Here is a 102,187-nt window from a genome sequence, read left to right on the forward strand (position 1 = left end):
CTGGTTGGAGAAAACAAGAAGGCATTTGGGAACAACTGGGGAAATTGGTATATGGATTGGATATTAGAAATATTAAGGGAAGTTATTGTTATTTTTGTTAATTGTGATAATGACATTCGGATTATGAAGAGAAGTTTACCTTTTTTTAGAGATGTATATTAAAATACTTTATATTACATATTTGTAATTGAAAAAATAACAACTAGAAAAAGCAAATATAGCAACATGTTAAGGATTTCTACCTCTAGTATATAGGTATGCTCCTTTTACTATTTTCTACTTCTCTATGCAGTTGGAAGTTTTGTAATATGAAGTTTATAAAGGGGAAATTTTGAACTGTTTTTTCAAAAAGTGTGCCTTTTAACTCAGAGCTGCCAAAAGAAGATAAAATATGTGTCAAATAAAACTAAAACAGTAACAAGTTTGATGGCCTTTACTCAAGGGAAAACAAATCATAGAGCACTCTTCTGAGGGATTTTGGACAAGAGCATATTTTATTACTAGAGATTTCCTTATAAGGCAAAGTAAAAGTTTCCTTATAAAGGTAAAGTCAGCTAGCTAAAGCTGAATTGTGATTGGCATATGTTAGGTGTCTTTGACAATGAGAAGGGTACCATTAGATCAGGCTGACTTAGATTTGTGACTTGGGCCCCCATTTTGTGGGTACCAATATACAATTAACTTTAACCACATGTAAACAGCTTTTGTGAATAAAACTGTAAAATATAACAAATAACAGGAAATGGAGCCTATCATTAACATAAAAGAGTAATATCTGTGATCCTCAGAGTTTATCTTTAGGAAAAAAAGAAAAAGTAAGTTGTTGAATCTTCCATAAGTAATACCTGAAAGTACACACCACTCAATAAAAAAACAATTATCATGCAAATTATGCATCTCCTAAGGACAAACTTATATTTGCACACTTCTGAAATTAGGAACCTCCACACATTTTGACTGTCTTTGTGTATATGTGTTTATACATACAAAACGTACATACACTTATATATAAATACACTTTTCTTGGTTGTTATTTTGTAACATAGATTATTTTATATGGCAGTGATAAAAAGAGAGTTTTGACTAGCAAGTAAAAAGAAAGATTAACGTTTCCAGTAAGTTATTGCAGCTTATGTGAATCAAGGTATAAACTTTATTCTGTTGACACTTAAGAAACTTCAATAAATACCAGTTTTCTAGATGGAAAGAATAATTAATTAAAGTTCCAATCAGAGTTCTAAAAAAGTTTTCTATGTGTGTTTTTTCTCTTTGATATTTATATATTTTGTTTTTTAAACATTAAGGAACAATTCCAACTTTTATGCTAATAAAAACTTTTAGTAATGATCAAAAGAAAACTGAAAATGCATAGCAATGTATCTCTATTAACATGTACGCTATTGCTAAAATATTTAAAAACTGATCCTGGTGCAAGAAAAGTTCAAGTCCAAGAAGAAAAGAAAGTGAGAAGGTAGTATGTATTAGAGATGTGGTTTAAAGCAGTGGAAAGAGAACATTCAATAATTTTGTTAGAACAATGAGGTAGGTGCTGGAACATAGCAAGGCCATATCCATGGAATTCATATTACAATAAATAACTTTCATAGTGATTCAAGTATAAGCAATTAAAAGACAATTTCTAGAGTTTTAAAAGTTAAATTTCTAAAGTTCCTAAGTTCTTTTTTTCTTTTTAAAGATTTTATTTATTTATTTGACAGAGAGAGACAAAGCGAGAGAAGGAACACAAGCAGGGGAAGTGGGAGAGGGAGAAGCAGGCCTCCCACTGAGCAGGGAGCCCAATGCGGGGCTCGATGCGGGGCTCGATGTGGGGCTTGATCCCAGGACCCCGGGATCATGACCTGAGCTGAAGGCAGACGCTTAACAACTGAGCCACCCAGGCACCCCAAAAGTTCCTAAGTTCTTAAAGAATACAAATGTTTTAAAAATATAAGGCCTCTCAGCTCCTTTCTAGGAAGCCCTACCTCTTCACTCCTATCCCATGCCTGAGACCCTGCTCCACACCTGAGAAAACCTGGCCTGGGTGTGCTGAGATGGGCCACAGACCCATCCTCCCCTACCCCGCCCTGAATCCAGTGCTGTCAATGTAGATGCAGCACCAGGACAGTTACTAATAAATATTTGCAGAGGGATACTTTGAAGCTATAAAACATACTGTTTCTCCTTAAAGTATCATTCACCAGTTTAGCATTCATTTGTGGATCTTGTCTGATTCAGTTATTACTCTGGTGTTCTAATGGTGATTTTTAATTTCCCTCGTTAGTCTAAGAAAGCATAAAGCAGCCTGTGATGTCTGGGAGCTGGTCTGACACTTAAGAGAGAGCCTGGCTGTGAGTAAAACTGTCTGGGACTCATAGCTAAACAGTGGTGTTTTCTTGCTGGACCTAAACAGTCTCACTGAACACAAGCAGATGAGGTCATTTTGTGACCATTGTGATGTAACACAAACAAGATCACTGTTTTGCAAGAGTAAAGACAAAAACAAGGCTGCTCTGCCACTCTCAAAATACCAAGCATCCCCCTGTCAGCTGTTACAAGTGACTGTTGCTTTTTTTTTTTTTAAACAACACCCAATGCTGAACAAACTCAGTGGCTTTGGAACCAATGCAAAATGAACGAACTAAAGCTCAAATCCTATAACTTCTTTCTAACACTCTCTTACTGAAACCCTTTATCATTCCCATGTAATGTGTGCTCTATCTCATTTCACTGACTATTAAAATCTAAATTGTTCAATTTGCATGTGTGTTCTGATGGTATTTGGCTAAATTACATTGACATCTTCTATAGTTATTGATTGGAATTCTGCAAGGAAGATTTGTCCCTTTTCCCCTATGTACTTATTTATTCAATCACTTGTTTTTATCCGCATGGACACATGGAGATTTATTTCACTCTTTGGGCTACAATCCATTACTATATTTTTTATTTTGCTGAATATGTGCCATCTTTGGCCATTGGGAGCTCTTTCAGGCTGGTTCTGTGTCTTTTTTTTTTTTTTTCTTTAAATAGGCATTACTTTGTACAACAGTTTTAGGTTCACAGCAAAATTCTGCAGAAAATACAGAGTTCCTGTATACTTCCTGCCTCCATATATGTACGGCCTTCCCCACTATAAACATCCTGCACCAGAGTGTGGTTCACTTATCACACTTGATGAACCTACATTGATATATCATTATCATCCCAAATCCACAGTTGACATTAGGATTCACTCTTGATATTATACATTCTATAAGTTTTGACAAATGTATCCACCATTAAAGCATCATACAGAATAGTTTCATTGCTTTAGAATCCTCTGTGCTCTTCCTGTTCATCCTTGCCTCCCCTCCAACTCTTGCTAACCACTGATTTTTTCCTGTCTCCATAGTTTTCCTTTCTCAGAATGTCATTATATTTGAAATCATATGGTATAAAGCCTTTTCAGATTGGCTTCTTTGACTTAGTAAGGTGCATTTAAAGTTCCTCCATGTCTTTCCATGGTTTGACAGCTCCTTTCTCTTTAGCACTGAATAATCTATTATTGTCTAGATGTACCACAGTTTATTTATTCATTCACCTACTGAAGGACATCTTGCTTATTTCCAAGTATTAAAAATTATGAATAAAGCAGTTATAAATATCCATGTGCAAGCTTCTGCATGGATTTAAGTTTTCAACTCATTTGGGTGAACACCAAGGAGCATGAATGCTGGATCAGATGGAATGAGTGTGCATAGTTTGTAAGAAATTGCCAAATTGTCTCCCAAAATGGCTGAACCATTTCGCATTCTCACCAGCAATGAATGAGAGTTCCTGTTGCTACTCATCCTCACCAGCATTTGGTGTTGTCAGTGTTTTGGATTTGGTCATTCTAATAGTTATGTAGTGGTGTTTATTGTTGTTTTAATTTGCAACTGCCTAATAACATAGGATGTTGAGCATCTTTCTTTTTTTGAGATTTATTTATTTATTTGAGAGAAAGAGAGAGAGCACGAGCATGTGAGCAGGGGGAAGGGCAGAGGAACAGGGAGAGAGAATCTCAAGAAGACTCCCCGCTGAGCGTTGAGTCCCACACGGGGCACAATCCCAGGATGAGATCATGACCTGAGCCCAAATCAAGAGCTTAACTGACTGAACCACCCTGGTGTCCCTTGAATACCTTTTCTTATACTTGTCATCTCTATATTTTCTTTGGTGAGGTGTCTATTCAGATATTTTGCCCATTGTTTCATCAAGTTGTTGGTTTTCTTATTGTTGAGTTTTAACAATTTTTTCTATATTTTATTTTTTCCATATTTATTTATTTTATTTTTTTATTATGTTCAATTAGCCAACATATAGTACATCATTAGATTTTGATGTAGTGTTCAATGATTAATTAGCTGAATATAACACCCAGTGCTCATCACCACACATGCCCTCCTTAATATCCATCACCCGGTTACCCCCTCCCCCTAACCCCCTCCCTTCTGTAACCCTCAGTTTGGTTCCTGGAGTCCTGAGACTCTCATGGTTTGTCTCCCTCTCTGATTTTTTCCCATTCAGTTTTCCCTCCTTCCCCTGTGATCCTCCACATTATTCCTTGTGTTCCACATATGAGTGAAACCATATGATAATTGTCTTTCTCTGATTGACTTATTTCACTTAGCATAATACCTTCAGTTCCATCCATGTCGATGCAAATGGTGGGTCTTCATCCTTTCTGATGGCTGAATAATATTCCATTGCATATATATTTTTTATTTTTATTTTTTTATTATGTTATGTTAATCACGATACATTATATCATTAGTTTTTGATGTAGTGTTCCATGATTCATTGTTTGCGAATAACACCCAGTGCTCCATGCAGAATGTGCCCTCTTTAATACCCATCACCAGGCTACCCCTTTCCCCCACCCCCCTCCCCTCTAGAACCCTCAGTTTGTTTCTCAGAGTCCATAGTCTCTCATGGTTCATCTCCCCCTCCGATTTCCCCCCCTTCATTTTTCCCTTCCTGCTATCTTCTTCTTCTTCTTCTTTTTTTTTTTTTTAACATATAATGTATTATTTGTTTCAGAGGTACAGGTCTGTAATGCAATAGTCTTGCACATTCACAGCGCTCACCATAGCACATACCCTACCCAGTGTCTATCACCCAGCCACCCCATCCCTCCCACCCCCCACCACTCCAGCAACCCTCAGTTTCTTTCCTGAGATTAAGAATTCCTCATATCAGTGAGGTCATATGATACAAGTCTTTTTCTGATTGACTTATTTTGCTCAGCATAATACCCCCCAGTTCCATCCACGTCGTTGCAAATTACAAGATTTCATTCCTTTTGATGGCTGTAGAATATTCCATTGTATATATAGACCACATCATCTTTTTTTTTATTATTATGTTGTGTTAATCACCATATATAACATCATTAGTTTTTGATGTAGTGTTCCATGATTCATTGTTTGCGTATAACACCCAGTGCTCCATGCAGAATGTGCCCTCTTTAATACCCATCACCAGGCTAACCCATTTTCCCACCCCCCTCCCCTCTAGAACCCTCAGTTTGTTTTTCAGAGTCCATCATCTCTCATGGTTCATCTCCCCCTCCGATTTCCGCCCCTTCATTCTTCCCCTCCTGCTATCTTCTTCTTCTTCTTTTTTTTTAAACATATAATGTATTATTTCTTTCAGAGGTACAGATCTGTGATTCAACAGTCTTGCACAATTCACAGCACTCACCATAGCACAGAGCCTCCCCAATGTCTATCACCCAGCCACCCCATCCCTCCCACCCCCCACCACTCCAGCAACCCTCAGTTTCTTTCCTGAGATTAAGAATTCCTCATATCAGTGAGGTCATATGATACATATCTTTCTCTGATTGACTTATTTCGCTCAGCATAATAACCTCCAGTTCAATCCATGTCGTTGCAAATGGCAAGATTTCATTCTTTTTGATGGCTGTATAATATTCCATTGTACATATATACCACATCTTCTTTATCCATTCATCTGTCAATGGACATCTTGGCTCTTTCCACAGTTTGGCTATTGTGGACATTGCCGCTATAAACATCGGGGTGCACGTACCCCTTCGGATCCCCACATTTGTATCTCTGGGGTAAATACCCAGTAGAGCATTGCTGGGTCGCCTGGTAGCTCTATTTTAAACGTTTTGAGGAACGTCCGGACTGTTTTCCAGAGTGGTGGCTGCACCAGCTTGCATTCCCACCAACATTGTAGGAGGGTTCCTCTTTCTCACATCCCCGCCAACATCTGTCATTTCCTGACTTGTTAATTTTAACCATTCTGACTGGTGTGAGGGGGTATCTCATTGAGGTTTTGATTTGGATTGCCCTGATGCTGAGTGATGTTGAACACTTTTTCATGTGTCTGTTGGCCATTTGGATGTCTTCTTTGGAAAAATGTCTGTTCATGTCTTCTGCCCATTTCTTGATTGGATCATTTGATCTTTGGGTGTTGAGTTTAAGGAGTTCTTTATAGATTTTGGATACTAGCCCTTTATCTGATATGTCATTTGCAAATATTTTCTCCCATTCTGTCGGTTGTCTTTTGGTTTTGTTGACTGTTTCTTTTGCTGTGCAAAAGCTTTTTATCTGATGAAGTCCCAATAGTTCACTTTTGCCCTTGCTTCCCTTGCCTTTGGCGATGTTTCTAGGAAGAAGTTGCTGTGGCTGAGGTCGAAGAGGTTGCTGCCTGTGTTCTCCTTTAGGACTTTGATGGACTCCTGTCTCACATTTAGGTCTTTCAACCATTTGGAGTCTATTTTTGTGTGTGGTGTAAGGAAATGGTCCAGTTTCATTCTTCTGCATGTGGCTGTCCAATTTTCCCAACACCATTTGTTGAAGAGACTGTCTTTTTTCCATTGGACATTCTTTCCTGATTTGATAAAGATTGCTCGAGTTGAGGGTCCATTTCTCCGCTCTCTATTCTGTTCCATTGATCTATGTGTCTGTTTTTGTGCCAGTACCATACTGTCTTGATGATGACAGCTTTGTAATAGAGCTTGAAGTCCGGAATTGTGATGCCACCGGCTTTGCTTTTCTTTTTCAACACTCCTCTGGCTATTCGGGGTCTTTTTTAGTTCCATACAAATTTTAGGATTATTTGTTCCACTTCTTTGAAAAACGTGGACGGTATTTTGACAGGAATTGCAATGAATGTGTAGATTGCTCTAGGCAGCATTTACATCTTCACAATATTTGTTCTTCCAATCCATGAGCATGGAATATTTTTCCATTTCTTTGTGTCTTCCTCAATTTCTTTCATGAGTATTTTATAGTTTTCTGAGTACAGATCCTAGCCTCTTTGGTTAGATTTATTCCTAGGTATCTTCGGTTTTGGGTGCAATTGTAAATGGGATTCACTCCTTAATTTCTCTTTCTTCTGTCTTGTTGTTGATGTATAGGAATGCCACTGATTTCTGTGCATTGATTTTATATCCTGCCACTTTACTGAATTCCTGTATGAGTTCTAGCAGTTTTGGGGTGGAGTCTTTTGGGTTTTCCACATGAAGTATCATATCATCTGCAAAGAGTGAGAGTTTGACTTCTTTGCTGATTCGGATGCCTTTTATTTCTTTTTGTTGTCTGTTTGCTGTGGCTAGGACTTCTAATACTATGTTGAATAGCAGTGTTGATAGTGGACATCCCTGCTGCGTTCCTGACCTTAGGGGTAAAGCTCTCAGTTTTTCCCCATTGAGAATGATATTTGGTGTGGGTTTTTCATAGACAGCTTTTATGATATTGATGTATGTACCCTCTATTGCTATACTCTGAAAAGATTTGATCAAGAAAGGATGCTGTACTTTGTGAAATGCTTTTTCTGCATCTATTGAGAGGATCATATGATTCTTGTTCTTTCTTTTGTTAATGTATTGTATCACATTGATTGATTTGCAGATGTTGAACCAACCTTGCAGCCCAGGGATAAATCCCACTTGGTCCTGGTCCTTTTTATGTACTGTTGGATCCTATTGGGTAGTATTTTGGTGAGACTTTGGGCATCCATGTTCATCAAGGATATTGGTCTGTAATTCTCCTTTTTGATGGGGTCTTTGTCTGGTTTGACGATCAAGAGAATGGTGGCCTCATAAAACGAGTTTGGAAGTTTTCCTTCCATTTCTATTTTTTGGAACAGTTTCAGAAGAATAGGTATTAACTCTTCTTTAAATGTTTGGTAGAATTCCCCTGGGAAGCCATCTGGCCCTAGGGTTTTGTTTGTTGGGAGATTTTTGATGACTGCTTCAATCCTTAGTGGTTATGGGTCTGTTCAGGTTTTCTGTTTCTTCCTGGTTCAGTTTTGGTAGTTGATACATCTCTAGGAATGCATCCATTTCTTCCAGATTATCTAATTTGCTGGCATAGAGTTGCTCATAATATGTTCTTATAATTGTTTGTATTTCTTTGGTGTTGGTTGTGATCTCTCCTCTTTCATTCATGATTTTATTTATTTGGGTCATTTCTCTTTTCTTTTTGATAAGTCTGGCCAGGGGTTTATCAATCTTGTTAATTCTTTCAAAGAACCAGCTCTGTTCTACTGTTCTTTTGGTTTCCATTTCATGGATTTCTGCTCTGTTCTTTATTATTTCTCTTCTCCTGCTGGGTTTAGTCTTTATTTGCTGTTCTTTCTCCAGCTCCTTTAGGTGTAGGGTTAGGTTGTGTATTTGAGACCTTTCTTGTGTCTTGAGAAAGGCTTGTATTGCTATATACTTTCCTCTTAGGACTGCCTTTGCTGCATCCCAAAGATTTTGAGCAGTTGTGTTTTCATTTTCATTTGTTTCCATGAATTTTTTAAATTCTTCTTTAATTTCCTGGTTAACCCGTTCATTCTTTAGTAGGATGCTCTTTAGCCTCCATGTGCTTGAATTCTTTCCGACTTTCCTCTTGTGATTGAGTTCTAGTTTCAAAGCATTGTGGTCTGAAAATATGCAGGGAATGATCCCAATCTTTTGGTACAGGTTGAGACCTGATTTGTGGCCTAGGATGTGATCTATTCTGGAAAATGTTCCATGTGCACTAGAGAAGAATGTGTATTCTGTTGCTTTGAGATGGAATGTTCTGAATATATCTGTGAAGTCCATTTGGTCCAGTGTGTCATTCAAAGTCTTTATTTCTTTGTTGATCTTTTGCTTAGATGATCTGTCCATTTCGGTGAGAGGGGTGTTAAAGTCCCCTACTATTATTGTGTTGTTGTCGATGTGTTTCTTTGCTTTTGTTATTAATTGGCTTATATGATTGGCTGCTCCCATGTTAGAGGCATAGATATTTACAATTGTTAGATCTTCTTGTTGGATAGACCCTTTAAGTAGGATATAGTGTCCTTCCTCATCTCTTATTACAGTCTTTGGTTTAAAATCTAATTTGTCTGATATAAGGATTGCCACCCCAGCTTTCTTTTGGTGTCCATTAGCATGGTAAATGGTTTTCCACCCCCTCACTTTCAATCTGGGGGTGTCTTTGGGTCTAAAATGAGTCTCTTGCAGACAGCATATCGATGGGTCTTCTGTTTTTATCCAATCTGATAGCCTGTGTCTTTTGATTGGGGCATTTAGTCCATTTACATTCAGAGTAACTATTGAAAGATAGGAATTTAGTGCCATTGTATTGCCTGTAAGGTGACCATTACTGTATATTGTCTGTGTTCCTTTCTGGTCTATGTTGCTTTTAGGCTCTCTCTTTGCTTAGAGGACCCCTTTCAATATTTCTTGTAGGGCTGGTTTCGTGTTTGCAAAGTCCTTTAGTTTTTGTTTGTCCTGGAAGCTTTTTATCTCTTCTTCTACTTTCAATGATAGCCTAGCTGGGTATAAAATTCTTGGCTGCATATTTTTGTCATGTAGTGCTCTGAATATATCATGCCAGTCCTTCCTGGCCTGCCAGGTCTCTGTGGATAAGTCTGTTGCCAATCTAATGTTTCTACCATTGTAGGTTACATATCTCTTCTCCCGAGCTGCTTTCAGGATTTTCTCTTTGTCTCTGAGACTCGTAAGTTTTACTATTAGATGTCAGGGTGTTGACCTATTTTTATTGATTTTGAGAGGGGTTCTCTGTGCCTCCTGGATTTTGATGCCTGTTTCCTTCCCCAGATTAGGGAAGTTCTCTGCTATAATTTGCTCCAATATACCTTCTGCCCCTCTCTCTCTTTCTTCTTCTTCTGGGATCCCAATTATTCTAATATTGTTTCATCTTATGGTATCACTTATCTCTTGAATTCTGGCCTCGTGATCCAGTAGTTGTTTCTCTCTCTTTTTCTCAGCTTCTTTATTTTCCATCATTTGGTCTTCTATATCACTAATTCTCTCTTCTGCCTCATTTATCCAAGCAGTTAGAGCCTCCATTTTTGATTGCACCTCATTAATAGCCTTTTTGATTTCGACTTGGTTAGATTTTAGTTCTTTTATATCTCCAGAAAAAGTTTCTCTAATATCTCCCATGCTTTTTTCCATCCCAGCTAGTATCTTTAAAATCGTCATTCTGAGCTCTAGTTCTGACATCTTACTAATGTCTGTATTGATTAGGTCCCTGGCAGTCGGTACTACCTCTTGTTCCTTTTTTTGAGGTGATTTTTCTGTCTTGTCTATTTGTCCAGAGGAGAATAGATGATTGAGAGAACAAAATGCTAACAGGCTAACAATGATCCCAGAAAAATATACACTAAACAAATTAGATGAGACCTGAAAGCAGGGGAAAAGAAAGGGAATGAAAAAAAAAGAAGACAAAAGAAAAAGAAGACAAAAACAAACAAACAAAACCAGAATATGATCAAATATGATCAGGCTGGTGCATAGATCAGTGCCACACACTAGATTTTGGGCGTATTTTGGTCCCTTAGAAGAACGTGCCTCCCAAAATTTTAAGGAAAGAAAAACTTATATATGTACAACAATAAGGGTTAATACGATGAAGGGGTGCAATATGAATGTAAAGATGATAATTATAAAAGATTTTATAATAGGAATTGACAAGATAAGAAGTTGGTTGAAAGAAGAAAGAAGAGGATTTAAAAAAAAAGAGGGAGAGAATGTGATCAGGCAGGAGATTAGAACAAAGCCATACACCCGAGATTTAGGGTATATTTTGGTCTGTGAGAAGAAACTATATCCCAAAATTTTAAAGAGAGAACAAATTATATATATGTACCAAAAATAGGGTTAACTACTATGAAGGGATAGAATACGACTCTAAAAATGAAAACTAAAAAAGGTATTTTAAAAAAGGGATTGATAAGATATTGGTTGAGAAAGGGAAAAAGAAAAATTCAAAAAAGAAAAAAGAAAAAGACCGTTTAAAAACATTAACTTTGGGGGCGCCTGGGTGGCTCAGTCGTTAAGCGTCTGCCTTCGGCTCAGGTCATGATCCAGGGTCCTGGGATCGAGCCCCGCATCGGGCTCCCTGCTCAGCGGGAAGCCTGCTTCTCCCTCTCCCGCTCCCCCTGCTTGTGTTCCCTCTCTCGCTGTGTCTCTCTCTGTCAAATAAATAAATAAAATCTTTAAAAAAAACAAAAACAAACAAACAAAAAAAAACATTAACTTTGAAAGACTAAAGAATCATGGGAAAAAAGCCATGAATTCTATGTGCAGTATTCCCCTAGCGCTGGAGTTCTGCCATTCTCATTGATCGGTGAACTTGATCTCGGCTGGTGGTTCTTGCTGATCTTCTGGGGGAGGGGCCTGTTGCTGTGGCTCCCAAATGTCTTTGCTGGAGGTGACATTGCCCCGCCCTTGCCCGGTCCAGGCTAAGTAATCTGCTAGCGTTTGCTCTCCGGAGCTTTTTGTTCCCTGCAAGCTTTACGTTTGGCCTTGGATGATGAGAGTGAGAATGGCGGCCTCCCAATCTCTGCCTCGGAGGAGCAGAGAACTCGGGGTCCCACTCCTCAGTGCGCCCCCAGAGAAAAGCAGTCAATCACGCCCATTTCCCCGGTCTCCGGCCGCACTCCGTGCTCACCCGGCCTGTGACCGAGCATTTCTATCTCTCGCACACGACCCCGTGTGGAGTCTCCCAACCCAGCAGATCCCTGCAGTGCGCTCCCGCGCCACTTCTCCCGGTGGAGGAAGAGGAGTCTCCCCGGATCTGCCACTTGTTGGGTCCCTGCTGGAGGAGCAGTGGCCCGACTGTGCCACGGATCATGGTTTATGGCAACCCCGAGCTGAGAGCCTGCGCCTCGGCTCTGTCTCTGTAGCCAGCTTCCCCGCTCTGATACCTGGGAGTTCTGCCACACTCAGGCAACACTGGTCTTTCTCTGACCCCGATGGTCCTGAGACCACACTGTCCCAGTGAGGGTTCCACACCCCCCCCCCCCCCCCTTTGCCCCTGGGACGATGTCCCTCCGCCGGGCCGGCTTCTAAAATTTCCAATTTTGTGCTCTGCTGCTCTATCACTTGCCAGTAGTGGCTGATGGAGGCCCCCTCCCCCGCCTTCTATCCTCCCAAATATCGCCTAGGATTCACTTCTCCGCATGTCCTACCTTCCAGAAAGTGGTCGCTTTTCTGTTCAGAGAGTTGCTGCTATTCTTTTCTTCGATCTCCTGTTGAATTCATAGGTGTTCAGAATGGTTTGATCCATATCTAGCTGAATTCCTCGGACCAGAAAAAATTTAGGTCTCCTACTCTTCCGCCATCTTGCTCCTCCACCTCCATTGTATATATGAACCACATCATCTTTATCCATTCATCTGTTGAAGGACAATTTGGCTCCTTCCACAGTTTGGCTATTGTGGACATTGCTGCTATAAACATTGGGGTGCAGGTACCCCTTCTTTTCACTACATCTGTAACTTTGGGGTAAATACCTAGTGGTGCAATGGCTGGGTCATAGGGTAGCTCTATTTTTAACGTCTTGAGGCTCCTCCATACTGTTTTCCAGAATGGCTATACCAGCATGCATTCTCACTAGCAGTGTAAGAGGGTTCCCCTTTCTCTACATCCTCACCGAATATTTGGTGTTTCCTCTCTTGTTAATTTTTGCCATTGTAACTGGTGTAAGGTGGTATCTCATTGTGGTTTTGATTTGTATTTCCCTGATGCAAAGTGATGTTGAACATTTATTCGTGTGTCTGTTAGACATTTTTTAAAAAAATTTTATTATGTTATGTTACTCACCATACATCATTAGTTTTTGATGTGGTGATCCACCGTCCATTGTTTTCGTATAACACCCAGCGCTCCATGCAGTATGTGCCCTCCTTTATACCCATCACTGGGCTAACCAATCCCCCCTCCCCATTCCCCTCTAAAACCCTGTTTGTTTCTCAGAGTCCATGGTCTCTCATGGTTCATCTCTCCCTCCAATTCCACCCCTTCATTTTTCCCTTCCTTCTCCTAGTGTCCTCCATGCTATTCCTTATGTTCCACAAATAAGTAAAACCATATGATAATTGACTTTCTCTGCTTGACTTATTTCACTTAGCATAATCTCCTCCAGTCCCATCCATGTTGATGTAAAAGTTGGGTATTCATCTTTTCTGATGGCTGAGTAATATTCCATTGTAGATATGGACCACATCTTCTTTATCCATTCATCTGTTGAAGGGCATCTCGGCTCTTTCCAAGTTTGGCTATTGCAGACATTGCTGCTATGAACATTGGGGTGCATATGGCCCTTCTTTTCACTACATCTGTGTCTTTGGGGTAAATACCCAGGAGTACAATTGCTGGGTCATAGGGTAGCTCTATTTTTAAATTTTTGAGGCACCTCCACACTGTTTTCCAAAGTGGCTGTACCAATTTGCATTCCCACCAACAGTGTAAGAGGGTTCCCCTTTCTCCACAACCTCTCTAACATTTGTTGTTCCTTTCCCTGTCCATTTTTGCCATTCTAACTGGTGTAAGGTGGTATCTCAATGTGGTTTTGATTTGGATTTCCCTGATGCTAATGATGATGAACATTTTTCCATGTGTCTGTTAGCCATTTGTATGTCTTCTTCAGAGAAGTGTCTTTTCATCTCTTCTGCCCACTTTTTGACTTGATTATTTGTTTTTTGGGTGTTGAGTTTGAGAAGTTCTTTATAGATCTTGGATACCAGCCCTTTATCTGTAGTGTCATTTGCAAATCTCTTCTCCCATTCTGTGGGTTGCCTCTTTGTTTTGTTGACTGTTTCCTTTGCTGTGCAGAAGCTTTTTATCTTGATGAAGTCCCAAAAGTTCATTTTTGCTTTTGTTTCACTAGCTTTTGGAGATGTATCTTGAAAGAAGTTGCCGTGGCCGATGTCAAAGAGGTTACTGCCTATGTTCTCCTCTAGGATTTTGATGGATTCCTGTCTCACATTGAGGTCTTTCATCCATTTTGAGTTTATCTTTGTGAATGGTGTTAGACAATGGTCAAGTTTCATTCTTCTGCATGTGGCTGTCCAATTTTCCCAGCACCATTTATTGAAGAGACTGTCTTTTTTCCATTGTATATTTTTTTCTGCTTTGTCAAAGATTATTTGACCATAGAGTTGACGGTCCATATTCTGTTCCATTGATCTATATGTCTGTTTTTGTGCCAGTACCATGCTGTCTTGGTGATCACAGCTTTGTAATATAGCTTGAAATCGGGCAACGTGATGCCTCCAGCTTTGTTTTTCTTTTTCAACATTTCCTTAGCGATTCGGGGCCTTTTCTGGTTCCATACATTTTTAGGATTGTTTGTTCCAGCACTTTGAAAAATGTCATTGGAATTTTGATCGGGATGACATTGAAGGTATAGATTGCTTGCAGCATAGACATTTTAACAATGTTTACTCCTCCGATCCATGAGCATGGAATGTTTTTCCATCTTTTTGTGTGTTGTAGTTCCTAGAGTATAGATCCTGTACCTCTTTGGTTAGGTTTATTCCGAGGTATCTTATGGTTTTTTGTGCTATTGTAAATGGAATCGTTTCTCTAATTTCTCTTTCTACAGTTGCATTGTTAGTGTATAAGAAAGCAACTAATTTCTGTACATTGATTTTGTATCCTGCCACATTACTGAATTGCTGTATGAGGTCTAGTAATTTGGGGGTGGAGTGTTTTGTGTTTTCCGCATAAAGTATCATGTCATCTGCGAAAAGAGAGAGTTGGACTTCTTCTTTGCCAATTTGAATACCTTTTATTTCTTTTTGTTGTCTGATTGCGGTTGCTAGGACTTCTAGTACTATGTTGAACAATAGTGACGAGAGTGGGCATCCTTGACGTGTTCCTGATCTTAAGGGAAAGGCTCTCAGCTTTTCCCCATTGAGGATGATATTCGCTGTGGGTTTTTCATAGATGGATTTTATGAACTTGAGGAATGTTCCCTCTATCCCTATACTCTGAAGAGTTTTAATCAGGAAAGGATGCTGTAATTTGTCAAATGCTTTTTCTGCATCAATTGAGAGGACCATATGGTTCTTCTCTCTCCTCTTATTAATGTGTTCTGTTACATTGATTGATTTGCAAATGTTGAACCACACTTGCATCCCGGGGATAAATCCCACTTGGTCGTGGTGGATGATCCTTTTAATGTATTGTTGGATCCTATTAGCTAGGATTTTGTTGAGGATTTTGGAATCCATATTCATCAGGGATATCGGTCTGAAATTCTCCTTTTTGATGGGGTCTTTGCCTGGTTTGGGGATTAAGGTAATGCTGGCCTCACAGAATGAGTTTGGAAGTTTTCCTTCTCTTTCTATTTTTTGAAACAGCTTCAGTAGAATAGGTATTATTTCTTCTTTGAATGTTTTGGTAGAATTCCCCAGGGTATCCAAAAGGCCCTGGACTCTTGTTTTTTGGGAGGTTTTTGATCACTGCTTCAATCTCGTTCCTGGTTATTGGCCTATTCAGGTTGTCAATTTCTTCCTGTTTCAGTCTTGGCAGCTTATAGGTTTCCAGGAAGGCCTCCATTTCATCCAGATTGCTCAGTTTATTGGCATATAGTTGTTGATAATAATTTCTAATAATTGTTTCTATTTCCTTGGTGTTAGTCGTGATCTCTCCTCTTTCATTCATAATTTTATTAATTTGGGTCCTTTCTCTTTTCTTTTGGATAAGTCTGGCCAGTGGTTTATCGATCTTATTAATTCTTTCAAAGAACCAGCTTCTAGTTTCATTGATCTGATCTACTGTGTTTCTGGTTTCTAATTCATTGATTTCTGCTCTAATTTTAATTATTTCTCTTCTAATGCATGGCTTAGGCATTGTTTGTTGCTTTTTCTCTAGTTCTTTAAGGTGTAGAGTTAGTTGGTGAGTTCGGGATTTTTCTATTTTTTTGAGTGAGACTTGGATGGCTATGTATTTTCCCCTTAGGACCACCTTTGCAGTATCCCATAGGTTTTGGACTGATGTGTTTTCATTCTCATTCATTTCCATGAATTGTTTAAGTTCTTCTTTGATTTCCTGGTTGACCCAAACATTCTTCAGCAGAGTGGTCTTTAGCTTCCAAGTGTTTGAATTTCTGCCAAATTTTTTCTTGTGATTGAGTTCCAGTTTTAAAGCATTATGGTCTGAGAATATGCAGGGAATAATCTCAAACTTTTGGTATCAGTTGAGACCTGATTTGTGACCCAGTATGTGGTCTATTCTGGAGAAAGTTGCAGAAGTGTGTGCTCGAGAAGACTGAGTATTCTGTTGTTTTAGGGTGGAATGTTCTGTCAATATCTATGAGGTCCATCTGGTCCAATGTATCATTCAAAGCTCTTGTTTCCTTGTTGATTTTCTGCTTAGATGATCTGTCCATTGCTGAGAGTGGAGCATTGAGGTCTCCTACAATTAACGTATTGTTATCAATATGACTCTTTATTTTGGTTAACAGTTGGCTTATGTAGATGGCTGCTCCCATGTTGGGGACATAGATATTTACAATTGTTAGATCTTCTTGTTGGATAGACCCTTTAAGAATTATATAGTGTCCTTCTGTGTCTCTTATTACAGACTTTAGTTTAAAATCTAATTTGTCTGATCTAAGAATTGCTACCCCAGCTTTCTTTTGAGGTCCGCTGGCATGGAAGATGGATCTCCATCCCTTCACTTGCAGTCTGGATGTATCTTTAGGTTCAAAATGAGTCTCTTGTAGACAGCATATGGATGGGTCCTGTCTTTTTATCCAATCTGCAACCCTGTGCCGTTTTATGGGAGCCTTTAGGCCATTCACGTTGAGAGTGATTATTGAAAGATATGAATTAATTGTCATCATGTTGCCTGTGAAGACGTTGTTTTTATAGATTGTCCCTGTAAATTTCTGTTGTAGATCACTGTTGGGGTCTTTCTCCTTTTATAGGACCCCCCTTAATATTTCTGGCAGGATCAGCTTAGTGGTCACATATTCTTTCAGTTTCTGCTGGTCGTGGAAGCTCTCCATCTCTCCATCCATTCTAAATGAAAGCCTTGCTGGATAAAGTATTCTTGGCTGCATGTTCTTCTCGTTTAGTACCCTGAATATGTCTTGCCAGGCCTTTCTGGCTTGCCAGGTCTCTGTGGATAGGTCTGACGTTATTCTGATGTTCCTCCCTCTGTACATAAGGAGTCTCTTCCCCCTAACTGCCCTTAAGATGGTTTCCTTGGTTGTAAGATTTGCAAGTTTTACTATTACATGCTGGGGTGTTGGCCTGTTTTCCTTGATCTTAGGAGGGGTCCTCTCTGCCTCTAGGATGCAAATGCTTGTTTCATTCCCCAGATTAGGGAAGTTCTCAGCTATGATTTGCTCAAATACATCTTCTAGTCCTCTCTCTCTCTCCACTCCCTCCGGCATTCCAATAATTCTGACAGTGGAACGCTTCATGGTGTCACTTATTTCTCTGATTCTATTTTCATGGATTCTGAGTTGTTTTTCCCTGGCCTCCTCTTTTCCCTTTTTTATCTATTATATTGTCTTCCAGGTTGCTTATTTGTTCTTCTGCTCACTTACCCTAGCTGTTAGATTATCTATATTGGATTGGATCTCATTGATAGCATTTTTAAGTTCTGCCAATTCAGCTTTCATTTCTGCCCTTAGAGACTCCATGTTGCCATTAATTGATTTCTCCATTCTAGCCATTGTCTTCACAATTGCTAGCCTGAATTCCATCTCCAACATCTTGGTTATATCTGCATCCATTTGTAAATCTGCAGCGTAAGTCATAATCTCTGAGTCTTTTCTATTTTGGGGGTTCCTCCTCCTAGTCATTCTGTTGATGGGTGTTTGAGGGAATGTATAGAGTCCAAATTATTGACCAGAACCCAAGTAAGATGCACCTGTTTTCTTGGGACTTTAGGGTTGCTGGCCTCTTGTTTTCCCAGCCTGTCTTCTGGGGGAGGGGCCTGCCGCGCTGTTACTCAGGCAACCCTGTTTGGGCGGAGTTGCCCTGCCCCCCTGTGGTGAGGATGGGCTCAGTGGGAATCAGTTTTCCGGGCTTTTGTTCTCTGGCAGCTTTCCCTGGAGGCTTTCCGCGTCTCTTCCGCGAGTCAGAGCAGAAGAGACCGTTTCCAACCCTCTGCCTCAGAGCAGAGAGACCGCAGTCTGTTCTTCAGTGAGCTCTCCAGGCCACACCATCTCCGTTTTTGTCCGTGCTGCTATAAACTGCAGCATCCTGAGTTGTGTGCCCTTCCGCAGTGCTCCCAGTCCTGCCTCCAGGTTGGGGCACGTCTCTGCCCTTTGTGCTTCTAAAACCGCCAGCTGCTCCCAGTTCACGCGCGCGACCCTGCCACTCCCAGTTTCCACCCCAGGGGCTGCCCTAAAGTCCTTTCCCCACCGCTACTGGTCTGTGAGTCTGTGCCCCATCTCCAGCGCGCGAGGCTGTCGCTCACCAGCGGTGTAGGATCCCCACGGCCAGGCACCCTCCCGCTGCCATTTATCCTCCGATATCTGCCGGTGGAATCACGGCTCCCCGCTTCGTACATCAAAACCAACCGCCTGCGATATTCTGTTTGTAGAGATCCAGATCTTCTTACATCTCAGGCTGGTTTCGTGGGTGGTCAGAGTGGTCTGGTAGATATCCAGCTGAATTCCAGGGGTCAGTTGAAATAGGGTCCCCTACTCCGCCATCTTTACCCCCCTCCCTCTGTTACATTTGTATATCTTCTTTGGAGAAGTGTCTGTTTATGTCTTCTGCCCATTTCTTGACTTGATTATTTGTTTTTTGGGTGTTGAGTTTGAGAAGTTCTTTATAGATCTTGGATATCAGCCTTTTATCTGTAAGTCATTTGCAAATATCTTTTCCCATTCTGTGGGTTGCCTCTTAGTTTTGTTGACTATTTCCTTTGCTGTGCAAAAGCTTCTTATCTTGATAAACTTCCAAAAGTTCATTTTAGCTTTTGTTTCCCTTGCCTTTAGAGACATGTCTTGAAAGAAGTCCCTGTGGCCGAAGTCAAAGAGGTTACAGCCTATGTTCTCCTCTAGGATTTTGGTGGATTCCTGTCTCACATTTAGGTCTTTCATCCATTTTGAGTTTATCTTTGTGTATGGTGTAAGAGAATGGGCCAGTCTCATTCTTCTGCATGTGGTTGTCCAATTTTCCCAGCACCATTTATTGAAGAGACTGTCTTTTTTCCATTGGATATTCTTTCCTGATTTGTCAAAGATTAGTTGACCATAGAGTTGAGGGTCCATTTCCGAGGTGTCTATTCTGTTCCATTGATCTATATGTCTGTTTTTGTGCCAGTACCATGCTGTCTTGATGATCACAGCTTTGTAATATAGCTTGAAGTCAGGCATTGTGATGCCCCCAGTGTTGGTTTTCTTTTTCAAATTCCCCTGGTTATTTGGGGTCTTTTCTGGTTCCATACAAATTTTAGGATTGTTTGTTCCAGCTCTGTGAAAAATGTTGATGGTATTTTGATAGTGATTGCATTGAAAGTGTAGATTGCTCTGGGCAACATAGATATTTTCACAATGTTTATTCTTTCAATCCTAGAGGATGGAATGTTTTTCCATCTCTTTGTGTCTTCCTCAATTTCTTTCATAAGTGTTTTGTAGTTTCTAGAAAATAGGTCCTTTACCTCTTTGGTTAGGTTTATTCCTAGGTATCTTAGGGTTTTTGGTGCTATTTTAAATGGAATTGATTCCTTAATTTCTCTTTTTTCAGTCACATTGTTAGTGTATAGAAATGCAACTGATATCTGTTCACTGATTTTGTATCCTGCCACGTTGCCGAATTGCTGTATGAGTTCTAGTACTTTGGGGGTGCTTTGTATATTTTAGATAGCAGTCCTTTATCAGATATGTCTCTTGTAAATTTTTTCTCTCAGTGTGACTTGTCTCCTCATCCTGTTGACAGTGTCTTTTGCAAAGCAGAAAATTTTAATTTTAATGAAGTTCAGTTTATCAATTCTTTCTTTTATGAATCATGATGTCTTTGGTGTTATACCCAAAAAGTCATTGCCAAACCCAAGATCATCTAGATTTTCTCTTATGTTATCTTTGCACTTTACATTTAGGTTTATGATCCATTTCAAGTTAATATTTGTAAAGGATGTAAAGTCCTGGTACTTCTTTTTGATGTGGGCATTCAGTTGTTTCAACACCATTTTTTGAAAAATCTGTCATTCTCCATTGTGTTACTTTGTTCTTTTTTCAAATATCATTTGACTATATTTGTGTGGGTCTATTTCTGGGCTTTCTATTCTGTTCCATTGATCTATTAGTCTTTTCTTTCACCATTCTTTCTGCCCCATTGTCTTGATTACTTTAGCTCTATAGTAAGTCTTGAAGTTGATAGTGTCAGTCCTCTGACTTTGGTTTTCTCTTTCAATATTATGTTGGCTAGTCTGGGTCTTTTGCCTCTCTATATTACATTTAGAATCAGTTTGTATCCATAAAATATTTCTGGTATTTTGATTGGGATTACATTTAATCCATTGAATCTATACATCAAATTGGGAAGAACTGACATCCTGGCAATACTGAGTTTTCCTATTCATAAACATGGAATGCCTCTCCATTTGTCTAGTTATTCTTTTATTTCTTTCATCTGAGTTTTGTAGTTTTCCTCATATAGATCTTGTACATTTTTTGTTAGAATTATATTTAAGTTTTTCATTTTGGGGCAGTGCTAATGTAAATAGTATTGTTTTTAATTTCAAATTCCACTTGTTTATTGCTGGCATATAGGAAAATGATTGGCATTTGTATATATCCTGTAGCCTGCAACCTTGTTATAATTGCTTATTAGTTCCAGTTTTCTTGTTCATTCTTTCAGATTTTCTACATAGGCAATCACATCATCTGCGAACAAAGATGGCTTTCTTTCTTTTTTCCCAATCAGTAAGTTTTATTTCCTTTTCTTGTCTTAATGTAAGACTTCCAGTATTGTTGATTTAATTTCTTTGTTTTTTTTATTTTTTTAAAGATTTTATTTATTTATTTGAGAGAGAGAGCGAGAGAGAGAAAGAGCACAAGAGGGGGGAGCGGGAGAGGGAGAAGCAGACTCCCCGCTGAGCAGGTAGCCCGATGCGGGACTCGATCCCGGGACTCCAGGATCATGACCTGAGCCGAAGGCAGTCGCTTAACCAACTGAGCCACCCAGGCGCCCGATTTAATTTCTTTGTTGATTTAATTTCTTTAATAGATATAGTCCTATTCAGATTGTCTATTTTTTCTTTTCTGTTTAAGATTTTATTTATTTGAGATAGAGAAAGAGAATGAGCAGGGACGAGGGGCAGAGGGAGAAGCACACTCCCTGCTGAGCAGGGAGCCCAATGTGGGGTTCAATTCCCAGACCCTGGGCTCATGACCTAAGCTGAGGCAGACACTTAACTGACTGAGCCACCCAGGTGCCCCTAGATTGTCTATTTTTTCTTGTGTGAGTTTTGGTACATTCTGTCTTTTGAGGAATTGGTTCATTTCATCTAGGTTATCACATTTGTGGCCATAGAGTTATTTATAGTATTCCTTTATCATCTTTTTAATGCCCACAGCATCTGTAGTGATGTCCTTTCATTTCTGATATTAGTTACTTGTGTCTTTTTTTCTTTGGACTGGGTACAGGTTAATCAGTTTTATTTTTAAAAGAATCAGCTTTTGGTTTCATTGTTTTTCTCTATTGGCTTCTGTTTTCAATTTCATTGATTTCTGCCCTAGTTAACACTTTTCTTTTGTTTACTTTGGATTTGTTCTTTCTTTTCTGGTTTTCTAAGGTGGAATCTTAGACGATTGATTTTAGAGCTTTCTTCTACAAGGCTACAGAGTTCCCTCAAAACAGTGTTTTCACTGCACCCCCCAAAATTTGATAAGTTGTATTTTCATTTACTTCAAAATATTTTAAATTTTCTATTGAGAGTTCTTTGACTCACATGTAATTTAGAAATGTATTGCTTAATCTCCAAATATTTGGGCATTTCCTAGCCTTCTTTCTATATTGATTTCTAGTTTAATTCCATTGTGGTCTTAGAGCATAGATTGTGTAATTTTTGTTCTTTTAAATTTATTAATGTGTGTTTTAGATGTAGAATGTGGTCTATCTTACTGAATGTTCCATGTGAGCTTGAGAAGAATGTGTGTTCTGCTATCGTTAGATGAAAGAGTCTGTAGGTGTTAATTATATCAGTTAATTTATGGTGCTGTTGAGTTCAACTATGTCTTCACTTGTTTAATGCCTGCTGGATCTGTCTATTTCTGATAGAGGGTTGTTGAAGTCTCCAACTGTAATAGTGGATTCATGTATTTCTTCTAGCAGTCCTATCAGTTTTTGCCTCATGTATTTTAATTCCATGTTGTTAGGCACATAGACATTAAAGATTGTTGTGATTTTTAGGAGCAGAGAGTCTCTCCTGTGCTCGCTGACCACAACCAATTTCCCCGCTCCACTGCTTGGGCACTCTATTGGTTCAGGCACCCCCGTTGGTTCTGTGTCTCCTGGGATTCTAAGACCACAATGACCCACCTAGAATTCTGCCCTTTTCATCCCCTGAGTCCTTTTCAGAAAGGGATGTCTCCCACTGGAGCAGATTTCTAAGGGTTCCGATTTTGCACTCTGGTGTTATATTACTTTCCAGTAGCCAGTTTGTGGAGGCCCCCTCCCCCCTCTATTTTCTTCTGACATTTCCTCTCAGATTCATTTCTCCACACCTCCTACCCTGCAAAAAGCAGTCGCTTTTCTGCTTGTAGAGTTCCAGATATATTTTCTTACATCTCAGGCTGATTTTGTGGGTGTTCAGAATGGTTTGGTAGATATCCAGCTAAATTCAAGGGACCAGATGAAACAAGGTCCCCTACTCTTCTGCCATGAGACTTACTTTAGATCCAAAGACAAATTGGTTGATATTGAAAGGATAGAAAAGATATTCTATGCAAACAGTAACCAAAAGAGTGCAGGGATACCTGTATTATCAGACAATATAGTCTTTAAATAAATAAAGGTTATTATGCTAAGTGAAATAAGTCAATCAGAGAAAGACAATTATCCTATGAGTTCACTCATGTGGAATTGAAGAAACAAAACAGAGGATCATGGGGGAGGGAGGGAAAAATAAAATAAGATGAAATCAGAGATGGAGACAAACCGTAGAAGGCTCTGAACTATAGGAAACTGAGGGTTGCTGGAGGGGAGGTGGGTGGGGTGATGGGGTAACTGAGTGATGGGCATTAAGGAAGGCACAAGATCTAATGAGCACTGGGTGTTATATGCAAATGATGAATAACCGAACTCTACCTCTGAAACTAATGATACACTATATGTTAATTAATTGAATTTAAATAAAATTTTTAAAAGGTTATTAAAAATTATATGTTAATAAAAGGTTCAATACAGCAAGCTATAACAACTATAAGTAATTACACATATAATAAGATCAAAATAAGAAGCAAAAATAGGCAGAATCAAGGGAGAAACAGATATTTCTATAATAACAAGGAGATTTCAATCTCACTATCAATAATGATTGTACAACCAGACAGAAGATAAGGAAACAGAAGACTTGTGCAACGAAATAAAAAAACTAGATCTAACAAACATTTATAGAACACCGTACTAAACAACAGAATACACATTTGTGTCAAGTGCACATGGGGCATTCTTCAGGAGAGACCAAACATTAGGGCACAAATTAAGTCTCAATAGATTGCAAAAGAAAGGTATTATACAAAATCTCTTCTATGACCATAGCAGGATGAAGTTAAAAATCAGTAACAGAAGGAAAACTGGAAAATTCAAATTTGTGGAAATTATAAACAACACTCTTAAACAAACAATAGACCAAATTAGAAATCACAAGGGAAATGAGAAAATACTTAGAGACAATGAAAAGGAAAAGACAATATATCAAAATCACTGGATTCAATAAAAACAGTGTTGGGGGTGAAATGCATAGCTAAATAATATAAAAACATTGGAAAAATATGCCAAAGAGCAGGCTAAGCCACACTTACTTTAAAACATTGCATTTTCTTCCACAAAAATATAGAATAATATGAAAACAAATTACTAGTGTGTTTGATTGTTAGAAGCATCATTCAAGCACTCCTTTCTTTGGTAAACCTCTATTAAGCAGGGTGCTGTGCCCAGGCTTAACAAAGTGTACACTTAAATGTGGTCCAGAGCTAAAGTCATACCAAATGTTATCTGTAGCTGCTTTGCCCTCCTTCAGGTGCAGAGGCCACTCTTGCTCTCAAAGACCACACAGAAAAGAAGGCAAATGTGTGGGAAGTGTTGCTCAGCAGTCTCAGTGGTGCAACACGCCAACCATTACAGCTGTTATGATCCCCAGGACCCTGAAAGTGCCCAGCACTATAGCAGGCATCAAGAGCAGGCATCAATCTCTGCTGGTGTCACATGGTTACCAACCCAGACTTTCCCCTTCCATGAAATCAGGCAGTACCAGAAATCGCAGACATATGGATCCTCAACAGTCTTTTACAAACAGTCTGAGAAGTTGCTCAAACCTTGCAGCCTGACCTGTACTTCCAGAGTAGGTCCATTAGGACTTTATAGGAAGCCCCCAAAGCCCACATGGTTGGCCTGTTTGAAGACACCAAGCTCTATTCCAGAAGGCATAGGTCTTGTCAGGTCCTACAGTTGCAGTGGGGCTTCTATGGGACAAGCACCTGGTCTGTGGGCCCATGATAAGAGGTTTATCCTCTTATGGGGATACAGATGTTGGATTTTGCTTTTCCCAAGGATGTTACTAAAACAAATAATGCAAATGAAAAAATTAAGGACTGAAACACTGGCCCTCATAATATTTGGATATAAGGCATTTATGCAAGGAATAAGGTTTAGCAATTAAAACTGATGTCAACTTAATGATTTCTGTTGCAGACTTATGTTCAGTGGATACCATCCTTTCACTATAATCTTGTATGCTGTTTTCCTATATCTTGTGAATACTGTCTTCTGCTCTGTTCCAATAATTTTGACATAAAATAAATTATGCTATCAAGCAAAAGACTGCTTTTGGGCTCATCATGCCATTTGATTTCGCCTCCTCTGGCTGCTAAAACATTTACAGGTAGGGTCATGCCCACACCACTGATGAGAATAAGTTTTTCTTAGGAATATGGAAGGGCCTCTGAAAATTGAGCTCAATGTCTCCTCAAGTCCTTGTTAAAATTTTCCTTCAACCCAGAAGATGAGTTCTCAAACTGTGGCCCAAGTCATGCCCCCATGAACTCCATACACTGGCAGGGGATCTTCTACTACTTGAAATGGTGTTTTTTTCAGGTCCTGACACACCTGTGATGAAGAATGTGAAACCTCATGGCTTTTGCCCGTGATTAGAGCCAAGTCAGGGGCAGATCTCTGAGTCCTTTTTTTTTTTTATGGCAGTAACCATGTGATTCCATTATGCAAAAGAACTCAGGATGTAGTTCCTGTGTTAAAAGGCATTATTGGTCACACATGAAATCACTTTCAATACAACAGGGAAACAACTTAGGGCAGTGGTGGTATCATATGCTGAAAGCATTTAGAATGTGTGTATGTGTGTGTTTGTGTTATTAGTACTATCCTCAAGTGTGGCTTCTTTCTAGAATGTTTATACATCTTGTGTATATGCCTGCTACCCTGGACTGTAGCAGAGAACCCAAGTGACAATACTTCTTAGTTCTGGCTTCTAAAAACTTCTATCAGAGAGAATCTTAGGGGGAAAGGGGGAGATGTAGACTCATTGGGGGTAGGGGCTTTTTATGTCTTTGTTCAAAAACAATTTCCTGGGAACTAGACACTTAATGTTTTGGGCTTAGTCATGTCAGCAAGTTAGCAGAGCCCAAGGTTTCAAGCACTTTAGGGATGGTGTCACCAAATAGAGTTAGAAAAATTGATGCCACCATAATGTGAGGAACTCCCATCCAATCAAGGCTAAGTCTCCTTTAGGTCTAATTTATCCTTTTGTTTTACTATGAACTATAATCTTGCTTTAAGCTTTTTTAAAGAACACATTCACTTTGATTTTTAGCATTAGTAAAATAATGATGAGAGTTATTATTTATTGCCCATTTACTCTGTGCCAGGTTTGGTTTTAAGTGATTGACACAGATGAATTCAGAAAATGCTCCCAAAATGGATTGTAGGTAATTACTATCATTACGCACCTTTCACAAATGAGGAAACTGAGGAACATAAAGAACTGACTTGTCCCAGGTCACAAAGCCAAACAGGAGGGGGAAGGGAATAAATACCCAAGTAGTAAAGTCAATAAGCCCCTTGGCACATGCTGGGTCTCATAATATACATAATAAAGTTCACTTTTATGATTTTTAAAATCAACTGTACTAACACATAATTTATGTAAAATAAAGTGTATGCATTTTTTGTACATTTTGATGAGTGGCACTTATTCAGCTTTGTAAACACTATCATAACCTAAATATAGAACATTCCATCACACTAAAACATTCCCTTGTTCCTCTATCCAGTGAATCCCAAACCCCACTCCTAGGCAACCAATGATGTGCTTCCTATCCCTCTATATTAGATGTCTTTTCTAGAATTTCATAGAAATGGGATCATACAGGTTCTTGTGCTTGGCTTCTTTTCCCAGACTAACCTTATTGAGATTTATCAATGTTGATACATCCATTAGTAGTACTTTCTATGCTGAGTGTTATTCCATTGTAAGGTAATATCACTATTTACACAATTTATCTGTTGATGGACATTTTGGCTCTAATTTGGCGCTACTGTGAATAAAAACTCTTTGAACATCTTAATAAAATTCTTTAAAAAAACTTAAAAAAAATTTTTGGTACAGTTTATGTTTCTTTGGGGGCAAATATCTAGAACTAAAATTGTTGTTTGTAGGTATGATACCGTTAACTTTATAAGGAACTATCAAAGGGATTTGTAATACTATCACATTACAATTTTAATTTGCATTCCTCGATGACTAAAGCTTTGGACATCTTTTCTAGTATTTATTGGCTATCTATATATCTTCTTTTCTGAAATGCCTGTTTTAATCTTCTGTTTTGCCCATTTTAACTAGGTTGTTTGTATTACTATTGCATTATAATTTTTAAATCTGTATTAGTCTCAGAGGAAGAACTTAGTGATTCATCAGTTGCATACAATACCCAGTGCACAGTACTTCAAGTACCCTCCTTAATGCCCATCATCCAGTTGCTCCATCCCCCCACCCACTTCCCTTCCAGCAACTCTGTTTGTTCCCTATATAGGGTTAAGAGTCCCTTATGGTTTGCCTCCCTCTTTGTTTTCTTATTTTACCTTACCTTCTGCTATGTTCATTTCTTAAATTCCACATGCGTGAAATCATACAGTATTTGGCTTTCTCTGACTGATTTATTTAGCTTAGTATAATATCCTCTGGTTCCATCCACATTGCCACAAATGGCAAGATTTCATTCTTTTTGATGGCCGAGTAATATTCCATTGGGTATGTATGTGTATGTGTGTCTGTGTGTGAATACCACATCTTTATCCATTCATCTGTTGATAGACATCTAGGCTCTTTCCATATTTTGGCATATGTTTCAAATGTATTGGTGACCCTGAGATAATATAAAAGTACACACAAAACATTGTTTGGCTTCTTTGAAAAGAAACTGTTTAGTAACAATAGTCTTTCCTATACACACATGTCAGAAAGAAAGAAGGAGAAATGGAATGTAGTATGGGATTCTGACTTTTCAGCTATTTCCTGTAAAAGGTTTATTTGTTATTAATCTACATGTGGTAAAATGTAGCTGATGTCAGAACAGTTACTGAGCAAGGGGTACATAATTCTATTATAATGATGTTGAGTTCCAGTACACATATAAATACCTGGTAAGTGGCAGGCATGTATACAAACTCACATAGATAAAAAATAGAGAACTCAGAAAATATTCACATACATTCCATGCTGTTCAGTTTATGCAATTTATTTCTTATTCTTCTAAAGCATCTTATTCTAGTGAATGTCTAGGTTATCAATATTGTTATGTTTGTTTTCATAATGAATATGAAACAATAGTCTTATGGAACAATTTCTAAGCAGACGCTATTACTTACCTTTCTCAAATTGATAGATTCTCCCCGTAACACATTCTGAGAAAGATTAAAGTTTGATAACTTGCTGAAAACTTTCATACATTTACAATTCAATTATCAGATATTTAATGAAATATTATTTTTTTGGTAAAATATTTCCTACGTATGTTGAAATGTTGAATTTCTTCCACTGATATTTACCTGACCGATGAGGAGTTGTTGTGGATAAAAACTATGGTCATTCAGGATATTGTCAGGGGTTTCTCCTGTGTCAGGTTTCTGATATATGCTGAGTTCAGATATCCACAGAAATCATATTCATAGGCTTTATTAGTTGAGGGTTGGTGAGTATATGTTAGTATAAAGTATACCCAAGCCTGTAGAAACTCAGTAGAGAACAAGTTTATTTCCTCGCTGCAAAAAGGCGGTGTACATGGAGGAGAAAACTCCATTCCAGTCACTCTTTACCCTGTTTCCTTGCATCTTGTATTCTCCCATCTTCAGTGCATGAGCCCCATGGTTTCACTGGGAGTAATCTCCACTCCATTCTGATAAGGGACAGGAGAAAAACTGAGAATTTGAGGAATGTATTAAATGAGACTGGTCATTGACACCCACATCCACATCCTACTAGCCAGAGGTTATTAATATGACCCCATTCAGATGATACTGGTTGAGAAATTTGGACTAGGTGTGGCATGAGGGAAAAGAGTAAATGGTTATTGGTGAACAATTAATAGTCATTATATGGGGCACCTGGGTGGCTCAGTTGGTTAAGCGACTGCCTTCGGCTCAGGTCATGATCCTGGAGTCCTGGGATCGAGTCCCGCATCGGGCTCCCTGCTCAGCAGGGAGTTTGCTTCTCCCTCTGACCCTCCCCCTCACATGCTCTCTCTCTCTCAAATAAATAAATAAAATCTTTAAAAAAAAAAAAATAGTCATTATATGGCATATGGGGATTACTTCTATGTAAGTCAAATTGAGGGTTGATTTGTAATAGAAGAATTCCCCACATCCATTATTTCATTTTTTTGTCTGTGTTGAAATACTGGGAGTTCTCTAACCTTTATGTATTTTCTGTTGTACTGAGAAAGCTGGCTTTTGGCTAAAGGTTATCAAACACTTATTACATTCTCAGTTTTCTCATTGTATCATTTCTCTGATGATGAGTAAATTTTGATAACTGACACAAAGTTTTCACATTTTTATTACATTCCCAGACCTTTTCTGCAGTGTGAGTTTTCTGAGGATTGAGTACAGAGTATTTCTCACATTATCTTTGTAATTTCTTTGCTGGGTGAGTTCTCTGATCCATAATGAGGACTGCACTCTGGATGCAAGACTGCCCATATAAAATATATTCCAAGAATTTCTCTCCTGTGTAAGTTCTCTGATGTTTGTGAAGGTATGTATCTTGCAGAGGAACTTGCACTTGTTTATTCTATCCATAGGGTTCTCTTTCTTTTTTATATTGTGAGATTTGATTTCTGGCTCAAAGTTTTTCCATATTCTTTACATTCATATAGTTAACTCCCTGTGTGAGCTTTCTGATGTTCTCTAAGGCTTGATTTCTGGCTGAAAGTTTTCTCACATTTATCACATTTATAGGGTTTCTCCCCTGTGTGAGTTCTCTGATGTACTCTGAGGTTTGACTTCTGGCTGAAAGCTTCTCCACAGTGATTACAATTATAGGGCTTCTCTCCTGTGTGAGTTCTCTGATGTTTTCTTAAGACTGACTTTTCACTGAAAGCTTTTCCACATTCATTACATTCATAGGGTTTCTCCCCTGTGTGAGTTCTCTGATGTCCTCTGAGATTTGATTTCTGCCTGAAAGTTTTTCCACACTCATCACATTTATAGGGCTTCTCCCCAGTGTGGGTTCTGTGATGCACTCTGAGGTTTGATTTCTGGCTAAAAGCTTCCCCACAATGATTACATTTATAGGGTTTCTCCCCTGTGTGAATTCTATGATGTCCTCTAAGTTGTGATTTCTGACCAAAAGCTTTCCCACATTGATTGCATTTATAGGGCTTCTCCCCTGTGTGAGTTCTATGATGTTTTCTTAGACCCGACTTCAGTTTGAAAGCTTTCCCACATTCATCACATTTATATGGTCTTTCCCCTGTGTGAGTCCTCCGATGATTTCTTAGGCCTGACATGTGGCTGAAAGATTTTCCACATTCATTACATTCAAAGGGTTTCTCCCCTGTGTGAGTTCTCTGATGTACTATGAGGATTGACTTATAGTTGAAAGATTTCCCACATTCATTACATTCATAGGGTTTCTCCCCTGTGTGAGTTCTCTGATGTATTCTTAGACCTGACTTTGCACTGAAAGCCTTCTCACAACCATCACATTTATAGGGTTTCTCTCCTGTGTGAGTTCTCTGATGTTTTCTTAGGCGTGACTTCTCACTGAAAGCTTTCCCACATGCATGACATTTGTAGGTTTTCTCCCCTGTGTGACTTTCCAGAGGCTGAATCAGGAATGAATTCATAGTACAGGATTTTCCACATTCATTACATTCATAGGGTTTCACTGTTATGTGAGTTCTCTGATGTATGTTGAAAGCTGACTGGCAACCTAATGTCTCTGTACATGTGTCATAGTCAGAGGATCTGTCTGTTGTGTGAGTTCTCTGATGCACTGGGAGGGCTGGATTATGGCTGAAATTCTTTCCATATTCAAAGGGTTTCACTCCTACATGAATTTTCTGATGTTCTCTAATGTGTGATTTTTGGCTGAAAGGTTTCCCTTCTGTGTCAGTTCTTTGAGTGATCCTACTGAAATTATTTCTGTTTTCAGTACATTGATATTCATTAAATTCATAATGACTCTTCTCCTCTGGATTACTGCTATGAGAGACTATAAGAGTTGATTTATCACATTGTTTTCCCCCAAATTTACTGAATTTATAAGATTTCACTTTGGGGTGGGTACTCCCAGATGTAATGAGGGCAGTCTTTTCAAGGAAAGCTTTTCCACATTCATTGTACTCAGAAGCTTGCTGCAAAGTCTGAATTGCCTGATGCTGAATGACTTTCTCTTTATGACTGAATGATTTCACATTTTTACTATAGACAAATGATTTCTCTCCAGTATTAGTTCTGCCCTCCTTAATACTGAGGAGCCATTTCTCACATACAGTAAGCTCATGAGCCTTCTTTCTTGAATACTGACAGTGTGGAGTCAATGAGCTGAGATGCAGGTAAGTAGGCTCTGTAGTGTCAAATTTATAGGGCATTGTTCTTGCAGGTAAAATGTTTATGTCCAGATTACATGGTTTTTCTGAAATCTCTTCTGCTATAGTCAATGATTTGTTGGTGAATAAAACTTGCCACAAATATTTGCCTTGGTTTTCTAGGCTCTTCTCTGAGAGTTGATTAGGTTGGGAGTCTTCTAGAAATGAGAAAATTAAAAATACTTTAAGATATTTAACACACTTCTCATGGAATGGGACTTATAGATATATGCCCTATTATGTATTTGATGCCTCAGTTTCCCAACAATAAATTAATTCCAAGTATATAGTCTCTTTTTGTTAAAAAAAAAAAAAAAAAGCTTTTTGTAGTAGCAAGAGAAGAAACTAGAAAAAAATATACATACATATTTGGCATCTTAAAGTATAGTTTTCAGAACTGGTTAAAGAAGAAGATATAAAGGAAAGGAACAATTGAGAATGGAGAATATATTCAAGAGAGTTAGATCTTGGGAACAGAAAAGACAGGAAAAAAGTAGTGAATGGGATGAATTCAACAAAGATTATGGAACTAAGTAGATTAAAAGGCTTCCAATGGATTTATTGGAGATAGAATTTGCATTGGGGAAAAATACAAGTCTAAATTCTTAGTCAAATATATAGATTAAAATGGTAGCATAATCATTAAGACTATATGATTACAGTTGGAGCTCCATTTTTTCCAGTCTACACAAAACACTAAAACTAATTTATAATGGTACCAACTAACTCATGGTGAAAGAAAAAAAGTTTGCCATGCTTTAATTCTCTCTGTGGTATCATTCACAGAAACATAAGTGTATCAGTAGAAGTAAAAAAAAAAAAATGATGGGAGTTAAAGTAATTTTTCCACCTATATTGGAGTCACTGCTCTATCCTGGTTCTGGTACCTTGGTATTATTGTTCAATAGTGAATATCTCTTGGTCATCAAACTTTAACTTTTCTCTTTTCAACTTGCTCATAATTTTCCCCAAACTAGTCTTGCTTACCCAATCTTTGATTCTGTTTTTCAACATATCTAGTTTTTTTTTTTTTTTTTTTGACTGTGAGAACCTTAAGGATCATGTTTTCAAACTGGCCCTAAAAACTACAAATATCCTTTATATTTATTCACCATAAGTTTCTTATGCATAGGGGTGCCTGGGTGGCTCAGTCATTAAGTGTCTGCCTTCGGCTCAGGTCATGATCTCAGGATCCTGGGATCGAGCCCCACATCGGGCTCCCTGCTCGGCGGGGGGCCTGCTTCTCCCTCTCCCACTCCCCCTGCTTGTGTTCCCTCTCTCGCTGTGTCTCTCTGTGTCAAATAAATAAATAAAATCTTAAAAAAAAAAGAAAGAAAGCTTTAAAAAAAAAAAGTTTCTTATGCATATTTGACTGTTATTGCCCTGCTACTACCCACACTCCTAGCAAAGACGTCAGGCCTATGCTAAAAATATTTGAAAGCCTTGAATACACTGCCCTAGGTGCCAAGAGATGAAAGATTTAAGTAATTCAGGGCAAATTTCACACTAACATGTTCATTTTGTGTTCTAGGTACCATTCCACCAGTCCATAGTATTTTCTGCTCTAATCTTGCTATCAGTCCCCATTAAATGGTTCTTTTCCAGCAGTAACTTTATACTCACACTCTTTCCCTAAATTGCCCTCCATTCTAGTCTTAGGACTATATAAAATCTAGATGCCCTTCAGGTACAGCAAAGCTATCTTCATTAAACTTAACAACAGAAAGGCTTCTAATATCTTCTCACAAATTTAAGCAACATTTATTTTAAAATCTGAAAGAAGTATCATTCTGCCTGTATCATTCATTTCAACAAGGGATATATAGAGAGCACCCATATTTGTGACTCATGATTTTTAAAGTAAATATCATAACCCAAATCAGGAGGCATCTTAAAATTGATGGCAAGCCAATAGTTAAATGGGCAGCATTTTCTCTTTCTTGGTTGTACTTAAAATACTGGTTCATCTTTTAATCAACAGTACCTATATTATATGAAATATATTTTATGCAGGTTTGCTCAATTTTCCAAAATGAAACTCTCACTGTGATATTCTCTGCATCCTTCCGTAATACGTCAGTGGTCCATAAAAAGCAGTGTGCTTCAGAATTACCTAGAGAGCTCTGCACACACAAGGGCTCAGATCGATTGCTGATCTACACCTGAGGATTCAAAAATCCTAAAAATTTGACTTGGGCATTAATTTATGAATAGTGTCTTCTGAATTAATCAATATGAAATAATTATCTCCATCTCATTTTGGAATCAACCCACAATGTTATTAAAAATATTTACCATATAATACATACCAAAGTAGAAGAATGAAACAGACCATTCTTTTGGGGGGAATGATAATCCAGGTGAGAAAAGGAGCTCATCTCATTCAATAACCGTATCTAGCACAATAACTGTATCTGGCACAGATATTTTACTATCTTTTGACACATCCATCAAATGATTTAAGAGTTTACAGAAGAGATAAAATAGGCTAAAATATTCCAAGATTATATTACAGAAGTAGGAACCTGTCCCCAAACTTATAATGAGTAATAGTGCTTTCTTTCCTTTTTCTGGCTGAGGTTAGCTATTTTTTTTTAATTAATTAATTTATTTGAGAGAGCGAGAATGAGAGAGAGAGAGAGAGAGAGAGAGAGAGAACATGAGAGGGGGGAGGGTTAGAGGGAGAAGCAGGCTCCTCGCTGAGCAGGGAGCTTGATGTGGGACTCGATCCAGGGACTCCAGGATCATGACCTGAGCCGAAGGCAGTCGCTTAACCAACTGAGCCACCCAGGCGCCCCAGAGGTTAGCTATTTTATTTACTTTTATTTCAAGGACTACCTTTTGCCTTATAATTTATACCATTATAGTTTTATTTCATCTTTTATTTTTTATTATTATATGTATATAATAATATAAGTATTATTTACTTTATTTTTATTACATCTTCCTTGCTTGTTAAAAAAAGTACACTTGATCCGTGTTTTTCAAAGGTCAACTGGTCAAGGGGTGCTGACCACCCCCATGCAGTTGGAAATCTGTGTATAACTTCTGACTCCCCAAAAACTTAACTACTAATAGCCTACTGTTGACCAGAAGCCTTACAATAAGATAAACAGTTGATTAACACATATTTTGTAATTTACATGTATTATATATACTGTATTTTTACAATAAAATAAGCTAGTGAAAAGAAAATGTTATTAAGAAAATAAAATACATCTACAGTACTTTATTGTATTTATTGAAAAAAATCCGTGTATAAGTAGATCTGTTCAGTTCAAACCTGTGCTGTTCAAGGGTCAACTGTATACGAGATTAAAAATTCTGCACTGCTTTATCTACAGTCCAAAGGTTCTAATAGACATGTTTTTCAATAAAAACTTTTTCTGGATATTGTATAATTTTGATTTACCTTTTGATAAAATAGGTTTTTGAAAGATATATATTCATCATTGATTTTAAGAGAGAGGGATTTTAACTTTTCTCATATTGCTTGCAATTTACAGTGTTATTGAATAATAGTATCTCTACTTTGTGGAATTTACTGTTATCCAAAATACTTTTACATTTTCTCAGTGTTCCAAGGACATTTAAAAGGAGGTTTATTCTTTGTTTTCAGAATAGAGTTTTGAAAGACACTTAATAGATTCATTTTATATTTATAATATCTAGACCAGAGGTTGGGAAACTCTCTGTAAAAGGCCACAGAGTAAATGTTTTGGGCTTTGCTGGTCATGCAGTCTCTGCTGCAATTATAGTTGACCCTTGAACAATGTGGGGATTAGGGGTGCCAACCCCCAACGCAATTGAAAATATGCATGATAATTTTTTAAACACCAAAAACTTAACTATTAATAGCCTGCTGTTGAATGGAAACTATACCAATAACATAAAGTTGATGAACACATTTTGTATATTACATGTATTATATACTGTATTCTTATGATAAAGTTAGCTACAGAAAAGAAAATCATAAGAAAGAGAAAATACATTTACAGTACTGTACTGTATTTATTTGAAAAAAATCCACATAGAAGAGAACCTGAGCAGTTAAAGCCTATGTTGTTTGCATAGTTCAAACCAATGTTACTCAACTCTGCCTTGTAGTGTGAATACATAAACAAATGGACATGGCTGTGTGTTCCAATAAATGTTTCTTTACCAAAAAAAGCAGCAGGCAGGATTTGACCTGGGGCTAGTTTTCTGAGCCTTATTCTAGACTCCACTGAGTCTGGTATGAAATCAGAGGGGCATATTAAGGTCTACTATATCTAATGTATACCTACTTCTCCTTATATCTCTTGCCAGTTTTTGTTTTATGATAATTTTGTTGTGATAGTTTTGTTGATAATTTATTTGGTACACTAATATTCAAAACTTTTATATGTCCTTTAAAAACTTTTTTAGCTTTATCAAAATGTCCTTTTTTTTAAAATCTGTTTTTGACATGAACTGATTCTTAAGTATTAGGTAATTAAATTTGAGTTTTAAAATGCCTTTGGCTTAACAATTCATGACCGTATTTCAAACTTTATATATTACTTTTTAGGCATATCTCTTTGATACAATCTGATAGCATGTTTTCTTAATAGGTGAATTTAATTCATTTACATTAGTTGATATGGCAGGTATGCTTACCTTACCGTATATTATGTGGTGTGTTTGCATAGCTTTCATGCAAAATGTTTAACACAGCAGGCCTGAGACTGTTACCCTCAGATGGCTGACTTGCAAGATTAGCCCTTGGCTGGCATCTGTGAACTTAGATTTTGAGATGGTTCCCAAGAACCTAGTCTCTAATGAACTTTCCAGGTAGACAAAATTCACTGCTGGGGGTCTTAGAAGCTCACACCTGGTTTCCTCTGGACTTTGTCCCTTTTCTCTTTTCTGATTTTGCTTTGTACCAATCATTTCACGTTATAAATCTTAGCTATGAGTATGACTATATGCTGAGTAACAAAGAATCAATGAATGTGGTATGTGGTAGTTATCCTGGGGACTCACTCTTTTTTTTTTTTTTATTTGAAGTATAGTTGACACATAATATTATTGGGGACTCTACACAACTTTCTAAGAAACTTTTCTAGTAACAGGTCTGTTATCTTTGCTCTATCACACATATTTAACTTCTAATAATTAGGAAGGCTGCAGTTCACTCCAGTAGTTATCCTTTCTAATTATATTATGTAATTGCTTAATCATCTATACATTTAGATGACATCTAGTAACTCATTATTATATAATGAAAAATTATGGTTCCTTTCTCTTTTCTAATTTGCCTATTCTCAATTTTAGTAGCTTTATTAATTTTTCTTACTTTTTATCTTTTTACTGTTAAGAATATGGAATTCATTATTTAACTTTTCAGCTTCAAACGGAATACTTAGTTCCCATCTTTGCAGCAATGTCTGCAATAGCCAAACTGTGGAAAGAGCCGAGATGCCCTTCAACAGATGAATGGATAAAGAAGATGTGGTCCATATATACAATGGAATACTACTCAGCCATCACAAAGGATGAATACCCAACTTTTACATCAACATGGATGGGACTGGAGGAGATTATGCTAAGTGAAATAAGTCAAGCAGAGAAAGTCAATTATCATATGGTTTCACTTATTTGTGGATCATAAGGAATAGCATGGAGGACATTTGGAGAAGGAAGGGAAAAATGAAGGGGGGGAAATCAGAGGGGGAGATTCACCACGAGAGACTACGGACTCCGAGAAACAAACTGAGGGTTTTAGAGGGGAGGGGGGGTGGGGGGATGGGTTAGCCTGGTGATGGGTATTAAGGAGGGCACGTACTGCATGGAGTACTGGGTGCTATACGAAAACAATGGATCGTGGATCACTACATCAAAAACCAATGATGTATTGTATGGTGACTAACATAACACAATAAAATTAAATTAAATTAAAAAAAAAGATGAGAATATGCTCATGCTTACAAGCTACTCCTTGTGTTAGCTGGCCCCTTTCACATTTTATTAGATCTATTATTTTTATAATTTAAAATGTAAAAGCCTCTAAAAGGACAGTGCTGAAAAACATTTTAAACTGCTCACTTCCAGCTGATCGCTTTGTTTTTGTTTTTGTTTTTTTTTTAGCTGATCACTTTGGATCTAATTTTTTGGATGCCTTCTGCCAGTATTCAATAACTCACCTGGGGAGCTTTTTCTTAGAAATTCTTTCTTTAATAACCATGGATCTTCTCCTTGTTCCAGTGTGAAGATCAGTTCTGGTTTTGTAAAGCAGTACCCTGTAAATGGGAAATAATTTAGCACTTGAGTTAGCTGCATACATTTCACTGTTTCTGAATATGAAGGAAGGTATAGTTTCAAAAATGGCACATTCAGGGTGCTCACTACAACTTTTCTGGGAGGAGAGTGATCACAAAAAATATTTTCTAATGCTTATAAAGGATCAATCTTATTAAACCCCCCAAATCACAAGCCTAAGTAATATTAAATTCTAAAATGCTCAATGTCTGTGTTTTAAAGAAGAGATTTCAGAAGGAGTTTCCAAACTGGCCATAATAGAGTAAAAGGAACTGATTTACTTCTCCATATCACACATCTAAAAAAGTGTACAAACTATATAAAATGGTTATTAGACTTTAGACACCAGGCAGTGCAGACAGGAATACCTGACAATAGGAAATCAAATGAGGTGAGTCCTATGACTATCACGTGTTGATACAAAATGAACATAAACTTTAAAAAATTTTAAAGAGAAAGGAAGAGTTTTATTTGAGCCCAAGTTAGGACAACTGCCAGGGATACACAATCTTCACAAGCAAGAGAGTACTCCAGAGAAGGAACATTTAGTGCAGGGTTATATATGTTCTTGACACAATCATCAAGATGAAGGACATTCCAGAAAGTTACAGACTTTATCTTATGTTTTTATTATATGCTAGGCTGTATGACTTTAATCTTATGGGAACCAGGGAGAGTTTTTTTGGTTTTGTTTTTCTTATCTTTTGTTTGGAATGCTCCTTTTTTTTTTAATTGAAGCAGATGTACAATGTGTGCTCGGGGCAGAAACAGAGCCAATGCTTTGAGGTTTTGTCGAGTCATTTTAGTCTTAGTAAATGTTAAAGTATAGCTTCTCTGGGAGCCCAGGAGCAGGGCCCACAAACATTAAAAGCTGAAAGTTTCCCTTATCACACAACTTACTGCCAAGAAGAGTTTAACTCACAGAACAAAAGAACCAAGAAAGCCTAGCTGACTCAGTAAGTTGAAGTAACATAACTGAATTTTTTTTTTTAAGATTTTATTTATTTATTTGACAGAGAGAGACACAGCGAAAGAGGGAACACAAGCAGAGGGAGTGGGAGAGGGAGAAGCAGGCTTCCCACAGAGCAGGGAGCCCGATGCAGGCCTCGATCACAGGACCCTGGGATCATGACCTGAGCCGAAGGCAGACGCTTAACGACTGAGCCACTCAGGCGCCCCTAATATAACTGAATTTTAAGGAAGCCATGACAACTAGAATTGTTAAGGATGAAATACTAGAGAAGAAAAAGCTATACTGATATGGAGTCTTAGAGATTTGCAGAAGAGTCTCCTCTAAGTACTAACTTATGCAAGTATGTAAGAAAACTACTCAAGGAAGAGGAAAGACGAGTGAAAAAGAGTAGGCTGAAAAAATTATCAAAGCATACACAGATGTAGGAAGCTTCTGTTGCCACCAGACAGGATAGAAAAATTTCGTACTTCATGGCCAACTGGGAAGAATACCAGAAGGATGTTTATTGCTTAATATAAGAGTCAAATTAGTCCTAAAGCAAGCTCTGAATCTAACATAACACAGCTTAAAGCAATCCTTGAAATAATCAAATTAATTCCAAATAACTTAACTACGTACCAGAAAAGGCCTCAAAAGATTTAAAATACAACAAAACTAGTAGCTAACAATGTATTATCAGTATTATCACTGCTCAATAAGATAAATGTACTTTTGATCCCCTTTATCAATTTCATCCTTCCCCTCACCCACCTCCACTCTGGCAACCACTAGTTTGTTTTCTGCATTTAAGAGTTTGTTCTTTTTGTTTGCTCTCTTGTTTTTTGTCTGTTCATTTGTTTTGTTTCTTAAATTCCAATATGAGTGAAATCATATGGTAATTGTCTTTTTCTGATTGACTTATTTCACTTAACATTATACCCTCTAGGTCCATCCATGTAATTGCAAATGGCAAGATCTCATTCGATGAAGAGAAAATCTTAAGTAGCTAGAAAAAGGTATAAAATGTATAGAGGAACAAAGAATGCTTCCTACTTGTCAGAAATTATATAAGCCACAAGACAATGAAGTGACAATTTTAAAGTACTGGAAGAAAAAAGTCAACCTATAGTTCTATATTTAGCAAATATAAGACATTTTCAGACAAACAAAAGCTGAATTTATCACCAACTGACATACATTACAGAAGAAGCTAAAAACATTCTTCAGACAGAAAAAAAAATGCTATTGGGTGGAAATTTAGATTCATACATAGAAATACAGAGCACCACAACCTGCAAATATGATATAAATATAAAATATACTTTTCTCATTTTTAGAACTTTTTTAAAAAATGGTAAATTATCTTTTAAAATAACAACCACCATACACTGTAAGGTTTGTAACATATATATTATATATATGTATGCATATGTAAAATATATGATGACAACAGCACAAAAGATGGAAGGTAAAAAATGGACAATTACAAAATTCTCATAAATGTAGTAAAAAAAAATATTTGAAGGCAGATTGTGTTAAGTTAAAGATGTATGCTGTAAATGCTAAAGTAACCACATAACCACATAAGACAGGCACAGCTATAAACCACTTACATAGATGTAATGAAATCATTAAACATAGAGTTAATCCAAAGAAAGCAGCAAAAGTAGAAAAATGGGAAAAAACAGACTGCAAAAATAGTACACGGCCATATATAGTTCATTTAACGTTAAATGTAAATTGCAATTAAAAGGCAGAGATTGACAGATTGGATATAAAAGCCAGATCCAAATACATGATGTCTACAAGAAATCCACATTAAAGACACAGGTAAGTTATAAGTAAAAAGAACAAAAAAATGTCAAGCAAACATAATTAATAGAAAGTCTGAGTGACTTTGTTAATATCAAAGTAAAATTCAAAAGAAAGGAATATTACCTGGGATAAAGAGAAATACTGCACAATGATGAAGGGAATAATTCATCAAGAGGACAAAACAATCCTAAATATTTTTTCATCTTATGAAACTACTTCAAAGTATATAAAGCATATCCTGTTAAAACTAGAAGAATAACCAAATCCACAATTACAGCTGGGCAGTAACAACATTTGTCTTAATAACTGATAAAACAAGTAGATGAAAAGTAACTAAGGACAAAGAAAAATTGAACAATATTATTAACATGACCTAATTCCCATCTATAGAAGACTGGTCCATGGTTAAAAAGTGACTCAACTATATCCTGCCCACAGTAAGTTCATTTCATAAATATTGTTTAAATGGTTTTCCCTTATATAAAGGTAAAGTTTTTCTCTTGTTGCCTTTAAGATCTTTTGTCTTTAGTTTTCTTAAGTTTGAAAGTCATGGGGGGCACCTGGGTGGCTCAGTTAGGCATCTGACTCTTGATTTTAGCTCAGGTCATGAAGTCAGAGATGTGGGATCAAGTTCCGTGTCAGGATCCACACTCAGAGTGGAGTCTGCTGTTCCTCTCCCTCTGTTTCTCCCCCTGTGCTCCCACTCTCTCTTTTTTTCTCTCTCAAATAAATAAATAAAATCTTAAAAAAAGAAAAAAAAATTCATGGAGTTCATGGCATGGATTCCTTTGGTTTTAGTCTGTGTGGAGTTTGCCCAGCTTCTTCAATGTAGGCTTATGCCTTTTGCCAAATTTGGGAAATCTTCAGCCATTATTTCTTTGAATACTTTTCCACCTTTCCTTATGGGACTCCAAAGACAAAAATGTTAAGAAATTTTGTTGCAGATCCATAGTCCCTGAGATTCTGTTCATTTTTGTTATCTATTTTATTTTCTGTAATAATGGGCCATTATTGTTCTATATAAAGTCATATGATTTTTTCTCTGTCCTCTCCATTCTGCTGCCGTGCATATGCACTGAATTTTTAAAAAATAAATTTTTTATTTTAGAATATCTTTAAATTCACAGGAAAACTGCAAGGATAGGAAGGAAAATTTCTAAATATGCTGTACCCAATTTACCCTCCTGTTAACATTACTAGAAGTTTTGTCACAATAAATAATATAATGTTGACAATTATTAAATAAAATCCATACTTTGATATTCACATTTTCCCCTTAATCTCATTTCTCTGTTCCACAATTCCATCCAGGATACCACATTACATTTAGTTATCATGTCTCCTTAGACTCCTCTAGATTATGAGTGACTTGCCTTGGTTTTGATAACCTTGACATTTAGAAGATACTGCAGAAAAGTCCTTCAGTGTGGGCTACTTATCTGATGTGTTTTTGGGATAAAAATGGAGTTTGTGTTTTGGGGATAAAGACTATAGAGGCAAAGACTGCTATCCTTATCCCATCTTATGCTATCAGCATGACATCATTTTCTTTTCATTTAACTTTAAATTCTAGTTAGTTAACATACAGTGCAATACTGCTTTCAGGAGTAGAATTCAGTGGTTCGTCACTTACATACAACATCCAGTGTTCATCATAACAAGTGCCCAGCTTAATACCCATCACCCATTTAGCCCATCCCCCACACATCTCCATCAACCCTCAGTTTGATCTCATATGTTATTTATATAACAAATATGTTATTTTGTCTTTCTCTGACTGACTTATTTCACTTAGCATAATGTACTCCAGCTCCATCCACGGCATTGCAAATAGCAAGATTTTTTTGTGTGTGGCTGAGTAATATTCCATTGTACATATATACCACATCTTCTTTATCCACTCATCAGTTGATAAACATCTGGACTCTTTCCATAGTTTGGCTACTGTTGATAATGCTGCTATAAACAGCTTGATGCATGTGCCCTGGCAAATCACTATTTTGTATCCTTTGGGTAAATACATAGTAGTGCAATTGCTGGATGGTAGGGAGTTCTGTTTTTATTTATTTATTTATTTATTTATTTATTTATTTATTTATTTGGAGTGAGAGAGCAAGAGAGAGAGAGAGAGCACAGCAGGGGGAGGGGCAGAGGGAGAGAGAGAAGCAGATACCCTGCTAAGCAGGAACCCTGACATGGGGCTCAATCCCAGAACCCTGGGATCATGACCTGAGCTGAAGGCAGACGCTTAACTGACTGAGCCACCCAGGTGCCCCTAATTTTAACTTTTTGAGGAACCTCCATACTGTTTTCCAGAGTGACTGCACCAGTTTGCATTCCTACCAACAGTCCAAGAGAGTTCCCCTTTCTCTGCATCCTCACCAACACCTGTTGTTTCTGGTGTTGTTAATTTCAGCCATTCTGACTGGTGTGAGGTGGCATCTCATCCTGGTTTTGATTTGTATTTCCCTGATGGTGAGTGATGTTGAGCATTTTTTCATGTGTCTGTTAGCCATCTGGACGTCTTCTTCAGAAAACTGTCTATTCATGTCTTCTGCCCATCTGTTAACTAGATTATTTGTTTTTTGGGTGTTGAATTTGGTAAGTTCTTTATAGATTTTGGATACCAACCCTTTATCAATATGTTGTTTGCAAATATTTTCTCCCATTCTGTAGGATGCCTTTTAGTGTCTTGATTGTTTCCTTTGCTGTGCAGAAGCTTTTTATCTTGATGAATCCCAATAGTTTGTTTTTGCTTTCGTTTCCCTTGCCTCTAGCACCATGTTTAGTAAGAAGTTGCTCCAGCTGAGGTCAAAGTGGTAGCTGCCTGTGTTCTCCTCTAAGATTTTGATGGTTTCCTGTCTCACATTTAGGTCCTTCATCCATCTTGAATTTATTTTTGTGTATGGTGTAAGAAAGTGGTCCGGGTTCATTATTTTCCATCAATATGACTTATCACTAATAATAACCTGGACAACCTGGTTGAGGTAGTATATGCCAGGGTTCTCCACTGTAAAGTTACCCCCCCAACCCCATGTATATTGCACTCTTTAGAAGGAAGTCACTAGGCACAGCCTGCTAAAGGGATAGGGAATTCTGCTCCACCTCCTTGAAGGTGGAGTAATCACATAATTTATTAGGAATTCTTCTGCTTGAAGATTTTTCTATTCTCTCTCATTTACTTATTCACTTACTCATATCAGGATGGACTAATGGGTATTTCATACTTTGGGTTATACATTAAGTTATATTAATGCCTAAATTGTGGCAGTTTTGGCTACAGGGAGCTTTTTCAGTTTGGCTCCTCTGTTCTTGATATACCCCCATCATTCAGGTTTTTGAGCATTTCCTTCTGTTCCTCTGCACTTACCTTGTATGCTTCATGCCTCATCCTTAGAATCAGCCATTTCTCCAAGGAACTTTGGTTCCTTTTATTGGAGAATGGTAGTAAAAACTACTAATACATCTATTTCAATTTCCAATTTCTGTATAATTTAGTTTTGGAAGATTATGTGTTTCTATGAATTTGTCCCTTTCATCAATTTGTTGGCATACAATTGCTCATAGTGTTCTCTTATAATTATTTTTATTCCTGTAAAATTGGTAGTACTGTCTCCACTTTCATTTCTAATTTAGTAATTTGAGTCCTTTTTTTCTGAATCTAGCTATGGCTTGGGAATTCTGTTGATCTTTTCAAAGAATCAATTTTGGTTTCATTGGTTTTCTCTTCTGTTTCTCTATTCTTTATCATTTCTATTGTCTCATTCCATCTGTTAGCTTTTAGTTTGCCCTCTTTTTCTGTAGCTCCTTAAGGTGTAAAGTGAGGTTCTATTGATGTGGGCTTTTTTTTCTTTTAAAGATTTTATTTGAGAGAGAGAGAGAGCACAAGAGCATGAGCAGGGGAAGGGGCAGAGGGAGAGGGAGAAGCAGACTCCCACTGAGCAGAGAGCCCGATGCAGGGCTAGATCCCAGGATCCCCAGATCATGACCTGAGCCGAAGGCAGATGCTTAACTGACAGTCACCCAGTTGCCCCTCTTTTTTCTTGTTATATATACTTTTTCTTGTTTAAGGTATAAGGTTCATAGCTCAACTTCCCATCTTAGTGTTACTAAACTTACCGTATCCCGTAAGTTTTTGTGTGCTGTGTCTTCATTTTCATTCTGTCAAGGTATTTTCTAATTTCCCTTGTGATTTTTTCTTTGACTCATTGGTTGTTTAAAAGTATGATGTTTATTTTCCATTTATTCATGACATTCATTTTCCTTCTGTTATTGATTCTTTAGTTTCATTAATTGTGATTGGAACAGTTACTGCATATGATTTCAATCTTCTAAAATGTATTAAGACTTGTTTTGGTCTAACCTGGAGAACAAACCATGTGCATATGAAAAATATGTAGTGTACTATAGTTGACTGGAGTCTTCTATACAATTGTTAGGTTCAATTGGCTTATGGTGTTTTTCAAGTCCCTTTTTTCTTTGGTTGGTCAATCCATTGTTGGAAGTGGAGTATTATTGCCATATAACTGTGTGTTTCTCCCTTCAATTATGTTCATGTTTGCATATATAATTTTGGGCTCTGATGTTAGGTGCATATATGTTCACAGACATTATGCCTTCTTGGTGAACTGACACTTTTAGCAATATATAATGTTCTTTTTCATCTCTTTTAACAGTTTCTTACTTAAAGTCTAGATATTAGTATAGCCTCACCTCTTTTGGTTATTATTTGCATAGTATATCTTTTTCCATCTTTCATTTTCAATTTATTTATGTCTTTAGCTCTAAATTGTCTCCTGTAGAGAGCACAGTTTGATCATTTGTAAAAAATTCATTCTGCCAATCTCTTACCTTTTTTTCATTTAAATACTAGTTAACATATAATGTATTATTAGTTTCAGCGGTAGAATTTAGTGATTCATCACTTTCATATAACACCCAGTGCTCATTACAAGTGCCCTCTTTTTTTTTTTTTTTTTAAGATCTTATTTATTTATTTGTCAAAGGGATAGAGATAAATAGAGAGAGCGAGCACAAGTAGGGGGAGTGGCAGGCAGAGGGAGAAGCAGGCTTCCTGCTGAGCAAGGAGCCCGATGCAGAACTCGATCCCAGGACCCTGGGACCATGATCTGAGCCGAAGGCAGATGCTTAACTGACTGAGCCACCCAGGCGTCCCATCAAGTGCCCTCTTTAATGCCCATCACCAATTACCCTATTCCCCCACCCACATCCCCACCAGCAACTCTGTTTATTCCCTACAGTTAAGAGTCTCTTATAGTTTGCTTCTGTTTTTATTTTATTTTTCCTTCCCTTCTCCATATGTTCATCTATTTTGTTTCTTAAATTCCACATGAGTGAAATCATATGGTATTTGTCTTTCTCTAATTGACTTATTTTGCTTGGCATAACATGTAATAGTTCCATCCATGTCATTGCAAATGGCAAGATTTCATTGTTTTTGATGGCTGAGTAATATTCCAACACACACACACACACACACATCTTCTTTATCATCTGTCAATGGACATCTGGGCTCTTTCCATATTTTGGCTATTGTGCACATTGCTACAATAAACACTGGGGTGCATGTGCCCCTTTGAATCACTATGTTTGTATCCTTTGGGTAAATACCTAGTACTGCAATTGCCGAGTCATAGGGTAGTTCTATTTTTAACTTTCTGAGGACCCTCCATACTGTTTTCCAGATAGGCTGGACCAGTTTGCATTCCCACCAGTGCAAGAGGGTGTCCCTTTCTCCATATCCTCACCAGCACCCATTCTTTCCTGAGTTGTTAATTTTAGCCATTCTAACTGGTGTGAGATGGTATCTCATTGTGGTTTTGAATTGTATTTCTCTGATGATGAGTGATGTTGACCTTTTTTCTCATGTGTCTGTTAGCTATTTGCATGTCTTCTTGGAGAAATGTCTATTCATGTCTTCTTCCCAGTTTTTGACTGGATTTTTAATTTTTTGGGTATTGAGTTTGCTAAGTTCTTTATAGATTTTGGATACTAGCTGGTATGTCATTTGCAAATATCTTCTCCCATTCCATAGGTTGCCTTTTAGTTTCTTTGTTTCCTTTGTTGTGCAGAAGCTTTTTGTCTTGATGAACTCCCAGTAGTTCATTTTTGCTTTTGTTGTCCTTGCCTCTAGAGACATGTCTAGCAAGAACTTGCTGTGGCTGAGGCCAAGGAGGTTGATGCTTGTGCTCTCCTCTAGGATTTTGATGGATTCCTGTTTCACATTTAGGTCTTTCATCCACTTTGAATTTATTTTTGTGTATGGTGTAAGAAAGTGGTCCAGTTTCATTCTTCTGCATGTATTTGTCCATTTTTCCCAATAACCATTTGTTGACAAGACTGTCTTTTTCCCATTGGATATTCTTGCCTCCTTTGTTGAACATTAACATTGTTTGACCATGTAGTTGCAGACTCATTTCTGGGTTCGCTGTCTGTTCTATTGATCTATGTGTCTATTTTTTTTGTCTGCCTGTACCATACTGTTTTGATTACTACAGCTTTGTGTAATATAACATGAAATTTGGAACTGTTATACCTCCAGTTTTGTTCTGCTTTTTCAACATTGCATTGGCTATTTGAGGGCTTTTGTGGTTCCATATAAATTTTAGAATTGTTTCTTCCAGGTCTGTGAAAAATGCTGGTGTTATTTTGATAGGCATTGCATTGAATGTGTGTAGGTAGCATAGACATTTTAACAATATTTGGTCTTCCAATCCATGAGCATGGAACGTTTTTCCATTTTTTTGTGTCTTTCTCAATTTCTCTCATAAGGATTCTGTAGTTTTCAGAGTATACTTCTTTATTAATAGGTACCTTATGATTTTTGGTACATTGTAAATGGGATTGATTCCTTGACTTCCCTTTCTGCTGCTTCATTGTTGGTGTATAGAAATGCAACAGATTTCTGTGTGTTGATTCTATAGACTGCGACTTTGCTGAATTCCTGTATGAATTTTAGCAATTTTTTGGTGGAGTCTTTTGGGTTTTTTACATAGAGTATCATGATGTCTGCAAAGAGTGAAAGTTTGACTTCTGTGCTGATCTGAATGCTTTTTATTTCTTTTTGTTGTCTGATTGCTGAGGCTAGGACTTCTAGTACTATGTTGAACAAAAGTGGCGAGAGTGGACATCCGAGTTTTGTTCCTGACCTTAGGGAAAAAGCTCCCAGTTTTTCTCCATTGAGGATGATATTAGTTGTAAGTCTTTTGTATATGGTCTTTATAATGCTGAGGTATGTTCCCTCTATCCCTATTTTGTTAAGAGTTTTTATCAAAAAGGATGCTGTATTTTGTCAAATGCCTTTCTGAACTGAGAGGATCATGTGGTTCTTATCCTTTATTAATGTGGTGTACCATGTTAATTGATTTGTGGATGTTGAACCACCCTTGTAGCCCAGGAATAAATCTCACTTGGTCTTGGTGAATAATCCTATTAATATACTATTGGATCCTATTGGCTGGTATCTTGTGGAGAATGTCGGCATCCATGTTCATCAGGGATATTGGTCTATAATTCTCCTTTTTAGTGAGGTTTTTGTCTGGTTTTGGGATCAGGGTAATGCTGGCCTCATAGATTAAGTTTGGAAGTTTTCCTTTCATATCTATTTTTCTGGAAAAGTTTCAGAAGAATAGGTATTAATTCTTCTTTAAATGTTTGGTGGAATTCCCTGGGAAGCCATCCAGCCCTGGACACTTGTTTGTTGGGAGATTTCTGATTACTGCTTTAATTTCCTTGCTGGTTATGTGCCTGTTCAGGTTTTCTATTTCTTCCTGTTTTAGTTTTGGTAGTTTATATATTTCTAGGAATGCATCTGTTTCTTCCAGATTGCCTAATTTGTTGGCATATAATTGCTCATAATATTCTCTTATTTCTTTGGTGTTGGTTGTGATCTCTCCTCTTTCATTCATGATTTTATTTATTTGGGTCATTTCTCTTTTCTTTTTGATATATCTGGCTAGGGATTTATCAATTTCTGTTAATTCTTTCAAAGAACGAGCTCCTTGTTTCACTGATCTGTTCTACTGTTGTTTTTTTTTTAATTTCTGTATCACTGATTTCTGCTCTAATCTTTATTATTTCCCTTCTTCTGCTGGATTTAGGCTTTATTTGCTCTTATTTCTCCAGCACCTTTAGATGTAAGGTTAGGTCATGTATTTGAGATTTTTCTTGCTTCTTGAGGAAGGCCTGTATTGCTATATACTTCCCTCTTCAGACTGCCTTTGATATATCTCAAAGAGTTTGGACTATTGTGTTTTCATTTTCATTTGCTTCCATGTATTTGTTAATTCTTCTTTAATTTCCTGGTTGACCTATTCATTCTTTAGTAGGATGTTCTTTAACTTCTCTGTATTTGTGGTCCTTCCAAGTTTTTTTCTTGTGGTTGACCTCAAGTTTCATAGCACTGTGGTCCAAAAATGTGCATGGTATGCTCTCAATCTTTGTACCAGTTGAATCCTGATTTGGGACCCAGTATGTGATCTATTCTGGAGAATGTTCCATGTTCACTGGAAAAGAATGTGTATTCTATTGCTTTAGGATGAAATGCTCTGAATATATCTGTTAAGTCCATCTGGTCCAGTGTGTCATTCAAAGCCCTTGTTTCCTTGTTGATCTTCTGCTTAGATGATCTGTCCCTGGCTATGAGTGGGGTGTTAAGGTCCCCTAGTATTATTGCATTATTCCCAATGAGTTTAAGTTTGTTATTAATTGATCTATATGTTTGGCTGTTCCCATGTTAGGGGCATAAATATTTACAATTGTTAGATATTCTTGTTCAATAGACCCCTTTATTATGATATAGTGTCCTCCTTCATCTCTTATTACAGTCTTTGGTTTAAAATCTAGTTTGTCTGATATAAAGATGGCTACTCCAGCATTGTTTCCATGTCCATTAGCATAATAAACGATTCTCCACCCCCTCACTTTCAATCTGGAGGTGTCTTTCCATCTAAAATGAGTCTCTTATAGACAGCATATCGATGGGTCTTTTTTTTTCCATTCTGATAGCCTGTGTCTTGATTGGAGCATTCAGCCTATTTACATTCAGAAAATTTTTGAAAGAGATGAATTTAGTGCCATTGTATTACCTGTGAAGTTGCTGTTCCTGTAGATTGTCTCTTTCTTTCCAGTCTTTGTTACTTTTGGTCTCTCTTTCTGCTTAAAGGGTCCCCTTTAATATTTCTTGCAGGGCTGGTTTAGTACTGATGAACTCCTTTAGTTTTTGTTTGTCTTGGAAACTCTTTATCTCTCCTTCTAGTCTTAATGACAGACTTGCTGGATAAAGTATTCTTGGCTGCATATTTTCCCCATTTATCTGCTCTAAATTTTATTATTTCCTTCCTTCTGGGCTCAGGTCTTGTTTTTCCAGTTCCCAGAGACATAAAGTTGTTTATTTGATGTTTTTTATTTTCTAATGTAGGTATTATTGCTATAAACTTCCCTCTTAGTATTGCTCTTGCTGCATCTTATAACTTTTAGCATCAACAGTTTTTGCTTTTGCTTGATTCAAGATAGTTTTTACATTCCTTTTTCATTTCTTTTTGAACCAATATTTATTTAACTCTGTGTTTAGTTTCCACATCTTTTTAATTTTCCTATTTTCTTGCTGTTGATTTACAGTTCAGAATGAATTCAGTCTTCTAAAATTTGTTAAGATTTAGTTTTTTACCTAACATGATTATCCTGGAAAATAATGTGTGTGCTTGAGAAAATTATGTTTGCCTCTGATGGATAGAAGGTTCTATATATGTCTGTTATATCCAATTGGTCTATCATGTTGTTCAAATCAGCTGTTTATTAATTTTTATGTCTAGATTTCTTTCCATTATTGTAAGTTTGCTGTTAGCTTCTCTGTTTAGATCTATTTAGGTATAGCTTGGAGATATTGCAAGTTCAGCTCCAGGTTATCACAATAAAATGAATACTGTATTACAGCAAGTCAAATGAATTTTTTGGTTTCACAATGCATATGTTATGCTTACATTATACTGTAGTCTATTAAGTGTGCAATAGCATTATGCTAAAGAAACAATGTACATACATATAAAAGAACATTGCAGCTACAAAATTCTAACCATCATCTGAGCTTTCAGAAAGTTGTAATCACAACAGTTTACCTTTAGCAAATATTATAATAATGAAAAGTTTTTAAAATTTTAATTCCTGTACAGTTAATACACAGGGTTATATTAATTTCAGGAGTACAATATAATGTTTCACCAATCCGTCCATTGCTTAATGTTCATCAAGACAAGTGTACTCTATTCCCCTTCACCTATTTCACCTATATCCCTACCCACCACCCCTCTCTCTCCTAACCATCACTTTGTTCTCTATAGTTGAGAGTCTGCTTTTTTGTTTCTCTCTTATTTTGTTGTTCATTTATTTTTTTTCCTTCAATTCCACATATTAGTGATATCTGTATTTGTCCTTTTCTTTTTTTTAAAAAAGATTTTATTTATTTGACAGAGAGAGACACAGCAAGAGAGAGAACACAAGCAGGGGGAGTGGGAGAGGGAGAAGCAGGCTTCCCACCGAGCAGGGAGCCCGATGCGGGGCTCGATCCCAGGACCCTGGGATCATGATCTGAGCTCAAGGCAGACGCTTAATGACTGAGCCACCCAGGCGCCCAGTATTTGTCATTTTCTGACTTATTTCTCTTATTAGCATCATACTCCAGTTCCATCTGTATGTTGCAAATGGCACGATTTCATTCTTTTTTACGGCCAAGTAATATTCCACTGTATGTATATACCACAACTTCTTCTATTTATGGACACTTAGAGTGCTTCTATATCTGGGTTATTGTAAATAATGCTTCACTAAACATAGGGGTGCATGTATCCCTTTGAATTAGTGTTTTTATATTTGATGGGTAAATATCCAGTAGTTTGATTACTGGATCATAGGGTGGTTCTATTTTTAACTTTGTAAGAAACTTCCATACTGTTTTCCACAGTGGCTGTACCAGTTTGCATTCCCACCCATAGTGCACGAATATTTCTTTTTCTCCATATCCTTGCCAACACTTGTTGTATCCTGTGTTTTGGATTTTAGCCATTCTGACATCTCATTGTGGTTTTGATTTGCATTTCCCTGATGATCAGTCATGTTGAGCATCTTTTCATGTATCTGTTGGCTATCTGGATGTCTTCTTTGGAGAAATGTCTGTTCATGTCTTCTGCCCATTTTTAATTGGAATATTTGTTTTTTTGGGGTGTTGAGTTTTATAAGTTCTTTATAGATTTTGGAGACTAACCCTTTATCAGATCTATCATTTGCAAATACCTTCTCCCATTCAGTAGGTTGCCTTTTAGTTTTGTTGATTGTTTCCTTTGCTGTGCAGAACTTTTTATTTTGATGTAGTCCCAATAGTTTATTTTTGCTTTTATTTTCCTTGTCTCAAGAGACCTATCTGGAAAGATGTTGCTATGGCCGATGTCAAAGAAATTACTGCCTATGTTCTCTTCCAGGATTTTTATGGTTTCAGGTCTCACATTTAGGTCCTTAATCCATCTTGAGTATTATTGTGTATGGTGAAAGTGGTCCAGTTTCATTCTTTTGCACATTGCTGTCTAGTTTTCTCAGCACCATTTGTTGAAGAGACTGTCTTTTTCCCATTGCATGTTCTTGCCTTCATTGAACATTAATTGACCATGTAGTTGTGGGTTCATTTCTGGGCTCAATGTTCACTTCTATTGATCTATGTGTCTATTTTTGTGCCTGTACCATACTGTTTTGATTACTACAGCATCGTGTAATATAACTTGAAATCTGGAATTGTGATATCTCCAGTTTTGTTCTACTTTTTCAAAACTGCTTTGGCTATTTGGGGTCTTTTGTGATTCCACACAAACTTTAGGATAATTCTAGTTCTGTGAAAAATGCCTGGTATTTTGGTAGGGATAACATTAAATCTGTAGATTGCTTTGGGTAGTATGTATATTTTAACAGTATTTTTTTCTTTCAATCCATGAGCATGGAGTATCTTTGCATTTGTTTGTGTTGTCTTCAATTTCCTTCATAAATGTTTTATAGTTTTCATAGTACAGGTCTTTTCATGTCCATGGTTAAGTTTATGCCTAGGTATTTTATTCTTTTTGGTGCAATTGTAAATGGGACTGTTTTCTTAATTTCTCTTTCTGCTACTTCATTATTAGGGTATAGAAATGCTGATTTAGTATCCTGCCAACTTGCCATATTCATTTATCAGTTTTAGTAGTTGTTTGGTTGGAGTCTTTTGGGTTTTCTATATATATAGAGCCAGGTAATCTGCAAATAGTGAAAGTTTTACTTCTTCCTTACCTATTTGGATGCCTCTTCCTCCTTTTTCTTGCTTGATGCTGTGGCTAAGAGTTCCAGTAGTATGCTGAATAAAAGCAGTGAGAGTGGACATTCTTGTCTTGTTCCTAACCTTGAGAGAAAAGCTCTTGGTTTTTCCCCATTGAGAATGATGTTAGCTGTGGGTGTTGCATATATGGCCTTTATTATTTTGAGGTATGTTCCCTCTAAATCTACTTTGTTAAGAGTTTTTATCACGAATGGATGTTGTACTTTGTCAAACGCTCTTTCTGCATCTATTGAAATGATCCTATAGTTTTTGTCCTTTCTCTTATTGATGTGATGTATCACACTGATTTGTGAATACTGAACCACCCTTGAAACCCAGGAATAAATCCCACTTGATTGTGGTGGATGATTTTTTTAAATGTATTATTTGATGTGGCTTGCTAATATTTTGTTGAGGTTTTTTTGTATCTATATCCTTCAGATCTTAATCTCTCTTTTTTTTGTGGAGTCTTTATCTGGTTTTGGTATCAGGGCAAATGCTGGCCTCTTGGAATGAATTTGGAAGTTTTCCTTCCACTTCTATTTTTTTTTTGGGGGGGGTATAGTTTGAAAATAATAGGTATTAACTCTTATTTAAATGTTTGGTAGAATTCACCTGTGAAGCCATCTGGTCCTGGACTTTTGTTTTTTGGGAATTTTTGATTACTGACTCAATTTCATTGCTTGATAATAGGTCTGCCCAAATTTCGTGTTTCTTCCTGCTTAAGTTTTGGGAGGTTATATGTTTCTAGGAATTTATCCACTTCTTCTAGGTTGTGCAATTTGTTGGCATATAATTTTCCTAATCTCTATAATCCTTTGTATTTCTGTGGTGTTGGTTGTATTTCTCCTCTTTCATGTCTGATTTTATTTGAGTTCTCTCTCTCTTTTGATGAGTCTGTCTAAAGTTAATCTTTTCAAAGAACCAGCTCTGGGTTTTATTGATCTGTTCTGTTTTTTTAGTTTCTATTAAGTTTATTTCTGTGTTAATATTTATGATTTCCTTCCTTTTATTGGTTTGGGGTTTCATTTGTTCTTTTTCTAGCTCCTTTAGATGTAAGGGTAGTTTTTTGAGATTTTTCTTGCTTCTTGAGGTGGGCCTGTATTGTTATAAACTTACCTCTCAGAACCACTTTTGCTGCATCCTGAAGATTTTGGACCGTTGATTTTCATTTTCGTTTGTCTCCATGTATTTTTTTTTTCCTCCTTGATTTCTTGGTTGACACACTCATTGTTTAGTAGCATGTCACTTAACTTCCATGTATTTTTGCTCTTTCCAGATTCTTCTGTTTGATTTTCATAGCATTATGATCAGAAAAGATGCATGGTATGACTTCAGTCTTTTTTAATTTGTTGAGACTTGTTTTACGTCCTAATATGTGATCTATTCTGGAGAATGTTGAAAAGAATGTGTATTCTGCTGTTTTAGGGTGGAATGTCCTGAATATATCTATAAGATCTATCTGGCTAATGTGTCATTCAAAGCCACTTGTTGATTTTCTGTTTGATCTAGCCATTGATGTAACTGGGGTGTTAAAGTCCCCTAATATTGCTGTATTACTACACCAATTATTTTCTTTATGTTTATTATTATGTGCTTTATGTATTTGGGTGCTTCTGTGTTGGATTCATAAATACTGTTATATCTTTTTTTTTTTTTTTAAAGATTTTATTTATTTATTTAAGACAGAGAATGAGAGAGAGCACATGAGAGGGGTTAGGGTCAGAGGAAGAAGCAGACTCCCTGCCGAGCAGGGAGCCCGATGCAGGACTCGATCCAGGGACTCCAGGATCATGACCTGAGCCGAAGGCAGTTGCTTAACCAACTGAGCCACCCAGGCGCCCTATTGTTATATCTTCTAATTGGGTTGTTCCCTTTATAATTATATAACATCCTTCTTTGTGTCCTGTTATAGTCTTTGTTTTAAAATCTCTTTTGTCAGGACACCTGGGTGGCTCAGTCAGTTAAGCGTTTGCCTTTGGCTCAAGTCATGATCCCAGGGTCCTGGGATCAAGTCCTGCATTGGGCTCCTTGCTCAGCGGGGAGCCTGCTTCCTCCTCTGCCTGCTGCTCCCCTGTGTGTTCTTTCTCTCTCTCTCCGACAAGTAAATAAAATCTTAAAAAAAAAAAAAATCTCTTTTGTCACTGGTTACCAGAATGGATGTGGGTGGAGGGATGGGTTAAATAGGTGATGGGGTTTAGGGAGTGCACTTGTTGTGATGAGCACCAGGTGTTGTATGGAAGTGCTAAATCACTATATTGTACACCTGAAACTAATATTCTGTATATTAACTAACTGGAATTTAAATAAAAGCTAAAAAAATAAAATAGTATATATTGACTATCCATGTATTAAGTAAATAAACCTATTTTGTCCACATAAGTATTGCTACCTCAGTTTTCTTTTCATATCTGTTTGCATGATAAATACTTCTCCATCCCTTCACTTTCAATCTACACGTGTCTTTAGTTCTTTTCTTCTTAAAGATTTTATTTGACAGAGACAGAGAGAGTGTGAGGGAGCGTGAATGCACAAGCAGTGGGAGTGGCAGGCAGAGGGAGAGGGAGAAGTGGGCTCCCTGCGGGGAGCCCGATGCGGGGCTCAATCCCAGGACCCTGGGATCATGACCTGAGCCAAAGGTAGCCACCCAAGTGCCCCCTGTCTTTAGTTCTGAAATAAGTCTCTTGTAGGCAGCATATAGATGGGTCTTGCTTTTTTTTTTTTTGCCTTCTGTCAACCTATATCTTTGATTGGAGCATTTAGTCCATTTACATTCAGTGTAATTATTGAGAAGTATGTATTTATTGCCATTTTGTTGCTTGTTTTATGGTTGTTTTTGTTGTTCTCTGTTCCTTCCTTCTCTTGCTCTCTTCTCTCACTGCTTGTCAGCTTTCTTTAGTGCTATATTGGGATTCCTTGCTCTTTATTTTTTGCATATTTGTTACTGATTTCTGCTTTGTGGTTACCATTCAGTTCATATATAACATCCTTTGTATATAGCAGTCTATATTAAGTTGATGTTTACTTATGTTTGAACCCATTCTTTACTACCCCCCCCCCATATTTTTTTAAATACTAATGTCTCTCTACTTGTGTGGGCAGGGTTTAGTTCCTGTACATGGTGTCATACTTTATCTCCTTTTATTTTGTGAGTCCCTTGACTAATGTTTTTAGATACACTTATTTTTATGGCTCTTGTGCTTCTTACTTTTCTTACTCCTACTTATGGTCTTTTTTTTTCTTTTTAAAGATTTTATTTATTCATTTGAGACACAGAGATACAGAGAGAGGGAGCATGAGCAGGGAGAGAGGCAGAGGGAGAGGGAGAGGCAGAAGCAGACTCCCCACTGAACCAGGAGCCCGATGCGGGGCTCAATTCCAGGACTCCAGGATCACGACCTGAGCCGAAGGCAGACGCTTAACCATCTGAGCCATCAGGTGCCCCTATGGTCTTTTTTTTTTTTTCCCCATTCAAAGAATCTCTTTTAACATTTCTTGCAGCACTGGTTATTCATCATGAATTCTTTTAACTTTTGTTTGTTTTAGAAAGTCTCTATTTCTTCATCTATTCTGAATGATAGCCTTACTGATAGAGTATTCTTGGCTGCAGGTTTTTTCTTTTCAGCACTTTGAATATATCATGCCACTCCCTGTGGCCTATAAAATTTCTGCTGAAAACCCAGCTAATAGCCTTATGGGGTTTCCCTTGTATGTAACTGTTTTCTTTACTCTTACTGCTTTTAAAATTCTCTCCTTACCACTACTTTTTGCCACTTTAATTACTGTGTATCTTGGTGTGGACCTCCTTGGGTTGCTTTTGTTCAAGGCTCTCTGTGTCTCCGAGACCTGGATTTCTGTTTCCTTCCAAGATTTGGGAAGTTTTTAGCTATTATTTCTTCAAAATTTCTGCCTCCTTTTCTCTCTTCTCCTTCTGGGATCCATATAATGGGAGTGTTAGTATGCTTCAAGGTGTTGCTAAGTTCCCTAAATCTATTTTCATTTTGTGTTAGTTTTTTCTCTCAGCTGTTCAGCTTTATTGCCTTCCTCCAGGTTGCTGATCCATTCTTCTGCCTCTTCTAGTCTACTATTCATTCCATCTAGTGATTTTTAATTTCATTTATTGAGTTCTTTGATTGGTTCTTTTGTATATTTTCTATCTCTTTGTTAGGGTAGCCCTTAGGTGCTCCATTCTTTTATCAAATCTTTTGAGTAATTTTATGAACATTAATTTCTCTATCAGGCATACTAATTATCTTCATTTTGCTTATGTCTCTTGCTGTGCTTTTGTCCTCATTTAGGACATATGCCTCTATGTCCTCATTTTGCCTTTCTGTGTCTGTTTCTATGTGTTAGGAAAGTCAGCTGCATTTCCTGCCCTTAAAAGTAGTTGCCTTATGAAGAAGCGATTCTGTAGTGCCCTGCAGTGAAGTGTCCCCTGGTCACCAGAGCTCCAGAGGTGTCTCCTACCTGTCTTGCTTGTGCTTTCTTTTGTGGCTGAGGCACTTTTTCCTTCAGTACAGTTGTCTTCAAAGTCTCTCTACTTGTTGTGGGCAGGATTTAGTTCCTGTGATGATAGTGGTCACTTTGGGGCTGCCTTGGGCTTGATGAGTCAGACCAGGTATTTTCCAGATGCAGTAGCACTGAAGTGCAGGGCACTTTCCCTGTTTTGTTCCCTGAAAAGTTTTCCTTGGTGGGTGGGACCTGCAGTCAGACCAGGTGTCTGCCCCCAGCCCATTGCTGGGACCATTGTTTGACTGTAGTGTGTGGTTATCTTTCTCTCTCCCTGTTGCTGTCCCTTGTTGTGGCTGCTTGCACTCTGCCAGCCTTGTCACAGTGCTTTGGATGGGCTCTGGCCAAGTATATTGGAGGGGGTGGATCCACAGAAGCACAAAGGGTGAAGGTTGAAGGTGGGATGCACAGTGTTAACAAAAGGTTTGGGAGGGTCCTCTGTGGGAAGAGAGCTGGTGCTGAGGCCTCGCTGGAGGTGGCATGTCCATAGGGGAACGGGAGTAAGGTGGGCACCGTTAGCAAGTTAGGTAGCGAGTACTGGCACTGTGCTGATTCCCGCAGGTTGCAATGCTGAGGCGTGGGGGTGGGGGAGGGAAACGGTGCCTGCCAACTCCTTTATTCCTGGAGAAGTCTGAATGATCCCTGTCCCACCAGCATAGGATCTAAGATTAGTAAACAAATCTCCATCCGATATTCCCTAGGCCATTTTCAAACCTCTACTCCTATGCTATATTACTGCAGGGCTGTTGAGGGGGGGAGGGACTCAGTTTCCTCTCATCCCCCTGCTCTCCCAGAGGTTAGGCCATTGATTTTTAATGTTTCAGGTGTTAAGTCCCACTGATTGTAAGAACTCAGGAAATTTGGCCCCTCTGGTTTTCAAAGCCAAATGTTACAGGGATATATTTTTCCTGTCTGGCCTCCCCACTGTGAGAGTCTGTTTCTCTCCACACTCTTGGAGAGAGGCATCCTTCTCTTCCCATAGGCAGTCCCATGGGCCATTTAGTTCCCGACTGTATCTTTGGCCTTCTTCACTCTTTGATATGGCCTCTTCTCCACCTTTAGTTGTGGAGTTTGTTCTGCCAGTCTTCAGCTTGTTTTCTGGGTTATTTACACTGATGTGAGCATCATCTCGTATCCATGGGCTGAGGTGAACTTAGGGTGTTGGGATTAATGTAGAGTATGAAATCACCCATAATACCTGGCTTGCTAAAATGCAACATGGAGGCCACTGGGGGCGATGGAAGGTTTCAGAGAAGGGCATAGGCCTTTGGAATGCCGAGGCCTGCACAACCACTCCGCCGTAGGAATGCTGCAGGGAGTTGCTTTCCCCGAAGCTTTCTTAGCGCAAACAGCTGCCCTGTGATCTAAGAAATGTATGCATTGTCTCCTAAAGCTATGTTTAGCAGAACTCGTAGAACAAGTGATCAGCACATTGTATCTTTATTGTAATCAGACTCTTCTATTTTCTGTAAGACCCCTTGCCACACATCACTTGCTTGAGAAACAGTAATAAAGATTTATGGTTATCCTGAAGCACGAGTAAAGGTGAGAGCAAAGAAGAGCAAAGGGTCTTCGTCTCTGAGTGTTGACCCCCTTGCCTTCTCCTCTCTTTCACAGCAAAGTCTGGAGTAATCTCTCATCCATCACTGGCCATTCCTGGCATTAGGGTCCCCCTACTCTGCCATCTTCCTGGGAAGTCCTAATGAAAACGTTTGAAATATTTTGAGAATTACCAAAATTTGATACAGACAGAAAGTGAGCAAATGCTGTTGAAAAAATGGCACCAACAGACTTGCTCAGTGTGGGTTTGCCACCAGTCTTCAATTTATGCAAGAAGTAATATATGTAAAGTGCAATAAAGCAAAGTACAATAAAATGAGGTATGCCTATATATGCATATGTATGTGTATATATACACACACGCTCTGATGTTAGGTGTGTATATAATTGTTATATCTTCCTGTAGAATTGATCCTTTTATCATTATATAATGACCTTTGTTTCTATAGAGTTTACTTTATGTCCATTTTGTTGATATTAAGTATAGCCACTGTGCTTTCTTTTGGTTACTATTTACATTAAATATCTTTTTCCATCCATTCTCTTTCAGTCTATATGTGTCTTTATTTTATATTTTTTAAAAGATTTTATTTGACAGAGAGCGAGACAGCAAGAGAGAGAGAGAGCACATGCACACAAGCAGGGGGAGTAGGAGAGGGAGAAGCAGGACTCAATCCCAGGACCCTGAGATCATGACCTAAGCCGAAGGCAGACGCTTTATTGACTGAGCCACCCAGGCACCCGGTCTCTATGTGTCTTTAAATCTAAAATGAGTTGCTTGTAGACAACATATCTCAAATTATCAAAAGTCAACAGGATCTTGTTTTTTTAATTCATTCAGGTATCCTATGCCTTTTAAATTTAATCTGCTTACATTTATTTTTGGTAGGTGAGGACTTATGCCATGCTATTAATCATTTTCTATTTTGCAGTTTTTTGTCTTTTTCTTCCTGTCTTAACATCTTTATTATTTAAAGATTTTTTTATGTTAATTTGCTTTGATTCTATCTTTGGTGTATCTATTAGTGTTTTGTTTGAAGTTACCTTGGCTATTGCAGAAAATGTCTTATAGTTATAACCATCTATTTTAAGTTAGTAACAGCTTAATCTCAGTTGCACATAAAAATTCTGTAGTTTTACTCTTTTCCTCACTATTTTATATTCTTGTAGTCAGAATTCTTTTTATATTATCTATTAACAATTTTTTGTATTAGTTAAAAGTAATTTACATACCACTATTACAGTGTTACATTATTCTATGTTGCCTATTTATTTTTATTAATGAGATTTATGCTGTCATATACTTTAGTGTTTTCATTTTGATTTGAAGAACTCCTCTGGTTAAGCATTTCTTGTAAGGCAGGTCTAGCTAGATGGTAACAAACTCCCTTGGTTTTTGTTTGTGTGGGAAAGACTTTACCTCTTCTTCATTTGTAAAGGATAATTTTGTCCGGTATAGTATTCTTTTGGAAGGCTTTTTCTTTTAGTGTTTTGAATATATCATCCCAGTGTTTCCTATCCTGCAAGGTTCCTGCTGAGAAATCGAATAGTCTAATGTGGGTTACCTTCTATTTGACGAGTCACTTTTCGCTTGCTACTTTCAAAAATCTGTGACTTTTGATAATTTGGTAATGATGTGCCTTGGTGTGCTCTTATTTAAGCTGATCTTATTTAAGTCCTTGGTGTTTCATGAATCTGGATGTCCATTTCCCTCCCTAGATTTGAGAACTTTTTAGCCATGATTTCTTTAAATAAACTTTATGTTCTTTTCTCTCTTTTCCTGAGACTCTGAGAATGTGTGTACTGGTTCTTTTGGTGGTGTCCCATAACTCTCGGTGTTCTTCATTCTTTTTCATTGCTTTTTCTCCTCTGACTAGATAATTTCAAATGACCTACCTTCAGATTTACAGATTATTTCTTCTTGATGAAATCTGCTGTTGACACTCTCTATTACATTCATTGTGTTCTTCAGCCCCAGAATTTTTGTTTTAGTATTTTTATGATTTCTATCCCTTTGTTGAACTTATTTTGTTCATGAAATGTTTTCCAGGTTTCACTGAGCTTTCTGTGTTCTTTTGTACCTTACTGATCTTCCTTAAAACAATTATTTTTAGTTCCTTGATAGACAATTTGTAGATCTCCATATCTTTGGTGTCAGTTACTGTAAATTTATTCTTTTCTTTGGTAGTATCATGTTTTCTTATTTTTTTTTTCCTGTTCCTTGTAGTTTGGTGTGATGTCCTTTGTAGGAGCATTCACTTCTTTTAAACTTTACAGACTGGATTCAGTAAAGCCCTTCACCTAAGGGTGGGTATGAGGGGGCTAGTTGGGTCTGGTGTGGCAGTTCCAACCCTGTAGGGGCAGCATGGTGTGGACTTCAGGCAGCTCCAACAGCTGAAGTCAGCATTGGGGGTTGTTGGCAGTGAAGGCTGCAGGTGTCTACAGCAGCAGCAAAGGCTGCTGGGGTCCTTGGTGGCAAAGGCTGCTGGACTTTCCCTGGTCTCCTCTGCCCCAGAGATGGATGTGATAGCCAAGAGGTTCTCTTTTGGTGCCAGGGTGCAGGCACACAGAATGGCAGCACTGAAGTCCAGGACTCAAGCATGTTCACGGTGTTGCCAGGGTACCATGGCTCCAGCCCCAAAGGGAACACAGTAGTGTCTCCTGCTCCAGAGGGTCACAGTAGCATGGCCTCCAGGCAGCTCTATCAGCTAGGGTAACCATAGGCAAAGACTATAGGTGTCCTCATTAGAAAAAGTTGCAAGATGTCTTGTGACAGTGAGGACTGTTAGGGTCCTTGGTAACAAAGGCTGCAGGGGTCCTTTGGCTCTTCTTTTCTCCCAACAAAGGAATATAGCTGAGGGAATTCGTCTTGGCACTTTTTTCTATGATTACATTCTCATGACTTATTTATTTTATAAATGGAAGTTTGTACCCTTTAACTCCCATCACATATTTTAAGCTACTAGCAACCACCAATCTGTTCTCTGTATCTATGAGCTTGGTTTTTGTTTGTTTTTAGATTCCACATACAAGTGAGATCATACGCTGTTTGTCTTTCTCTGTCTGTTACTTAGCATAACGCCCTCAAGGTCATGTTGTCACAAATGGCAAGATTTCATTCTTTTTTAGGGCTGAATAATACTCCATGGTAAACAAGTAAATAAATACAAATAAACATAAATGTAAATACATTTTTTTAATCCATTCACCTGTCAATGGACACTTGGGTTATTTCCATTATCTTGGCTATTATAAAGCTACAGTGAACATGGGGGTGAATATATCTCTTTGAATTAGTATTTTCATTTTCTTCAGATAAATACTCAGAAGTGGAACTGCTGGATCATATGGTAGTTCTATTTTTAATTTTAATACTGTTTTCCATAGTGATTGTAGCAATTTCCATTCCCACCAATAGTGCAGAAGGATTTTCTTTTCTTCACATCCTCACCAACATTGTTATTTCCTGTTCTTTTGATAGTAGCCATTCTAACAAGTGTGAGGTGATATCTCATTGTAGTTTTGATTTAAATTTCCTCAATGATTAATAGATGTTGAGTACCTTTTCATGTACTTGTTGGCCATCCAAATGTCCTCTTTGGAAAAATATCTATTCAGATGTTCTGCCCATATTTTAAATGAACTGTTTGGTTTTTCCTGTTGAGTTATAGTTCTTTATAGATATATGGTTTTTCAAGTATTTTCTCCCGTTCAGTAGGTTGCTTTTTTTTTTCATTTTGTCGATGGTTTCTTTGTTCTCCAGAAGCTTATGTTTTATGTAGTCCTACTTGATTTTTGCTTTTGTTGCTTGTGCTTTTGATGTAGAATCTAAAAAAATCATCACCAAGACCAATGTCAAAGAGCTTGCTGCCTTTGTTTTCTTCTAGGAGTTTTATGGTTTCAGGTCTTACACTGACATTTTTAATGCATTTTGAGTTAATTTTTGTGTATGGAATAAGATAATGGTCGTTTCATTCTTTTGCACATGGCTGTCCAGTTTTCCTGACACCTATTTAAGAGACTGTCCTTTCTCTATTGTATTCTTGGCTCCTCTGTCATAAGTTAATTGACCATATATGCATGGGTTTATTTCTGGGCTATTTCATTGATCTGTGTGTCTGTTTTTATGCCAATACCATATTACTGTGATTACCACAGCTTGGTAATATAGTTTGAAATCAGGGGGTGCAATGCCTCCAGCTTTGTTCTTTCTCAAGATTGCTTTGGGTATTTGGGGTCTTTTGTGGTTCCATACAAATTTTAGAATTGTTTCTTTTGTTACTTGATAGTGACTGCACTGAATCTACAGACTACTTTGGGTAGTATGGGCTATTTAACAATATTAATTCTTCCACTCCATGAGCACAGAATATCTTTCCGTTTATTTCTCTTCAATTTTTTCATCAATGTCTTATTGTTGTCAGTGTACGTGTGTCTTTCACCTCCTTGGTTAAATTTATTCCAGGTAGTTTATTCTTTTTTTTTTTTTATTGTAACTGGGATTTTTTTTTTCTTCTGATAGTTGATTTGTGTATAGAAACACAACAGATTTCTATATAGTGATTTTTATATTCTACAGCTTTATTGAACTGATGTACTAGTTTTTTCCATAGAGTCTGTAGGCTTTTCTATGTGTAGTTTCATGTCATCTGCAAATAGTGACAGTTTTACTTCTTCCTTACCAATTTGGATGCTTTTTATCTCTTCTTCTTCTAGCCTAATTGTTGTGGCTAGGACTTCCAATAGGATGTTAAATAAAAATGGTGAGAGTGGGCATCCTTATTCCTAATCTTAGAGGAAAAACTTTCAGCTTTTTACCATTCAGTATGATGTTAGCTGTGGACTTGTCATATGTGGCCTTCATTATGTTTAGATACATTCCCTCTGTACCCATTTTGTTGAGAACTTTTATTATAAGTGGATGTCGAATTTTGTCAGATGCTTTTTCTGCATACTAATATAATCACATGATTTTTATCCTTTATTTTGTTAATGTGGTATATCGTATTGATTGATTTGCAGATGTTGAACCATCTCCATCCTTGCATCTCTGGAATAAACTCCACTTGATCATGCTATGTGATTTTTCACTGTATTGTTGAATTCAGTTTGCTAACATTTTGTTGAGGACTTTGCATATATTTCATCAAGGATATTGGCCTCTAATTTTCCTTCTTGTGGTGTTCTTGTATGGTTTTGGTATTAGAGTAATGCTGGTCTCATAAAATGAGTTTGCAAGTGTTCCCCCCACTCTTCCTTCACATTGTTTAATTGGATTTTTTTTTACCATTGAATTTTATGAGTTTATAATGAGTTCTTTGCCAAATGTATGATTTGCACATTTTCATACTAATCTGTGACTTGTCTTCTCATCCTCTGTATAAGGTTTTTTGCTGAGTCTACATTTTTAATTTTGAAGTCCAATTTATCAGTTTTGTTGTTATATCTAAGAATGCTTCATCAAGTTTTTGGTCCAAAGGTTTTCTCCAAATTTTAATTTAAATTTATGGAGCATTTTGAGTTAATTTCTGTAGAGTGAAGTTTGAGTTTTTCTTTTTCTTTTTCTTTTTTCTTTTTGCTGTGGATATCCATTTGCTCTGTACCATTATCTTTCTTCCACTGAATTGTCTTTTCCTTTGTCAAAAATCAGTTGGCTGTATTTTCAAGGGTCAATTTCTGCGTTCTTTAAAAATCAGGTAGTGATGCTTCCCACATTATACTTCTTGTTGAACACTGTTTTATCTGTTCTAGTTACGTTGGCTTCACATATAAATTTGGAATAATGCTGTTTTTTTTTAAATCTTGCTTGGTCTAACATTTACATTTAATGTATCAGTTACAAATTTTGTAAGAGTTAATATCCTTACTGTGTTGCAATCCAGAAACAAACTATACACGCTTATTTAGAACTTTGATTTTTTTCAACAGGGTTTTGTAGTTTTCAGCATAAAAGTCCTGTTCAAGTTTTGTTCAATTAAACCTTAGTATTTCATTATTTTGAGTGATGGTAAATGGCATTGTATTTTACTTTGCTTTCTCATCAGTTGCTAGTTTACAGAGTATTTTTATATGTTCTTTTATGCGGAGACCTTGATGAACTTTCTTGGGAGTGGCGAAAGCAGACATATTTGCCTTGTTTCCAATCTTAGAGAGAAAGCATCCAGTCTTTCACCAGATGATATTATTTAGCAGGAAGTCTTTTACAGACATTCTTCATCAGCTTGAGGAAGCTCTCCTCTATTTCTAGTTTTCATAGAGTACTTCTTATGAATGGATGTTGAATTTTGTCATAAACATTTTTTGTATCTACTGCTGTAATTCTGTGGTTCTTCTTTACCCATTAATGTGGTAGACAACATTGACTGATTTTTGAACACTGACTCAGCCTTGCATACTTGGAATAAACCTTACTTGGTCATGTCACATAATCCTTTTTATTTATTTACTGCTAAAGTCCATTTGCTAATATTTTAAAAGTAGTTTTAGATACCTGTTCATGAGAGAAATTGGTCTGCAGTTTTGTACTGTCTTTGTCTTAGTATTCACATCAGGATAATGCTGACCTCATAAAATTAGTTTGAAATTGTTCTCTCCTTTTCTATTTTCTGGAAGAGATTGTGTGGAAATTGTGTTTAATTTTCTTTAAATGTTTGGTAGAATTCTCTAGCAAAAATATCCTGTTCTGGAGATTTCTTTTCTGTGTGTTTAAATTACAAAATCAATTTCTTTATTGGTTATAGGACTATTTAAATTATCATTGTTGGGTTCATTGTGGTATTTTTGCTTTCCTACCAATTAGTCCATTTTATCTCACTTGTCAGATTTAGGTGTATAGAATTCTCTACAATATTCTCTTATTATCATTTTGGTGTCTGTGGGTGCTGTGTTTTTTATATCCTTGTTTTATTTGTCATATTGATCATTTGTCTTCTCTTCTCTCATTCACTGTTACTAGAGGTTTGTCAGTTTTACTGTTCTTTTCATCCAGCCTCTTCTATCACTGGTTTTTCTTTATTGTTTTTCTGTTTCCAATTTCATTGATTTCCACTGAGTTTTCCTTCTGCTGAAGTTGGGTTTATTGTGCTCTTTTATACTTTCTTAATGTGAGATTATATACACTACTGATTTGAGACATTTTCTCTTTTCTAATGTAAACATTTAGTGCTACAAATTTCTCTCAGCACTCCTTTAGCTTGTACAAATTATGTATCAAGTCACTAAAACAAATCCTTAATTTGTATCTTCTAGTGTATCTCCTTCTTTGATAGATTACAGTATGTGATCTTAAAGAAATATAATTAAAACATAACTATTTACTTAATACTCACTATTTGGTAGACACCTATGCAATTCTCCAACTATTAAATAGCATAGTCTTTGATTTTCCTAGGATAGTATGAACACTCAGCCAAGTACTCGACTAAGTACTAGAAAAGTAATTATGAACAAAATACAGAATGTCTACTTTCAGGAAACTCAGCATTCTTGGGGCAAATTTAAATTAAATTACAGAAACAAATGTAGCTCTGCAAATTTGATAAGCATCAGGAAGCAAAAACATACAATGTAATATTTCTAACAGTAGTACTTGACTTCAGGGAGCTCAATAAAACCTTTCCATAAAAAAATGTGTGCTATTTGTTGAAGCTGGGTGGGGAGGGGTTCGCTGGATTATTTACTATTTTTATAAAAGTTTTCAAACTCAAAGAAAAAGAAATGTTAAGATAAAATGAGGCTTGAGGAAATCTTTAAGAAAAGTGTAGGAATAACTGAAATAAGGAAATATGAGCATTCCAAACAGAGAAAAGAACAAGTACCAAGATCCTTGTAAGAAAAGAAGACAGTGAGCACCAGGTCCTAAAAACAGATAGTAAGGCTGCAACAAAAAAAGCAAGAGGGCACATGGTACAAGATGTGGCAGAGAATCAGAATATATTTTCTTGAAGCCATATTCTGAAGTTTTTAAGCAATCAATAGCCAGTGAGTGTTCTAAGTAAAATAGTAATACAATCTCATCTATTTTTAAGAAATATAAATTTGGGGCACTATAATATTTTCAGATGCATTAGGTTTTACTCAACAATCTCATCTCTAGGAATTTATCTTAAAGCTATATTTGCACAGGTACAAAATAATATATGCACAAGATTATTCATTACAGCATTGCCAGTAATAACAGTAAAATATAAAAACCCAAATGTTCATCACTGACTAGTTAATAAACTTGGGTTGCATCTACCCACAGTGAAGACCATGCATCCATAATACAAATAAGAGCTTACACACAGGTAATGAGTAATCAGTATAATATTAAAAAGAGAGAAGCAGAATAGTGTGTACAGAAAGCTCTCTTTTGAGTAAGAAAGGAAGAGAGACAGAAATTATGCAATTACTTATATTTGCAAAAAGGAAACACGAAGAAAAATCAGAAAGCAATAAAAGTAGGACAGGAGGGAAATGAATGGAGGGGACAAGAATGGAAATGAGACTTTGAATATACCTTTTAATATAGTTTGGGTTTTTGAACTACATAAATATTTTCTGTATTTAAAAAATCACACTAAATTTAAAAGCAATTCTTAAGTGTGAAAATTTCTGCGGCTGATGGTTCCAGATAAGATTAGTTAGACATATTTCACTCTGTCCCTCCCCTTAAATCCATCTAAAATCCTAGACATCATATATAAAGCAAACATACGAAGACAGTACTACTGTCTACTTTGGACAGTAGAACAAAGGAAAGAGATTGGCTAATGATCTCAGAACTCAAGAAAGAACAACCAGTTTCCTGAGTTTTATATTGCCTAACACATTTAAATTCAATACTGGATAAAACCAACATAGACAATCCAATCTGTGCAAGCCAATGTGCACAGAAAAAAAAAAATCTCAGTAAAGACTGCTTTCTCTAGACAAGTAAAAGGAAAGGGGCAACCTAGAGAGAAAATTTTAGACAACTGCTTTACTTCAGCTGTATCCATGAAAAAAACTGATGTCTGCCTCTATCAGTAAAGATTGACTTCTGCCACCATTCTGCAGTAACAAAGTACCCCTCCACCTTTCCAGTAGGGTGATGTCAGAGGAGGACTAGTAGAGAGTCAAGACTTCACCACTGATGAGCAGCAACTGGCCCCAATCCCTAACTCATGGTGTCGACAGAGGCTAAGTGGAAAGCGTGGACTCCAAACCTCACCCAGCAGTATTCTTCTCTCTTCAGCTGCCATGATGTCAGAGGAAGTGTACTAAAACTGAAGGCTAAAAAGATCCAGAATCTCATAATGCCTAGAATGTCCAGGATAAAATTAAAATAATGATAACAATAACAATCTTTGAGGTTATATATATATATGAGATTATTTTTTTTTAAAGATTTTATTTACTTATTTGACAGAAAGACAGTGAGAGAGGGAACACAAGCAGGGGGAGTGGGAGAGAAAGAAATAGGCTTCCCGCTGAGCAGGGAGCCCGATGCAGGGCTCGATCCGAGGACCCTGAGATCATGACCTGAGCTGAAGGCAGACGCCCAACTGACTGAGCCACCCAGGCACCCCATGAGATTATTATAGCACATGAATAAGGTAATGACAGCGTTAGCAGAAGGGATGGCAAGGGCCACAGGAATACTCTGTTATAAGATATGTACACTATATGTTAAGTGGTATGGTTATGGAATTGTAGAACGGACATAGATTACTTAAAAATATATAATGTCAATAGCAAGCAACCACTGAAAAGATTTTAGAAGTATAAATAATACATCAAGAGAAGGAATAAAATGAATTCATATAAAATGTTCTTGGAAGCAAAGAAGGCAAAAAGAAAAAAGGAATTGGTGGGGAAACCAAAGGACAAATTCAATGAATAGAAAGTTACAAAAATTTAATCTAACTACATCAATTAGTCACCAAACTATTTGGTGTAAAAACACCAAATAAAAGAGATTGTCAGATACGATAAAAAAAAAGGTAGGAGGAAACTCTATGCTGACTATAAGAAACACACTTTATATGCAAAGACTCAGAAAGGTTAAAAAGTAAGAGATGTAGAAAAATATACCATGCTAATACTTACCAAAGAAAAAAAATTGAACTGTATTAACTTCAGAGAAAGTACACTTCAAAACATGGAAGATTACCCAACATCACACACATTACCAGGACATTACCTACTGATAAAGGGGTCTACTCTCTAAGAGGACATAACAATTCTAAGTATTTATTCACCTAAAAACAGAGCTTGAAAATGTATGAGGCAAAAAACTGATAAAACCGAGAAAAGAAATAGACAAAACTCACTGTTAGATTTGGAGCCTTAAACTCTACTCTCTCAGCATTGATAGATCAGGAAGGCAGATAGTTACTAAGGATATAGATGGCTTGAACATCACTAGCAACCAACTTGGATCTATTCACATATATTAAAGCTATTCCAACAACAGAAATATACACATTTGCCTGAAGTATACATGAAACATTCACCAAAATAGAACACATTCCAGGTCAAAAACCATATTTTAACAAATTTAAATGTGTAGACATTTAAAAAAATATGTACTCACATTACAGCAGAAGTAGATAAGAAATCAAGTACAGAAAGATAGCCAGAGTATTCCCAAATATTTGGAAATTAATCAACATACTTCTAAATAATGCATCAAATAAGTCACAAGAGAAATTCTGAAAATATTTTTAAATGAAAATAAATTTATGTAATGCAGTTAAGCAGTACACAGAGAACACTTTATAGCATTAAGTGCATGTAATAGAAAAGAAGAAAGATCTTAAATTAGTAACCTAAGATTTCTTTCTTTCTTCTTTTTTTTTGGAGCAGGTTCCTTTTTTCTTTTCATTTTCTTCCCCCTCTCTTTTTGGAATAAGGCTTATAGTTTTTCTCACTGTCTGCCTGGGTTTTTTGGTTGGTGTTATTGTTCCATTTACTTTTCTCTTTTTTAGAACCAGGATTTTTTTTTTACTCTCTCTTTTCCTTCTTTCTTTTTTTTTTTGGGTTTTTTTCAACAAACAAATCAAAGCACATCTAGATAAAGGTCCAAACACTCCCCACTGCAAGCAGAAGAAACTCTGCAGGGGATGGGCCAGTGAGAAAGAACAGCCAAAATACAACAGCAGAGTGCACACAGCATACACCAGAAACACTTCCCGAAGTGCCAGGCCCTAGACAGTGTATGATCTCTTCTTAATATAGCATTACTCTGAGATGCAGGAAACATAACAAGCTTTCATAACATGTACAAGATAAAACTTAGCCAAAATGACAAGATGGAGGAATTCTCCCCAAAAGAAAGGTCAGGAAGACATCACAGCCAGGGACTTGCTCAAAGCAGATATAAGCAATATATCTGAACAAGTATTTAGATCAACAGTCATAAGACTACTAGCTGGACTTGAAAAAAGCATAGAAGACACCAGAGAAACCCTTACTGCAGAGATAAAAGACCTAAAAACTAGCCAAGCAGAAATAAAAGATGCTATAACTGAGATGCAAAACAGACTGGATAAAATCACTACAAGGACTGACGTATCAGAGGAGGAAATAGGTGATAAAGAAGATAAAATTATGGAAATAATGAAGCTGAAAAGAAGAGGGAAAGAAAACTATTAGATCATGAAGGAAGACACAGAATTAAGAGATTCCATAAAGCGAAATAATATCTGTATCATAGGAGTCCCAGAGGAAGAAAGTGGGGAAAAAGGGTCAGACGGTTTATTTGAACAAATTATAGCTGACAAGTTCCCTAATCTAGGGATGGAAACAGGCATTCAAATCCAAGAGGCACAGGGAACCCCCCCCCAAATCAACAAAAACAGGTCAACACCACGACATATCATAGTGAAATTTGCAAAATACAAAGATAAAGAGAGACTCCTGAAAGACACTCAGGACAAAAAGTCCTTAACCTACAAGGGTAGACACAAAGGCTGGCAGCGGACCAATCCACAGAGACCTGGCAGGCCAGAAAGTAGTGGCATGATATATCCAACATGCTAAATGGGAACAATATGCAGCCAAGAATATATCGAGTAAGGCTGTCATTCAGAATAGAAGGAGAGATAAAGTTTCCAGGACAAACAAAAACTAAAGGAGTTCATCAACACTAAACCAGCCCTGCAAGAAATATTAAAGGGGACACTTTGAGCAGAAAAAGAGACCAAAAGCAACAAAGACTAGAAAGGAACAGAAACAGTCTACAGGAATAGCGACTTTACAGGTAGTACAATGGCACTAAATTCATCTCTTTCAATAATTTCTCTGAATGTAAATGGGCCGAAAACGCCAATCAAAAGACAAAGGGTACCAGAATGGAGGAAAAAAAAAAAAAAAAAAGACCCATCGATATGCTGTCTACAAGAGACTCATTTTGGACCCAAAGACACCTGCACATTGAAAGTGAGGGGGTGGAGAATCATTTATCATGCTAATGGACACGGAAACAATGCTGGAGTAGCCATCTTTATATCAGACAAACTAGATTTTAAACCAAAGACTGTAATAAGAGATGAAGGAGGACACTATATCATAATAAAGGGGTCTATCAAACAAGAATATCTAACAATTGTAAATATTTATGCCCCTAACATGGGAACAGCCAAACATATAGATCAATTAATAACAAACTTAAAGAAACTCATTGAGAATAATGCAATAATACTAGAGGACCTTAACACCCCACTCATAGCCAGGGACAGATCATCTAAGCAGAAGATCAACAAGGAAACAGCGGCTTTGAATGACACACTGGACCAGATGGACTTATCAGATATATTCAGAGCATTTCATCCTAAAGCAACAGAATACACATTCTTTTCCAGTGAACATGGAACATTCTCCAGAATAGATCACATACTGGGTCACAAATCAGGATTCAAGTGGTACAAAAAGATTGAGAGCATACCATGCACATTTTTGGACCACAGTGCTATAAAACTTAAGGTCAACCACAAGAAAAAACTTGGAAGGACCACAAATACACAGAGATTAAGGAACATTCTACTAAAGAATGAATGGGTCAACCAGGAAATTAAAGGAGAATTTAAAAAATACATGGAAGGAAATGAAAATGAAAATACACACTCCAAACCCATTGGGATGCAGCAAAGGTGGTCCAAAGAGGGAAGTATATAGCAATACAGGCCTTCCTCAAGAAGCAAGAAAAGTCGCAAATACATGATCTAACCTTACACCTAAAGGTGCTGGAAAAATAAGAGCAAATAAAGCCTAAATCCAGCAGGAGAAGGGAAATAATAAAGATTAGAGCAGAAATCAATGATACAGAAATAAGAAAAAAACAGTAGAACAGATCAATGAAACAAGGAGCTGGTTCTTTGAAAGAACTAACAAAAATTGATAAACCCCTAGCCAGACTTACCAAAAAGAAAAGAGACCCAAATAGATAAAATCATGAATGAAAGAGGAGAGATCACAACCAACAGCAATGAAATATTGTAAGAGAACATTATGAGCAATTATATGCCAACAAATTAGGTAATCTGGAAGAAATGGATACATTCCTAGAAACATATAAACTATCAAAACTGAAACAGGAAGAAATAGAAAATCTGAACAGACACATAACCATGAAGGAAACTGAAGCAGTAATCAAAAATCTCAACAAACAAATGTCCAGAGCTGAATGGCTACCCAGGGAAATTCTGCCAACATTTAAAGAAGAATTAATACCTATTCTTCTGAAACTGTTCCAAAAAATAGCAATGGAAGGAAAAGGTCCAAACAACCTCTATGAGGACAGCATTACATTGATCCCAAAACCAGACAAAGACCCACTAAAAACAAGAATTACAGACTGATATCCCTGGTGAATGCAAAAATTCTCCACAAGATACTAGCTAATCAGATCTAACAGTACATTAAAAGGATTATTCACCATGACCAAGTGGGATTTATTCCTGGGCTACAAGTGTGGCTCAACATCCGCAAATCAATCAATGTGATACACCACATTAATAAAAGAAAGGATAAGAACCATATGATCTTCTCAATAGATGCAGAAAACGGCATTTGACAAAATATTGCATCCTTTCTTGATAAAAACTCTCAACAAAGTAGGGACAGAAGGAACATATGTCAACATCATAAAGGCCATTATACACAAGAGGGAAAAAACTAAGAGCTTTTCTCCTAAGGTCAGGAACATGAAAGGGATGTCCACCATTGCCACTGTTGTTCAACATAGTACTGGAAGTCCTAGCCTCAGCAATCAGACAGCAAAAAGAAATAAAGGCATCCAAATCGACAAAGAAGTCAAATTTTCACTCTTCACAGATGACATGACACTATGTAGTAAAGCCAAAAGACTCCACCAAAAAACTGCTAGAACTGAGAGGAATTCAACAAAGTTGCAGGATATAAAATCAATGTACATAAGTCTGTTGTATTTCTACACATCAATAATGAAGCAGTAGAAAGAGAAATCAAGGAATTGATCCCATTTACAATTGCATCAAAAACCATAAGATACCCAGGAATAAACCTAACCAGAGAGATAAAAGATCCGTACTCTGAAAACGACAGAATACTTATGACAGAAATTGAGGAAGACACAAAGAAATGGAAAAACATTCCATGCTCATGGACTGGAAGACCAAATGTTAAGATGTCTATGCTACCCAAAGTAATCTACACAGTCAATGCAATCCCTATCAAAAGAACACCAGCATTTTTCATAGAGCTAGAACAAACAATTCTGAAATTTATATGGAACCACAAAAGACCTCCGATAGCCTAAGCAATGTTGATAAAGTAGAACAAAACAGGAGGCATCACAATTCCAAACTTCAAGCTGTATTATAAATCTGTGATCATCAAGACAGTATGGTACTGACAGAAAAACAGACACATAGATCAATGGAACAGAAGAGAGAACCCAGAAATGGGCCCTCAACTCCATGGTCAACTAATCTTTTACAAAGCAGGAAAGAATATCCAATGGAAAAAAAGACAGTCTCTTCAACAAATGGTGTTGGGAAAACTGGACAGCAACATGCAGAAGAATGAAACTGGACCACTTTCTTACACCATATACAAAAATAAATTCAAAATGAATGAAAGACCCAAATGTGAGATAGGAATCTATCAAAATCCTAAAGGGGAACACAGGCAGCAACCTCTTTGACCTCAGCACCAGACACTGCTTGCTAGACACATTTCCAGAAGAAGGGAAACAAAAGCAAAAATGAACTATTGGGATTTCATCAAGATAAAAAGCTTCTGCACAGCAAAGAAAACAGTCGACAAAACTAAAAGGCAACCTACGGAATGGGAGAAGATATCTGCAAAGGTCTTATGAAATAAAGGGCTAGTATCCAAAACCTACAAAGAACTTATCAAACTCAACACCCAAAAACCAAAATATCCCGTCAAGAATTGGGCAGAGGATATGAACAGACATTTCCCCAAGGAAGACATATAAATGGTAACAGACACATGAAAAAATGCTCAACATCACTTGGCATCAGGGTAATACAAACCAAAACCACAATGTGATACCTCCTCACACTGGTCAGAATGGCTAAAAATAACAACTCAGGAAACAACAGATGTTGGTGAGGATGCAGAGAAAGGGGAACCCTCTTCCACTGTTGGTGGAAATGCAAACTGGTGCAGCCAATCTGGAAAACAGTATGAAGGTTCCTCAGTTAAAAACAGAGCTATCCTATGACCCGGCAATTGCACTACTAGGTATTTATCATAAAGATACAAAAATAGTGATTCGAAGGGGCACATGCACCCTAATGTTTATAGCAGCAATGTCCACAAAATATGAAAGAGCCCAGATATCCACCAACTGATGAATGGATAAAGAAGATGTGGCATATATATACAATGGAATATTACTTAGCCATCAAAAAGAAAGAAATCTTGCCATTTGTCATGATATGGATGGCACCAGAGTGTATTTTGCTAAGTGAAATAAGTCAGTTAGAGAAAGACAAATACTATATGATTTCACTCACATGTGGAATTTAAGAAACAAAACAGATGAACATTAAGGGAAGGACAGGAAAAATAAAATAAGACAAAAACACAGAGGGAGACAAACCATAAGAGACTCTTAACTCTAGGGAACAAACTGAGGGTTGCTAGAGGGGGGAGGGTGTGGGGGTAATTGGGTAATGGGCATTAAGGAGGGCACTTGATATAATGAGCACTGGTTGTCATATGAACTGATGAATCACTAAATTCTACCCCTGGAACTAAACTAAAATAAACTAAGATAAAGTAAAATGAAATAAAATAATATTTTTACAATAAAAAAAAATTAAGGCTAGAGCAGAAATAAATGTCATGGAGAAGATAATAGAAAAAGAGCAAAACTAACATTTGGTATTTTGAAAAAATAAAGCGAACAAACCCTTGGGCTAGACTAAAAAAGAAACAACTCAAGTAAAATAAAAAATGAAAAGAGGAGATATTATAACACATTCCTTAGAAATAAAAAGGATCCAAAAAAAGAAATAATAAGGATCATGAAGGACTAATATGAACTATGTAAACAAACTGATTAATGTAGAAGAAACGGATGAATTCCTAGAAATATACAGCCTATTACACCTGAATCAAGATGAAAGAAAAAGCCTAAACAGACCTATGACAAATAAGGAGATTGAATCATTACTCAAAAATCTGACAAAGAAAAGCCCAGGGTCCAGAAGGCTAAGCTGCAGAATTCTACCACACATTTAAATATCAATCTTTCTTCAAGTCTTTCAAATAATGGAACAAAGAACATTTCCAAACTCATTTTATGAGGTCACCATTGCCTTGATTCTAAAATCAGAGGACGACATCACAAGAAAAGAAAACTATAAGCTAATATCCCTGATGAACATAGATTAAAAAATTCTCAAAAGACTAGCAAACTGAATTTAGCAGCAGATTTAAAAGGATCATTATATCATGAATAAGTAGGATTTATCCCTGGATGCAAGGTTGTTTATATGCAAATCAATCTGTGATACACCACATAAAGAAATGAAAGAAATAAAAACACGTGGTCATATCAAAAGAAAGAGAAAAATCATTTCACAAAGCTCAACATTCAGGCATAATTAAAATTCTCAACAAAATAGATCTAGAAGTACACTTCCTCAATACAATAAAGGCATATATGAGAAGCCCACAGTAAACATCATCATCAATGGGGGAATACTGAAGCCTCTAAGATTCAGACAAGGCAATGATACCCATTCTCACCAATTCTCTTCAACACATTATTGGAAATCCTACCAAGTGCAATTAGACAAGAAAAAGAAATAAAATGCACCTAAACCTGAAGGGAAGAAGTAAAATTATCTCTTTGCAGATCACACGATTCTCTATGTAGAAAACCCTAGACAATAAAAAAATCTGTTAAAACTAATAAATTTAGTAAAGTTGGAGGATACAAAATCAACATGGTTTCTATATACTAACAATGAATTATCTGAAAAGAAAATTTAAAACCACTTAGGAATAATAAACTTAACCATGGAGCTGAAAGACTTGTATACTAAATATTATAAAACATTGACAAAAAATTAAAGAAGATACAGATGAATGGAAAGACATTCCATGTTCATGGATTGAGGAATTAATAGTTTAAAATGTCCACACTACCCAAAGTGATCTACAGATTCAATGCAATTCCTATCCAAATCCCAATGGTATTATTTACAGAAGTAGAAAAAAAAAATCCTAAAATTCATATGTAACCACAAAAGACCCTGGATAGCCAAAGCAATCTTGAGAAAGAACAATGCTAGAGGCATCACACTTCTGGACTTCAAAATATATTACAAAAAGCTATAGTAATGAAAACAGTATGGTATTGGCATAAAAACAGTCATATAGACCAACGGATTAGTACAGAGGCCCAGAAATATATCCATACATCTATAGTTAACTGGACTTAAACAATGGTGCCAAGAATACACAATGGAAATAGAACAGTTTCTTCAATAAATAGTATTGGGAATACTGCATATCCACATACAGAAGAATGAAATTGGACTGTTATCTCAAACTACACACAAAAATAAACTCAAAATGGATTAAAGACTTAAACGTAAGATCTGAAAATCATAAAACTCCTAGAAGGAAACATAGACAGAAAGCTCCTTAACATCAGTGTTGGTAATTGTCTATTGGATATGATACCAAAAGCACAAGCAACAAAAGCAAAATTAGACAACTGAGACTACATCAAACTAAAAAGCCTCTAGAGAGCAAAGGAAACTTTTAAAAGAGTGCAAAGGCAACCTATGGGAGAAAATATTCAAAAATTATAATAAGGAGTAAATACCCAAAATATATAAAGAAGTCACACAGCTCAATAGCAAAAAAGCAAATAATCAGATTAAAATAATGGGCAAAGGACCTGACATATCTCAAAAGAAGCCATACAAATAAACAAGTATATGAAAGTGTGTTCCACATCACTAAACATTAGGGAAATGCAAATCAAAACCAATGAGGTATCACCTCACACCTGTTGGAAAATGGTGATTATCAAAAAGACAAAAGATAACACATGTTGGATGTGGAGAAAACATAACCCTTGGGCACTATTGGTGGGGATGTAAAGTGGGGCAGCCATTATGGAAGACAGTATGGTACTTCCTCAAAAAAGCTAAAAATAGAACTACCCTGGGGCGCCTGGCTGGCTCAGTCAGAGAGCATGTGACTCTTGATTTTGGGGCTGTAAATTCAAGTCCCACGTTGGGTGTAGAGATTACTTAAAAATAAAATCGTAAAACAAAAATCGAACTACCCTATAATTCAGCAATTCCATTTCTGGGTGTATGTCCAAAGAAAATGAAAACCAGGATCTCAAAGAGATATCTGCACTCCCATGTTCTTTGCTGCTTTATTCACAATAGCCAAGACACAATCTAACTGTCTGTTGATGGATAAATGATTAAAGATGTGTACACACACACACACACACACACACAGGAACATTACTCACCCAAAAAAGGGGAAGAAAATCCTGACATCTGCCCCAACACGAATAAACCTTGATGGCATTATGCTAAATGAAATAAACCAGATACAGAAAGACAAATATTGATCTCAGTGGATCTAAAACAGTCAAACTCATAGAAAAAAAATAGAATGGTGTTTGCCAGGGGCCGGGAAGATGGGGAATGGGGAGATGTTGGTCAAGGGGTACAAAGTTCAGTTATGCGAGTGAGATACCTAGGGAGAGAAAAGATGGCAGAGGAGTAGGGGACCCTATTCCAACTGGTCCCCGGAACTGAGCTGGATATCTACCAGACCACTCTGAGCACCCACGATATCAGCCTGAGATGTAAGAAGATCTGGATCTCTAAAAACAGAATATGGCGGGCGGTTGGTTTAGAGGTACAAAGCATGGAGCCGTGATTCTGCGAGCAGATATCGGAGGATAAACGGCAGCAGGAGAGAGCCTGGCCATGGGAATCCTACACTGCCGGTGAGCGACAGCCTCACGCACTGGGGATGGGGCACAGACTCGCAGACCGGTAGCGGCAAGAAAAGGACTTTAGGGCAGCCCCCCAGGAGGGAAACCCAGAGCGGTGGGGTCACGCGTGCAAACTGGGAATGGCTGGCGGTTTTAGAAGCACAAAGGGCAGAGACGTGCCCCAACCTGTAGGCAGGACTGGGAGCGCTGCGAGGGGTGCACAACCCAGGATGCTGCAGTTTATAGCAGCACAGACAGAAATGGAGATAGTGTGGCCTGGAGAGCCCACTGAAGAACAGACTGTGATCTCTCTGCTCTGAGACAGAGGGTTGGAAACGGTCTCTTCTGCTCTGACTCTCGGAAGAGACCCGGAAAACCGCCAGGGAAAGCCGCCAGAAAACAAAAGCCCCAAAAAACTGGTTCCCACTGAGTCCATCCCCCGCCACAGGGGGGCAGGGCAACTCCGCCCAAACAGGGTTGCCTGAGTAACAGCGTGGCAGGCCCCTCCCCCAGAAGACAGGCTGGGAAAACAAGAGGTCAGCAACCCTAAGGTCCTAGAAAACAGGTGCATCTTGCTTGGGTTCTGGTCAATAATTTGGACTCTATACATTCCCTCAACCACCTGTCAATAGAATGACTAGGAGGAGGAACCCCCCAAATAGAAAAGACTCAGAGATTGTGACTTATGCTGCAGATTTACAAATGGATGCAGATATAACCAAGATGTCGGGAGATGGAATTCAGGCTAGCAATTGTGAAGACAATAGCTAGAATGGAGAAATCAATTAATGGCAACATAGAATTCACCAACTAACTCTACACCTTAAAGAACTAGAGAAAAAGCAACAAACAATGCCTAAGCCATGCATTAGAAGAGAAATAATTAAAATTAGAGCAGAAATCAATGAATTAGAAACCAGAAACACAGTAGATCAGATCAATGAAACTAGAAGCTGGTTCTTTGAAAGAATTAATAAGATCGATAAACCACTGGCCAGACTTATCCAAAAGAAAAGAGAAAGGACCCAAATTAATAAAATTATGAATGAAAGAGGAGAGATCACGACTAACACCAAGGAAATAGAAACAATTATTAGAAATTATTATCAACAACTATATGCCAATAAACTGAGCAATCTGGATGAAATGGAGGCCTTCCTGGAAACCTATAAGCTGCCAAGACTGAAACAGGAAGAAATTGACAACCTGAATAGGCCAATAACCAGGAACGAGATTGAAGCAGTGATCAAAAACCTCCCAAAAAACAAGAGTCCAGGGCCTTTTGGATACCCTGGGGAATTCTACCAAAACATTCAAAGAAGAAATAATACCTATTCTACTGAAGCTGTTTCAAAAAATAGAAAGAGAAGGAAAACTTCCAAACTCATTCTGTGAGGCCAGCATTACCTTAATCCCCAAACCAGGCAAAGACCCCATCAAAAAGGAGAATTTCAGACCGATATCCCTGATGAATATGGATTCCAAAATCCTCAACAAAATCCTAGCTAATAGGATCCAACAATACATTAAAAGGATCATCCACCACGACCAAGTGGGATTTATCCCCGGGATGCAAGTGTGGTTCAACATTTGCAAATCAATCAATGTAACAGAACACATTAATAAGAGGAGAGAGAAGAACCATATGGTCCTCTCAATTGATGCAGAAAAAGCATTTGACAAATTACAGCATCCTTTCCTGATTAAAACTCTTCAGAGTATAGGGATAGAGGGAACATTCCTCAAGTTCATAAAATCCATCTATGAAAAACCCACAGCGAATATCATCCTCAATGGGGAAAAGCTGAGAGCCTTTCCCTTAAGATCAGGAACACGTCAAGGATGCCCACTCTCGTCACTATTGTTCAACATAGTACTAGAAGTCCTAGCAACCGCAATCAGACAATAAAAAGAAATAAAAGGTATTCAAATTGGCAAAGAAGAAGTCCAACTCTCTCTTTTCGCAGATGACATGATACTTTATGTGGAAAACACAAAACACTCCACCCCCAAATTACTAGACCTCATACAGCAATTCAGTAATGTGGCAGGATACAAAATCAATGTACAGAAATTAGTTGCTTTCTTATACACTAACAATGCAACTGTAGAAAGAGAAATTAGAGAAACGATTCCATTTACAATAGCACAAAAAACCATAAGATACCTCGGAATAAACCTAACCAAAGAGGTAAAGGATCTATACTCTAGGAACTACAACACACAAAAAGATGGAAAAACATTCCATGCTCATGGATCGGAAGAGTAAACATTGTTAAAATGTCTATGCTGCAAGCAATCTATACCTTCAATGTCATCCCGATCAAAATTCCAATGACATTTTTCAAAGTGCTGGAACAAACAATCCTAAAAATATATGGAACCAGAAAAGACCCTGAATCGCTAAGGAAATGCTGAAAAAGAAAAACAAAGCTGGAGGCATCATGTTGCCCGATTTCAAGCTATATTACAAAGCTGTGATCACCAAGACAGCATGGTACTGGCACAAAAACAGACATATAGACCATTGGAACAGAATAGAGAGCCCAGATATGGACCCTCAACTCTATGGTCAAATAATCTTTGACAAAGCTGGAAAAAATATAAAATGGAAAAAAGTCTCTTCAATAAATGGTGCTGGGGGAATTGGACAGCCACATGCAGAAGAATGAAACTCGACCATTCTCTAACACCATTCACAAAGATAAACTCAAAATGGATGAAAGACCTCAACGTGAGACAGGAATCCATCAAAATCCTAGAGGAGAACATAGACAGTAACCTCTTTGACATCGGCCACAGCAACTTCTTTCAAGATACATCTCCAAAAGCTAGTGAAACAAAAGCAAAAATGAACTTTTGGGACTTCATCAAGATAAAAAGCTTCTGCACAGCAAAGGAAACAGTCAACAAAACAAAGAGGCAACCCACAGAATGGGAGAAGAGATTTGCAAATGACACTACAGATAAAGGGCTGGTATCCAAGATCTATAAAGAGCTTCTCAAACTCAACACCCAAAAAAAGAAATAATCAAGTTAAAAAATGTGCAGAATATATGAAAAGACACTTCTCTGAAGAAGACATACAAATGGCTAACAGACACATGAAAAGATGTTCGTCATCATTAGCCATCAGGGAAATTCAAATCAAAACCACACTGAGATACCACCTTACACCAGTTAGAATGGCAAAAATGGGCAGGGAAAGAAACAACAAATGTTGGAGAGGTTGTGGAGAAAGGGGAACCCTCCTACACTGTTGGTGGGAATGCAAGTTGGTACAGCCACTTTGGAAAACAGTGTGGAGGTGCCTCAAAAATTTAAAAATAGAGCTACCCTATGACCCAGCAATTGTACTCCTGGGTATTTACCCCAAAGACACAGATGTACTGAAAAGAAGGGCCATATGCACCCCAATATTCATAGCAGCAATGTCCGCAATAGCCAAACTGTGGAAAGAGCCGAGATGCCCTTCAACAGATGAATGGATAAAGAAGATGTGGTCCATATCTACAATGGAATATTACTCAGCCATCAGAAAGGATGAATACCCATCTTTTACATCAACATGGATGGGACTGGAGGAGATTATGCTAAGTGAAATAAGTCAAGCAGAGAAAGTCAATTATCATATGGTTTCACTTATTTGTGGAACATAAGGAATAGCATGGGGGACATTAGAAGGAAGGGAAAAATGAAGGGGGGGGGACATCGGAGGGAGAGATGAACCATGAGAGACTATGGACTCTGAGAAACAAACAGGGTTTTAGAGGGGAGTGGGGAGGGGGGATTGGTTAGCCCAGTGATGGGTTTTAAGGATGGCACGTACTGCATGGAGCACTGGGTGTTATATGAAAAGAATGGATCGTGGATCACTACATCAAAAACTAATGATGTATTGTATGGTGACTAACAAAACATAATAAAATTAAAAAAAAAGTTCAGTTATGCAAGAGGAGTAAGTTATGAAGATCTGAGTATAGTCAATAATACTGTATTGTTTACTAGAAATTTGCCAAGAGGCAAATTTTAAGTGTTCTCACCACAAAGAAAACAAAGGTAACTAGGTCAGGTCATGCATATGTTAATTAGCTTGATTGTGGCAATTGACTCACAATGTGCACATATATCAAAATATCAAGTTGTACAGCTAAAATATATAATTTTAATTTGTCATTATATATCAGTAAAGATGGAAAAAATGCACAGAAGCCATAAACAGACACTTTCCTAAGGATACATACATGGCACACGGGAGCATTAGAAATATTTAACATCACTAGCTATTAAGGAAATGCAAATTAAGACCATGATGAGCCACCACTATATACCCATTACAACCACTATTACAAAAAATAGTTACGATACCAAACACTAGGAAAAATAGGGAGTAACTGGATTTCTCATACACTGCTGGTGCAAATGGAAAATGGTGCAGCCATTCTGAAAAATAGTTTGGCAGTTTCTTAAAGAGTGAAACGTATACTTACCATACAACCCCAATCATACTCCTAGGCATTTATCCCAGAGAATAATAATTTATGTTCATACAAAAACTCTGACATCAATGTTCATAGCAGCTTTATTTATAATAGCCCCTAATAAGAAACAACCAAAATGTCTTTCAACAGGTGAATGGCCAAATAAATGTTATATTCACACTGTGGAATACTAGGTAGATGAAGAGTGGATTAGTAGTTGGTAGAGATTAGGGATAGTGTGGGAGAGGGGATGGGTATGATTATAAAGAGGTAGCATGAAAGAAATCTTTGGGGCAATAAGACAGTTTTATATCTTAATTGTTGTGGTGATTACACAAATCTCCACATGAGATAAAATGGTGTAGAGCTATTCATACACACTGTACCAATGTCTATTTACTGGCATTGATATATTATAGTTATGCAAGATATAAGCATTGGGGAAAACTTTTGAAGAATAAAACTGTGCCAATTACCATCATTAAAAAGTTTCTTCCAAAGTATATGTAAAATAACAATAATTGGAAAACATTTTCTTCTTAAAAGGGCAAGACAAAGATAGAGGAAAAAAGCTTGCAAAATATATATTAGACAAAGGTCTGAACTTCTGAGAAGATGGAAAACCCCAAAAAACTAAACTAAAAAAATGGAGCTGAAAATGTGATCACTCCATTAAAGGAGATTATTACTGGTAAAAAAAAGCCCATGAAAAGAGGTTCCAAATTGTTAATCATCAGGGAAATACAAATTAAAACACCATAAGATATAACTAGATCCTAACTAGAATGGTTAAAAATAATAAGACTTATCAAACCAAATGCTGGTAACCAGAGAGCAATGAGAACCCTCAGACATTGCTCACAGGCATGAAAAACAGTAGAGCCAACTTAGAAACATTTGGCAGTTTCTTATCAAGTTACATATAAACTTACCACTCCTAGGTATTTACACAAGGGAAATGAAAACATGTTGATACAAAGACTTGTATAAACGTTCATAGCAGTTTTATTCATAATAGCCCCGAACTGGAAGAAAGCCCATGGATCTATCAACTGAAAGGATGACACACACACACATCCATGAGTCTCAAAAGCATTTATGCTAAGTGAAAGAAGCCAGACAAAAGAGAGTATATACTTTATGGTTCTATTTATACAAAATTTGAGAAAAGGCAAAGTGCTTGCATTAGAAAGCATATCAGTGAGATAGAGAGTTAGGGATGGAGGTACAAGAGGGGGTACAAGAGGGGGTTAGGGATGGAGGTACCCGCAAAGGGGTACAAGAATCTTTTAGGGGTGATGGAAACATTCCAAATTACAAGTTTGATGATGAAAATCTACTACGTAATTTTTCACAACTCATTGACTTATATACTGAAAAGTCCTGAGTTTTATTTTCTGTTAAACACACCCCAACAAAAGTGATTAACATTTTAAAAAGAAAAAAGAAAAACCAGAATATGCAGTCAAAAGGGAGTCACGTGGTAAGGTGTGCTCACCCACTGAGACGAGGTGGCTGTAGTTCTCTAGCATCACATCTCGGTACAGAGTCCTCTGAGCAGAGTCCATCTGCCGCCACTCCTCCTGGGTGAACTCCACAGTCACATCCTTGAATGACACTGACGCCTGCAACAGGACATTTCTGATCAATCTGAGGCCAGAATCAGGGACATGGAAACAATTTTTGGAAACTAAGTTTTACTATGTTTACCTTAGAGTTTAAAACAAAATGCTATAAAGGATGACTATCATGGCCCTAACTCTGTCTTATACTTTGGGGATATGCACACAGTTAGTTTAAAAAAAAAAAAAAATTCTCATGCTCTGATTTATTTATTTATTTTTAATTTATACACATATATTGTCAATATAATGAGAAAACTTAGTGCCTTATTTTTTAAGGTAAAGTTATTATAAACAGGATTCCTGTATACATTTCCCATACACCAACAGATTATGCTGAGCACTTGGTACAGTATACACATATCAATCTGGAGATCTCTGCTGGGGTAATAGAGAACTAACGAAGAGACACATGTAAGACTGGGGAAGTATTTACACACCACCAGATTCATACTTGAGGAGCAATGCTTTAGAACAGGATTTCTTCAACTTGGCACTGCTAACACTGTGGGACAGATAATGCTATTTCTGTGAAAGACTGTCCTGTGTATTTTATTTTATTTTATTTTATTTATTTATTATTTATTTATTTATTTATTTGACAGAGAGAGACACAGCGAGAGAGGGAACACAAACGGGGGGAGCTGCAGAGGGAGAAGCAGGCTCCCCGCTGAGCAGGGAGCCCGATGCGGGGCTCGATCCCAGGACCCTGAGATCATGACCTGAGCCGAAGGCAGACGCTTAACGACTGAGCCACCCAGGCGCCCCTGTCCTGTGTATTTTAGAATATATATCAATATCTCTCTCTTCTACTGATTAGATGCCAGCAACATCCCAGTTGTGACCATCAAAAATATCTCCAAACATTGCCAAATGTCTCCTGGGGAGCAAAATCATCTCCAGTTAGGAACCATTGCTCTGTACAATATCTTAAGCAGCAAAACAAAATACCCAATTTAAGAGATGGCTTATACTAAAGCAAAGTTAAAGAATGGGAAATTAATTCTTATAGAAAACAAAATCTTCTCATTATTTTCCTGTGCACCTATATACAGAGATGCTGCATAAGCAACTGGGTAAATACGGATGCCATATGCAGAGATTAGAAGAATTAAGTACAAGTCAGAGGTTGGGTCATTGTGAGGCGGATGTTCTTCGTTTGCACTCAAAACACCTGTAGAAAATATAGATGGAATTATTTATTTCATTGTTGGTTGCATGACTTTGGAACAGACAGAGGTCTAAAATGAAAATAAGGAATTAGGAGATATCAGTCATTAAGATGGCTAACTGATGTCATCAGAAAAAAAGGGATGGCTCAAAAAGGACAGAGAAACAGGAGAGAAAAGGACCAAGTAGAGAATTCAAGGGAATAGCAAAATTTCAGGCAGGTAGAAAAAGAAAGGCCATGAAGACTGAGAAAGAATTCTGAAATGGCAGAAAGAAAAATTGGAAAGATTAGAGTACTGGAAATTAAAAGGAAGAAGAATTAAAGGCATGATTCCTCTAGTTCAAGGGAATAGATCGAGCATACACATTTACCTCCCTGCCTTTAAAAACACACTCAGGTAAAATACGAGACCTACTATAAAATATGACAAAAGAGGAATACAGAGAAACGTCCCAGCAGAAGGCCCCAAAATTTGAACAAATTCTGGAAGATAGAGGGTAAGACAGTATTAGATAAGCAAAACATGAGAATGTTGGCCACACTTTAATACAAACATAGACGTGGGCAGAAGGAGCAGGGAAGTGATGAAAGTCTAAAAAGACATCCAACCTTAAACTGAACAGGACCTAGAACCACGTGTGTAATAGGAAGAATGAGTAACACAGTAAATTTCCTATTTGAATACAAGTGACATCATTCAAATGCGTGAGAAAAGTCTGGACCCAAAAATGTCACAGGGTAACTAGATGGCCACCTGGGAAAAGACTGTTTCTTGTACCACAGAGCAGGATAAAAATTAAAATGTATTCAAAATCTAACTGTAAAAAATAAAATCAAATTTCAGAAGACTACACAGAACAATTATTTTATATTGGAGTGGGAAATGCCCAATTACGACTGAAAATCCAGGAACATTAATGAAAAAACTCCTAGATTTGACATAAAAATCAAATGCTTTGGGGTGCCTGGGTGGCTCAGTCGGTTAAGTGTCTGTCTTCGGCTCAGGTCATGATCCCAGGATCTTGGGATCGAGCCCGCACTGGGCTCCCTGCTCAGTGGGGAGCCTGCTTTTCCCTCTCCCTCTGCCCCTCCCTGCTGCTCGTGCACACTTGCTCTCTCACTCTCTCACACATGCTGTCTCTCTCTCTCAAATAAATAAAGAAAATCTTTAAAAAAAATCAAATGCCTTTATGACAAAAAAAAAAAAAAATCACGAGCAAGGCAAAATTACAAAAACCTTTAGGGAAATTGTGCAATGTATATCACAGAGAAAGGGCTAGAATGTTATAGTGGATACAGTAATTAAAATCAGTACATCAATAGGAAAACAAGTAAGGGATGAACAGTTCAACAAAAAAAGAAATCTAGATTAATTACAAACAAAAAAGAATGTTCCACACCTCACTCATGAGAAAAGCTTATAAAACTAAACTGAGATTATTTTAATCACATTGGTAAAAATTCAAAATTTGACAGCATGCTCTATTTGCAAGATTGTAGAAAAGAAACACACACTCCCAGATTGTTGGCTCTACCTTAAATTACATCCAGAGTTTGACCACTTCAAAGCAACTAACACCATTATGATCATAATTTCTTGCTAGGATTATAGAAACAGACTCCTACATTGTTCCTGCTTCTAGTCTAGGGTCTATCTTCAGACAGTAGACAGTGTTATTCTTGAAAACTGTAGTCAAAACTATCCTTTTGTGTCAAACCCCAAATCCTCAAAACCCTCCATATCACCTAAGTGAATGGAAAGAGATACTGTGTTCATTAATTGGAAGACTCATTATGATCAAGATGTTAATTCTTCCCAAGTTGATCTCTACACTATAGATTCTGTGGATTCAGTGCAATCAAAATCAAAATCTCAGCAGGCTCTTTTGAGACAGAGAGGAAGATTTTCAAAACTTTCTATAAAGAAGCAAAGGACCTAGAATATCCAAAACAATTTAAAAAAAGAACAAAGTTGGAAGACTCACATTATCTGATTTCAAGAGTTACTGTAAAGAGACACTCATCAAGATAGGTCTGGTATTAGCAAACGGATTAACACCAGTCATCAGAAGTGAACAGAGTCCAGAAACAGACCCTACATGCATTACTAATTGGTTTCCCACGAACATGCCAACGCAATTAATGGACAAAGTATATTTTTGTCAACAAATGGTGCTGACAGGTGGGTAGGGAAAGGTAGAGAGCACAAATATGACAAGTATATGTCCCTCAATTCCCAATATTTAGAGTCCACTGCCTGCACAGAATATTAAGACCCTCAGACCCTGAAATTCTAGGTTTCAGATTGGGCCAACTAGAACATATTTTGTCCTTTTCTGATTAGCAGCCTTTATGCTAAAATAAAATTTAAAAGCTGATCAAAAAAGGAATTACTGTTATAACAGATAAAGACTTTGAAATCCTAAGACAATGCTATTAACAAATTCATGAAAATACATTTAAAAATGTAAATAAAACGAACAATTTTCTATGAAAATGTAATATCAAAAGTTATATTAAGAAAAATATAGGGGTGCCTGGGTGGCTCAGTCAGTTAAGAATCTGAGTCTTGATTTCGGCTCAGGTTATGATCTCAGTGTCATGTGATCAAGCTCTGCAACGAGCTCTGTGCTCAGCAGGTACTCTGCTTGAGATTCTCTCTCTCCCTCTCCATTTGCCCCTCCCCCCATGCTTTTTCTCTCTCTCTGTCAAATAAATAAATCTGAAAATAAAAGAAAAAAATACAAATCCAATATAGGCTTATGACTAATAAGTTAACAACCAGAGTCTTCACGCTAAAGTCTTCTAAAGGTCTAAATCTATATGTAAATTTCACAAAAATCCTCATGTAATACAATTTTCTCATCTTTTGCTAGAAAAGGAGCAGAAAAGTTCTCCATTTACTTTCATAAAACTATGACCATGATACCATACTTGGACAGAGAAACAAGAAAGTATAGTCTAATCCAACTTGTGGATACAGAAATATAAGCCCTGAATATAGTATTAGCAAAAGGCCTGAGGAAAATATGTAAGAAGCAACTTACCACACTTATTAGCAACTAGGGTGTATACAGGAATTCAAGTTAATATTAGAAAATATGTTACACTGTTTACAGTATTCAGATGAAAGGAAATAAGCTCTAGTTTTATTCCAATCCATACACAAGAGACAATCAATAATTCAATGCACATTCATGACTAACATGAAATCTTAGCAACCTGGTACATGGAGGGAACCTAACCCTACTCTAAGAAAAGTTACCTACTAAAAGCTGAAAGAAAACATCACAGCTGATAGTCAAACTGTATATTTTTGCTCAAGATTGATGTTTCTAGTTGTTCTTTTCCATTTAATGCATGGATCCTTCTAAACCTCATAAATCCATTACAATACTAAGCGGGGAATAAATGAAGAGCTCACCTGAGGTGTGTTCATTTTCTGTGGCTCTTGGGAGAGTGTAGAGAACTGTGGTTCAGCTGAGGGGACAGAAAGAAGACAGGGGTCATGAGATCTGGCCTATCTTACAGCTCCTACACTCACCTCCCCAAATCTCAGCACCCCAGTGGAGATCATCCATCCTCCTCATAGGCACGGGACCCTCTGGACCTTGAAAAGGAATGAGAAGGAGCATGTACAGGCAGCACCACCTGTCTGGTGTGACTCTGAAATGATCATGGGCTTAAATCTGCAGTTTTTTACTGAGTGAACATAAAATTTTCTTGACTGATTTAACAATAATGCATGTGTTCTTGTGACTAACACAAAGCAACACGTTAGTTGAATTAGAGTACGCCAAAGGATGAGACACTATTCTTTCAGTAAAATTACCTTAGCAGACAAACGCTCAGCAATCATCATTTACATATTTTTCTCAGTAATATTATTTACCCCCTGGTATAGAAATCCATGGCAAGCCTACTAAAAGAGATGGGATGCTTCAAGACAGGAATTTTTAATTGTTTTAGCGGTGGTGATGTATTTTTCAAAAGGCCCCTTTGATAAGATGCTTTTGGTAACTTACCTGGAAGAGAGTAAGCTCCACTCTTTTCCTCCTAACTCTCTCACAAACTGGGTTTTCCCAAACAAGTCATTGAACCTTTCTGGTTCACTGAAGCTTTCAAAAGAGAAGTAGATGAGCTCGGAAAACACGTCCCTTATCAGCATTCTGGAATCCTGTGAGGTCAGGATAATGTCACTAGTGTCACATGTGGGGATGGACAGGTGGGACAGCAGTGCAACATCTATAGAGTGAGGGCCATTTAAGGGCAGTGGAGACAGAATTTCCTCCCTCTGCCTGGTTATCCCCTGCCCCCAAACCTTGCTGTCACAAGCTCTCCAAGAAGTGGCCTTTCCTGAGCAGCCTGCCCCTGGACCACCCCAGCTCACTTCACTCTTCTCAAGGCTGGCCCCAACCCTCCTGTCACACAGTGTGGTTTATCACTAAGTCTAGCTTATTCTGGGTAAGGGGATCAGGAACTGCTTCTGACCTTGCAAATCTAGGATCTGCTCCTTTCTGGCCCTTCTGTCTCTTCACTAAAGCTCTGGAGAGAGGTCTAAGGTCAGAGGGGTGCTCTCTTCCAGGTAAGACTCCTATTCACAGAGGTCCCCTGCTTCCTACCCCACAGGGGTTTACTTTGTTTCAAGGCAATTGGGACATGGACCTAAAAACTCATTTTAGGGGCAAAACTAAGAGTCTTGGAATTTATTATAATATCACACTTAAAAGACAGCCTGACAACACAGAAGGGGCCAGGAACCTCTGTCTGACCCAAGGGACCTGAAGACACACTAAAAATACCAGAGTAAATTTGATATATGGTCGGATTCCATCAACATTCACCTTCCCTTATATCCTTGGGGATCTGGGGACAGGCCACTTTGCTAAGTGCTGTGAACGCTGCAATGCTGGTTTCAGGCAGGGGTGATATTTAGACAATGCCTGAGATTGGAAGTAAAGCACACTTGCCCTTGAATCCGAACTCCCTCACTGCTAGCTTGAGACCTGGGCACATCATTCCACCAAGCTGAACCTGGGTTGTTTTTTAATTTTTGTTTGTTTTTTATTTGTTTTAAGTGGTTGTGAGGTTATGTTAAACCATCCAATGAAAACAACAGTGTCTTCTAACTATAAGAGCAGCTGTCATTTACGCAGGGCATAATACCCGACACTTGTCTAAATACTTTACAAGTGATGACTTAGATCTAAGTTTCAAAACAACCCCATGGAACAGTCATATTAATATAATTTTGAGATGAGAAACCCGTCTCTTACCCAGGTTCCTTCTATCGCCTCTGCTGGAATTTACCCGGGCCTTTTCTGGCTCCCGAGCTCAGGTTCTCACCGCACTCACAGTCACCATCAGCGTTTTAAACGCACCTTGCCTCCCGCCGCCACTAAGTCGGGCTGCAGGCGTGTCCAACCACACTGTCCCTACACACCCAGGACCGCACCGAGCCCCTACTCAAGACCAGGCTCAGCCCCACCTGCGCGCCCGGCGCGGGAGGGCCAGGGTTCTCCCCCTACCTCCCCACACACCCCCACCGGCCTTCTGTCGGTCGAGGGCTGGCCGGGGCGCCTACCAGGGTATCCCCAAAACTTCCCGCTCCCGGCCCTAGACACAAGCGCGCCCCTCCCATAGAGAGCTCCCCTGCACTCTCACCCCAGGTGCGCATCCTTTACTTTCGAGTAGAGTAGAGCCGAGGGCTCTCAAACAGCTCTCCTGCAGTCCAGAGAAGACGAATGAGGAGGCGGAGCTACGGCTGCCCTTGCGCAAAAGGAGCCCCGAATTCTCTTCCCAGAGTGCCACGCGGCGAACTAAGAACACAGGACTACATTTCCCGTAGACCTCCGCGGCCACTTTTCATGTTGCTCTTTTGGCATTTCCGTGTTTTAGAAAGCTAGAGGCTGCTGGTTTTTGTTTTGTTTTGGTTTATGTTTTTAAGATGTTTTATTTATTTATTTGACACAGAGAGAGCGAGAGCGAGAGACAGAGAGCAAGCACCAGCAGGGGGAATGGCAGGCAGCGGAGAAGCAGGCTCTCTGCTGAGCAAGGAGCCCCATGCGGAACTCAATCCCAGGACCCCGGGATTATGACCTGAGCCAAAGGCAGCCGCTTAACCGACTGAGCCATCCAGGCGCCCTAGAGGCTGCTGTTTTTAAAACTTTCACACCCAGGTTCTCTCCAAGCTGGAAGAGATTAAGGGTGAAATTTGAACTCTCCTGCCAAATGCAAAGGGTGCTCCTCTATTGGCTCTCTATTGAAATAGCATTTCCCCTCTTTGGTTATTTGGAGACAATGGGAAAACTTGAATATGGATCGGATATTGAAAATACTAAAATTACGGTTACGTAGGTAAAGTGTGAAAAAAAATTGAAGTTATGCAGGAAAAATGATTTTGTAAAAAAAAAAAGGCATGACGACTGAGGTATTTAGGATTGAAATGATAAAGCTATAAAATTATAATCATAATTTTTCAACCTGAGACTTCCACCCTGTCCCTTTACAGCCACCGGACCCACCGACCCCTGAGCTCCCACCTGGTGCCCTTGGAGCCCAGTGTGGAGCTTCTACTGGGGGTCAAGACAGGTGCTGTAGGTGTGGATGTATATAGGATGTTTTTTGATGAATTATCTTTTTCAATAAATTTTTATGTTAGTTATCTTGGAGTTCCATGTGCATACCAACAAGTTTGCTTGTTTTTTGCTGACATTTATAATTCTTTGTCATTCTCTAAGGAATTACAAGTAAAAGCACAAAATGGGTCAAACTATATTAAATCAATCATAATTGACTTTAACATAAAGATCACTAATGGAGGAAAAGTAGTCATTACATATGTTCATTTAAGAAACATTTATTGAAAACCTGCTGTGCAAGAGACATTCTAGATGCTGGGATAGAAATATCAGATAAAAGATCAAATTCCCTATCCCCGTGGACTTTATGATCAGAGTTGTTTTGTGGACCTATTAGGATCCCCTCAAGAAACAGGTGTCAATTGTCAAGAAACAATAGGACCCTGAGGAGAGTCTAATAAACAGGGCTCTAAAAACATGGGTAGGGTTGGTAAATCATCCTATAACTCGTGATGATAAGGAGGCATTATCACCACCAGGCTCATAGTGAATATAGGTAATGTTACCAGAACCTGGCAGAAAAGGCTACCCTTATAAGAGCAGTGGCCTTAGGAAGAGAAACATAATGGCCATTAATTACATGGCTCAGCACAAAGAGCCGAAGGAATAAATACCCAAACCTCACTTGTACTCTTCCCTCTAATGTCCTATCCTCAGTCAAGCATTTATAAACCTCATTTAATACCTATTCTTAGAATTCCATCCACATATATCTCCTCTAGACCTTTTTGTCATCAAATTTCCAGTCTTATTCTTGTCTATCCCCCTACTACTCAACAACTCATTGAGCTATTGGACATGAATCAACACAAAATTCAAGACATGTCTCTTCTTCACAAAGTGAACAATTAAATAAAACTCCTCAAAACTCTGCCCACTGGGAGGATTTCTTTTCCACACATTTCAGAACCACCCCTAAGTGAGACTGCAATTGCAGCAGCCATAACTTCCCATGATGACACTATACACTGAAGATTCGAGTTGAAGGAGATTTGACTGGCTTCCTTGGAGACTTTTGGGGAATGATTAATTGTATATACTGATGACTGAGTGTGAGGAATTTTGTCAAAGGGACCCAGTCTGCCCTTCAGTCAAAGCCTCCTGTCTTTAAAGTAGGATATATCAAGGACTGGAAAAAGGATCTGAAGCCCTGTTATAATGATTTTTGTTAATTTTCTGTCCATGAGACCCAGAATTTCATATATAGATATATATCTTAAGAAGTATTGTAGGACGGTGTCCATCTACTTCATTTTAATGGACTTCATGATCAAAGAGCCACCACTGCAGATCCCTTCAGGTCACTAAAAAAGATGAGTGCACATGAGAATGACTCAGAATTTAAAAAAAATATTTGTCGGGATCCCATTAGAGAAACACAAGCATATCTCAAATATATACTGGGATGGGTTCCAGACTACCACAATAAAGTGGATATTGCACTAAAGTGAATCAAATGAAATTTTTTGGTTTCCCAATGCATATAATAGTTATGCTTATGCTATATTGTTGTTTACTAAGTGTGCAATAGCATCATGTGTTAAAAACAATGTCATGTCTTAATTAAAAATACTTTATTGATAAAAGATTTGTCCTCTGAGCTTTTAGCAACTCATAATCACTGATCACAGATCACCATAACAAATATAATAATAAAGTTTGAAATATTGTGAAAATTACTGAAAGGTGACCCAGAAACATGAAGTGAGCAGGTGATGTCAGAAAAATGGTGTCAATAGACTTGCTTGATTGTGCTTTTGCACTTTTTACAATTTGAAACCTTCAATTTGTAAACCGATTTATGACAAATTAAAACCTTCAATTTGTGAAGAAAAAAACCCACCACAATATCTGCAAAGCAAAATAAAATGAAGTGCAATACAATGAGTTATGTCTATATATATTTCATTGGTGTGAAATGCACCATGGGCTGCTCCTGAGCCCACAGTGAGTATACTTGTATTGATAAATTTGGCCCTGTCCAAACATAATTCATCCTTCTTGGCCTAATATTCTAAGGATCCACCCACATATATGCTATTTAGTTTCAGCTTGTACTATTGAGCAAGATCCTGAGTTCCTTGTGTGTGTGTTTTAATTTCTGGATTAGCCTTGCAATTTCCCTTCTGAGCATAGCTGGTTTTTTATTCCCATTATGGGCTTTGAGTCAGCAAGGGAAGCTGTATAGGGAAAGCCTGAAGACAGTGTGCATTCTTTTTGAGTGATAAGTTGTATTAAGATCATCCCTTAGGATTTAGAGAGAAATAGAGGACAGCCACTGTCAGAAGTAAGTTAACCCCCACTTCTTTTTCTCAGCTCCTCCCAAGCAGTGGTTTTTAGTATACCTTAAAAGCCTTACAGTTGCAGAGAGTGTGCCAATTACAATGAAACCTGAACTGCCTTGTAAGCCTCAAAGGTCTAATATACCTTTAATGCCTAGTTGTACACCAAAGGCAAAGTGCACAGAACAGAAAATAGCTATTCTGACCAACTGCTAGTAGATGTTTGACCATATCCTTCTTTTCTGATAATAATTTTGGGCTTCTTGGATGCTTGGTAAATCCATGTAAGTGAAGGAATATCATTTCCTCACCTTGATCTTGACCTCACTCAAAGTCCATTCTAGCAGGGATTGGGGGAGAAGTTGTACTTACCTGGTGTCGATCCTCATATGGGTAGTGATAATTTTATAGAATATTTAGGACCATACTGTCTCTCTTGAAGGTATTCTTGTATTCAAACCTTATCTGAATGAGTACTTAACATAAATTCCATCTATTGAGAGCCCAAATATATTAAATCATTTTTTAAACTTTTCAGACACGCCCATCTGGGAACTCTCCCTCTTGATTTCTGTAACTATAGATTTGTTTTGTCTTCTCTAGAGTTTCATGCAAAAGGAATCACACAGTGATACTCTTTTGTGGTGGCTTTTTTAAAATTCAGGATAATAATTTAGAAATTCGTCTTACAGTTGAATTCTAGCAATGCAGAAACAGAGACACACAGGGAGAAACAACTGCTTATGAGATCAAGGGGTACTCAAGGTGCCCAAAGGTTCAGGCTATATCTGAATCCAAGTACATGTACTCATTCCAGTTTTCTGGTTCCTAGACTTTCCCAATAAATGTCTCACATCTCATCTAATATACTTTCTCAAATTGTGGGTCCAATAGTTATCATAATTTTTTGAAGAAATAGTGGCCCCAAACTCCCCAAATTTGTTAAAAATATTAATTTACAACTCTCTTCCTCGGCGCTGCCTGCAGAGGTGGCAGCCATCTGTTACTGGGTATCATGGCTACCCTCAGACCTCTGGTGAAGCCCAAGATAGTTAAAAAGAGGACCAAGAAGTTCATCCAGCACCAGTCAGACCGCTATGTCAAAATTAAGCACAACTGGCGGAAACCCAGAGGCACTGACAATAGGGTGCACAGAAGATTCAAGGGCCAGAACTTGATGCCCAACATTGGTTACGGCAACAACAAGAAAACAAAGCACATGTTGCCCAGTGGCTTCCAGAAGTTCCTAGTCCACAACGTCAAGGAGCTTGAAGTGCTGCTAATGTGCAACAAATCTTACTGTGCAGAGATTGCTCACAGTGTCTCCTCCAAGAACCACAAAGCTATTGTGGAAAGAGCAGCCCAGCTGGCAATCACAGTCACCAATCCCAACGCCAGGCTGCGCAGCAAAGAAAATGAATAGACAGCTTGTTGTGCATGTCATATTTGTGTTAATAAAACCATAAAACTACCATAAAAATATTAATTTACACATCTAGAGAAGCTTAATGAACCACAAGTAGGATAAATTCAAAGAGATTTATACTTAGACACATCATAGTTGAAGTGTTAAAAGCCACACGCAAAGAGAAAATCTTGAAAGAAGCAAGAGAAAAACAATTTTTTAAAAAGATTTTCTTTATTATTTGAGAGAAAGCATGAGCAGGGGGAGGTGCAGAGTGAGAGGGAGAAGCATGCTCCCCACTGAGTGGGGAGCCAGATACGGGTCTCAATCCCAGCACCCTGAAATCATGATCTGAGCCGAAGGCAGATGCTTAACTGACTGAGCAACCCAGACACCCTGAGAAAAATAATTTAATATGTACAAGAGAGCATCAATATAAATAATGTCTAACTTCCCACCAGAGAAAATGGACCCTAAAAGGCAGTGGAATGATATATTCAAAATGCTGAAAGAAAAAATGGCTAATGAAAAATTTTTTATCCAGTTATAAAGGTAAAATAAAGACATTCCAAAATTTAAAAAGATTGAGAGGACTCCTTGATATCAGAACTGATTTATCACAAATACTAAAGAAAATTCTTTGGAATCTGGAAAGGAATGACACCAGATGGTAGCTCAAATTAACTGGAAAAAATATAGAGTGTAGAAGTAATAAATATCCATGTTAAAAATAAAAGAATCTAAATACATTTTCATGTTTCTTCTGTTAAATTCTTTAAAAAACATAACTTTGTGTAAAGAAATAATTATAACACTGTAACATTGATTTGTAATATACAGATGTAATATATATGAAAATAATAGCTCAAGAGGGGAAAAGAATGGAGTTATGTTAGAGAAAACATTTTATATTTCATGGGAATCAAGTTAACATTAATTTGAAATAAACTGTGGTGAGTTAAGATGCATATTGGAATTTCTAGAGCAGACACTAGGAAATTGATTTACAAATATAGTAAAAAATAATCAAAAAAGGAATTAAAATGATATACTAAAAGATTTATTTAACACAAAAGAAGTTAGTAAAGGAAGAACAGAGGAACAAAGAAGGCTAAAGACAGAAAACAAAATAGCAAAATGGCAATTGTAACTCTGAACCTGTTAATAACTGCATTAAATACGTATGGTCCAGAAAACCTAATTAGAAAGCAGGGAATGGCAAAATATATAATAAAGCAAGATCCAAATGTAACAATCTACAGAGGACACACCTTGGATTCAAAGACAAATAGGTTGAAATCAGAAGAATGCAGAAGAGGAGAGGAGGGGAGATGACAGAAGAATAGGAGACCCTCATTTCACCTGGACCCTTGAATTCAGCTAGATATCTATCAAATCATCCTGAACACCTGCGAATTCAACCTTAGATCTTTTTTTTTTTAAGATATAGATCCATCTCTACCTCTACATCTATTCACACACACTTTTACTAAAGTAGAATAATGTGGTATATGCTCTTCTGTGTGCATTTTCTTTCTTTCTTTTTAAATTAACATATAATGTATTATTTGCTTCAGGGGTACAGGTTCAACCCTAGATCTAAAAAAAGAATTGCTGCAATTCTACAAATAGAAAAGCAACTACTTTGTGCAAGTGGCATGGAAAGCCTTTAGGGAACAAGAGCCACATAGAGCAACCCGAAGCAGCTTACACTGAGCCTGGGCCCCTGGCAAGGGGTGGTGCAACTCCACCCAGGCAAAGACACCTGAGAATCAGTGCAACAGGCCCTTCCCCCAAAAGACTGGCAGGAATGTCAGGCTAATACCAAATTTATGGATCACACAGAACTGAAAAACTCCTGCACTAGGGGAAAAGAGTATATAGAATACAATCAAGGTTTTTTCTCATGATTCTTTAGTCTTTCATTTTAAAATTTTTTTCTTTTTTTTCTTCCTTTTCAACTAGTTTCTTATTTTATCAACTCCTTATTTAAAGTCTTTTTTGTATTTTCTTTTTTACATTTATATTTTATAGATATATTCTTCATTTTTGGATTCCTTTCACTATATTCAAATTTATTTTTGTATATCTATAAGTTTTTCTTTCTTTACAATTTTCGGATTTAGTGTCCTCTAACAAACAGACCAAAATACACCCAGGACCAAGTCAATCACACTGTTTTGTGCACCTGGGAGATTATATTCTCTCCCCCTGCCCTTTTTTCCTTTTCTTTTTTGGTTTCTGATCTCTTCAGATTATTCTAGGGTGTATTTTGCTGGGGTCGTGGTTGATATTTTTTATTTTGTTCTCTCATTCATTTATTTTTCTCTAGACAAAGTTACTAAAAGGAGAAATTCACAAAAAAGAAAGAGCCATAGGTAATACTTTCTGCCATAGATTTAGTCAATATGCATATAAGTAAAATGTCAGGCATAGATTTCAGAATAATGATTATAAAGATACTAGCTGGGCTTGAAAAAAGCATAAAAGACACTAGAGAATGCCTTAATGTAGAAATGATATCTAATCAGGCCAAAATTAAAAATGCTCTGAGATGCGGTCTATATTGGATGTTCTAACAGCTAGGGTAAATGAGGCAGAGAGAGAGTAAATGACACAGGAGACAAATTGATGGAAAGGAAGGAAGCTGAAGAAAAGAGAGAAAAACAACTAACAGACCATGAGGGGAAGCTTTGAGAAATCAACAATACCATAAAGTGAAACAATATTAGAATAACTGGAGTCCCAGAGGAAGAAGAAAGAGAGAGGGACAGAAGGTATATTTGAGCAAATCATAGCTGATAACTTCTCTAATATGGGGAAGGACACAGGCATTTAAGTCCAGGAGGCCTAGAGGACCCCCCTCAAAAATCAATAAAAATAGATCAACACCTGACATATAATAGTGAAACTTGCAGATTTCAGAGATAAAGAGAAAATTCTGAAAGAGATCCTTAACCTACAAGGGTAGGAATATTAGGGTAGCAGCAGACCTATCCACAGACACCTGGTAGGCCAAAAGGGCTGGCATGATATATTCAGGGTACTAAATGAGAAAAACATGCAGCCAACAATACTTTATCCAGCAGGGCTGTCACTCACAACAGAAGGAGAGATAAAGAGCTTCCAAGACATATAGAAACTAAAAGAATTTGTGATCACCAAACTAGCCCTGAAAGAAATTTTAAGGGGGATACTGTAAGCGAAGGGAGACCCCAAGAGTAACAGACCAGAAAAACACAGAGACAATATACAGAAACAGGGACTGTACAGACAATACAACGACACTAAACTCATATCTTTCAATAGATATGCTGGGAGAGAGGAGCAAGATGGTGGAGGAGTAGGAGACCTGGATTTCGTCTGGTCCCAGGAATTCAGCTGGATAGGGATCAAAACATTCTGAACACCTACAAACTCAACAGGAGATCGAAGAAAAGAAGAGCAACAACTCTCTGAACAGAAAAGCGACCACTTTCTGGAAGGTAGGACGTGCAGAGAAGTGAATCCCGGGTGATATTCGGGAGGATAGACGGCAGGGGAGGGGGCCTCCCTCAGCCGCTTCTGGCAAGTGATAGAGCCCTGGAGCACAAAATCGGAACTTTTAGAAGTCGGCTCCGCTGAGGGAGGTCGCTCCAGTGGCTAAGCAGGGGGTGGAACTCTCCTGGGATAGTGTGGTCTCAGGACCCTAGGGGTCACAGAAAGACTGGGGGTGCCTGAGTGTGGCAGAGCTCCCAGGTATCGGAGCAGGGAAGCTGGCTGCAGAGACGGAGCAGAGGAGTGGGCTCTCAGCTCAGGGTTGTCATAAACCGTGATCCACGGCACAGTTGGGCCACTGCTCCTCCAGCAGGGACCCAACAAGCGGCAGATCTGGGGAGACTCACCTTCCTCCCCCGGGAGGACCGGCGCGGGAGCGCACCACAGGGATCTGCTGGGTTTGGAGACTCCACACGGGGTCGGGTGCCAGAGATAGAAACGCTCGGTCACAGGCCGGGCGAGCACGGAGTGCAGCCGGAGACCGGGGAGACGGGAGTAACTGACTGCTTTTCTCTGGGGGCGCACTGAGGAGGGGAGCCCCGAGTTCTCGGCTCCTCCGGGGTGGAGATTGGGAGGCCGCCATTTGCACTCTCGGCCTCCAAAGCTGTACGGAAAGCTTGCAGGGAACAAAAGCTCCCGAGAGCAAACCCGAGCAGATTACTTAGCCCGGACCGGGCAAGGGCGGGGCAATTCCGCCTCTGGCAAAGACATTTGGGAACCACGGCAACAGGCCCCTCCCCCAGAAGATCAGCAAGAACAGCCAGCCAAGACGAAGTTTACCGATCAATGAGAACGGCAGAACTCCAGCGCTAGGGGAATACAGCACATAGAACTCATGGGTTTTTTTCCATGATTCTTTAGTCTTTCAAAGTTAATTTTTTTTAACTTTTTTTTTGAATTTTTTTTTTTCCCCTTTTCAACCAACATCTTATCAATCCCTTGTTAAAAAAAAAAAATCTTTTTTATTTTTCATTTTTAGAGTCATATTCTATCCCTTTATAGTAGTTACCCTTATTTTTGGTATATATATATATAAGTTGTTCTCTCTTTGGGATAGTTTCTTCTAACAGACCAAAATATACCCTAAATCTCTAACGAATGGCTTTGTTCTAGTCTCATGCCTGATCACATTCTCTCCCTTTTTTTTTTTTTAGTCTTCTTCTTTCTTTTTTCAACCAACTTCTTATCAATTCCTTTTATAATATCTTTTATAATTTTCATCTTTACAGTCATATTCCATCCCTTCATCGTATTAACCCTTATTTTTGTACATATATAAGTTTTTCTTTCTTTAAAATTTTGGGAGGCACTTTTTTCTAACAGACCAAAATACACCCAAAATGTAGTGTGTGGCACTGATCTATGCACCAGCCTGATCATATTTGATCATATTCTGTTTTTTTCCTTTTGTTTTGTTTCTGTTTGTTTTTATCTTTTTCTTTTCTTTTTTTTTTTTTTTCCTTTTCTTTCTTTCCCTTTCCTTTCCCGCAGTTTCAGGTCTTTTCTGATTTGTTTAGTGTATATTTTCTGGGGATGTTGTTACCCTGTTAGCATTTTGTTCTTTCATTCATCTATTCTCCTCTGGACAAAATGACAAGACAGAAAAAATCACCTCAACAAAAAGAACAAGAGGCAGTACTGACTGCCAGGGACCTAATCAATACGGACATTAGTAAGATGTCAGAACTAGAGTTCAGAATGATGATTTTAAAGAAACTAGCTGGGCTTGAAAAAAGCATGGAAGTTATTAGAGAAACCCTTTCTGGAGAAATAAAAGAACTAAAATCTAACCAAGTCGAAATCAAAAAGGCTATTAATGAGGTGCAATCAAAAACGGAGACTCCAACTGCTAGGCTAAATGAGGCAGAAGAGAAAATTAGTGATATAGAAGACCAAATGATGGAAAATAAAGAAGCTGAGAAAAAGAGAAACAACTACTGGATCACGAGGGCAGAATTCAAGAGATAAGCGATACCAAAAGACAAAACAACATTAGAATAATTGGGATCCCAGAAGAAGAAGAAAGAGAGAGAGGGGCAGAAGGTATATTGGAGCAAATTATACCAGAGAACTTCCCTAATATGAGGAAGGAAACAGGCATCAAAATCCAGGAGGCACAGAGAACCCCTCTCAAAATCAATAAAAATAGGTCAACACCCCGACATCTAATAGTAAAACTTACAAGTCTCAGAGACAAAGAGAAAATCCTGAAAGCAGCTCAGGAGAAGGGATCTGAAACCTACAATGAGAGAAACATTGGATTAGCAACAGACCTATCCACAGAGACCTGGCAGGCCAGAAAGGACTGGCATGATATATTCAGAGCACTACGTGAGAAAAATATGCAGCCAAGAATACTATATCCAGCTAGGCTGTCATTGAAAATAGAAGGAGAGTTAAAAAGCTTCCAGAAAAAACAAAAATTAAAGGAATTTGCAAACACAAAACCAGCCCTACAAGAAATATTGAAAGGGGTCCTCTAAGCAAAGAGAGAGCCTAAAGGCAACATAGACCAGAAAGGAACACAGACAATATATAGTAACAGACACCT

General features: G+C 37.7%; 2 protein-coding genes across 2 annotated transcripts; one reads left to right on the top strand and one right to left on the bottom strand.

Moving 5' to 3' along the window:
- Positions 1-29,219: 29,219 nt before the first annotated feature.
- Positions 29,220-91,534, bottom strand: ZNF782 (zinc finger protein 782). Its single transcript, XM_032392919.1, has 5 exons — positions 91,436-91,534; positions 89,196-89,251; positions 84,477-84,603; positions 37,742-37,837; positions 29,220-31,735 (listed from the first exon to the last, which is right to left on the bottom strand). Exons 1-5 carry the CDS (start codon positions 91,446-91,448, stop codon positions 29,862-29,864), a joined length of 2,166 nt encoding a protein of 721 aa, XP_032248810.1. The 5' UTR covers positions 91,449-91,534; the 3' UTR covers positions 29,220-29,861.
- Positions 91,535-95,709: 4,175 nt separating this feature from the next.
- On the top strand, positions 95,710-96,117 carry LOC116624723 (60S ribosomal protein L32-like). Its single transcript, XM_032392845.1, has one exon. The coding sequence runs from the start codon at positions 95,710-95,712 to the stop codon at positions 96,115-96,117; it is 408 nt and encodes a 135-aa protein (XP_032248736.1).
- Positions 96,118-102,187: the final 6,070 nt, after the last annotated feature.

Source organism: Phoca vitulina, unplaced genomic scaffold (genome assembly GCF_004348235.1).
Source record: "Phoca vitulina isolate PV1807 unplaced genomic scaffold, GSC_HSeal_1.0 scaffold70, whole genome shotgun sequence".
NCBI classification, from domain to species: Eukaryota; Metazoa; Chordata; class Mammalia; order Carnivora; family Phocidae; genus Phoca; species Phoca vitulina.

Coding starts and splice junctions, on each gene's coding strand:
- ZNF782 (XM_032392919.1), bottom strand. Junction 84,604..89,195: donor AGAAAATGAACACACCTCAG/GTGAGCTCTTCA, acceptor GTCCTGTTGCAG/GCGTCAGTGTCATTCAAGGA. Junction 37,838..84,476: donor CAGCCACCTCGTCTCAGTGG/GTGAGCACACCT, acceptor TCCCATTTACAG/GGTACTGCTTTACAAAACCA.
- LOC116624723 (XM_032392845.1), top strand. CDS start 95,710: ATGGCTACCCTCAGACCTCTGGTGAAGCCCAAGATAGTTAAAAAGAGG.